At 35.4% G+C, this 144179-nt stretch overlaps 1 protein-coding gene across 3 annotated transcripts; it reads right to left on the minus strand.

Moving 5' to 3' along the window:
- Positions 1-1835: 1835 nt before the first annotated feature.
- LOC149568627 (universal stress protein A-like protein) lies at positions 1836-94301 on the minus strand. 3 transcript variants are annotated; one of them, XM_089821492.1, is made up of 4 exons: positions 93794-94301; positions 91500-91621; positions 91146-91264; positions 1836-2183 (listed from the first exon to the last, which is right to left on the minus strand). In XM_089821492.1, exons 1-4 carry the CDS (start codon positions 93975-93977, stop codon positions 2075-2077), a joined length of 534 nt encoding a protein of 177 aa, XP_089677618.1. In that variant the 5' UTR covers positions 93978-94301; the 3' UTR covers positions 1836-2074. The 3 variants fall into 3 exon arrangements, with proteins under 3 accessions (XP_089677618.1, XP_089677619.1, XP_089677620.1); XM_089821493.1 differs by lacking the exon at positions 1836-2183 and adding an exon at positions 54778-55096 and having other exon boundaries at positions 93794-94257; XM_089821494.1 differs by lacking the exon at positions 1836-2183 and adding an exon at positions 77891-77927 and having other exon boundaries at positions 93794-94257.
- Positions 94302-144179: the final 49878 nt, after the last annotated feature.

Below are 144179 nucleotides of genomic sequence, written 5' to 3' on the forward strand. Positions count from 1 at the left end.
GATGTATATTATTTCAGCCTTTCATACCCTATGACCTGTACAGTGGATGATTGTGCATTCTGTTTATTGCCAAGTGGCATCATATATAATTGTATAATATTTAAATGTATTCATACTAGTATATTATTATTTGATGTGGATTTATCATATATTAGATTTATTATTAATTAAACTTAAATGTGATTCAACATCGTAAAACCCTTCAAAGTTGTAACCTATTTATGTGTTATTGATGTATGGATGTATGTTAATTGCTTCCGCTATTCTATTACTGTTGTTGTATCTTTATCTTTAAAAAAAAAAAAAAAGTTTTACAAACTTTATAAAACTTTAGGTTCACTTCTTTTGGTTCACATGGTGGGGCGTTACAAGTTTTCTCCCAAATGGTTCTCCCTTCTCCATTTCTAAGAGATTGCATTTGAATATTGTACATAGATGCCTAACATAGCCTCGTATTCGTGACTCATTTAGGAATGCAAATTTGAGTACGCTCCCCAAAGTTGCACATAAAGGTGTGTTAATGTAATTAAATATTCACTAATTATACGTAAGCTTACTTAGGATATGCATTGCATAGTAGTTTATAACAAAAACACTTAGGAGTTTACATGTTTATTTACACATGTTGTAGCAGAAAATCCACTTTAGGTGGTAATAGTCGTTATCACATTTCATTTTATTGTCTACACTCCTATCACCTTATCACCCTTCAAATGTTGCGCATACACAATAGACAATAACCCAACCTTTTGTGGATATGTAATTCCACCTATTGTAGATGGTAACTTATCAACTCTTTATCATAGTCTCTATCGTCTTGCCTATTTAAGCAAGCACATCTACATTGTATGTAATCTAGTTGATTCAATATATTGGCTCTCGTACCATTCTCTAACATTCACTAACATCTAGATGTCGGTTCATTGTTATTTTCATTTTTACACTTGGTATCATAGCAATACCAATTCTTACAAGTTTTCCAACAATGCACTTAACATAATAAAGTAACCATTATGGGAGGGTATTAAACTAATATGGAAATATTTGGCTTATGCTGGTTATTTAATTTGTTTAGTTGATCTTTACTCCAAAAAAAAAAGTAAATTAGTCAATTAGTATTCAGTACATTTCTATTTTGTCTCAAGTACTCGATCATTTTTATTCATGCAATAATCAATTATCATTTCACATTTGCCATAAATTAATTTAAAATAACGAGGTAACACAAAATATTGGGAGGCCATATCTCAAATGCAAGATTAAGCACATATATGAAGAAAAGGCTTCCAAATTATATGCCCAAACAGAATCCTGTATCACCCACCATGGGACCTTTCGAGACTTGGGGACTTCACCCCCTCTGCCACCTCCATCAGGTTGCTTGCTATATGGCACATGCCATTACATACTGATTGCAATGCTCCACCACTTACCCCCAACCGTTCCCTTGTCCCCAAATTTAGGTCAGGAAACTCCATGAAACTAGGGGAAAATATGAAAGTTCAGCTCTGGTATCATGTGAGGCATAGTGCTGCTCCCATGAACATTTACCGATGTACTGTATGTGCTAACAGTCACTAAATTGTGTCCCATTTTGTGTGTTAAACTATAGCAGTAGAGTATGAAATACAATGCAAAGTGATAACGAACAGCCACTAACGTGGACATAGTGCAAAATTTGGGAAATTTGGCTGAACAGCGTAAAGAGTTCCTAATTAGTAAGAAAACATATGATTCGGCATTTTGAAGAAAGTAATGTACAAAGCATGCAGATTAGTTAAGCTGAATGAAATTCAACGGATTAAAGAATGAACCGTACAAAACATGCACATCAATTGAGCTGAATGAAATTCAACATAATGAAGAATGAACTGTACAAAAAATGCACATCAGTAAGGTTGAATAGAATCCTGCTACAGAACACTTTCTAGCATATCAACGATCATTAATGTTATCTTGTCACGCTCTACATACAATAAGTAAACATAAAAGTAAGAAAAATCTATCCAGAATCAAACCCCGCATTCGTTTCACCTGACCAACCGATATAAAATGTCTATTGCCTCGTATGTACTTAATCATTAACAGGATTCTGTGGTGTGTCTTCGGGTTTCCTTTTGACCACAATAACGGGACAATCAGCATGCTTCGAACAAAACTCACTGACAGATCCAGCAAATACCCTACAAATAAAAACAAAATCATCTTTTTGAGTAAATATTCATGTGCACTAGTGTCACTATATCATGCACATGCAAAGAACCACTATTACTTACACTTCTAGTAGCAGTGGCGAGAATACATAAATATGGAGAGCTCATCGAAGATAATAAAATCACTGTTCTAGTTGTTTCTACAGAACGGTTAACAAAAAGTAATTTGTGACAGCTCCAGACCCTTCATTAGATTCATCATTAATCACAATCTATGCCACGATTCAGTGATGGCATGCAGAATTATATATTCTCACTATTAAGGAATCTGTGAGGGCATGCAGAACTATATATTCTCAATCTACGAGTGCCAACTTTTTATAATCCAATCCTGTACTTTGATATTCCTAGTCAATCTCTTGCTTGTCCCTATACCATGTCCATCATAATCCTTATAGTCTGGACAAATCTTTCAGGCACCATTTGGCTGCTAGTTCTAGCTATTTAACACTCCAATTAACTAATAATTATCTCGTATCCACATTCTCGGTAAGCATATCAATCTGGTCCTAGGCTCCTCTCTCCAATGTAGCCTTGCTTAGGAGTTATTCCAGATTACCTTAAGCAATACACAGACTCATACTTAATCAGTGTAATGCAAAAATGATAAACTTCAGACAACCAGTCGATTGCCTGTCAAAAGAGCTCTAGATCCTTCACAGCTATGTCAGCCTATCTTGCCACCTACAAAAACTTTCAGAACACAATAATATATGGCAAAATGCAGCCCACGGTTACTATTTTCTAAGAGACAATGAATGAATATCAATACAATAGCCTCATTCTAATCATTTTTCTGCTGAAAATGCAGAAAGCAGAATCAAACAGTCACTCTATTACCCAACTTTGATAGCCAGATCTGCTAAGTTACCTATCTTTATATTCAGAATTTGCAGACTAGCATTGTGTTTCTTGGGCACGTACTACAAAAAGACTTTAAAATGTCAAGGACTTGGATCTACATAATCAATTTTTGGAACCGTACTGTTCTGATTGTGACACAAACCAAGTGATAAAGATATGAATTGCTTTTAAAACAAAGCAACACCGTCATATTATCACTAGTCCAATAGTGCCCAATCAGTCAGCACCCTTGCTGGAAGAAAAATGACACTTCAGAGCACCTACTGCATCTATTTATTGTCCCCAAACCTATGTCACCAATGCCAATACCTAGCATTATTTTTACACCACCACCTCTGGAAACAAAACATGGAAGGAGAATTTATTGTTAATTTGTTCAAGGAGAACATGAAGAAGACCTGTGAAAGAATGTGGCACCGATATGAGGAATTTCTGGTTCATGCAGTGTTAAACCCCTAATAAACGTACTTAACACGATAGTTGATGTATCAATGAGTTGTATTACACATGCTGCAAGCAACTTCTAATGCACACTGTCGAATAAGGTTGGACCTACAGCAGGGATTACTCTTAATAGTTTGAGGTTGGTAGTTCACTTGAAAATTTAGTCCTTTTCTTATAAAAGTTTGGAAGGCAACTTCACTAGCTTGCTAGTGCTAATGCCATAAAACATATAGAATTTGAAAGTGTACCAAATTCAAAATAGTATCATACAAATATCATTAAGCTTGAGCTCCTCCAGTTGTTCAACAACCAACCACCTCATGCCATCATTGTTGATGATGCAGTGGCAAGAGTGTTAAATTTTGTTATGGTGGTATCCTCATTAACTAATTTGGTACAACAATTGTGTTAACTTAGAGATCAGATCCTTTTCCTAGATGTTCCAAGCATTGACAACCAATACATGATTTCATACCACCTATCATATGCAACACCAATTACTTTAACTAAGAAATTTTCCATGGAAACCCAGCCAATTTAAATCAATGCCTTGCCTTCAGTCCCTATGTCAAATTAGGGTTAGAGATGGTATCAACTCACTACAACTAATCCATTTGAATGCATATTAGAGGGTTCCCGAAATTTGCATTTCTAAATATCCCCTTGTCACCCTAAATATACCAATTAAGGTCACATGTATTTATAAAGAGTCATTCACTAACAAATGGGTGTATCCATCCTATAGAAAAACTAGTGTCATGAAGTCGTGTTACAATTTATATTTATGCCGAGAGGCATTCTATATAATGGCAGCACAAATGCCCAACACAAGAATATGCCAAAATAGATTCCTCATCAATAAAAAAGAAAAGGGAGCAATTACAAACTTTTAGATTAAATATTAAATTATTAAATCATGAAATAAAAAGCATTCCTAAAATAATAGCGGGCTGAAATAATAGGCTCGAAATATAGAGCCCACAAAATATGGCTGAAAAAATAGGGCCAAAATAATTTCATTGAAAATTCAAATATGATTATTTTTGTTATATATAATTTTGCATGCACATTCATGCTTATTTTTTGTGGGAGCGGGGGAATTTGAAACAAATTCATGTAATGTGAAGAGATGTCCACTAGGAGATATGAGGAGCCTCTCACAAGTTATAAAACAAAGGCTCCTCATTTCATTTTCATTTTATGTTTTTGACGAAGGAAGAGGTGGAAATAATTGAAAGATTAGATTGGAGTTTTTGAAGAAGAGTAGATTGAGTAATTTTTTTGCAAGTGAGATTTCTATTTTTATTTAGATTTCCATTTAGATTTAGATTTAGATGTAGATTGAGATTCAAAATCAGTGATAATATTCTACTTTGATTTAGATTTCAATTTTAACTAGTTTCATTTAGATTTAGAATTCTATTCAAAATTGTTTAGATTTGCATGTCTCAAAATAGTTTTACATTTGCATGTTTCAAAGTATTTATATTTTCATGTTTCATAATTAAATTGTATTATTAATGTGGATGACAATGCCACCATATCAATAGTATTTTATTAAAGTTGGTGATTTATTTAAAGTAAATGAATCATATATTTAGTATATATTTTATCATTATTTAATTAGATAACAAATGTGTTTTATTTACTTTTCACTATATATATATATATATATATATATATATATATATATATATATATATATATATATATATAATGTTTGAAAAGTGTAAGGCAATGCCACCATATTTCAAACTTTACAATCTAAATGTTTCACTTAAAATAGCTTTGATTTTTATTTAACTTATTTGGAAAATTATTCATTTGAAAAAAATTGTGTTAATTACTAATACTTTTTTATTCTGATTATTTATAAATGTTGATGTTTGCTTATAAGTTTGCAAGTTTCTACTTGAGTTATGCCTCGAATTCTACCCTGACTACTTTGGCAAATGCCTACAAATAATTAAAGAGTTGTGCACAGCGATAATTGAATTTGTGGAGAACACAATATTTCCAATTGACTATCTTAAGGAAACGAAAGTACTACAGATGAAGAATGAAGATAAATTCCTACGTGAAACATCTATGAAAGTGGATGAGTTTCCCTCAATGATGAAAGAAGTCATTCACGGTCATTGTTCAAATAAAGGTCACAATACAATCCTAATCATTCAAGAATGTGACATGTAGTTACACCATTACAAAGAAATGTTTGTTTATAGTTCATTCTTGTCACTGGTTTTAGACTTTTACTACTTCTTTTACTACTTCTAATTACTTGTATTGGGAGTTGTGGTTCCCCATTGTTCTATGTAACTTTCATGAAGAAGAGAAGAATAATTTTTTTTTTTTAATAAAAGTTGTCTTTAATGGATGTGGCTGCTAAATATGTTAATTAAGAAATAAAATCATGAGTCTACATTGATTTATTTCATGATAGGCATGTTAATTGATTACAATTCTTAATCATTGCAATAAAGCTTGCATTAGCACTATTAAAAATTCAACAATATATAATGTTCTTACATAATCATGGAGAAATATTTTATTTTTTAATTGATTCTCATCTATTCTTTCACATTTTTTACATCATCCAAATAGTTGTCCTAGGACTTAATATTCCCCTTTCATGAAAAAAGATAAAATTAATATTTTTCCACTATTCGAGTCATTTTTGAAACCTACATCCCAATTTTGACCATAGTTCTACTCCAAGTACTCTAACACTACACCTAAGTCGCATACTTCCCTTAACCATGTCCCTTATTTTAGTGTAACATTTAACCACTTATCACCCCTAACCATAACAATAAGTGTCATATTAATGAAATTACAAACCTTGGATCCTAACTCTAACTTTAACCCTACATGTGATTGTACTAAGCATTTGGTAAATTATATGCATAGTCTTAACCTTATATTTACTACTAACTAGAAATGATATCATATTTTTAATAGGGGGCATGTGTGTGTGTGTGTGTGTAGAGAGAGAGAGAGAGAGAGAGAGAGAGAGAGAGAGAGAGAGAGAGAGAGAGATTATGGAGTGTATTTAAAGAGGAGGGAGGGAGGGAGAGATTAGTGAGTGTAGAGAGAGAGAGAGAGAGAGAGAGAGAGAGAGAGAGAGAGAGAGAGATTGGGGGGGTGCCCAGAGAGAAGGGAGGGAGAGAGAGAGAGAGATTGGGGGAGGGAGGGAGGGAGGGAGATTAGTGGGTGTGTCTAGAGAGAGAGAGAGAGAGAGAGAGAGAGAGGGTGTATTTAGAGAGCGAGGAGGGAGAGAGATTATGGAGTGTATTGAGAGAGAGAGAGAGAGAGAGAGAGAGAGAGATTAGGGGGTATATCTAGAGAGCAAGGAGAGAGATAGTAGGGGGTGTATCTAGAAATTAGAGATAGAGATTAGGGAGGGTCTCTAGAGACTAGAGAGAGAGAGAGAGAGAGAGAGAGAGAGAGAGAGGGATGTGTTTAGAGAACAGGGAAGAAGAGATATTATGGGGTGTATTTAGAAAGTAGGGAGGGAGGGAGGGAGAGATTAGCGAATGTATCTAGAGAGAGGGGTGGGGGGGAGGGAGAGAAAGAGAGATTAGAGGGTATATCTAGAGATTAGAGAGAGAGTGTGTGTGTGATTAAAGGCAATCTCTAGAGAGAGTAGGAAGGCATGTGAGAGGGAGGGAGTACATTATAAAAAATGTTGGTATGTATCACAATAGCACTAAGATCGACTATAATCAAAGTACTAACCCCAAAAATAACCTTAATCACTATAATAACATAAACCCTGACTCTAACTCTAATCCTAGCTCCAAATCTAACTCTAAATCTAGCTCTAATTGTAACCCTAACCCTAATGCTAACCCTAAATCTAATCCTAACCCTAACCCTAACTCTAACTATACCCCTAATCCTAACCCTATGCAACCCTAACTCTAATCCTAATTCAAACCCTAACCCTAACCCTAACTCAAATTATATCCCTAACCCTAACCCTAACACTAATTCTAACCCTAACTCTAACCTTAATTATAACTCTAACCCCAATTCTAACCCTATCCCTAATTTTAACGCTAACGATAACCCTAACTCTAACCCTAACCGTAACTCTAATTCTATGTCTACTTCTAACCCTAACGCTACCCCTAATTCTTACCCTAACTATAACTCTAAATCTAACTATAACTATAATTCTAACTCTTAACTCCAATTGTAACACTAACCCTAACACTAACTCTAAGTCAAACCCTAAGTTAACCCTGATCCTAACCCTAACCCTAACTCTTAACTCTAATTCTAACCCTAACCATGACACTAACTTTAATTATAACTCAAACTCTAATGCTAACTTTAACTCACCCTAACCTTAACCCTAACTCTAACTCTAATTGTAACCATTGTAACTCTAACCCTAACTGTAACCCTTATGTTAGTCCTAATGATAACCCTAACCTTAACGCTAACCCTAACCATAACTCTACTTCTGAGTGTAACATTTTATGTAACAATATCCTTAAATAAAAATAAATTCAAGTTATACAAATTAAACACCACTTATAGAATTAAAAAATAAAATGTCAAAGAATAATTTTATAGTAACTTTATACAACTATATTTAAAAATAAATAAATAATTCAATACTAAAGTTATAAAAAATAAAAAGATTTTAAAAATATGTTTCCTGTTGCACTAAGACTACCACTAGCTTATATATATATATATATATATACACACCCGGAGAGTAATCATTCTCAAGGCACCTATTTTCATAAATCCCAACTGAGAAAAAATAACCCTTGGATTTAATGAAAATAAGCGCCTCGAGAACGATTACTCTCGGCACATATATATATATATATATATATATATATATATATATATATATATATATATATATATATATATATATATATATATATATATATATGCGCGTTTAATTTAAATATTAATGGTATCAAGCATGGTCTCCAATTATAGATACTTAATGTGATGTTAAGGTATAATAATATATATTTGTGGTTATAATATTAATACAGTGTAACATCAGCGCTAGGGTACATTGGGATGCCAGGATGTTGGGACGAGTTTCTAGGATGGGGGCACAAAGGGCCTCAATTTTGGGATGGCGGTGGGACATGATACACTATACATATAGAACTTGAAATGCTAGTTAAGAAATGATGTTTCAGTATAAAATAAAAATTCAAACAGAAATTAAGTACCCATCTGAGTAATGGTGTGGTTTTGGAATGGTAGAGGTGGGGGTACTCAAGTACTACAAGTATCCGATCCAGGGAAGCAGCATAATTCAACGTTTTTTTTTTTTTTTTGGTGGTTGGTGGGGAGGACTTTTTTTTTTTCCGGTGGGGGGGGGGGGTAGAGGAGGAGGGGTGGTGCTAGTACTCATGTTTCATTGTATTAATCATTACTTTCCCATTTTCTTTATTTTTTTAATGCATTCAAGGAATTGTGGCCACTCCCTATCAACCTCGTACCATCCCAAAACTCAACAATGGGCACAACTAAACATCAATAGTAGCCCTTGTGTAATAACAAAATGAGACGAATGTGAGACATTTGATCCTAATGGAATTCACTTGCAATAATTCTTTCCAAGTAGAGGGTGAAGGGAAGGTGTTATTATGACAGATGGTTGCCTGTTTAGAGGACTGATCGTATTTTGTTTAGATTTCAAATAAGGAATTGAACAAATCTCAAGGAGTGCAAATCTAAGATGGTTTAAGCAATTGGAAGCGTATTTGAACTCATTGTCCAACAATCTTGTACAAAGTTTTTTATTTCAATTTTTTGGACTTTATCTTCCCAAGCCGTAAAGTTCATAATACTAAGCCCCATCACATTTCTAAGCCATCCATGTGACACTCAAGGACTGGTTACAACTTTGGTTCCTCACTGGCTCAATAGAATAACTCTAGATAACATAGCTTGTGTTGGGATAAGGTGACTTGGCCTTACCACGATTTATTGTTTATTTGTGCTTTCTTGGAAAGTTGCTAAATATGAGTTGGATTCTTCCACAAGAAAATATTTGGATTAAAAAAACATAAAACTTATGTTTTTTGGTGATTTATTCTCTTATGCTTTGTTTTTATGCAAGGGTTGTGCCTAAGGAAGTCTCTAAAATAATATGTAGATGTGTTGAATGTAGACACTTTATAAAGAGTTTCCTCTTGTACAAAACCTCTATAAGTACAAAGCATTGTTATAGAGAATAAAGAGAGAGATGAGAAGTTATTTGCACAAGGTTATGTTGTCGGATTTTCTCTAAAATGGAGCAAGATGTAAATCTCTGTGTGAAGGTTGAAAATGTATTGTAACTTGTTGCTGAATAATACATTAGCTTGATGGTTTGGAGGGTGGGGTTTTTACCTGGAAAGGTTTTCCCCACGTATATTTGTGTTCTCCATTTTGTCCTATTCTTCTAGTTTCATATTGTAGAATAATAATATGTATGTTGTAATGCTGCTGAAATTTATTTAGATCAGTAAATTACAATCACTTTCCTTTAAGGTTTTAATTGTGGGAAATCAACTATGTATGTTTCCACTTTTATAAATAGTAGTACACATTTGTATTTTTTTATTAGAAGCTATTCAAGGAACTATTGTATATAGGATGTGCTTACTAATCTCGTATGGCTTTCTGGGGTGCTATCATTTCCCTTCAATTGGTATCAGAGCCTGGTTTTGTGAATTGCAAGTTGCTTGCATGTGAAGATTCACAGTGTTTCTAGTTCTAGGTATTTCTTCTATTAAGATTTCTTAGTTTTCAGAGCTTGGAGAAATTTGTTTTGAAGAAATTGACTAATAATTGATCCTTTGATGAGTGGAAGTCTTGCTATTGATTTATTTTTTCAGGAGACGGTAGACATTTCTTGAAGGACGGTGAAGACAGAAAATAGAGTTAGTCATGTTGAGATGACATTGATCTGGAGCTCTTGGTTGGCAACAAAATAATTCTTGATGCATGGGTATTTGAAGGTGTCTCTTTCGTTACCTAGAATGCATAGAGGTTATGGAGTTGATCATTGGATGATCTGGAAGCTTCTAGATAACCTATCTCTCTCGGATGTATGTGCTAGTAATAGTTGTGGAGTTAGTCTACAAGTGGACTTGGAGTTCTTGTACTATGTTTTCCTCTTGGATGCTTATACATGCATGGCTTGGATTCTTGTTCATTCGATCTGAGGGGTTCATAGATTTTCCTTAAAAATCTATGATGATACTCATATGTGAAAATCTATTATTCTGGGTTCAATTGTTTGGTGTTTTTTCAGACTTTTGAATCTTTCAGATGAGAAGTGGGTGTGGATGTGCATGTGCATAGGTGGTCTTAAACACAATGTTTCTGCACATTTTGCATGCTGAAACAAAAAATTGTGGTTTTTTGTGGATCTATTGAAAAGCTATTTTCTAGACTCTAGTTCCTTCAAGATGTTGCTTGATGAGATAATTTTAGTTCTACATGCATGCATGCTTTGTGCCTGGTGAGAGAAGGTGTGTTTCTTTCTCTTCATGGAGAAGTTGGTACGTGATCGGTCACTCAACATTTCTATGGTGATGTTTTGTTGGATTCCTGGACTATGGTGCTCAATGTGGACATAATTGGCAAATCAAATTTATGCTTGATTTGGTGTTTGAGTCGTGTTGTCTACATGATTATTCTCTTTGATCTCATTTGTACATGTCACTAATGTGATAGTGGGTTTGCATGTTGCAATGATTAAATCTACAAGTTGTGCAGTCAGGTGGGTAGGCCAACCATTTAATTACAGTGGGATAACTTGGATTGTGAACTCTCTATATCCACTAGATTTGATTCAGTGTTGGTGCAAACTTGTTAGTTGACCTTGTTTGTGGTCACTTGTGTATTGGTGTGGTTGCTTTGGGATGAGACGATGGATGATAAGTGAGTACTTGGATAGTCAGTTATGGGGTCTTATAGCATGGTGAATTTCCTTAGTGTGGAGATCTTGGTTTTGCTTAGTGTGATGTGTAGACCTGGATGATTTTTCAGTTTTGGGGGATGGTGTGTCATATGCTTAGATAGCTCAATATCACATTTTAGTGGGAGCTTTAACAGTGGCTGTATTTTTCCATCACATGGTGATGGATGATCTTCTTTAGTGTTGCAGATGTTGGAGGATGCCTTAAATCATGTTGTTGCAGAAAGGTCTTTCACATTTGTTGGTTCACTACTTGGAGATGGTATCTTGTGTGATTGGAGATGTTGACATCTATGGGATCCAAGGGGTCCTTGGTAGAGATGTTTTTTATGCTTTGATTTGATATGTTATCATGGTAGCTTTTTATGTCATGGTTTTCTCTTTATTACTAGTTTAGAGTGTGCTATGATACAATTATTTGATATGATCACATGGAGCATGTTATCTCTTTGGAGGAGATGGTTTAGATCATGATGTCATGTTTATGTTCATGATTCCATGGTTGGAGCTTTGACATTGATCTTGGTTTAGTTTCTTGGTATTGAGTACTTTGATCATTTGCTTGATACTTCATGACAGTTCTATGTTGCAGTAAAGTTTTGCATGGAGTGATTGATTACAGGTGCTTGTGAATACGTCGAAGACTTAGGGGAGGCTAGAGTTCTCTTGATATGAGAGACATGTTGAGATGTATACTCTTGATGAGATTTCAACAAAAAGTCTGAGGAGCCTACACCTTTGTTGAATGTGAGTTCAATAGAGACATATGAGGAGATTGTTCTTCGATAAGTCATGGGGTGACTTGCATATCTTGGAGGAGCATTCCCATTTCTCGCTTCTATTTGTTGAATGTGAGTTCAATAGAGACCTATGAGGAGATTGTTCTTGGATAAGTCATGGGGTGACTTGCATACCTTGGAGGAGCATTCCCATTTCCCACTCCTAGTCTACTTGATAGTTTATCACTTGAGAGGTATTGTCCAATGTTACTCTCAGGTTCCTTATGTTTTCTTGCATATTCATGGATCTTGAGCTGCAGTTAGATGGTTCTAGAGGACTCATTGTGAGAGATGGGTAACATGATTATGTCCTTGAGGTGTATTTTCATTTATGATGACAATAGGAGATGGTAGCGAGTGGATTTCCTAAAATGGGAAATGGAGTTGTTTGATCTTCTTTAAGAGGCTTACATCCATATAGATTCATGATATCATGTTATGTTTGATCTCTTGAGGTTAAACAGTTATGGATGTTGTTGTGGCTTTTCTCTTGGGGTTGTGAAGGAGATCATACTTTACACAACTGACATTTAGAAGTCTTTGTAGAAGGACATGATACATGCTTACGATTTGCAGTTTCTTTCTTTGGTATTGATTCTCTTCTTGGATGTTTTGGTTCACATAACATTGTTTTTTGACATTTGTTGGAGCTATGGTGGTCACTCTTTTATGGTCATTTGTTATCACATGTACTTCATTGTTTTTCTGTGCTGACAAAGCGGTTCCTTTATCTCTTTTTTTTGTTGGATGTGGAGAACATGGGAGGGTTGTGGAGATTGGATGAGAGAGATGTTTCTTACAATGTTTTTGCTCCAGGATTTGTATGTCTTTGTGGATGGTCCTTGGTACTATATGGTTACACTTTCTTTGTGTTGTTATCAATAGACTCAATATACCTTTTGAGTTTTCAGATTTGACATTACCCATGTAGTGGGAGATCTTGCATGTGTTTAGTCTTCATCAACTGGTTTGCACATAGAGCTTGAGGTTGCAATTTATGGGTTGGTCATGTTGCTAGCATGAGTTTCTTGATGTTCGATACCTTTGAGGTATGGGTGATTGGATGGGTTAGCATCTGATGTGGATGTTATTTTCAATCTCGTGGGTTTATCATTTGGAGTGGACCAATCAGTATGGTTGTTTTTTTGGTTGATGCTTTATCTTGCTTTCTAAAGGATGACTTCACAATTTTGTTGGGCTAAGAAGTTGATGTTTTTTATGCTTCTATGTAGCTCATGAGAAGAGTAAAGTGGTGGCATTATTGTGCAACCTTTGTTATCACTGGGATCTTATGCTTGTGTTGGTTGGACAAGTGTCTAGTTGGAGGACGAGAGCATGTGTTAAGATTTATGTGGTTTCATGAATGGTTGCGATGATATAGTTTCATTAGTATGAATCTTGCAAGGTCTTCATCAAGTGGGAGATTCTTGGAATAAGGTGACTCAGCCTTAGCACGATTATTGTTTTATTTGTGCTTTCTTGAAAAGTTGCTAAATGTAAGCTGGATTCTTCCACTAGAGTAGAAAAACATAAAGCTTATGTTTTTTGGTGATTTATTCTCTTGTGCTTTGTTTTTATGCAAAGGTTGTGCCTAAGAAAGTTTCTAAAATAATTTGTAGATGTGTTGAATGTAGATGCTTTAGAAACAGTTTCCTCTTGTGCGAAACCTCTATAAGTACAAGGCATTGTTATAGAGAATAAAAAGAGAGATGAGAAGTTATTTGCACAGGGTTATGCTGTTGGATTTTCTCTAGAATGGAGCAAGATGTAAATCTCCATGTGAAGGCTGAAAATGTATTGTAAATTGTTGTTGAATACTACATTAGCTTGATGGTTTGGAGGGTGGGGTTTATACCTAGAAAGGTTTTCCCCACGTATATCTGTGTTCTCTATTTTGTCTCATTCTTCTAGTTTCATGATTGTAGAATAATAATATATATGTCGTACTGCTGCTGAAATTTATTTAGATCAGTAAATTGCAATCACTTTCCTTTAAGATTTTAAAGGTGGGAAATCAACTGTCTATTTCCGCTTTTATGACATAGTAGTATGCACTTGTATTTTCTTATTAAAAGCTATTCAAGGAACTATTGTATACAGGATTTGCATACTGATCTCAGATGACTATCTGGGGTGCTATCATTCCCCTTCAGTTTGCTACTCATTTTCAGCTCACCAGCTTTTAAGCATATTGAAGGAATGTATTCATGTCCATTGCATATCATTTAAGCACTAAATTTCTGCATTGTAAGCAGCTACTATATCTATACATTGGATTACTGTTTCTGTCATCCCTGCATTGAGATTGAGTCACAAAAGGCTTCCATGTAAGCTCCAAATTGGTGGCATTGAATTTAAGCATCCTTCTTGGACTGCGGAGATGAGAAAGGGCAAAAAGACCCCATTATATTAAGAGTTGGGCATGAAGAACTAGTACCTATGTGGCCACCTTGATAGAAATGCAGTCACGATGTGGTGGACATCCCCCTCTCAGCTTTTGATCATTTATCTTGTTTGAGTTGCATCTTATTTACTATTTTTCCCTCTTTTGTTTGTGTTTGCTGTTCTTTTCTGCCTGAAGGATGTGCCGGTTCACCAACTGCAGAGGAAAGATATTGTCAGAAATTGGAAGAGTAGTCTCCCTATCCATGCTATCTAATGAGCAGGCATGGTGCAGATCATCCAGCAATTGATGCATACAGAGACCTTCCATTACCTCTCCTTCATTTGTTTATGATCTCTTAGCTAGTTGTGATGGGAGAAATAAGCATGTTCCCTGTTTTTTCTAATCTTTATTTCTAACTGGTTTAGTAGCCTTATCTCACATTAAGGTGTATTGTTTTGCAGCACTTACCCAGACCTCATTCACACATCCATATTATGCTTATTTTTATTATTTTACTATCACAATTTCAGGATCAATAAATTTATTCTTTCATCTTCTCTTCTCCATTCATTCTGGTGTCATAAGGTAGAGAGCTCCTTGCTTTTTGCCCCTATCCTATGTTACCCATGCTTTTGCCTAAGGCCCTCGGTCAATTTGTCCATTTTATTGAGCTGAAGAAAACAAATGTAGATTACTTTAATGTGGCTAACACGTGAATTTACTAATGCAAAGACAAACCAATCATTGTTTTACTATTTATTTTATTATAAATCGCTAAGGTACATATGCAACTGAAAATAATAGATCCTTATATCTACTAAAGAGCCCTTTGATTTCTGTCCTGATCAATGATCCAGGACTCACCCAGATTTGCTACAACTCGGCAAGTCCCAAGCCAGGCAACCCTGGCAGAGTCCCAGGGGGCAGACTCTAGCTCCGCCAAGTCTAGCGAGTAACACTCCATGGCTCACCGAGTCAGCAAGTCAGACAAGACCCAATGAGTCTCAATGACCTGAGTCTCAACAACGGGAGTCGGCAGGCATCTAAGATGAAATATGCAAATAAAAAAACAGAAACTTCAAGCATTTTAACTTGTAATTTTTTCTTCTATTTGATCTTCCCATCTGTAAAAGTGAGCTCATCTCATTCTATTGGTTAAAAAGAGAAGAGCATGTTGTGAGGAAAAATAAGAGTGCATAGAAGGGCAACCAGCAAGGGGGAAGAGCAAAAAATCATCAGTGAATCACATTGGGCCAGCTTTGTACTTGCATTAGGTGCTTCAAAAGCTTCATACTGACAATTACAAAGAGATTTCAACTTTGTTCTATGAGGTGATATTGAATTTTTTTTTTTTTTTTTGTAAATTCTAAACAAAAATCTTCATTGTTTTTTTTAGAACATTTCAATTCTTTTCATTTCAAATTCAAACAGAAAACAGAAAACCCTACATCTGTTTTAAATCTATTTAAACAGTCAGCAAACCCTACATTTTTTAAGAATAAATTACAAATAATAACCGTACAAATGTAAAAAAATCATTCATATTGTCTTGTTGTATCAGCCTTGAACTTTTCAAAACCATAATTTTCTCATAATGTCTGCTCCTAGACCTCAGCCTAAGGCCACTGAAAAAGGTCAAAAGGATGAAGCATGGAAACATACCAAAGACTTTCCTAGTAGAACAAAAGGACAGCCTGAATTAGTGAAGAAATTTTTATGGTTGCATCAATAGATTAAAGTACCATATTGTTAGAATATGTGCCTATGATGTTGATCCATGTGACAAAGCAACTCCCGAGGCTATTCATGAATGCCAATGAAAAGTAAATGAAGAAGAGGCAACAGGAGTTGGTGAATATTGGTTCATGTTCAACCAAAGGTTGTGTTGGAGAAGCTTCTTCAATGCTTCCATATCACCCTCCGGCTTCTATAGCTGCTTGTGTGTTTGTTATTGTTCCTAGCTCTTCTAGTGCTAATGGCACTATTAGCATTGGTCCTAGAGTTTAGAAATCTAGGATGGATTCATATTTTGAGTCACACATTACTGCTGGTTCACAACCCTCAATTGAGAGCATGCCTTGGAACAAGGAGGTACATGATGCTACTAAAAAAGCAACTGGCAAGTTTTGGTACTATTGCAACATTCCATTTTTTGCAGCCAAGTAATTCCTTTTTATTTGATTGTTTTAAATTTTAAATTTCTTTGTCTAATGAGTTTTTATTACATGTCTTATTTAATTTATTTGTAACAAATCTCCTTATTGGCAAAACATGATAGATGTCGTAACCATTTGTGGGGCGAGGTTCAAAGCCCCTACTGATACTAAGTTAAAGTGGCCCACTTTCATTAGAATCAGTTCATGATATAAAAGTTGAATTACAAAACCAGTATGTGGTTCAGAGCAAAACGGTTTGCACCATCACGACAGATGTTGGATATGGACTAATAGGAGGAATAGGACAACTTTCTTGTTTCCTGCAAAGGTGATTGATCACTCTACTCCCATAAATGCATTGAATAGTTTGAATTTGATTTCATGATCAATATTTGTAATTTATGAATTTTATTGATTGACCGTTGATTTTGCTTTATTTTCAATGTCCTACATGTTTCTTGAGTCCATTGATGCTTCCTCACATGTCAAATATGCCACATACCAATATGAGGCCATAGAGAAAATCATAAGTGAGTTGGGTGACAAAAACATAGTTCAATTTGTGACCAACAATGTAACAAATTATGTTGTCGAAGTAAACTTTTGATGGACACATATTTCGGACTCCATGTACCACCCATTACATTGACCTCGTGTTGGCAGACATTGGCAAGCTTCCATGGGTTAAATCGTGCACAAACAAGGCCAAAAGCATTTGTGAATTTATGTACATCATGCATGGGTCCTCAATGTAATGAGGCAATTATAGGGAAAAATGAGTTGGCTCATCCTGCAATCACAAGATTTGCCACAAATTTTATCACACTACAATCCATGCTTTGGTGAAAGGCAGCTTTGAGGCGCATGTTTGTTGATGAGGAGTGGACTATGTTATCCTATGTTACAACCACTACAAGGATTGATGAGCTAGATGGCATGTTTAATGGGCCAAGTTGTTGGTCCGCTTGTGTTGGATTACCCCAAACCACTAAGAGGGGGGAAGGGGAGGTGAATTAGTGGTCTAAAAAACTTAATTTATCAATCCAATTATTGCTTATAACTAGTGGCATCAAACATATGTCAGGTTAATACAAGAATAATAACATAAAGACATAACAATTCATAGAACATTTGAATCACATATGCACATTACATAAAACTAGCGTTTGAGTCGAAAATGCTTTAAAGGTGAAAAATCACTACAAGAATGAACTATATTAAGCCTCACTGGCAATCTCACTGATTATAATTTTAGGAGCACCAACCCCTAACAAGTTTAGGACTACCGACTCCAATCAATGCCTCACTAGCTACATTAAGGGACTAACCTTGGAAGCACCAACCCCTCACACAAATCTCATTGAAGAAAAAAGATACAAAGGGATACTTTGTTTCACTATTAACCCTATATTAATTTCTCTTATTAGCAATAATAGACAACCTAGTGATGGACAATGGTGGTTATATACGCTACAAAAGATTGGCAAAGAACTCAAAGATGGTGTTGATATTCCATTAGATATATTGGAAGCATGTTTGTTTAAAGTGGACCAGATGCCTTCTCATTCCTTTCATCTTCCATTCATCCTTTTTTAACTCCGATCTTCTCCTCTTCTCCCTTTCTCTTTCAAATAAATTATCCTTCCTTTTATATCATAATTTGAAGGAGTCACATCTCTTTATTATATATCTCTTGACTTTTCATTAGATTTAGTTAACTTACATTATTTTATATATATTATTTATTTAATGTTTATTATCATTTATTATTAAATCCTATTTAGAAAGATAATATAGTTTCTACAATATTCTCTCGAATGGTTAATTTTATTTACTTATTCATTCATTGTAATCTTTTCTTATTTAATTCTTATTTTAAATAGATTATATATATGTTATTATTTATATTAGCATAATAATATTTTTTTATTATTTCTTATTTTTATATTTTAATATATGATTTTATTATATCATTATTTATTTAATAATATTATACAATCTGATTATTATCATATATCTTAAAATGGGGACATGATAGTCCACCCTTCCTCAAATTGCTTGCCCTCAAGCAATTAGATAATTTCTTCTATTGATTTGAAAGACGTACCTCCTTTAGTCCAAATTCTTAAGTTGTTGTCATGAATATGACTGACCTCTTCCTATGTCTATTGCCTTTCAACATTGGTCTTTCATATGAACTATTTTCCTATATCTTTTGTTACCCTTCAGAATGGTAACATCATGCTCTAATACCACTGTAATATCCCCCCTCCTTAAGTTGCTTCCCAATGAGATTAACCTACAAAGATTAGTTGGTAAAAACTATTAAATTTAATTTTAATAAATAATATTTAGATATTCACTTGTTTCTAATAGACTTTAAGGATTCTTTCAAATCAGGCTTCCTAACCCTCTAGGAGGATCCCTCGTGTTCAAGAGAACGATCCTCAATTATTCTTCCTTCTTGTTTGAAATCGTTATTCGAGTTGAACTTCATAACCCTCTGGGAGGACCCCTCGTGTTCTGCGAAACCCTCGATTAGTTAGTCGTCTCCCTTGAAAGGTATCCATTAAGGCCTACAAGATTTGCCTATCAAACCCCCTACATTTCTCTTGAATGAGATCACATTTTGATGAAATGAATTGATACCATTCTATCTTATTCTGTTTTCCAATTATTCTAATTCAAATTATCTTTTATTCCATAATCATAAGTTCGCCTTGTTTATTTTGTATTCAATGGTAATATATAAATCTTGTTTCATTTTTCATTTATATCCTTGTTAGAAATTTGTCCAATGCTCCCCTCAAGTTTGTGACAAGGGCTTAACCACCTCCTGTGTACTATAAGTTGAGTGGTTGTATCAGGTATTAACAAATCGGTCTCTTGGTGCAACAGCAACCCCACTCTTACAAGTGGTATTAGAGCTTGGTCACAGGTTTGAATCCTCAAACCCTCGAGTAACATTGAGGGAGAGATTGTCAGAAATTTGTTCACCGCTCCCCTCGAGATTTGTGACACGGGCTTAATCGCCTCTTGTGTATTATGAATTGAGTGGTAGTATCAGACATTAACAGATCAATCTTTTGGTGCAACAACAACCCCACTCTAACAATCCTTCTAAAGTCACAACCTTTTATAATCATTATCCTTTCAAAAAATCACAAAACTTCATAGTTACAACATTTTGAAGAGTCACAACCATTCACAATTATAACTCTTTCAAAGATTCATTTCAACCTTTTTTAGAACTCCCTTCCTTACTTTCTTCTCATTCCTTTTGCCTTCAATTAATCTTTCTTTTACTCCCATCTTCTCCTCTTCTTCCTTCTCTTTCCAATGAACTCTCCTCCCTATTATTTCTAAATTTGAAGCAGTCACATCTCTTTATTACATATCCCTTGACTTCTCATTAGATTTAGTTAATTTATATTATTATATATTATAATATGTATTTACTTATTATTTTATGTTTATATATGTCCTATTTAGAAAGGTAATATAGTTTCTACAATATTCTCTCTTATAATTAATTTTATTCACTTATTCATTTATTGTAATCTTATTCTTACTTAATTTTTTAACCATACTTTAAATATCATTTTATTGATAATAGATTATACATATGCTATTATTTATATAATATTATTCATATTTTACATTTTAATATTTGTCAAAGGGCCCTTGGTCTACCAGTGAAGTTGAATGGCTCACAAAGAGCCCACCAAGGATCAAGTCTCGCTGAGTGTAAGGCCCCCAACATCAAAAAAGGGATGAGGTTGGGATTGTGCCCCGGGCGAATTTGGCAAAATGAATACCCCTCAGTCCTTGGTTCTTAAACAAGAGGCAAAGCCATAAGGCTGAACTTTCAGCCATATATATATATATATATATATATATATATATATATATATATTTCAATTGATGGTTTTATTATCATTATTTATTTAATAATATAGCATTATATAAATATTATTAGAAAATTAAATCTTAAAAATGGGACATGATAGATTGAGATTGCCATAAGACAACCTAGATTGTTGAGATGTCATGATAAGGAAGTCAAGCTAGCAACTAGTCCATGTTCGAGCAAGATTTTGAGGATCTCGGCTCCTCAAGTATTGTATGATGATGAAGCATGATAGAGATATTGTACTCAATTGTTGATGGCTTTTAGAGCCTCGATGGCATCAGTAATGAACCATTTGCTAGGAGATTTACAATATTGGATATTTTGCAAAAATTAAAGTAAGTAACCTCCTCTTAGCTCTAAGATTGCAAAATTTGATCCACAATATGTTTCATTACATTTTGGTCAAGATAAAGGAGCACCATAGTAATATGATTTTCTTCACCTTAGAGAGTATTATGATTCCATCTATTGAGGTGGTGGAAGTAATATCGCAACCTACCATAACTATGCTATGTGCTAATATTCAAGAATGCAACCCTTTTATTGTGGCATGTAGATTGGTCAATAATTTATTCAAGCATTATGAAAAAAATTGAACTCCCAATAGCACAAGGCAAAGGAGGTTAGCGATGGCAATAAGAGTGATGAGGAAGATGAAGAGCCACAGGAGGATATACAAGAATCTGCTACTACATCTACAAGTAGAGAAACCCTAAGCCTACATGAAAACGACAAGGTTGATGAGGGTATGTGCATGGAGCTTGCCAAGACAACATTGATCAATCAACTACATAGAGATGCGAACATTACCAAAGATCATTTTCATGTACAAATCTACAGTTTGTTGGGTATGGAGTTCTTTTTGTAGAACATGTATAATGAATCAAAATTTACACCCCCATGGGTGGCCTATTTGTGCATTGTGTTCTCCTATAGCCTAAGACCTAAGTTGTAGCACTTACCCTTTTATACCACTTACCAACTCAAATCTTAACCCAAAATCTAGATAAGCAAAACCTAACAGCCACGGACACGAGGACACCACTGAAACGTCCTTGCAGTGTGCTTGTGTCTGTGAATTTGCAAATGTGTAGAGAATCATTTGAGCGTTACAACTCTGCCACCACGCATGGATTCCATCAAGGTTTGATTTAAAAAATCCTTGATGGAAGCCATTTTGGGGGCTCTTCTACACCCTCATAAGCTCTATTTACTCTAATACATTCAATCTTGTTCTTCACAACCATCTACAAGCTTTCATATCACTTATATTCAATAATTTTTGGCTCAAGCTCAAGCTCTCTCACTTCTATAGCCATTTTCAACTCCATACATCCACTTTTATTGTAAGTTTTCACTCTCAACTGCAAGAACAAACTTTTCACTTAGATTTGTGCTTCATATCCACACTCTTCTTCACTTTTGGTGAGTTTCCTTCACTTTCACTCATATTTCCAGATCTTTTCAGCATATCATAGTGTCTAATCTTGCTTATTTTTACATTATAGCATTTATTTTCATTATCTTTGTCATTTCAATATGGTTATCTATCACCAATAATCACATGCCTAAATTTTTGGTCGATCATGGAGGTGGAAACACCAAAACAAGAGTCTAACATAGGCAAGCCTCTCAAACGGCCCCTACAATTTCCCCTTCTTGTTTGTGTGCAAGGATTTGAGTTCTCATGATTTTCTTAGTCACTCAAGAGGATTTTATTATCAATCGTTGGTTTAGGTTTAATACTGCTTCTCTTTTTCACTTTCATATATTCATCACAATATCTTGATAAAGGTTCAATCTCTTATTTTATCACCCACATATTAATTATAGTAGCTTTAGTTTTATTCGTGTATCATTAGTTGTTGGTTTATTTAAATGAGCTTAGTCTAGTCACTTTTTAGCTCAAAACTATTATTCTAAAACTTCACCTATACAAGACAACAACTCCCCAAGCATACTTCCCCTAGACATGTTGTAGTCTCCTAGACTCGCGCATCTACCTATGACAGAGAGCAAATCAATTTCAGGGTTTTACCTATACAACTCGTCTTTCTGGCCTCTATGGTCAGAATATTCATATTTGTCTAGTAGTGCCTGCAATGCACGTTCATTCACCTCAAACACACTAAAACCCCACACACATCATCCATTTATCATTCATAAGCATTAACTAATTAATCAATATATAGTTGGACTTGATTGAAAAAAATTATTTCATACTCGGTTAGTTTATCACACACTTGTGCACTCCTATTCAAATTCTTCAAACTATAAACTTTAACATGAACTCACATTCAACCATATATTCCAACACTCCTAGTTGGCTAAGTGAGGTGGTTAGAAGGGAATTGTGTATCCCATTGAGACATTAACCGGTCTTTAGGGAGTGTATTTTTTTCTCCTCCACATTTTGGTGAACCCAACATGAACAACTCCATTAGCATCTAGGTGTGTTGAGGCTCTATGAGCTTTACAACTCAGACAACGACAAGGTCATTTGCACCTAGGACTCTCAAACAAATAATCCTTAATGATCGGAATAGTCCATCTAGATTGGAAACTATTTTCTCAGGTAACATTGATGTAAACCATTTGGGTGGTTCACAATTCTTTATAGGACCCATCTTAGAATGCAATACGGACCGAAGCCAAGATCTCATCACACGCACCTAAGAGCTCTCCAACACAATCCCCTCCTGCAATGGATCATGATTCGACTCTCATGATGGACTTTGAAAAAGTACAGTCCTTGGATGATAACTTGAAGGACTTTGAAAACTTCCTTAAGGAGAAGGGTGCTCGTCTTGAAGCAAGGGACGCAATCTATAGCCTAAGGGAATTGTTGGTTGCAGATAAGAAAGGTCTCAAAATTCTTCTCACTATAGGGTAGATAGTGAAAGAGCTAGTCCCTCTGTGTCTCCCTCTCGAACAGGCACAGTCCTTTGGTCTCCACAAAAAATAGATTGACATATCCATGCCTGGAGCCTTCATCTACATGATGGAGCCATCAACATTCGATGCCACCTCTAGTGCATCCATAGCTAGCCTCTGTCAATAAGAATTTCATTAGACAAGGTCAACACAATCTTGGCGATGGAGGTAGTGGAAGAACTTCCATGGATGGAATTAAGGTCTTTCTAAGCAGACACAGTCATCACCATCATCCTCCTCTTCCTCCTAGCAATCCCATTATGAACACTATATTGCAAAATGTTGGACAATTGCAGCAACAATTGGTCAACTTGTCGACTACAACTAACCAAGGTCCCCAGCGCCTTTCTATTGTCATAGTCCTTTGACCATATAGATCTTGAGCACCCCACTGTCTCAAGGGGTTGAGTCCCTGAACTTTGAAAGGTACAATGGAGAAGGTAACCCACATCAACTCTTTCCTTACACAATGCAAGGACTACCATACCATGCATTCTGCATTGCTAAAACTATTTCCCCAATCCCTCAAAGGAATAGCCATGAAGCGGCATAGCTCTCTCCTAGACTATTCTATAGGGACTTTCAAACATCTCATGGACACATTCCTTACTCACTTCCAAGCTAACATCAGAAGAATGCTCAACAAAGTTGATCTTGTATACTATAAGCAAGCGCTAAACGACAAGGTAACAAACTTCATCTCAAGGTTCCAATCTATTTCTACCAAGATGCCTTATGCCCTGTTGGATGTTGATTTCCCAAAGATGTTCATCAGCAACCTGCAATCAACTCTAAGGGAGAAACTACCTCTAAACAAGCATCCAAACTTCACGTCTATACAGTGCCTTAACCAACTACCAACATACAGTGGCCCAGTTCAAAGGTTGCCCTTAAACACCTTTGGAGGAGCCTCTACCTCTAGAAGGAATCAAATAAACAAAGTAGCAGCCAACATCCTAGCCCTACCTCCTCCAAGCACAAAGAGGAATTATGTCATGATAGAAGCACAGAGGAATTGAACATTCACTAGGATTGCGAATTCCTATGTTAATATATTGCAAAAATTGCTTAGGGATAATCTGATCACTTTCCCTGAAGTGAGACCATTTCCTAGTGACTGACCCTATCCCCGGTTGTATGACAACTCTTAAGTATTTTCAATACAATTGTGTGAACGGTCATGACACTGAGAGTTGTGTGTCTTTTCCACCTCGTACAAGAACACATTGATAGGGGTACCATCAAACTAAATGAGAAGAAGCCTTGAACAAACAAGTTCGTGGGTAAGGCTAATAGCGAATTAAAAATCTATACTGACCCATTTCCACCTCATTTGACGAATTTCATCACAACTTCTTCCAATCTCCATCTCTAGGAGAACCCACACGTGAACATGGTGAGCATCACGCCTGTCTCTCCACTGATTTAACGAGTATTGGAGACTACCATCTCCTTCACACCCTCGGATGAGCCCTAAGGTGGAGAGCTCGCTCTACTCTATGTCACGGCTTCTATCACTGACATCACTAGCTGAGGTGTCCTGGTTGAAGCCACAAGTTGTGTCAATGTAATCACAGAGGAGGCCCTCTTCATTAATAGCTTAAATCAGGGAAGGTACGATGATTGTGATGTCATCATCAGAATGTATGATAGGATGCCACTGCCCATCATGGGATCAATTGCTCTAACTATTGAATTAGGTCCCAAGGTTGTCTTAACCTCATTCGCTATGGTCCCTAAGCAGACCTCTTAAGGATAAAGCTAGGCATCCCTCAACTTATGTCCATGAGAGTCGTCCCCTCAATCGTCCACAAATGTTTAAAGTTTCCTCATGAAGGAGTCATCTGTACGGTCTAGGACACTGGATACCATCCTTTGGTATCCTATGAAGGATTCTCTGTTGATCACTTCTAGCCTAAACCCATCAAGCCTCGCACTCGAGACAGGATGTGACCTTTCTCACTTATCAAGCCCACAAAGAAAGGGAGTTGACAATTCATGCTATGGCTAACTCTAGTATCTACCTTGCCTATGAGGCTCAGCATGTTTCTTCCTCCTAAAAACCTTCTACTAGTGCTCAAAAGAAGCATGTGCCCCATAGCAAACCACCCAACCGCCCGAGGTTGAGCAACCGACAACGGTACCTCATGTTCCTGAGTCCACTCCACACAAGGATAAGGGAAAGACGCCAATGTTACCTAAACCTAAGGTGCATTTACACCCATCACTCTAATCATCCCAAACATTCCTCATCCTAAACTCTTTGGTTAGGAATGGAAGGCCTTCAAGATTGCACAATCACCTTTGGGTCCTATCAATCAACCTCCTAGGGAACCCTTGATTCTCCCAGGTGCCCTCAAGGAAAATAGGGGAAAGCCAATCGTGGTTGGATCCACAATGCCTCAGGCTGTGGTATCAATATTTACTTGCACAATAGGATCATCCATGAAGGCTTCCACAACACTGCCAATTCAATCTGTGGAACAAGTTATTGTCGCTCTAGTGCCACCTTGTCAGCGTACACCCCACCTATGTCAAAACCAACTTTTGCATGAACAATAAAGGCATGGGAGAGGGCCCTAGCTCAAGAGACTGTAATATAGGTTGAGAGTGCATCTTCAAGACCTACATCTGTTGATGTGTCTACATCCATTCCTACTTCCAACAATGCTCTTGCTTCTACTGCTATTAATTCCTCTGCTCCTTTTGTCACTCCCTACACCAGGAGTAACCATTGGTCCTCGTGCCAAACGGGTCCACGTCTTTATCTCTCCCTCACAAGAACCTCTACTATCACCTCTCTCTCGATATTCTTGTTGGACTAACCGCCAACATTCCCCTTCGAGATTCATGACATGGCTTAACCGCCTCATGTGTTCTATAAGTCTAGCAATTGTATCAAGCATTGACAAGTTGATCTTTTACTGCAACAAAAACCCTAGCTTGTAACAAGTGGTACCAGAGATTGGTTACAGGTTCAAATCCCCTTGGTTAAATTTGGGGGGGATTTTTGGACTATCACCAACATTCCCCTTTGAGATTCGTGACATGGCTTAATCGCCTCCTGTGTTCTATAAGTCTAGTGGTTATATCGCGCATTGACAAGTCGATCTTTTGGTGCAACAACAACCCTAGCTTGTAACAATTTCACCCTTCCTAAAACCAATCAACATGCTACATACAGAAGTTGTTCCAAGCTCCTTCATGCCTGTTGCATCTGCATCTCCTTCGCGCCAGCATCGTCGTGTGAGCCATCCTAATGCCATAGGGTCAACCACAACAAACAAGAGGTCAGCACCTCATTCCTAAAAGCATAAGCTTGAGCAGGGTTTTCTCCTAGAAGTTAGACGTCATAAATCTACATCTATAGACCTTCCCACCATCCCGATTCTTGTAGTGGACAAATCCTCAGCTTCTCCTAAGTTCTTCTCCACTCTCTTGCAAAGGTTGGCAGAGCTTTATCGCTTGTCCCTCGGAAATTGTCCTCGAGCACTAACACTTGCATTCTTAATTTCCACTGCAACATTCTAGCGCTAATGATGATCTCCACAAGATCCCTCTCTTTAGCCACATTCAAATTCTAGAATGAGGGCATGTCTAGTGCTTCATTTGTTTCCCTGGCTACTAGGGATGTGCCTAGGAAAGTCTTATTGGTCGCTCGAGTGCAATGTTGACCTCCCTCACCCAATGATCAAGATTGGGAGGACAACAATCTCTTAGCAAACAACTTGTGAAGGTCGAGATCACTTCTATACATGCAGATTAGCGATTGTACATGTTCCCCCATGCATGTGTGCTTTTTATTGTTGTTCCCTCTAGGAGGACCTTCGTACTCTGTAGGTATCTAGAAATGAGAGGTTTTCTATCCAGAACCTTCTATTGGTTGCCTCTTTCTTCTATATGTTGTGATCTTGATTTTCGAATTTGGGAATGATGCAAAGTACTAGGAGCATTTAGGCTCCCCTTTTATATTGACCCAAAATTTTATTTTTCGTTTTCATGTGTTCTTTAGATCTGTACCATGGATGGCCATGATGATACACCCCTGAAGAGTGGAAGTTCGTCTTCATTTTTGGATTTTGATGCCAATCCTGTCGGATCCCCTTGTGTCTTTTGTGTAGGATGCCATGTTCCCATTGCATCCCCCTTTTCTTTTATTGAGTGAGTCATGCTCCTTTCAGAGCAATATGAGTTGTCTCAAAGATCCATCATTTTTATGAATGTCTTGCTCACCTTTTCGTTTATGTCATATTTATATAACAGGATCTTCTCTCACATGGCTTAAAAGAAAGTCACCTTAGTGGGGGCCAAACTACCATCTTGCCTTCGCAAAGGCCAATTTGACCTTGCCTTCACAGGGGGCCAATCCATCGTCAATTGCCTTTTGTGGGGGCCAATCCATTCATTAGCATTTACAAAGTTGCCCTATCATATGACTTGGCATAATACAACTTCCTATTCATATTGGTGCACCACCAGAGATCTTTATCACAAGTATCATCATCATCTAGCATGCCCTTGCATGTTAAATCCAGCTCAGCATCAACACAGGGATTCCTAGTTGGGGGCAACTCCGTGTGACATAACTCCTAGAAAGTCAGATAAATTCTATTACTTTAGCTTCACATTTCTTTTACTATGTGATATACTCACTAAAGTGAGGGGAAAATGTAATGGATTAAAATTTACACCCCCTTGGGTGGGTCATTTGTGCATTGTGTTCCCCTTTATCCAAATACCTAAGTCTGCAACAATTACCCTTTCATGCCACTTATTAACTCAAACCTTAGCCAAAAATCCATGTAAGCAAGCATTGGTGGCCATAGACACATGTGGGTCGCAGAGACATCCGTGTAGCACGCATGCATTTGCAAATTTGCAAACGTGCAAAAAGTCATTTGAGCGTTACAAACATATCACCCTATCGGCTTGTAATGCTTAAAATGATGGTTTATGCACAAATCCCATCCAAGTTTGATAAAAATAACTCTGAATGGAAGCCATTTTGGGGGCTCTTCTACACTCTCTTGCAAGCTCTATTCACTCTACTTCATTAAATCTTGGTCTTCACAACTATCTACAAGCTTTCATATCACTTCATTAACTCTTGGCTCTAGCTCAAGCTCTCCACTTGCCTCTGTGCTTCATATTTGCACTCCCCTTGACTTCTAAAGAGTTCTATTCACTCTTTATTCACATTTCTAGTATCTTTTGAGCAAATCATACTGTCTAATCTTACTTCTTTTTACATTATAGCATTTACTTTCATTGTCTTTGTCATTTCCATCCGGTTATCTATCACCACTAATCACATCCTTATCTTTTGGTCGTTTGTGGAGGTGGAAACACCAAAATAGAGGTTTGATCGAGACAAGCCTCTCAAACGGTCCCAACATCTCTTCTTGTTTGTGTGCGAGATTCAAGTTCTTGCGGTTTTCTTGGTTGCTCGAGAGAACCACATTATCACATGCCGACTCACATTTGATCCTCCTCTCTCTTTCACTTCCATATATTCATCATGATATCTTGATAAAGGTTCAATCTCTTATTTTGTCATCCATGTATTATTATAATAGCTTACTTTCATTTGTTTATCTTAGTTGTTGGTTTCTTTTAATGGTTTTAACATTTTCAGCTTAGTCTAGTCACTTTTTAGCTTGAAACTGTCATTATGGAACTCCATTCGTACAAGACGAAAGTACGACGTGCATGCGCCCCCTAGACGCGTTGTAGTCCCCTAGACTTGCACAGTTGTTTGTGACACAAAGCTAACCAATTTTAGGGTTTTATCTCTACAACTCATCTTTTTGGCCTCTCTAATAAGTAGTGCTTCCAATTAATGTTTCAATCACCTTAAACACGCTAAAACCCCATACACATCATTTGTTTATCGTTCATAATCGTTAATAAATTAATCAATATATAGTCCGACTTGAATAAACTTAATTTCATACTCGATTAATTTATCACACACACATGCACTCCAATAACTTAAACATCAACCCTTGTTCAACCATATCTTCCTAACACTCCTAGTCAACTAAGTGAGGTGGTTAGAAGGGAATCATCTATCCCTTTGAAACATTAACTGGTCATTAGGAGACGCATTATTTTCTCCTCCACAATGTGACATACATGATCATTTCTTTTTAGAAAGAGTGGCATCTACGTGGGAAGAATAAGTTGCAGCTGAGTTTTAAGATTCCAAACCATCATTCTGGGGAATTCATTGATTGGCATGATAGTTTAGGACCCGGGAATCGATGTGTTCGATGATTGGCTTTAGTGTGATCCTGACAGCTCCAGGCAAAGTAGCATTTATATCAGTGCAATAGTGGAAGGTTGATGGAGATTCACCTCTTCTCGCATACTTCCAAGTGTGTGCACATGGTCATGTTGTGGCATGGAGATTTCAATGGATAAGGCTTTGGGTGTCTGCACTTGGTTTGGGATCCTAGAGCTTAGCAATGGGAAAACTATTTCATGACTGATTGCTTGAGGGCAAGCAATCTTTGGGTAGCAAGGATTTGCAATGTCACCAAAAATTTAAGCAAAACGACTTAATTATATTAATTAAATAAGGGGTCCCAAAATTTAAATTATAGTATAAAGGACCTTTAATTAATTAATATTGAGGGGAGCTATTTAATAAAATAATAAATAATGTATGTTGCCCTATTTGTAACTTTTAAGAAACTTCCTAGAGGCCTTTATAAGGCATTGACTAGCACCGTGGGTAGATGTCGTGGAGTTCAGATTTTCTTTGTATTCTGGAAGCTGAAGACTGGAGGTCGTTTGTATTCAGTTTTGCAGGTGGAAGACCCTCATTAATCTATAATTGCAATTTCAATGGTTCACAACCACCCTAGTCTATTGTTAGAAATATCATTTCGATATTTCACATTATGCCTCAAATTTGTAGAGTCTTCATTTGAAGACAAAATTGTAATATGAATAAGATTCATAATCCAATCATCCCAGTATTATGTTCATGGCACTGTTATTTATCTTTGCAGCTCTCAGTGTCAAACATCTTGCATTTATCTGTGATCAGTTATCCATGACAAATTGATTAATTGTTCATTCTATTTCATCAATTGGCAGATAGTGAGTACACAAACCTGCGTGACTGTACAACACTGGGTGAGCCATATGCAAGGGCTATGAAGAGGGATCATACATGGAAGTCATCTGAGTTGTACAGTTGACTGTTCATAATTTCATATGGTACAGATAAGCATTTTTCAGCTGCGGGTTGTAGTTGTATGAACCAGGTGGGCTGCCACACTACGGACAAGGGAGATTGCAACCACACAAGCAGGACCATACAAAGAAGGTTGAGTCAAACTAGAATTGTCATACGGTAAGGCAAAACTACCGTACACCTTGGATTTAACTGCACACAAACTAGAGTTGTCATATAGGATAGTATTTTCATACCTGAGTTGTTTGCATGTAAAAGCCAACAAGGAAAGGTGCATATGGCTGGGTTTGCAGATGGGACATTACAAGCAAAGACTAGATAGTATGAATAGAATAATAAAATTGGGTTGAATACAATGCACATGATTTGGCAAAACAGAGAAAGAGACATTACACTTGAGCCATAAGAATATCTGTAATAATGTAAATGTTTTTATTTCAGCAAAGGAAGGTAGGAACTCTTGCTGTGTCTATTACTTCACATTGTATCGTGGCCAAATTGTTATCATCATGGGAAGCATCACCAAAAGGGCAAGAAAAAAAATAGTTCAATACATCTTTCCACAATAGTATGGAATGTGGGAAGTAAACTGAAATACATGAAGGTAGAGATTCTTGATGGGTATAATATCACTATTGCTGGTCCACGTCTTATGGGTGACATACAGATCTAGAAAAGTTGACCTTACATTAGCGGAGAAAGAAATGGTTCTTGGAATTGTCTATAATACATCAATGGGAGTAGTCACAAGGACTTCTGACAAGAGGCAAGTTGTTTGTACAGCAAGAAGCATGGTGGTGGAGGATGTGTATACTGACTTAATGCATATGGCAAGTCATATAGTCTTTATTTAGGAATTCAAGTGTTTTGGAAAATGCATAGTATAGCATTTAAGCTTTTAACTAGTTAGTAGATAAAGGGTTCCAGCATGCCTTCAAATTACTTTAGATCAACCTACCAGAAAGTAATTGTTGTTTCTCGAGAGTGTGTGCAACTTCAAACGCCTCGCTGATCCCATGGAGTTCTTAGCTGTATCCCTCAATGTGACTAAAGCTTGGCTACATTCCAATTCAAAGCCAATCAAGCATCTGATGTTCAAGTGAAGTAACTAAAACTGACCATTAGGATTCTAAAGCAGAAAGCTTTATTTCTATAAGAAATTTAAGTGTGAGACGACGAACATAGAGATTTTATACTTTGACTATATCACTATTTCTCAAAACATGCAAGTGGACAAGAGAAGGTTTCAAACTCATCTGTTTTGTGCATTCTCTAAGTAGATTAATCTGCAGGAGTGCTGGCATTTGAAACAAGCAACTTTAGTCACAGAAGTAAATGATTCCTTTTTGCAATCAAACAATTAATCAATATATTCACAAAATGCTAAGCAATAGACTCACAAAATCATAAATACAAAAAGTGGCTTGGGGCTGGCCTACTTACAGATGCCTATTCAATAGGAAATCCACAAGTCATGAAAAAGTCAATAATCACTTGCAACAGATTTATAAACTCACTAACACTGCACCAGTTTCAAACAATCCTCATCCAAAATGGCTTATCGATTATTTACATCAACTTGCCATTACAAGCTATGAGACGTCTTTCCTAATATAATAGGATTTTATAATGAACACTCCATTAAAAGTCTAATCATTAAAAAGATGTGTGTTCACCACATTACAATCAATCAATGATTTAATCTTCTCTATCGAAATAATTTGTATATTTTGGGCTCAATAACAAATTTCTTTCTTAAGCTTAGCAATTACAAGCAAGCTCACTTTACAACTTTGAGGCATCTGGTTGTTTGTGATCACTTATCAAGCAATCCATCAATAGTCTTACCCTTGAATTGTATCTTGATAAGGAATAAATTAGTGAGTTTTTTTTTATGCATGTACCCTTAGATATCATAGAATAAGACAAGCATTTATAGAGAACAATTGTTGCACCCCTTTTTGAAACTACTATATTTCACGACACATTGTTTTGTGCCCTAGAGAATTGTTGTTACATTAAACAGTGGTTTTGTAAATATGCCCTAAGTGGTTTGTAGTTGCTTAAACAATGGTCTTTATGCCCTAAGTGGTTTCGGTTTTATTTTATGTAGTGGTTTTACGAATGTGCCCTAAATGATTTTCTTTGGACTAAACCATAGTTTTGCAGGTTGTGCCCTAAGCGGTTCTGGTTTCTAATTTCATGAACATTGTGTAATGGATACTGCGTGATTTAAAATTTTAAATTATGCTTTGATGTATTAATATTGTAATTAAGGTTATCGATGAACTTGATTTGATCAAAATGTTGAAAAGCATTGTTGTAGAGTATAAGTAAATCTTTATTTATGTTGAAGTTATTACTGCTATTCTTAAACATTAATGGTCTAACCATGTGTTTCGGAATTGGACGCAGGAGCATCATGGTCAATCTTGGAAGGGAAAAGGTATCACTGGAAAGGGGATGAGGTACAGTAATCTAAAGGGGGAACAAGATCTTCTGATGCTGGTAAGACTGATTGAACAATGGAATAGTGCAACCTGGCAAGCTTAGGTCTTCAAGATGTGACGTTCAATACCCCTTGACTATTAGTGTACCCAACTCAGATAATTCTTCTGGACGCTCAAAATTCTATCATAGTCAAACCTTTTATTTCTTGTATTACCATTGATCAAGCTATCTCGACTCCTAAGGACGTATAAACCAGAATGAATAGACATCTATAATGTGAATTTACCCAAATTATTCCGTAAGTCATGTTTGAGTGACTATTGACACACAAGATTATGGGTCGCAAATAATCATGTTTACATGAATGTGTAACATGGGCTAAGTATTATGGATGGAAATAAATGTACACATTCATCAAAATTTTATTACACCTAATGTTTACTTGTATTGAATCAATAATACTTTCTATCTCTATTCCTTAGCTACCACCTTGGTTTTAAACAATTCTACATCTGATTAAGTGTTATTATATTCCTATTAGTCTCTGATCAATGCAAATTTATATCATTCTTGACACCACCTTTGACCCAACCTAGAGCATTCTAGTCGACATTAATTATGGCAATGAAGCTATAGGTTATTAAATCAAAATTTCTCATGAACTTCAGAAGAAAAAAGATATTCATAAAAAATGAACTTCTGAAGACCAAGTTGTTTTCTTTAAGGAGTCATCTTGAACAATTTCCCAATGATCAATTTTTGAGGACAAGCAATTTTGGGAAGGGCGGGCTTCTTGTGTTGAAAACACATGTGCCCCTTTGCAAATGAGGACCCCCTTTTTTTCACTTAGTGGCTTAATGTCTAACTTATTTGTCATAAGCATTTGTTATTTTTGGCTTAGCCTGGCAATAATTTGGTCTTTTTATCTGCTAAGATTGGGAGAACTTGTAGTGTCTTTGGAATTTTGATTAATTTGTGAGAGAATGCAGTTGTGTTGTGATTGCCAACATGGGAAATTGATGAGGAGGTAAAGAGGTTGGAAAAGTTGTCAAGCCAACAAGACCCTTGTTCATCAACACTCCTTAATACGCCACTTCCTCCAACAATAGACATATGTGGTCAGTGGTCACCTATCCAAATAGGCAAGGGTTGACCATTAGGACTTCTTCTCTATTAATTTGGACTCAAAATATCCAAGTTGAGGAGCCCACTTTGTCCCTATTGCTCAATTTTGCAATTTAGGCCTAAAAGAGACCTAGTTCCCAACTAGGCCTCCTAATGCAGTTTTTCCTACTTTGTGCACAAACTCACCAAACAACCCCAAATTCAAATTGCATATCCTGACACTATTTTGGGAGAACCTTAAGATTCCAAAGAATTGTATCTGGGTTGCACTCCTAACTTGGTTAACCCATATTATTGCAGATAAGCCCAATTTAGGCCTAATGGGGCACTTTCCAAAGCAACTACCCTTATTACCCTTTACAACTTCAAACTAATGATGGAGAATTCGCTGCCACACTCTAACAACATCATCCATGCAATTGAGAATGTTCTATCCTTTTTACTTACACCATTACAATCAATTTTGTGCCAAGAAGAAGGACAGTCAAACTATACAAATCAACTAGGGCTCACTAGTTGTCACAAGTTTTCTACCTCAAACCTTTTGCATCTTTTAAGGGACCCCTTCTAGTGTTCCCCAAATGGCCATTGGATTTCCACGGTGAGAATTCAAATTGGAGCACTTTCTTACAAAAACCCTGTCAAGGCTAGGGTTTATGTGCCAATTTTACTAAATTGGCCTTCCCAACCTCCAAAGTTGAAAAAAATGATTCAAAACAATTTACAAAGATTAGTTAACACATGCATCTACACATTTCAATAGGTTTTAATGAAACACCAACCTGTACAAACCCAACTACAATTGAGGAACACAAAATTTATAGAAAAACTAGTAGTATCTTGGTTATTCACCAACTAAACTATCTCATCATGGCACCAAAATTATCCAAAACATGTTTAAATACCTTCCTATCAACTTGCCCAATGATATTTTGAACTTCTATGACCATTGGGTGAAGTTGCTCTTTCAACTTCTAAAAGTTATCAAGTTGTTCAAAAAGTTGTCACGCAACTTTACTTTGAAAAAATGTTGCAACCTTTAACAATTGACAATCTAGGACCTCATAATCAACCAAAAGTGTTCACAAATGATTTAAAACTTGCTAAGACCCTATTCAACCCCCTTTCTAGACCATCTAGGACCCACTGACCAAGGTTTGACTATGATAGCTAAAGTATGGCTATCATGCCATTGGCCTTAAAAAATGGGTATATGTTACTTCGTCCAATTGGTCCTTTAAACCATATTCTAACCCTCACATTTTCTTACTCATGGCATATCATGAGCCTACAAGAGCTTGTTGAATCCTCTTGATGAGCTGCTCCTACACCAGAAATCAAGAGCAAAGTAGTGAAAATTCCACTTGTCACAAAAGTTGTCAAAAAGTTTGTGAAATGTCATCAAAACATTGTCATAGAATGAAGATGTCAATTGGAATTTGAAAAATCATAATTCAAGTTCAAATTAGAAATGCTAAAGTAGACATCAAGAGTTTGATAGCTAAATGAAGATAAGGGGGGTATTCTAACTCCTTAATAAGAAATATGAGAGAATTTCCAAGCAAGTTCAAGTGAGAAATGCAAATTTTTTTGTGGATTTCCACCTAAAACTCTAAATTCTGATCTGCTCCTTAACTCCATTTCACCTAAAACCAAGAATCCCACCCAAGAGATGCAATGAGAGAAAGGGAAAGTTCAATGAAGAATGGAGATGAAACTTCTTGTTGGTAAGTTGAATTCCAAAAAGAAAATTAAATCTTAAATGGGGAACTCCAAAAGGAGTTTTCAAATGAAAATTTCTTATTGCAGCATAGTTTCCAAGAGGTTAAAAATGAAACAACCTGAATCCAAAATGAAAATTTCAAAGAGTACATGCCATTTCCACCTAAAACTTGCTAGTGTGCCCATTTCTTGTGGATTTCCACCTTAAATGAGTATTTGAGCTCCCAAGACTTAAACATCTCTAGCTAAAGTCTAAGTTTGTGCTCAACTTTGATGTGCATTCCCACCTAAATGTTGAGAATCCACAATAAGAATTGATCATTTCCAACTAAAAGTGGAATTCATACCCTAGAGATAGAGATAATATTTCGAAGTTCAAAACAAGTGAGGGTAAGACGAAAATGAAGTTTTAAGTCCTAAGCAAAATCATCCTTAAGGGCGCGTTTGGTTGCAGGCGTAGGAATGGACAATAGGAATGAATATTGAGAATAGGAATGGCTATTCCAATAACAACTATTTTTTGGAATGGGTATAAGCTCATTTTAGAGGCAAAATGGAAATATGTATTCCGACTGACTAACCAAACGGAAAATAGAAAACGTATTCCAAATTTTCTATTCCTATTTCAGCAACCAAACAGGCCCTAAGGCCCCGTTTGGTTGCTAGAATATGAGTGGAATAGGAAAAGGAAATTAGAATATGTTTTATATTCACTGTTTGGTAAAGTCAATCGGAATTGGGAATAGGAAGACATTCCAATTTTGCCCCTGAAATGAGCATATGTCTATGCCAAAAAATATCTGTTATTGGAATAGGCCATTTCCATTCCCATTCTGATTTTCCATTAAAAAATATTTTTTGAATTTTTTTTTTTTTTTTTTTTTTTTTGAATTTTTTTTTATAACATTTTTTAAAATTATATCTATTTGTTTAAAAAAATAAAAATGAATTAACCAAAAAAATAATAAATTAAAAAAAAAATTAGGGGAAATGTTTTTAAAAATACAAAATTTAACCTTATTCCTATTCCATTTTTGTACAACCAAACAATGGATTAACATATTCCCAGTCGAATTCCAAGTGCACCAACACGATTGGAATTGCCCTTTTCTATTCTCATTCCCCATTTCCATTCCCATTCCATTTTTCTATTCTAATTTTCTATTCCTATGCCAGCAACCAAACGGGGCCTAAGGGATTCCAAGGTAAGAAGAATAGGAGGTTTGTAATCCTAAGCAATGAAAAGGGATCCTTGAGGGATTCCAACTTAACAATAAAAATCCAAGGCAAATGAAGATTTAATCCAAAGTTGAGAAAGGGGAATGCAAAGTGTTGAAAAAATCAATTAAGAAATCCCAAGTCAAGTTGAAACTTTTGAAGTTACAAGGTTGTTTTCCAACTAAATTTCTGAAGTCCACCCTACAAAGAGACAGTTTCCCGCTAAAACAAAGAATTACCACCTCAACTAAGTCTATTTCAACCTAGATCTGGAAATGTGCCCAGCCTCTATAACTAAATTCCACCTAAAATGGGCAATCCCACCAGCACCACAAGGGCACTTCCACCTAGATTGAAAATTCCACTAAAAAGGTAAAAGCAAGGAGAGTTGTGTGCATGTTGAATTGATTTGGCCATGGATGATGTTGGCCTTGATCAAGATTATAAGGCAAAAAACAGATTGCAATTAAGGAGGCCAAACAGGTCATCTCAGTTAGAGAGAGTACATTTGCAAAATTTAATGTTTAAATAGCCTACGAGGACATTGGCTTCAACGCCAAGAGGTGTGATCCTTAGTTGGAAAGGTATAAATAAGATATCCCAGTCATAACACCACCACAAATCAAAACAAATTGAATACAAATCAAATGCAGAGCAGATCTGTATTGGTGTGAATCGGAGCAAGCAAGAAAGAAATTCAGAGCACAAGGAAACTAGTTAAAGCATTAAGGAATTCAATTAATCCAAAGGAGAATCGCATCACAACTTAGGCCGATTAAGTCAAGAAGGGAGCAAATTGTCAGTACATATCAGAAAAACATTCAGATATTGAGCAGAAAAAAGCATGAAATTTAGCAGATCTGGGGATTCCTTGTGAAAGTTAGCAACTCTAACAAGCAAGAAAAGCAAATCCATAAAGTGGACTAGAACAAACCAGAAGTGCAAAAGTAAAATTCCAGATCGAGCAGAGTGACAAGGCGATCAAGGTCAGAATCAAATCAGATCAGAAAACAAATCAGAATGAGAAGTGCATTTCCAGATTTGTTCAAACATTTCCAAAAGGATTCCAAATTTGTTTTCCAGATTGTGAGGGACTAAAATCCAAGAGTCAGACAATTCTAATTTCAAACCTTAAATGCATGAGAATTCCAATTGATGACACAACTTCCTTGAAGAATACTTTATCATAACAAATTATTTTAAGTTCTTCAAGAGTTTATTGTCGAAAGTAAATAGTGTATCAAGATGTATCCCGTTAGTGTATCAGGATGCATCCCGTTAGTGTATCAGGATGCATCCCGTTGGTGTATCAGGATGCATCCCGTTGGTGTATCAAGATGTACTCCGTCTGTATCAGGATGTATGTCGTCGGTATCGACCGACAGGGTGTGTATCGGAATGTGTGTATCGGGAAGGTTCTACTATCGTAGCCGACATGTGGTATGGGGCCGACAGATACCTTTGGGAAGGTTCCTCAGATAGTATTTATATCCCCCTTTGGGATCATTGTAATCATTAGCATCATGAGCATAATGTAATGTTTTGGCATATGCGAATAAAATACGGAGTTCTGCTATTTCTGCTCATTGTCTGTCTGCATTAATTTCTTTACCTAGTACAGTAAACATTTGACGCCATTGCCCGATGGACCTGGAAAGGCAGGCGAATAACGAGTAATGCTGAATCAGTTGAACAAGAATAAGAACAAGCTGAAGGAAAAGGACGAAATACACACAACACAAGGAAATCTAATTTTGGCGCAGCAAGCCGAATGCAAAAGAGGTTCCAAAAGATTGCTGCCAACGGACACAGAAGTGCAGAAGCATTGTTAGAGGAGACTCGACAGCGGGTGGAGTTGGTGGAAGAAAAATGGGAGGAATTTTTGAGTTGGTGTTTGCCGAGGGAAGAAAATCTAGACGGAAGAGAATTGACTCACACGGTTCAAAGTGCTGAAGGAGCAAGAGATTGGAGTGAACTCTTCATCCGCAATACACTTCTAGAAGGAACAGACTCGCTTATCGGAGACCCTTCTTCACCAAAAAGCACAGCTACTGAGATACCAAGCATCAGCGTCGAGATTCCAAGCATCAGCATCGAGATACCAAGTGTCGGTGTTGGGATGGCAAGACCAAAGGAGAAGTTGCCTAAATTTGATGGTGATGAAGCAACTGATCCCATCCGACATTGTAAAACTTGTGAAACGATTTGGAGAAACGATTTGGAGGGCTGATGGTAACAAATACAAACGAATGGGTAAGGCAATTTCCGGCAACCCTATGGGGTGTCACAATTGATTGGTTTAGAGGTACCGATCCACAAAAGTTAAGCAATTGGGATGACATTAAAAAGGAGTTTTTCGCAGAATTCCAAATTGTAGCGAAGATATTCAATACCAAGCAAGGGAAGAATGAAACAGTCCGAGTCTTTCCGAGGAAGCTGATGGACTTGATCAATAAAATGGAAAACAAGCCGGCTGATGGGTTACAGAAAAGATGGTTCATTGAAGGCCTTTAACCGAAGCTACGGAAGAAGATGAAAATCGTACCGCCATCGACCTACACTGAAGCACACAACTGAGCAATGAACCTCGAAAGTGAGCAGAAGACAAAGAAGAAGAAGAAGACTAGCTCATCCGATTCAGATGACGACACGTCCTCAGGAGAGGATAGCAGGGATGATGAGGTAGCATCAAGAAGGTCCGTGCCCTCCAGAAGGACATGATTCGGATGATGAAGGAGTTCAAGAATATGAACAAGGAGACTAAGGGCAATGAGCTATGGTGCACGAAGTGCAAGAACGAAGGCCATATGAAGGGATCCTACCCGAAAGATCAATTTTGTGAGATTTTCCAGATTATGGGACACTCGGTAAAAGAATGCCCTTTCAACCTGAAAACAAGAACACCGCAGCAAGTGTTCCTAACACAGGAAGCGTCCGCATCTGGAGGGCGCGGGAACAACAGTACGGAGGGTGCCACGTCGGGAGGATACAGAAATAATCGGCATGGTCAAAACAACAACAATAGCAACAATAATAATGGCGGGAGGAGTCGAATCCAGTATGATGCGAATGGTCGGCCGATAGTTCAATGCCGCACATGCAATCTATGGGGTCACTTCACCCGAGAGTGCACAATGGAAAACACACCAAAGTTGTTATGCAGATGGTGTGAACCTAGTGATCATGACGATGCTAAGTGCCCGAAGTCGGGAGTAAACTTGATCACCGTCGAGATGGACGAAGAGGAGGTCCTGGCCATCACTCGAAAGCAAGCGAAACTGTACCCCGACCCGACAGAGGAAAAAAAGAGACTGGAAGAAGCACGGGTCGAGATCCAAAAAGCAACGCAAGCAGAAACGGCACACCTGAAGGACATGACTGGTACCTCCGTACGGAACTGCGCAGAACAGAACATTGTACAGCAAATATTGCAAACTAAGGTACCCATCAGGATAAATGATCTATTACTCACTATGCCTCAACTCTGTACAGCACTCACGAATATAGTTCCAATTGCTAAGCAACCAGCAAAGCAAGGAAAGGAGAAAGGAGGAGGAGCAAGTGCGAAAGACCCGATGTTGTTAGCTCTTTCATCCGGCCGCTATCCGACGGTTGTCGAAATGGGCATTCTTGGGACTGTGCTGATGGACACGATTGTGAACGGAAAGTCCGGTGTCAATGTGCTACCAGAGGATACCTAGAAAAAGTTGGGACAACCGACATTGTGGCCACCTACCTTCCAGCTGCTAACAGCTGACCAACATGGAATCAAGCCATTGGGAATCCTGACAGCCCAACCAGTGACAATTGGAACACAGCCGTTCTTGTTGGATTTCGTTGTGATCCCACTAAAGCGAAAAGGATAAGATGCCATTCTAGGCTGGGGATGGCTAATACAAGCCAAGGCAAAACATGATTGGAAGAAAAATACCTTATCAATTGAAAGCAAAGGGCAGAAATATGTCATTCATCTGCACACTCAAATGGTCGAGGAAGAAGCTCTGTCATCAGACTTTGAAGGTGAAAAGGATGAAGTCACGCAACATTTGGACCCAGATCAAGAGGGAGTCCTGCGATTGGAAGGGGGATCAACAGACGACGACTTAGATTCGGTGAGCAATCTCTACCACTGGCAAATTGAGGACTATGAGCTGTTCCAGAGTTGCAACGTCTTGACAATTGAGGAAGGATGAAACGCAAAAGAATTTCCAAGCGAATTCACCAAGATAAAGGAAGGAGATGCGCCATTGGATGTAACACCCGCTCATAAGTTCACTAAAGGGGAACCCATCAAATATCATGAAGCCATGTTGCAAACCATGAATTTGGGAGACAAAGCCGAACCACGAAACATACTGGTCGGAGACAACTGGGACCCAGTACTAAAGGCAACGGCTTTTAAGATATTTTTGGAGTATAAGGACGTGTTTGCATGGACATACAAGGACCTAAAAGGAGTACCCTCGGAGTTGTGTGTGCACCGCATCCCATTGATTAAAGGAGCAGTACCTGTATGAAAGCGACCCTACAGGATGAACAAGAACTATGCGGCACAAGTTAAAGAGGAAATCAACCGAATGCTGGAGGTCGGCATTATCTTCAAGGTGTAGACCAACAAATGGGTGTTGCCGATAATAATCTCACTGAAGAAGGATACCACTCAGATCCAAATATGTGTTGATTTCAAATGCCTAAATGCAGTCACCATCAAGGATCCATTTCCGATCCCATTCACGGACAACATCCTAGAGGAGGTGGCGGGACATGAGATCTACTCATTTATGGATGGTTTTTCCGAATACAATCAAATTTCAATCGTAGAGGAGGATAAGTTGAAGACGACATCCGTCATAGAAGATGGAGTATACACATATAATCGGATGTCGTTCGGCCTGTGCAATGCGCCTACTACATTCCAGCGGATCATACTGCACATCTTCAACAAGATGTCTGTCAGAAACTTCAAAGCATTTCTGAATGATTGGTCAGTATTAAGTGCCGAAGACAAACATCTGGCAACTCTGGGTGAGTGTATGGAGAGATGTCGATGCGCGCGCCTAGCCCTGAACCCGAAGAAGGGCAGGTTTATGGTTCCGCAAGGAAGGTTGCTCGGACACATAGTCTGTAAGGAAGGATTGAAGACAGATCCGGATAAGGTGAAAGTCATATTGAAGATGCAACCATCCACCAATGTATCGGAGGTAAAATCTTTTCTCGAGCATATAGGCTATTACAGACGCTTCATCAAAAATTTTGCCAAGATAGCATACCTGTTGGACAGGTTAACGTGCAAAGGAGAATCATTCTGATGGCAAAAGGAACAGGATGAAGCATTTGAAGGGCTCAAAGTGCGGTTGGCTACGGCACCTATCCTGGCGTATCCGGATTGGAGCAAAGAGTTTCATGTACATATCGACACATCCAACTATGCAATTGGAGCAACCCTGGCACAGACAAGTACCCACGAGCTCGATCACCCGATCTACTTTGTCAGTCGATTGCTATCAAAAGCCGAACAAAATTATAGTATGACCAAACGGGAAGCTTTGGGGATGGTCTACGCTGTACAGAAATTTCATAATTACTTGCTGGCGACACCGTTCGTCTTCTATGTTGACCATCAGGCTCTGCTATATATGATCAACAAACCTGTCATTCAAGGAAGGATCAGCCGCTGGTTACTTCTGTTGCAGTAGTTTACCTTCAAGATCATTGTATGGCTGGGGAAGAAACATGTAAGCACAGATCATCTGTCACGCCTCAGAATAGGAGAGCCGGCAAACGATGTGAATGATGACTTTCCTGTTGCATAGCTATTTCAGATTATTGCCCTGCCAAAGTGGTACACGAGCATCAGCGAGTACCTGTCGACGGGTCAGTTTCCAAGTAGCATGCCACCGAATGAAAGAACGAAATTGGTGATACGGAGCCGAACGTTTCAACTGATTAATGGGCTGTTATATAAAATGGGACTCGATCAGATCCTAAGGCAATGCGTCCTGGAAGATGAGATCCCACGGGTACTGAAGGAAGCACATGAAGGATCGGCAGGAGGCCACATGGGGCCAGACACAACCACGCGGAAGATACTCCTAGCAGGACTATGGTGGCCGACAGTACACGACGCCGCCAAGGAGTGGGTCGTTGCATGTGATACATGTCAGCAAGCTAGGAAGCCTTTGAAGAGAGACTTCATGCCTCTGAATCCCTCTCATGCTCAGGAACTCTTTGAACAATGGGGTTTGGACTTCATCGGACCTCTGAAGACGAGCAGAACCAAAAGGTGCCATTACATCGTCGTAGCGACGGAGTACTTGACCAAATGGGTGGAGGCACGCGCACTACCAGATAACTCGGCGGTAAGCATAGCAAAGTTTATTTATGAGCAAATTATTACTAGGTACGGGATCCCATTGCAGCTAACGAGTGATAGGGGAGAATATTTTGTAAACCATGTTATCCACTTGCTCACCATGGAGTTCAAAATTTATCATTTGTTATCAAACCCGTACTACCCAAGAGCAAACAGACAAGCCAAGGCCACCAATAAAGTCCTGGTATTGATTATATACAAATCCTGCGTGGTTGAGGGCGAGGACTGGGAGGAAAAATTACCCTCCGCCCTTTGGGCTTACCGCACGGCGTATAAAGTCACAACAGGGCACACCGTTTCAACTGATGTTCGATCAGGAGGCTGTAGTACCAGCGGAGTTCATGATACCGAGCTTGCGAATAGCACTGGAAAACAAGTTGGGCGACATGAAAAGCCTAAGGGAGCAGCTGTACAAATTGAATAGGTTAGAAGAGAAGCAATTATTGGTGCAATGGGCAATTGAGGTAACGCAGAACAGGCGAAAGGCATGGCACAATAAGCACCTGAAACTGAACAGGTTTCAACCCGGAGAGTGGGTATTGAAGTACGACGGCCGGAATGAGATCAAACCAGGCAAGTTCAAAGTCAAGTGGGTCGGGCCATATCAAATCCGCGAAGTAGGCGACAATGGAGCGATCAAGTTATGGACGTTGGATGGACAAGAAATTCCGGACACAGTGAATGGATGCAAGTTAAAAATTTATCGCCTGCCCGGTAAGCCGTCGCCATCCATGAATATGGAGCAGAAGTTTTTTTTATTTTGAAAAAAAAATTTAAAATTAAAAAATATAAAATATAAAAAATGAAAAATATATATATATATAAAAAGAGAGAGAGAGAGTCATCGTACGGCAGGCTGACCATACAGCATTGGGAGACAAAGGATCACCATACGATGTTATAGATAAAGTCACCGTACGGTGTTATAAACAAAGTGATGCCAAATTGCCACTATACGGAAACCTTTGAGAGGTTTTTTTAATGATTTGCTAAATATAGATGTCGTACAGTCTGTCCCACGTAAGCAAGATAAAAACAGTACGGTATGTGATTTTGGCCATACGGTTTCTTCTGTCTAGTGTGGAAATTTTGGAGGGCAGCTTTATCTAGACGTCTGAAGGTGCAAATTTTAATGAGTAGGGTGCTCACATTATCACCGTACGGGCAGGAGTAGGAGATTTGGCAGGCGAGATGGGAGGATTAGGATTGACATTGAGCATTCATGATTGAAGGGTTCCTGAAGGCGTCCACTTGAAGGCATTGAGCATTCGTGATTGAAGGGTTCCTGAAGGCATCCACTTGAAGGCATTGAGTGTTGTTGACAGGCATTCAAATTCACAAGAGCATGACTGGAGGCGTCAACTGAAGAATTAAGCACTGTACGGCATATTGTCCCATCACCGTATAGCATCATTATAAGTGAAGGCAATTCGAAGGCACTCATCTCATCACCGTACGAACTTCACAAAGCTTGTGTACGGCTTTTAGCATCCATTGTAAAAGAAAGGTAATGCCAAGAAGAAGATTGGTGCTACAAGATTGAGGATAACCCTGTGAATATTGCGTCAAGTTCTCTTACAGATTGTGCGAAGGGTTTTGGGCATTTCACTCAAGGAGGGCACCATAGATCTGGTATTCATACGGCATACAAAAGTACATCATTGAGGAGTACGCATATAGAAGCAGAGAAGTCGTATGGTCATACAACACACAGAAGGAAGGGGGAAAAAAGGCCAGCATCCGTACGCAAGCTAGCAGGAATTTTTGCAGCTGTACAGTCAAGTAACTGACCTAACGGCTTTCTTTTCAGCAAAAGGCATAGTATGCAATCAGCGGGTAAGAGAGTTTGGAGAAAGCAACTGGATCAGGATTCGACGATGAACCAAGATGTGCGAACTGGACCCTCTCAAGCGCAGCCGCGTGGTAAGGACAAAGGCAAGCACAGGGAAAAAGTGCAGAATCAGCCAGATGTGCAGACAATGCCACGGACTATAGTTTTCGAAGGCTTGCATGGATGGGACTGTCGAAAATGGTGGGATGAACATCCAGATACTCACCTGGTTAAAGCAAGCATCAGAAAGGCGCAGGTGGAGTGGGCTATCCGGATGCCACTTTTTTGTATTAGAGATTTTAAGGGCGTTTTGCGTCTTATGATTGAGGCATATGACAGGCATTCCCGGAAGTGTTCTATTCCATATCTGGGGTATGACATTGTGGTATCATTTCGACTAGCTGATTTTATGAGGGTATTTGGTATACCAGGAGCGGCCCAAGGTGAAGCCAAGATTGATGGTAAGCCCAAAAGGTTGAGCAGGGAGATGAAGTTGCAGCTGATACGGATGGTGTGTAATGACCAGGTACAGCAGCAGATGGATACCCTTATGGACACTTTGAAGGCAAGAGGGCTACGGAGGTCTGATATTCGAGAAGGCCATTGGAAGTGCCTGATGGATGTAGTAAAAAGTAGGCTCACAAGATCCAGCAGGGCGTCTGACATTTCCTTTCCGTTGGTCAGTATGATGAACGGGATCATGAACGGGCGCATGGATGAGTTCATGACCCTGCAGCACAAAACATTCTATATGCCGCACTACGCCATCGGACTCTTTCTGGAAGCTACAGCGACGACGATACCCCATGAGCAGCTAAAAATTAAGCCAAGTCCGGCGGTACCTGGCAAGCCTCCGATGATGCAATGAAAGCATTTGAATTCACCTTCAAGACAGAAGGGTGTGGGCCAGAAGAGGGCATGACAAGAGATGGAGGAATCGGGCAACACAAATAGCTTGCGAGGACAATGACGACTCCAAGGGTATGGAGGGGGAGCAGGATGAGGAAGATGATGGGGAAGGCGGGGTAATTTCAGCAGTCCACTTCGCTTTTCACGACAGTTGACGGCTACACCAGTGACTACTACTTCAACACACCATGGTGGATGTTCACATCCCAGGTTTTGGACAATTTCGGCGTCTAGTGGTGATGACCCCGGTCACTACATTCTAGAGCACGGACAGCAGTAGCAGGATCAGTTCCACTTTTTGTGCCTGTACAACCTACAGTGAGCCAGTGTACAGCATCACCAGCGACCGCATCTATGGGTACACAACCAATGGTATTGCAGCCTCAGCCAGCGGTTCAAGAACCAACCCCCATACCTGTAGCAGAGAATTTGCCTCAGCCACTTCCTATAGCAGAGCCAGTAGCAGAGGGAGGAATCAATCAGGGAGGCACGCTGGAGCAGGTTTTTCTGGAGGTGATTGGGTCAAATGCAGTAGTCACCATAGCGGACACTCTATTGAATGAGGATCAGGGTGATCATTCCAGTATTCCAGAAGCAGAACCCCACGCACCAGCAATAGTACCAACAAGCCTAGCAAGTCGGGCGAGTGAGTACTTGAGGCGGCGGCTACTTGCCCCTGTTACCAAAAGTCCCTCTATTCAGTCTCCCATGAGAGAGCACATGCATGTGGAGGCCAATTGGTCAAACAGTGAGGTAGTCGAGATACCAGCATCACCAGGGGAGGAGGATAAGAGTCCAGCAGCAGAAAAAGTGGATGGAGCGCAGGTGTCGAACCCCCTACCAGTAGCGAAAGAGGACATGGATATTCATTCTCACTTGGCTATCATCGCAAAGCAAAGCAAGTCCATCGCAGAGTTGGTACTGACAGAGCGAAGAAGGGTAGCGGCTGGGCAGAAAGCTTGGGAGACGGCGGAGAAGGCTCAGGAGGAGATGGCCAACCGACTTACCACCCAACGGATTGTGTGGGAAGTAGAGTGGGAAGCCCTATTAGCACAGCTGGAGGAGAGTGTACGAGGGAAGCAACAAGCGGAACAGCAGTTAGCCACAGTAGAGCAGCAACTAACATCAGCAGAGCAGCGTTTGGTAGCAGCACTTCAGGAGAAGGACTCAGTGAAGCAGGCTCATGATCAAAAGGAAGCTGAGTGCCAGGAGGTTGCATTGATGCTGAAGGAAATGGTAGAGGAGAACTCTCAAATTAGAGCTGATTTGCAAGTCCGGACAGATCAAGTGTATCAGCTACGACGCAACTGGTCTTCGCAGTCGGAGACATAGCCTTCGAGTTCATGATGTATAAGTCCATGTTGTTTTTGTTGTTTTATGAATAGTATAGTTAGTTATTGGGTTTTTGTTGTGTCGTCGTCCGAAGACGACTTTTCTTTTTGGGGGGGGGATGATGTCGACAGTAAATAGTGTATCAGGATGCATCCCGTTAGTGTATCAGGATGCATCCCGTTAGTGTATCAGGATGTATCCCATTGGTGTATCAGGATGTACTCCGTCTGTATTGGGATGTATGTCGTCGGTATCGGCCAACAAGTTGTGTATTGAGATGTGTGTATCGAGAAGGTTCTACTATTGTAGCCGACATGTGGTATGGGGCCAACGGATACCTTCGGGAAGTTTCCTCGAATAGTATTTATATCCCCTTTCGGGATCGTTGTAATCATCAACAGAATAAGCATAATGTAATGTTTTGACATATGCGAATAAAATATGGAGTTTTGCTATTTCTGCTCATTGTCTGTGTACATTAATTTCTTTACCTAGTACGGTAAACATTTATTGCATTTTTTCCGTTCGTGACTTTAATCCAATGTTTTCTTTTTCATTCCAGAAATGATGAATGATGGAGAAGGGGAGACTTTACAACACGAGGTCATTCAAGATCAAGTCATGAAAGAAACCAGATCATTCTACAATCAAAAAAATGACTATCAATTAACTTGGATTTTCTTTGGAAATCCACAAATCAACATGGTAGATTCATCAACAATGTGAAGGAAGAGATCTAGAAGATTCAAAGAAAATTTGAAGAGAGACATGACAAGGCTCACATTTTAACAAGAAATTCAAGATGCATAAGTAAGTTTCTCTACAATTAATGAAGGCTATCTCGATCTTGGATTTCCCAAGAAATCCATGATCGACAAGAAGAAACTCAATTACCACAAAAAGGTCAAGATATCAAGACAAGAACAATTCAAGGAGAAGGTTTCCAAAACAAAAAGGAGGAAAAATATTCATGAAGATGAAGCAATTTGGGAATACGGGCTGTCACAATCAATCGAAATTAGAAATGTTGAGTCTCAAGAGATATTTCTAGAGATGCAAAAACTTCTTTATAATGATGAAGTGAAATTAGAACAAATATAACAAGGTATACATGTTGAGGTGGTGCCCACTCATCTTCAATCAATCTAAGAAGTCCAAGACAACATCCAAGTTCATCCAACCTGACTCATTTATAAGAGGACATGTGGAAAGCATTTAATGCAATAACTAAAACCAATATTCTCATGTACTCTGAGAAGTAATTATCTCTTTGGATTACATTAAATGATGTAAGCAATTAGGCTTTGTTTGGAATTATCTTGGTCGTTGATTTCAAATCAATCTGGGCCCTTCATTGTAATTTAAAGGATTATAAAAGGTTAGGCCTTCTCATTTGTAAAGCATTAGACATAGATAAGAAGTGACAAGAGGAGGAGATCAGAAATTGTTGCCAAGAGTAGATTTAAGTTAATATGCAATTTTCATTGAAAATGTGGTGGATCTTTGTGTATGAGTTTCTACATTTTGCATAGTTTCTACTTCTCAAAAGTTTGGTTAAAGTTCATTGATTTTGATGAAGAAATGTGAAGATATTTGATGAATTCCTTGGTTCAAACTAATTGTAGTTTGTTGATCGCAAATAATGTATGGTTAGTCTAAACCTCATTTTCGGCATAGACCAATTGTGGATGTTCATTTGAATTGCGCCATTATTGACTCTTTGGTCGGATTATTTGCAATGTGAAAATCTTTCGCTATCTTAGAATATTGCACTCTTTCTATGACGTCATGAGCTGTCTATGGTAAGGTAGAAAGAAGTTCCATAAGAAACTTGTCTATCCAAGCACTATCCATTATCATCATTATCCTTAAAATGAGATTAGATTCTCTAAGCCCTTATCCTTTTTATCATTTAGTTGAAGTTCAAGAGAGTCCAGAAATTCAAGTTTTGGCCACTTTGAGGGAAAAGAATTGATTAAGTCTAGGAACATTTATAAAAGTCCCCTCTTGATTACCAACAATATCACATCATGTAAATTGAGTTGTATCCAACATAAAGTTGCAAGTATGCATTGTAAACCTTTGGGTTGCTTAAAAGATCCCACGTTTGTTACATTGCTTAAAGCTTCCTTGTTGATGAGAGGATAGGATACTATTTTATTGTGCATGTTGGACTGACCACGGAACTCACATCAACAAGACGTCAATGCCTTGACTAAATACATCACTAATAAGTTGCAGTGTGATGCCCCCTTCCTAATTTGGCCTAGAATCACAATTGCATAAATTAGGGTTAGGGTTACATCTTGCCAATAGATATTCCTTTATATATTGTGATCCTGCATTTGAATCCTTCAATCATAATATAAACTTATACAAATATACATCTATATATTCATCCAATGATTAGGGTTAGATCGCATCATAACCACAAACAGTCAATAACATTATGTAAGCATATTAAAGATTGGAGGAGAGAGAAGATGGATCTTCCCAAAGCCATTTCTACACTAAACCAAAGAGGGACTTATACCAGAGCCCTTCTCTTGCTTGCTTAGTTGTTTTCTTGTATCTGTTTACCCTATCAATGTCTCTTCCTCCTACAAACACATGCCACCTTACAGAATTTGGATTGAGGCTTTAAGGGATTCTCTTGATCCTATGTAAATGCCCATCTAGCCTCCTTATCGATCTGCAGATGTATTGCTGATATAGATGCTGAAGGACCTAGTGAATTGCTTCAGTGCTTGCTTGGCTGACTTACTTCTGTATACCTGGAGATGGTTGTTCACAGAAATAATGATCTTACTAGTGTGGTTTGACTGTTTGATTTATATATCTTCTGAATGCCTTGTATTCTTTATTGATGTTCAATGCTGATGTGATGTACTGCTGTACGTGTCTAATAGTTGAATGCCCTCTTTCAATTTTCATCTTTATTTATTTCTGACTAATGATTAGCTCCTTAGTTATACTAAGAAATTAATAACAATTGCTTTTACATACTTTAATATTAATTCCTGCTTCTGACATTGATAAAGGTCGCTGCAACAAACATTGATAATTTTGCTTATACCTTCTGTGTATTTATTTGTGCCCTAGATCTGCTCAAGTTCCATTTATTTACTGTGGTAGATGCCTATCTGTGTTTCTTGGTATGGCTGTACTTTCTGTCCATTCATTTATCCACTTTATTCCCCTCTCCCCCATCGTCATCTTTTCTTTTATAACTTAATGTCATAAAGAGTGGTGTGTCTTAAGAATTGCTACCCTTTCACTGTCCTTGTTTATTCACCTAACAAATTGCTGCATCTTCTAGGAAAACATTAATCAATGTTAAAGGATATTCTTATCACTTCCTCAAAGTCGAACCCTTTATTAATAATTGGCCTTACCATTTAATTAATGTTTCTTTGAGAAGTCGACCTAAAAGATCTCACCATCCTTCAGACTTCGCTTAACATGCCTATATAATCGCTGATGTGATAGAGTTTACACTAGGAGATCACTGTTTCTCCTCTTCACAATCTAATTCTCTTCTTTTGTAAAGCTAATCTTCATCTTTTGTAATCGTATATTTTTCATCATCTTTAAAACATCCAAATAATTTAGTAGATCACTGATCCCAATCCTTTTTCATTGCTCAATATCACGAGATGATTGCTAGTCTGTTTTAGGATAGGAAAATTGTGAAAGCATTTACAGTCAAGGTGGGGTCATGATAGTCTGCCCTTCCCTGGGTTACTTGTCCTCAAGCAAAATTTTGAATTGGGATGTTTGTTGACTTCTCATTTGGGAATAGCTTGGTCCCAACATTCCAACGTTCTTGGGTATGGCCTTTATTAAGGTCTGCTAGCCTGATATTATCACAATCTGCAGATTCGGATCAAGAAATATATTCCTTTAACTTAAATGGGAGTTATCCAATAAGGCTAGCAAAACTAACGCAAGTTTCTCTTATCCTTAGAGTCAGTCAATCTGGGAGTTGATGTCTCTTTTTCACATCCATTGAATTTTGAAGAACCAGTCTAGTTGGCCCAATGTTTCTTCAATAACTTGATATTTCTTTGTGCTAACACAAAAGCTTAACATATATTAAGGCGAGGATTAGAAGCACGGCATGCATCTAAGATCTTAAATGCAATGAAATGAATTTATATCTTGAGGTTCACTTTTTGTTATTCTCAATTAAGCATTTATCTTTTTTGACGGTAAACCATATATGCAATCTCTATTAAAAAAGGGTTTACTGAATTCTAATTGTTTGCAACTTTGTGTGATAGTTGTACCTTAATTTGTTTTGAGAGAAGTTGTAATGTTCTGAGTTTGATAATTTGATATTCATAAAGGAACATAGTGACAGATTGCTGTGTACAATCTGATTCTGTGCTTTCTTAGGTTCCAATCTTGAACATGATCTGTGTTAAGTGGAAAGCAGATAGAAGAGTGACAAGTCCTTGTTTATTAAATGGAAGAACTTCCCGTACAAAGAATATCATGCATGACTGTGGCAGTGGAACATCTGATGCCCCAAATAATGTTTACTCTGTCCTTGTGCTATGTTCATGATTGGGCTTCTTGATTTCTTGCTCCTTATGTTGTGAGATGCTTATAGCTAAGATAACGGCCGAGAAAACAATAGTGACTTAACTCGATGTCCTGACTGTCTAGATAAAGGATGTTTGACACTCACTGAATTTTATATTAATATCTGAGACATGACTGAGTTACCACCTGAATTAGAGACGTCTAGCTATTATTCATCGTGAAATATCATGAGTGATTATTAATCACAACATGTCTCCTTTCACAGCTAATTTACGGGCAGATTTTCTGAAATTATAAAGTTCATTTATTGTCACTTCATGGCATTAGAGTCAGTGTATTCTTTCTTCCCCTCCTTGGGCATACCCTTATAATTCTGCCTGCTATTGTTCATCCAACAATTAAGTTGTTTGTACCAGAGTCTTGCTGATGATTAATAGGGGATAGTGACTCATTTTCATAAAGAATGTGCCTCATTTTGATTTGAAAGCAAGAGCATAGCTCTTGAAACATTTAAAGTATTCGTAGAATCAACATGAAGCGTATGCTGAAAACACAATAGACATGACTCAAACACATAAAGCATGGAGTATTCACCTGAACACACGTAAGGCACAAATACACAAAAGGCATGACATGTGCACCTAAATAAACATAGGGCATAAAGCACATGAATAGACATAAGGTATGAAGCATATACATAAATTCACTTAAGTCACGAAGCGTATACGTAAACACATGTAGTGCATAAAGCATGAGAATACACATGAATTCACTTAAGCCATGAAGCATAAATGGGGCACATAAAGCATGAAGTACACACATGAATTCACTTAGTCATGAAACATACATGTGAATACACGTAGCACAAAAAGCATGAAATGTGCACATGAATGCACTTAAGTCATGAAGCATAGAAATAAATACACATAGCGCACAAGCTAAACACATGAATACACTTGAGTCATAAAGCATACACATGAATACGCACAGCACACAAGCACAAAATATACACATGAATACATGTATCAGTCATACACAAAATTACATGGAAGTCATGAATCATATGTACATGAATAAATGAAAGGCATTAATCATACACATAAATACAATATACACAAGAATAGACTTAATGCATCTGTTACATCCAATATATATTTTTTATTTATAAAGTTTTGTATAGCCATTGAGGTTTCATGTAAATTGGAAATGGTTGGTTAAATTGGTTATTCGTTATTTTCATGTAAATTGGAAATGATTGGTTAAGATGTTTGTTTGTTATGATTATATTAACTGCATTAAAATGTATTGGAAATGTACTTTCACCATGGTTTTTCCCTGCAGGTGCGCGACAAAAGGGGGGCACAAGTACCAACTTGCCACCAAGATTGTCAAGTATTCGTCTACACCACTTTGGCCAGGGAAAAAGAAGATTAGGGCAGACTAAACAATAATAAGTGTCCACAATGGGCTGACTAGGTCATCTTCTCTAAAAAGATATATATTCATACGAATGATGAATGAAATAAAAATTGTTACCTTGAAATTGGAATCCGAATGTTCTGCATTATTTGATGTCAAATGCATTACACTATATAAGTTATACCAATAATATTTTGCATATTTGGATGTATGGAATATAGACATATGTATACATAAATATATATACTTGGATTTTTTTTATAACGTATATATATAATAGACAAATAATGCATACATGTATACATAAGTATTATAGGTATTAATTTTATGGGTGAAATTCAATTCCCATATCAATATTATTTTAAAATTCAAGAAAGTCCATCAGCCTTTTACAACACTTTTACTATTTAGGCAACTCATTTTTTTCCAATATTGCACAGCCATCAGCCAACATTGTAATGAAAGTTGCAGATCTCCACCGCCCCGTTTTGATGCAAAACGTAACACCACCTTGCTCTTTTCATGTTCCCACAATGCCTAAGGAAAAGGATATATCATTCTCACAAAGTCACAAGCTCTTCTTCTCACCCCCCGCAAGAAGCATTCTACTCACCAATTGCATTTAAATCAAAAGATTCCTCCATTGTTCATTAGCCAGTCACGACTCCATCTTTTAACAGCTGTGTTTACACTTCTTGTTCATTGGAATTTATCTTGCCAATACCAAAACAGTGTCTTCATCTAACACAAATCATTCAAAATCATTGCTCTTCAACTAAGTCGAGTTGGAAGCAAGAGATTTACAAATCAAGATTTCCTTACTCAAGTCGTACTCTCCGAGTTATTTGTTTTACTTCCACGTTAATGATCAATAGCATATTCTACGTAGTATAAGACAGTCCAGTTAGAGCTTAGTTGAAATATGTAAACTTTGTGTGTACCAAGTTAGAATTGATATATTAGTTTTGCTGTAAGAACTCATAAGTTGATAATAAGCCTCTGTTAGACAATATTTTTCTGAAGTTTATTTATCCCCGTGAGAGGAATCAACTGAACATGTAGTGTGTGCTTCCAAATACAGTGACATCAAATGCACGTCCCTGAGATTGTAGAAGCCTATCCTTGGCTGAAAATGTTTCTAGCCACATAAAAATCATAATCTTTCTTTCTCTCCTTCAGAATTTTGAAGTCAAAAGATATTATTTTCATAATTAAACAGTATACAATGTAAGCTGGAAAGTTACACCAGAGATCATCAAGGATAGCCAAGAATGATTGCGATGAGTGGTGTAGTCCATATCAATTGGACAGATTGATAAACCTGCAAAAAATAGAAAGACGTATCTGAATTATTAAGAATTACAAAAATTTCGAAATTATTAAATCTAGTCAACACGTAGTGGGAACTAGGTATTAGTTATGTCTGTGAAGTCAAGAGGTGGGTGATCAAGCATATAGTGTCCTTTGGAAATCCTTGGCCAGGGTAGGGTTTAGTGGTGAATGATGCTGCTATGATCACTAAAGGTCAAGATAACTCATAATCGGATGGATAGTTTGTTGGGAGGTACCCGCAAGCTAGCTAGTTATGTAGTTGACATATCTAACACCAAGTTACTTAGGCGGCAAGACAAGATGGTGTACACATGCCTTATCCCATGCAGGGTTGGGCCTTTCTCAATAGAGAATGAGTAAGGATCACACTAGGTCCGTGATTGTGAGGTTAAGCCTCTAACAATGTTTCTCCTCTCCTCCAATTGGCTAGACTTGCACTAAACAGACTACTTCTTTTGACATGGTGTGGCTAAACCTTGATAGTATTTCATTATTTCCTTCAGTAGCATCTTTATTTCAGTTCAGCTATGTATCTTATGATGTTACTTCATGTTTCATATGGAATAATAAATGGAATTTGCAGTTAGATTTATTTTGCTTATCATGTGCAATATAATTAATTAATCTATTATGATTGTTCTTTCTAGCTTATCAAAAGATGGTTAAATCTTCCAGTTGGTAGTTAAGATCTTATTGTGATAATATAGTTAATCAGTTAATTTTTGTTAATCATCTTCATGTGAATGAGTAGCTAGCTTTACTTCTACTCGATAGAGAAAGAGTATTAAGGTTTTATCCTTTTGAAAAATTTAGTTGTTACATATGGTATCAAAGCTCTAGGTTCGACACTGAACATTGAGTTCACCATTGACTTAAAATTGAAACATAAATGTTTGAATGAGAGCAGGATGAGAACCCGAATGATGCCTCAAAAGAAACCCCCCGTTACCCAATTCATATCTATTAAGTATATTAGCTATGGAAATTGAAGCAATATATTTGGTTTATATTAAAACTGATTATTCATATATATATATATATATATATATATATATATATATATATATATATATATATATATATATATATATATATATATATATATATATATGACTAAATCACTTAACTCTCTTATATCTAACTCTTATATGTTCTCATAGATATATGTGTGTGTGTGTGTGTGTGTACATATATGTGTATATATATGTGTGTGTATATACATATGTTTAAATATATAGATATGTGTGTGTGTGTGTGCGTGTGTGTGTGTGTATATATATCATAACCTTGTATTATTAACTGATCAACTCAACATAATCAAATCAGGCAATATATCGATGAAGATGATGTGCATCGAATAAGTGTAGTATTGGTTAATGAGGATAGCCAATATTATGAACTGGCACCAGTCATTGTTAAAGACTGCAATTACCATTAACAGATTTGTTATGTCTACACCAATAAACGATCTATAAACTTTACATGGTACTAGAGCCTAATTGGCAGAGAGACTTATAAAATAAATTCTTACAACAAACATCTCAAACAATGTTAGAGTAGAGGACGGGCCGGAAGGAGCAGCAAATTTCTTCTCATAGAAAATTCAAATTATAACAATCCTAGAATAATTAAAACTAGAATCATTTATTGAATCAGACATTTCACTACCTAAAGATGAGACAGAAGGCCACTTGGAAAAGATGAAATAATAAAGCCAGGAAAATTATTGTTGATTTAGTAAAAGATCATATTCTTCTATCCATCTCAAATCTCAAAAAGGCAGTCGAAGTATTCAAGACAATTAAGAATACATTTGAAATCAACAACTCTAGTAGATTAATTGCATTAAAAAATCAATTGATGAATACAAAAATGAATAAAGGAGAGTCAATTTCATCCTACTTTGGAAAAATTTCCAAAATAAAGAATCATCTATCTTCTATTGGAAGCAAAGTAGAAGAACAAGAACTATCTATAATAGCACTTAGAGGATCACCTATATCTTGGGAAGCATTCATTCAGGTTGTTAGCACACCCTCAATACCAGTTTTTGATCAACTAAAAAATGATTGCACATCAAAAGAATCAAGACTAATTTCAAAAGGGATCATTTCAAATCAAGAGGGAGAAAATCAAAGCCCTTTTCTCAGTCTCCAACAACCAAGGAAAGAAGAGGAAATTCAAAGGGAAGAAAAATGATAAGAGGAAAGGAAATAATAGTTATAAAAGAAATAGGCAAGAGCCTACAACGCATCGGTAAATTGCAAGCCTCTCGTCATGGAGATCTTGGGTTCAAATCTACTCATGATTAACACATAATAATAATTAATCTTAATAATAATAATAAATAACATAGGCTTCGGCCATTTACCTATCAAAAAAAATAAAATAGTTATAAAAGAAATGATTTCTCCAAAGTTAAATGTTATAAGTATGAGAAATTCAGATATACCTTCAAAAATTGTCCAAAAAGGGAAAAAATCCTAGCTTCCTTACCCGAAACTAAAAGGATGAAAATTTGTTATTTTATTTTGCTCTATCAAGTGAGATGAAATCAAACAAATATGTATGGATAATAGATAGTGGTGCTTCTCGACATATAACAGGATTCAAAGATAAGTTTGAAACTTTTGGTAAATATCTCACTGAAGGAGTCACCACTGGAGACAACTCCACATATCTAGTAAATGGAATTGGGACCTGTTCAATACAATTAAGAACTAGGGTTACACTGAAATTGAAAGATGTTCTTTTTGTACCAGGCATTAAATGAAATCTAGTATCTATCTTAGGACTTACTAATGAAGGGTTTCAAGTCACCTTTAATGAAGACAAAGTATTATACTGACCTAAAAACACTAATCTCGAGAATGCTATCATGGTAGGATCTAGAGATGGGACCTTATATAAACTTTACAACATTCAAAAGCAAGCTCTAAGTCATGAAGTGACAAATTCTAATGAAGTATAGCATAGAAGGCTCGGACATATTGGATTCAGTTAAGTCCCAAATATAGAAAAAGTCACCACTGGAACACCTAGCCTAAACTCAAACCATATAAGCACTTGTAAAGGATGTGCTCTAGGAAAGAATATAAAAAACCTTTTACTCCTAGTGAACACAAATCTAAATCAATTCTGGAACTAGTGCACTCTGATTTATGTGGACCTATGCCAACACTTTCTCTAGGAGGATTTCTCTTACTACATAATATTCATTGATGACTTCTCTAGGAAAACCTAGATCTATTTTTTAAAGGTCAAAGATGAGTCGTATCAAAATTTAAAGAGTTCAAATAAATAGTGGAAAACCAAACATCAAAAAGAATTAAAATGCTAAGATCAAACAATGGAGGAGAATATACCTCTGAAAATTTCAAAGCCTTTTGTACCCCTGTTGAGATTAAGAGGGAGTATACATTACCTTATAATCCCCAACAGAATGGGGTAGCAGAAAGAAAAAATAGAACTATTGTTGAAGCAGCAAAAGCCATGCTTCATGATCAAAATTTACATTATTCATTCTAGGTAGAGGCCACCAATACAGCCGTATACATTCAAAATAGATGTCCACACTATACTAGAAAACATAACTCCTAAAGAAGTTTTCCCAGGAACTAAACTTTACTTAAGTCATCTTAGAATATTTGGTTGCCCTATTTACATTCACATACCTAAAGAAAAAAGAACCAAGTTAGAACCATCCCAGAAGAAAGGAATATTTGTTGGGTACAATGAGAACTCTAAAGGGTACAAAGTCTATATACCTGGACAAAGATCAGTTGAAGTGAGAAGAGACGTCATATTTGAAGAAAACATTTCTTTAAAACTATCTACAAGTATAGAAGATGAGCCCATCACAGACTTAAATGAAAATCTACAAACTGAAACTCAGAGGGAGAACATATTAGAAGAGAATGAATCATTACCAGGTACAGATAATAGAGACATCACTAATATCAAGAAACGACCATTATGGGCAAGGAAAATGATTGAAGAAAATAATGTTGAGCCAAATGAAATTTCCAGAGAAAGCAAGAAAACCACGAACAAATCTTGTTACATTGCTTTAGTAACTAAGCTTACCAAATCTAAACTGTCGATTGTTGAAGAAGCCCTAACATGTCATGCCTAGAAAGACACTATGGTTGAGGAATATCAATCCATATTACAAAATGATGTTTGGGATATAGTACCTAAACCAAAAGACAAATTAGTTGATTCATCAAAATGGTTATACAAAATCAATATGCTTCTGATGGAAAATTGAAAAACATAAAGCAAGGTTTGTTGCTCGAGGTTTTTCTCAGAAGGCAGGCACTGATTATGAGGAAACTTTTGCTCATGTTGCTCACTACACTTCCGTAAGAACAATTATTGCAATTGCAATATCCAAAGGATGGAAGATACATCAAATGGATGCCAAGACCGCATTCCTAAATGGTGTCATAAATGAAGAAGTATTTATTGAACAACCTGAAGGTTTAAAAGATAAGGATAAATATGTATGTAAACTCAAGAAAGCTCTCTATGACCTCAAACAAGCACCTTGAGCTTGGTATGAAAGGATAGATAGCTACCTCACTAAACTAGGATATTCAAAAAATGAAGTTGATCATAATATCTACTTCAAAATTTCTAATGATGACATGTTAATACTTGTTTTATATGTCGATGATCGGTTGATTGAAAAATGCAAACAAGATCTCATAGCTGAATTTGAAATGAAGGATCTAGGCCTACTACACTATTTTTTGGGCCTAGAAGTCAGTCAAAAGAAAGATCATATTTTTCTAAATCAAGGGAAGTACACTCAAGACATTTTGACTAGATTTAGAATGATGGACAGTAAACCTCTAATAACTCTCCAATGGACACTAATCTACACAAACCAAAAGAAGTTGTAAATTCTGAGGCTATTGATCTCACTCTTTACAAACAGATCATTGGATCACTTATGTATCTTGTAAATACTAGACCTGATATCTACTATACTACAAATGTTTTAAGTCATTTTATATGTGAACCAAAGAAGATTCATTTGATGGCTACCAAACAAATCTTGAGATATCTACATGGCACTATTGGTCTTGGTTTGAAGTACAAAAATTAGAGATCAAACTTGAAAGCTATACTGATTCTGATTGGGTTGGTTGTTCCATAAACCGCAAGAGTACTATGGGGTGTTGCTTCGATCTTGGATTAGCAATGATACCCTGGTTTAGTAGAAAACAACCAACAGTCACCTTGAGTTCCACCAAACCTGAGTACTTGGCAGCCTCCACGGGAACACGTGAAGCAGTATGACTGAGAAAGCTATTATTTGGACTCTTTGGAAAACAACTAAGTCCTACAAATTCATTGTGATAACCAAAGTTGCATCAAGCTTTCTGCAAATCCTATTTTCCAAAATTGGTCGAAGCACATCGAGACTCCTTGTCATTATATAAGAGACCTGGTAGACAAAAATTGCAATGGAAATCAATTGAATTGAAAAAGATATATATAGAATAAACAATTTATCATTATTTAATAGAATATACAATTTATCATTATTTTACATATGAATTCTTATAGTGTAACTTTAAATATAAACAATTAAACAATATGAAATACTAACATTTTAAATAAAAAAGAAATGGAATAAGTAAAATTAAATTAAGAGAAAAACACCACTCATGCCAAGTGACGTGGCCATGGGTCATGTCACTCTAACGCTACACATGTATAGCCAATCAAACCTTAGGAACAAGACAGGAAAAACAATTGGGAAGACAGCACAGAATAAGAAAGTAGCATCGCCATCGTGGAAAGGGGAGAAGGAAGGACAAAGCCCAGGGAGTGATGCAAGCCATCACCTCCAATCGCAGCAACACGAGTACAAAGGAGCAATCAAAGTACTTGCCGAGCCTATCCAACACGGGTACAACGGAGCGGACATAAAGTGATTGCCGAACCTATGGTAAGTGTATAATTCAAGAACTTCCCTATATGCTATCACTCATGGATACATTAAGTGTATAGTTTCAAATAATATTTATTTTATTTGAAATTTAATTTATAAGAAAATAATGTAATATATTTAAGGATGGTAAAATTGAAATAGAATAATATATGTTAAATGGGTCAAACCAATATATGAGGATTAACAAATATTCAAAGAACGAAAGGTTATGGATTAACAAATATTCCAAAAAAGGAAAGGTTATAACTTCATGTATTGGTATCAGAGATGGGTACATTCCCGTTTGGCTAATACAATTAAGTAAATGGAAAACTCTTAATGTCAGTATCAAAGATAGGTATTACTTCCTGTTTGACTAACACAACAGAAATGGATGTAAGTGTTGGTATCAAAGATGGGTGTAACACCCATTTGGCCAAAACACTACCTAATGGATACAACCTCTATAATGTGGGTATCCGAGAATTATTTCCATCTTATCAACATGCTTGAGGAAGTATAATGGAAGGAATATTCTAATGGTGTCAACATATGCATATGTGAACCTTAAAGGGTGCATTCTAGAAAAGACAGTTGACCAATTGAGGAACCCAATCTAGAAATGTCTTTAAGGTTTTGGTGTTAAGATTAATGGGTGGAATAGCATAGTGCAATTCATGTTTATGTATAATTCTAATAATTATTCCTTGTAGGTCTTCCAGAACCTAGTAGCTGGGACATTACAGAAATGTCGTCAAGCTGATTTATATCAGCACAAATGAGCAAAATGCTGATATTTTCACCAAACCTCTTGCAAAGTTGAAAATAGTGTACTTTAAACTTGGTATGACAAATTTATAATTACATTTGTAAATTAATATATTCATGTATAATTGAAATTAGATTGTTTGCAAACTTGTGTTATGAAAGGTAACAATCTTTCTTGTGTAAGATCACTATTATACAGTGTTACACGAGTACTCACACCCCCCTCCCAAACCTCGAAGTACCCATCCCTAAGACGTCCCCGCACTGGGTACTCATGTACCTAAGTACCCCACCTCTGCCATTCTACAACCATGCTACCACTAGCATGGAGACTTGGATTTCTATTTGATTTTTGTTTTTTAAATGTTACTATTGGGTATGTAATATGTTACTTTGTTGAATGTTCAATGGTTCTAGTTCATGTTGCAATTTGGCTATGTTCAAGTATTTTAATTTGGTATGTTCTAATAAAACATCATTTCATTAAAAGCATTTCAAGTTCTATATGTATACTATACGACACTCCTCCCTGCCCCGTCCTCCAATTGCCACCGTCCCCTAGCCATCCAACTGTCATCCCGAAAATGAGGCCCATTTTCCCCCGTCCTGGAAACTCGTCCCGACAAACCCCAGTACTAGGGTAACAGTGCTATTATAAGGTGACGTCCTTATTTATAGTTGATCTATCTTCTAACATCAAAAGTTTGAAAGTAAGTGTTATCCTTGTTCTTCACGCCAGATTTTCCCGAACACCATAATTCGACCACATTTTTAAGTGGTGTATAACCTTGTCTTATAAATCCTTCAATTCCCTTACTGCTAAAGAGGTAGTGTTAAGTATATTAGCTTCATGGGAATTGAAGCAATATATTTGGTTTATATTAAAACTGATTATTCAGTTTTATATATATATAATCATAACCTTGTATTATTAACCAATCAACTCAATATAATCAACAAATGAGACAATATATCAATGAAGAGGATGTGCATCGAACACGTCTAGTATCGGTTGATGAGGATAGCCGATATTATGAACCATCACCAATCATTGTTAAAGACTGTGATTATCATTAAGAGATTTGTTATGTTGATCGGTGCCTTCAAAAGGTAGGTGTTGAGGCATGGATATGTAAGGTAATAACCCTATGTACACATGTCTCAATGCATACTTATATATATTGCTTGTATTCTGAATTCTGAATCAGTCAATAACAAAGGTAAAGGATAGCCGATATTATGAACCATCACCAATCATTGTTAAAGACTGTGATTATCATTAAGAGATTTGTTATGTTGATCGGTGCCTTCAAAAGGTAGGTGTTGAGGCATGGATATGTAAGGTAATAACCCTATGTACACATGTCTCAATGCATACTTATATATATTGCTTGTATTCTGAATTCTGAATCAGTCAATAACAAAGGTAATTGTATCTCAGTTTATTCAGACCTGCACATATATAAACAATACCAGTAAAAGACGAAAGGAAATCAATACTATATAAGGACATTTAATCAGATCAGAAATACATTCATAAGGAATTATATTGAAGATTGTTCAAGATACTTAGCTATTCAGATTATAAGGATTAGTAAGTCTACACCAATAAACGATCTATAAAACTTTGCAATCTTTATAATTAAGGACATGCCTAAATTTGATAACTCATTTTGTTCCATGCCTAGAGATGATGAAACATTAGCCCATGCCTTAATCAAAATCAATAAGGAAAGAGTCAAATGGACTCCTGCCAGGAAGACAATCATGAGAAACAAGATTATCCCAGTCTAGAATTCAAAACAAACTGATCCACTTATGATGTATCATGCACCTTTTATCGGGTAGAATAAGCCCAAGGAAGTGAACAGACAGAATACTGCGGGATAGGGTGTCTGATCTCCTTGAAGAGCAATGTTTGAAATCTTGTACTCACAATAGTGGGTAGATTTTGTAATGAGTGTAGTTTCAGTTTCAACAGAAATCCATTGTTTTATTTTGAATCGAAAATGGAAATCAATAAAGAAAGTGTTCAAAGAAAATGAAATTCTTTATTTACTTATTCATTTTTTTTTATTCTTTAGCAACCAACTTAAAAAGAAAACTGATGGATGAAACCAACCTTATTTTAGGAAAAGTTAAAACTTATCTAAAAGCAATGGCAAACAATGAAAACAACCACCGAGCATAGAATGAGATATCCAAAGAGGATACCTCATGAAGTTCTATGGACCAACTTGTTCAAGTACTACTTGATACCCTAGCTCGAATGGAGCAAATGGAAAAAAGAATGAATGATCTAGTAAATCAACTTGGGCAAGGAAATGAAGACACCCAATCCTCACCCCTTCCCAGAACTGAACTAGAATCATCCGCTCATAGTGAGCAAGAGAATAGACCAAATCCAACTCAACTGAAAATTCAAAACAGGAATCAAAGAGCCAATGAATTATCCGATGACATAAAGAAAATTGAACTTCCAAAGTTTTCAGGATCTAAGTCTGGGGATGTCACTAAGGCATGATTAACTAAGATGGAGAAATATTTTGAAATTAGGAGTTTTTCTGAAACCTCAAAAGTCATTTGGGGAATTTACCAGCTTACTGGAGAAGCTGCTACCTAGTGGGAGAACAGTAAAATGGAGTTGAATCTTAACACCACCAATATTACTTGGGACAAGTTTGTCACCATCTTTAAGAACAAGGTGGTTACCCCGATCCTTCTACAACCAAAAAGTGTTGGATTTTCAAAACCTTAAACAAAGGGACTTGTCGGTCAATGGATACTAGGAAAAGTTCACTCCGGCTTCTGAAGTATGTCGCTGCTTGCCAGCAAGTCGGAAACTTCAAATTTAGAAAGTTCATCATGGGCTTAAACAATAGAATTGGGGATGCCATAGATGTACTAGCACCTCGAACCATGGAGGAGGCTCATGAAAAGGCTATTAGGCAAGAACAAATTTTTAAAAAGGATGATTCCATCCGAGACAACAAAAGGAAGGCAAATTGGAATTCCTCTAGTTCTGACCAAGGAACTGACAAAAAGAAATTTAAGAATTTCAAGATCAACAAACTTGAGTTCAAGGGGAACAAAAATAAGGAATTTAAAGGCAATTTCAACAATAATCACAACAACAAGGCAATTGAAAAGAAAGGACCGGCAAGAGGTTGCTTTAGCTATAGCGAAGATCATTATGCCAATCAATGTCCTAGTAAGGGCACATCTAACCAGCAAGCACATCCTCAATTATCACCCCAACAAACTATATTTCAGCAAAAATTCCATGTAGCAGTGGATAATCATCAAGTGAAGCATTAGATGGGTCCTATTGAACTTTGGGTAAGATATATGGGAACCCTAATTTTATATTTATTGATACTAGAGCCACTAAGAGTTTTATACCTCCAAAGTTGTTAAGTAGGTTTCCAAAAAGAACTGGATATATGGCAAGCCCTTAGACTATTGAGTATGCAAACCAATTAAAGGCTCCAGTAGATCAATGTTTTCTTGAGGCTCAGGTAGACTTCCCAACCTTCTCAAATGAGGTTAACCCATATGTAGCACCTCTAGTCTCTTGTGATATATTATGGAAATCTATTGGCTTAGCAAGCACAAGGAAAAGGTGGATTGTTTTGCTAAAACAGAGGAATGTTTAGATGACGATGGAAACCCTATGGTTATTCAAGGAATACCATATGAAGTTAAAACTCGTCAAATATCAGCCATACGACTTAAGAGATGTAGAAGAAAAGGGTGTGAGATTTATGCAATAAAAATAATAGATACAAATGAGATCCAAGAAAAGGTTTATCAAGATGATTACATTTCAGAGGATCGGGGAATCAGAGAGGGAAAGGAAAGAATCTTTTGCAGAAAGGTATCCTTATCTTAAGAATTATCAAGATGTGTTTTTGGAGGAGTTATCTGGACTTCCTCCTCCTAGATTATTTGATTTTACCATAGATTTGGTCCCTGGAGCAGAGCCCATATCCAAAAAGCCTTATAGGATGACTACCACGGAATTGATGGAACTACAAGTTCAGTTGCAAGAATTATTTGATAAGAAACTCATCCGCCCTAGTGTCTCTCCTTGGAGAGCAATGGTGTTGTTTGTTAAAAAGGATGTAACCGTGAGGTTGTGTATGGATTATAGAATGCTTAATAAGGTCACTATCAAGAATAAATATCCATTTCTCTGAATTGATGACTTATTTGATCAAATGAAAGGAGCATCAATATTTTCTAAGATTCACCTTAGATCAAATTATCACCAACGGAGGATTAAAGATGAAGATATTCATAAAACAGCTTTTAGAACCCGCTATGGGCATTATGAATTCACAGTGTGTTAGCTAGGGTTTTGGAACCCTAAATATTTCCCCTCTTAGCTCACAACATGAGAAATTAGAAACCTTTAAAACTTACAAATTATTTTGCATTTATATTATTTAATTCTTTAATGAATTAAATATATTCAAGTTAAATGCAAAGTAATTAATTATTAAAACATTACTCTAATTTCTCATATGATTAATTCTATAATGAATTAATAATTATAATATGAGGGTGAAAGTAGAAGATTTAATTGGGTAAGTTGATGAAGCAGATTATATTTGGAAAAGAATGATTAAAAATAATTAATTCTTTTAAAAAGAATTAATTATTATTATTGTAATTTGTATTAGTCAAGGTATATTAGAAAATTCAAATATAATTAATTCTTTAAGAGAATTAATTATCACTGTAATGGGAAAATGGGTTCGGTAAGAAGTTAGGGCAGTTACCAAACTTCTTGGCAAAAAAAAAATTTAATGGGAGAAAACTATTGTAACGGGGTTCTGTTTTCATTTTCCGGGGGGAGTTCTATAGCTGCTACAGGAAAAGGTGGTCAGAGTTTTGTAATATGGAGGGAAGAGTTGTTTTATTTTTCTGCAGATTGATTGTAATAGAAGGACAGGATAGTACTATTGTTGTCTTGTCATGTCTCTGAAATGAAAAGGAATATATATGTATTTGATCTTGTGGTCTGAACATTTATATTTCTGGTTTTTGAAGAATACTATGTTCTTTATTTCCTTTTTCAGATACAGTCTTTTATTACTACATTGAATGTAATGTATGTAATTTTGCAATTATGTACTCACGTCTTTGCATAAATTTAGCTTCTTTTCTCTCCCTTCTGTAATTTGAAAGACTGATTAAGTAATCCTGTGGTTGCTTATTCATCTTTCTCTCTATACAATTTTAAATCTTGAAATTGCATTCATTTCATGTCTATGGGTGAATGTCAGAAAATCCTTCGTGTCTTCAGATTAAAGACATAAGCATATATCACATTTATTGAATATCTTTACGAGGGAGCTGTACCTCTCAATTCAGAGAAAGATTATCAATAAAATGATAATCTATCCAATTGTTAGTGGCAATTGTTCTTCTATTTGGGCATCTTGAATCATTCTTTGTATTTAATTTTGGAAGGACAAAACTGTTTACTAACAGTTTTGGCAACTCTACTGAAGAAAGAAAGCAAGTTCCAATGCTTTTCTTTTCTTGGAAATCTGAAGGTTACCTCCCCGAGGATGGAGGTTGGCGACTCTAATTGATTGTCGTGAAAGAATTTTGGTGTTATGGCTTTGGTTGCAGCCCAACCATGGGGGCTCAGAGTGGGCCGTTTTCTTTATCTCAATACTCAGCCTTACCTAAGAATTCATTAGAATATCTCCCGAATTTTTTTGGTGATGCAAATCAAGACCCTAATGATCACATCAAAGCATTTACAATTGCTTGCAGGATTCTTGGTGTGCAGGAGGAGAATGTCTTTGTTAGATTATTTGTTGGAAGCCTCATTGGAAGTGCAGCCGATTGGTTCCAGAATTTGTCGAACGGTTGCATCACCTGTTGGAATGACCTTGAGGTGAAATTTGTTCAGAGGTTTATGCCTGCACTTGATGTAGCTAAATTGTTATTTAATTTCTTTCAAATCAAGATCAAAGAAGGGGAAGTCATGAAAGATTTTATTGATAGATTCAATAGAAATGTTGGTAAGATACCCCTAACCAGCCAACCAACTGAAAATAATCAGTTGTGTGTTTTCATTGCTACCATGCAAACAGAAATTAAATTCTTGCTTCTTCGTTTAAAAGTGCAAACATTGCAAGATGCACAACGGGAGGCTATTAGTTTAGATGATGATATGATTCTAAGTGGAATGAAGTGTAAAGACATTGCACAAGAAGGAGTTTATCTCTGTGAAAAACAGAATTGTCTAGAGGTAAAGCCTAAACAAAGAAGGCTCATTCTCAAAGCAATTAAATCAGCACCTTTTATTTGTCAAAGTCTAACAGTTTTCAATGCTAAAGATCTTCAAATCCCTCCGGTGAGTGAAAGTACTTCCTGTAGTGTAGTTGGAGCCTACCATCTACATGTTGAGTCTGAGGATGAACATGTCTCCCAATCATTTGACTCAATGATTAGCCTAGATGTACCTCGTAATGAACAAGGGTTGCAAGGTGTAAGATCAAATGAAAACCTGTCAAAGGATGTTTCAAATGCAGAGTTTGATTCTTTTATATTTGGGACTGCTATTGATATTTCATCAAATGATGTTATTCAGGAGGGTATGAAAGATCAACATACACAAGAAAAGATTGAAGCTGATTATGAATTGTTTTTGTTTGATCACATTGAAATGAATGAAGAGTCTTTTCAGCCCAAAGCATTCGAAGATATTGAGAAAGATGAGATGGAAGTTAAAGGAAATACTTTTAGCCCAAGACCAATTCCATGCACACAACCTGAATTAGAAGTGTTTATGTTTGATTGTGAAGATGGGCTAATGGATTTTGGTCCTATGCTGGAATCTTTTTGTTTTGAGATAGACTTCATAGACAAATTCTTGGAACCTGAATCTTTGGAGGAGGAAGTTGCAGATTTAAATGAGAACTATGTGGGTTATCATTTCAATAGTTTCAGGAAAGACTATCACCATAGAGACTCCATTTTATTTGCCAAGAATCTCATGGAAGATGTCAAGAGTGCTGACAAGAAACAACTTGTGCAAGAAGACATGGAGGTGCCACAATTAATGAGCTATAATGCTGGCTGGCTTCTTGGTTTTAATCTGCTGTTCGGAAAGCTTATAGCTATGGAGTTTTTCTTTTCAATGGTTGTTCTCCAATTTTCAGGAATGGGCTCACTTGTACACCAACCATTGTTTCGCACTGGCACATACTTCTCTCAACCAGTTAATGGTTTTCCGTGAGCAGCCAGGTACTTTCTTTTGAGTACTCTTTGTACATAAAGTTTTTGTTGTGGCTAGGTGTGGTTTGTTGTGTTCGCTTTTGTGGTGCTGGTAGTTTTAGTGTTTTTGGTGTTCCCTTGCTCTTTTCCTCTCTGCAAGCAGCTCATGGCTCTTTTCATTAATGGAGCAGATATATTTTTCAAGTACATGGGCTCCAGACATTTCACTTCAAGAAATTAGGGTTCATTGAAAAATGAATTATGATTTGGTATAATGGAATAATACTCATCTTTATTATCAATGGAATATGCGGACAGTAAGGGCTTCATTCAGAAATACTTTAAAGGCTAAATGTGTGGGTAAATATTTAGTGCCAGACTATAGTTTAAACAAAGGATACCTTTGGAAAAAGGAATATATTCATTGGTTGGAGACTTAGAGGCATTGTGTAGTGCAACAATGTACATTTTACCTATAGTTGGTTGCTATTGAGCCTTTCATTTGACGATATACAACAGCAGGTCAAAGCAAAAATCTGGAATGTTATGCCTCTTTATTGAGTATTCATGACTGCAGCCTGTATAGAGCTATATAAAATTTGAAAGTGTGGACAAGTGTACCTGATTTATTGGGTGTATATGAAGAGATTCATTTTGGCCATCATACATCAAGATGATTCCTTTAGAGCTCAATATGTCAAGGCTGAGACATTAAGGATCTGTGCCGCTAAGTAAGATAACTCCTCATCAATGAAATCTGAAAGGTGATTGATGGAAGACAGCAAATCCTATTAAGCGAGACAAATGCAAATGATATGACTGCAATCCCCTTGGATGCGTGGATTGAAACAAATCCTCCCTGCTACTGTTAATTCTTTTCACATTCACTGCAGTGGTAGGATGCATACTACTTTCAATGGGTCAGTATAAGTTCCATCTTGAGATAAGTTGCAGCAGATGAACTTGAAGAGAAAATATAGAAGGCTCTTGATGCTCCTCGGAATGCTTTAATTGCAGTAGCTGGTGTGATGCTTCTAATACCTGTGTTGGAGTGGATGAGTGGTGAAGGAGTTTTGAGTCTCACACTTAAAATGCGCTAACCCTAATTAGGGGTGGTGACATGACAGTTAGAAGATAAAAGAGGCCGACCCAATCCATCTTGCACATTGAAGAAGATGCAAGTATTTTTGTTGAAACAGTAAAGACCATTAATGAAGCATCTTCTGCTGATAAAGTTGAATTTCATCTATCAACCTTACCGAATTCTTGTCTATCGGGGCTCATTGTCTTCCTAAATCCTCCAAACCGCCTGTGTCCTTGAACAACTTTGGCCAAGTTTCCATCATGAGGTTTCCATGCTACACCTTCAAAGCCTGTGATGGAGATATAGGAAGTGGTTCTGTACCACGAATTCGACTGTTTTGGCAAAAAACGTGAATCATCCTCTTGATGATTGAAAAATATGTAATAATGTTGTCACATTCAAGCATTGAGCTACCCGAAAGTCATAGAATTGAAAGAGCTCATTTTACTCTCAAAATTATTCAAATTGTAATTTGAAACACTGTGGAAAGAATGCAACCACCATTACTAAGAAAAAAGACAGTATTGTCGAGGGTAATCTTTATTCTTGTTACCCAACTCGACACCTTTCTTACTTCAAGTGTAACGGGAGAGTGGTTACAGTTAATGATATTGTGAGACACTTCAATTTAGAAAATGAGTGGATGGGCAACCCTTGCATACCAAAGCAGTACTCTTGGACTTGGCTAAAATGTAGAATAAGTCGTCACCAAGAATTACAACTCTCGGGAAAGAGTCTCAATGGCACCATACTAGCGAGCTACGGCAATCGGTCTGCTCTTGTTGCACTAGTGGCTCAATACCAAAGGAACTTGGTCAGATTTCCAATCTAAATGAACCAAATTTGAAGGCTCAACATTGTGTTGGATGTTGTCCAAGGTTTGGAGCATTTACATGCAACCCGTAACCCTAATTAGGGTGGTGGCATAATTATTAGCATTAATTACCTCAAGGAGATTCTTTCTAAAGTGTGATCAGATGTTGAGCAAATATGACAAATAGTGGAGACCCAAATTCAAGCAGAAACATCAAATTCGGAAGTGCCTAAGGTCCGTGAGCTAGCTGAGAAAGAACTTGAAGATGGAGTTTTTTTCGTTGCATCAAGATGTCACTTGATTTCTGCACAATGTAACAAACATTGCTGCAATTGCACCTGTGATTAAGGCAGCAACGACACTCTTTGGCGAAGCTTGAATTAGTGCAGCAACAGGAGTCATGACAGTAGGTGGTTGTTTTACTACTTACTGAATTTACTCCTAAGAGCATAGCTGTACATAATGCAACAGAAGTGGCGTGCTTTGTGGCAAGGCCAGTGGCCTTAATTTATTTAATGTTGTATCTAGTAGGCCAAGTTTGCACAACTTTATCTGTGGGTATGTTAAAGATCTTGGGACTGAAGAGTAGAAGTGAACCCCTTGTCACTGAGAATGAGCTCAAACTTATGTTGAGGTGTGCAGAGCTGAGTGGGACAATCAAAGAAGAAGAGCAGGACATGATTGATATTGTCTTAGGTTTTAAGGACACTTCTGTAGAAGAAGTGATGACTCCTCTAGTAGATGTAGTTGCTATTGATGTTGATGCCACCTTGATGGAATTTCATAACCTTTGGGTGACCTACCAATATTCCAGGGTACCTATTTTTGAATGGCGTGTTGATAACATTGTTGGACTTACATATGCGATGGACATGCTGGATTATGTTGAACAAGCAGAGCTATTGCAAAAGCTAACAGTTGGGCATATTGTACACAAGCCTGCCTATTTTGTTCCCAATTCTATGTCAATTTGGAGGTTGCCGAGGGAGTTTAGAATAACCCACTTCAACTTTGAATTGATGAGGAGATGCTAAATGTCAGAATAATAACCCCAATGCACATGGCAGTGCACCAATTCAAAGAATCAACCCTGTAGTCAAAAGATTGTGACAATAATGGATACCGCTCAGAATTGCCCTAATATTTCTTATCACAAATATAGAACAGTTGAATGATGACTCTACACCCAATGGACAGCACTGGACAGCAGCAGACAGAGATTCTGGAGTTTTTGGAGTTCTCTGCATCCCGGCACAGAATGCGGCCCCCAGAAAGAGCCAATGTTAGCTAGGGTTTTGGAACCCTAAATATTTCCCCTCTTAGCTCACAACATGAGAAATTAGAAACCTTTAAAACTTACAAATTATTTTGCATTTATATTATTTAATTCTTTAATGAATTAAATATATTCAAGTTAAATGCAAAGTAATTAATTATTAAAACATTAGTCTAATTTCTCATATGATTAATTCTATAATGAATTAATTATAATATGAGGGTGAAAGTAGAAGATTTAATTGGGTAAGTTGATGAAGCAGATTATATTTGGAAAAGAATGATTAAAAATAATTAATTCTTTTAAAAAGAATTAATTATTATTATTGTAATTTGTATTAGTCAAGGTATATTAGAAAATTCAAATATAATTAATTCTTTAAGAGAATTAATTATCACTGTAATGGGAAAATGGGTTCGGTAAGAAGTTAGGGCAGTTACCAAACTTCTTGGCAAAAAATTTATTTAATGGGAGAAAACTATTGTAACAGGGTTCTGTTTTCATTTTCCGGGGGGAGTTCTATAGCTGCTACAGGAAAAGGGGGTCAGAGTTTTGTAATATGGAGGGAAGAGTTGTTTTATTTTTCTGTAGATTGATTGTAATAGAAGGACAGGATAGTACTATTGTTGTCTTGTCATGTCTCTGAAATGAAAAGGAATATATATGTATTCGATCTTGTGGTTTGAACATTTATATTTCTGGTTTTTGAAGAATACTATGTTCTTTATTTCCTTTTTCAGATACAGTCTTTTATTACTACATTGAATGTAATGTATGTAATTTTGCAATTATGTACTCACGTTTTTGCATAAATTTAGCTTCTTTTCTCTCCCTTCTGTAATTTGAAAGACTGATTAAGTAATCCTGTGGTTGCTTATTCATCTTTCTCTTTCTATCCAATTTTAAATCTTGAAATTGCATTCATTTCATGTCTATGGGTGAATGTCAGAAAATCCTTCATGTCTTCAGGTTAAAGACAGAAGCATATATCACATTCATTGAATATCTTTACGAGGGAGCTGTACCTCTCAATTCAGAGGAAGATTATCAATAAAATGATAATCTATCCAATTGTTAGTGGCAATTGTTCTTCTATTTGGGCATCTTGAGTCATTCTTTCTATTTAATTTTGGAAGGACAAAACTGTTTACTAACACACTGTTACCCTTTTGACTAACCAATGCCCCTGTAGCATTTATGAATCTTATGAATAGTGTATTCCAGAATCATTTAAACAAATTTGTATTGATTTTCATTTATGACATCCTTATTTATTCTCACAATGAGGAAGAGTATCAAAAGCATCTATAAATAGTTCTTCAAAGATTGCGTGAGCATAAATTGTTTTAAAAATTGTCTAAATGCTCCTACCAAAAGGAAATTCAGTGTTTCGGGCACATTATCTCCATGAAAGGAATTACAGTAGATCCTACTAAGATCAAAGCAATAAAAGAATATCCAACACCTAAAAATGTGTTAGAAGTAAGAAGTTTTGTGAAACTAGTTTTATAGGAAATTTGTTAAAGGCTTCTCTCAGATAGCCCACCCCATAATTACCTTGCAACGAAAAGGAAAAAGGTTTGTTTGGTCATAAAACTGTCAATCAGCATTTGAGTACTTAAAAGGAAACCTATGACACAATACTCAGAGTGTCAAATCCTGAGGGTCACTTTGTGGTTATAACCAATGCATCAAGAGAAGGATTGGGGGGTGTATTGATCCCTATGAGTCCAGGAAAATAAAGAAATATGAGTAGAATTATGCACCACACGATTTATAATTGGCAGCCATTATTCATGCTCTACAAATGTTGAGATACTATTTGATAGGGAAACCGCTCGAACTAAGGTTAGAACATCATGGATTGAAGTATATATTCAAGCAACCTAATCTTAATGATCATCAAAAGAGATGGTTAGAAATCCTAGCTGACTATGATTTTGAAATCTGCCATATCAAGGGAAAGTAGAACCGAGTAGCTAACGCCTTGAGTAGACAAAGACACATATCTACCATAATAACAATAAACACTGGACTTAAGGAATAGGTGATTCAAAAATTACCGAGTGATGATTTCTATAAAAAAGTATGTCTAACCCTTCGAAATGATCCGTGTGATGTTAGATACAAAGGCTACCAACTAGAAGCAAATGCACTCTTAAGATATAAGGGAAGAATGTATATACCTAAGGATTTTGAAATCCGCAAAATGATTTTGAGGGAAATTCACATTGCTCCTTATTCAAGACATCCTGGGGTAGCAAAAATGTTAGCACACTTTACTTTTGGAAGGGTATGAAGCAGGAAGCAATCGAATTTGTTGCGAGTTGTCTTGAATGTCAAAGGTTCAAAACTCAATACCGGTATCCAACAAGGTTGCTACATCCAAATGAAGAACCGGAATGGAAATAGCAAATATTTAGCATGGATTTCATACATGGGTTACCCGTGACTAGAAACAGGAATAATACTATTCTTGTGGTACTAGAATGACTTACAAAGGTAGCTCATTTTATTCTAGGAAATTTAATAGATGGAGCACCAGAAATTGCCCATGAATTCGTAAGAGAAATTTTTAGACTTCATGGAGTCTTGGAGAAGATTATCTCAAATAGGGATGCTAGAATGACATCTAGGTCTTGGTAAACTTTGTTTTCTGCCTTGGGAACAAAATTGAATATCAATTCAGCCTATCATCTAGAAATCAATGGACAAACAGAAAGGGTAAATTAGGTGTTAGAAGATCTTTTAAAGTATATTGTATGGATCAGCAACACCGTTGGGAAACATATCTTCCCTAGTAGAGTTTGTTATGATAACTCATATCAATTTGTTACTAAGGTCGCACCCTTTGAAGCCCTGTACAGAGAAAACTGTAGAGCACTTGTAAATTGGATCAAGATTGAGGATCGAATAATTAATGGTCCTAAAATGCTCATAGACATGGAAGAGTAGGTAGTTTAAATCCTTCAAACATTTAAAGAGGTGAATGATCACTAGAAGAGTTGTGCAGATCCTAAAAGGACTCCTAGAGAATTTGAGATGGGGGAAAAGGTTCTCCTAAAAGTAAAGCCACAAAAAAGTGCTATCAAAATTGGTAAAATTGCCAAGTTGGCCCCAAGATATATGGGACCCTTTAAAGTGTTAGAAAGTTGTAAACCCTATAGCCTACAAGATTGCTCTACCTCCAGCCCCTTTCCGAATGTACAATGTATTTCATGTGTCTTAGCTTAAGAAATATATAGGCAATGTTGAGCATATCATTGACTGGAATGTCTTGTAGGTCCAAGATCCAAGGGTGGTGGTAATAGAACCACTTAGAAAACTCGAGGTGGGTAAGTTGCGCTTACCAAATCAGGATATAACCCAGTGCAAGGTCCAGTGGGACCAATATGCTGAGAAGAATGAGAAGAATGTTACTTGGGAAGATTATGATGAAACCTACCAAAAATTTCCCCATCTTTTCCAAAAATATTAACTTTGAGACTTTATGGCAGCTCTTATGTAATTGTTATGATTGTTATTTCTATGTAATTATTTGTAATTGTTCATCGGGGACGATGAACCATGAGCAGGGGGGGGGGGGGGGATTGTGTTACATCCCATATTATGTTGTACTCTAAATTGAGACTTTGAGACTTTATGGCAGCTCTTAAGTAATTGTTATAATCGTTATTTCTATGTACTTATTTGTAATAGTTCATCGGGGATGCATGAAGACACAAAGCATACACGATGTATACACATTGATGTGTAAAGATGCGAAGTATACACAAAGCATACACGATGTATACATATTGATGCGTAAAGATGTGAAGTATACACAAAGCATACACATAATACACATATTACTAGATTCCTTATTTAATCTCTTACCCTACAAGATGTCAAGATCATGCTCTGATACCACTTGTAATGACACCTTCTACTAGGTCAATTTAAAATGATCCTTAAAGAAAATGGGATCCTTTAAAATTCAACTCTAAGTAGAATCAATCGTAATCAAACTTGTAAATATCCTCACTAAATACTATTAGTAATTCTAGATAACATCCATAATCCCCATATGTCAAATCCTGTAATGGATGGCAGATTTACAGCTGCTCGAATTTGGACACGACCTACATGGGATTCTCATGCCCCAACATGAGCGATTTACTCCTCCCCCTGTGCACTTAGGGACTTATCCAAGAATTAATAATAGTAGTAATCATATTAGGCTCAATATGAATATTTGTTATTTATTTGATTTGAATATAGAACCAACATAAATGAGCATAGTCTCATACTAATTGATTTTAAAGAAATATATTACATACCTTTCCTTTGCTTCCGGGCCCAATCTCTACATCTGGGCTTGTAATAGACCTTTACATTGCCTTGGTTAAGTTTAAATCAATAATGTTATTGCTGATTTAGGCACATAAAATGTCGATCACACAAAGTAATCATGCTTTGCTTTCCGTTCTTCATCATTATTAAAATGCAAATGATGTAAAGAAGCTAAACAATATAAATATAATTATATAATGCTCAAATTATACTTACCTTTGGTACTTGCACTAACAATAGAAAATCTTACAAGTCTTACTCCACCCCTTCGTACTAGTGATGACCCTAATACTCTTCGTGCGATAAGCGTATTTGAAAGATATTCCACATTTAATTTGTTCCCTGCCTTTGATGGTTACATCGGGCTATATCATGGGGCTCGCATTAGAGTCGGCCTATTTATCCTGTCAAGGCCCATTGGCAGATCACAGGTTCCAATGTTCCAATGTTTATACCTCTGCTGCCTCATGCCATTTGCATATCAGATTTAGTCTTTGATGATGACTTTGGTCATAATCTTCGATGTGATTGCCTTTTCAACCTTCGATGCTTATAGATTCTTATTCCCAACTTCATGCGGCATCCACATCTGCATGTTCTTGTACACTGTGTCATTTATTGTCGTTGGTTCTTCTGTATTTCAGTTTTTCTATTACCCCCGATCGGATTTTCCTCCTCTCTTTTTGTATTTCTGATGTAAAATGCAGTTCCATGCCTTTTGTATTATCCTTGTCTCATATCCATAGGGAGGGATTTTACAAATAGGGTGATGTACTATGGAAGAGTCACGTCCAATTGTGACCCACGGATAGGATGCGATTTTTAATGTTTAGATATTAGATTTTTATATGTATTTAACTTTTATGTTTCCTTATCAATGTTTGATTAAATAAATATGGCATCAATATTTTATAGGTAGGACTTAGTTATTATTAAATGTATTTTATTGATTGGAATACTATTATTTTGATCTTTAAATAATTTATGAATTGTGAATATGAGTGTTAATATCAATATTAATATATTTGATAATATGAATTATTAATAATAATATAATAGTCTATATTCATTATTAATTATTAAATGATAGAAATAATAATAAGTTACATTATATTTCAAATATATTTTCTAAACATTTTATGTCTTGATCATTTATAATTGTGGGTCTCTATTTGAGGAGGGGTCATGACAAAATCATAATCTTTCTTTCTCTCTCTCCGAAATTATTAAGGCAACAAACATTATTTTCATAATTAAACAATATATAATATAAGGTAAAAAGTTACACCAGCAATCATCAAGGATAGCTAAGAATGGTTGAGATGAGTGGTGTAGTCCATATCAATTGGACAGATTGATAAACCTGCAAACAAATAGAAAGATGTATCAGAGTTATGAAGAATTACAAAAAAAATTGAAATTAGTAAATCTAGTCAGCTCATGGGGGGGAACTGGCTATTAGTTATCTCTATCAGGTTAAGCGGTGGGTGATTGGGCACATAGTGTCCTTTGGAAATCCCTAGCCAGAGTAGGTTTAGTGGCAAATGATGCTACTATGATTACCAAAGGTATAGTCAGTCAAATAGTTTCTTGGCAGGTACCCGCAAGCTAGTTGGCTATGTCATTGACATCTCTAACACCAAGTTGCTTAGGTGGCAAGACAAGATGGTGCACACGTGACTTATTCCATGCAGGGTTAGGCCATTCTTAGTAGAGAATGAGGATGGATTATACTGGGTCCGTGGATGAGAGGTCAAGCCTATATCAATGCTTCTCCTCTCCTCTAGTTGCCTAGACTTGCACAAAACAAATCAGTTCTTATTTCTTTTGACATGGTGCAATCTAAACCTTGATAGTATTTCATTATTTCCTTCAGTAACATTTTTATTTCAGTTCATCTATAGACCTTATGCAGTTACTTCCTATTTCATATGGTATAATAGATACAATTTGGAGTTATATTTATTTTGCTTATCATGTGTAAAATAATTAGTTAATCTATTTAGATCGTTCTTTCTAGCTTATCAAAAGATGGTTAAATCTTTCAATTGGTAGTTAAGATCTTATCATGAGAATACAATTAATCAATTAATTTATGTTAATCATCTTCATGTGAATGGGAAGCTAGCTTTACTTCTACAAAATAGAGAAAGAGTATTAAGGTTTTAGCCTTTAGAAAAATTTAGTTGTTACAACATAAATCATATGTAAGGCAGGAAGCCATATAAATGCATGCAAGAAATGGAGTATAAATGTTAGGCGTGAAGCAATAAATGTACATCACACATGTGAAGCATGAGGCACTACAATTTAACACTTGTCAAACACATAAGAAATGAAGCAATTTTGGGCACATACATATAGAAATGCAATGTTGACCTATTCGAATTTTGTTTTCGGCCCGCTTAAGGAAAAGGGCTGAATAGTTAACCCTAATTAGATGGCAGTTAAAGCAGGTTTGTCCCATTAGCCAATAGAATTATGCTTTAACACCATTTTTGATACCCCCTTCCTAATTTACCCTAGAACCACGATTGCACATATTAGGGTTACGGTTACATATTACCAAATAGATATTTCTTAAATATTGCGATCCTAGATTTGAATACTATAATCATAATATATATAAATAAACTTATACACATCTATATTCTCATTCCAATGATTATGGTTAGAACTAGATCATGTGACAACAGTGTTACCCCAGCGCGGGAGTGCAGCGGTGCGGGGGGACGTCGGGACGAGTTTCAGGTGCAAGAAAAAAAATAGCCTCAATTTGGGGACGGCGGGGGTGCAGCAGTGGGGGAGCGGAGGGGGGGCAGGGGGGCGAGGGAGGAGGGGGAGTGGGGGGAGGGGGTTGCATAGTATATATATAATATATATGACTGAAAATGCTAATTATGAAATGATAGTTCAATATATTATATAACATTAACATAACAAATATAGTTCAATAAAATGAATAGAGAAAATTGAAATGTGATTCACAAACCATAAGTTCAAACTTGAAACTTCATAACCATTACTAATGACCATTTAACAAATTAACTTAGTTCAAGATGCAAGATTCAAAATTCATTGTTCAAATATGATTCTATGAATATCATATATCATAAAGATGCTCATGATGACAATGAGCCGAATAGCATGAAACAATGAAATAATAATAATGTATTATAGCCATATCAAAGTGAGTACCCAGGAAGCACCTCGCAAGCACCCAGGAAGCACCTTGCAAGCACCCTGCGAGCACCCTATGAGCACCCGCACACTCGAGCACCCTAGAAGCACTAAAGCACCATGTCCCCCTCGAGTGCTTGACCGGTGCAGTGTGGGTGCGGCGGTGGAGAAACTCCTAGCGGGGGTACTCAGGTGCGTGACGCACCCGCATCGGGTGCTTACGCGCACCGGGTGCACCGGGGTTTTGACCCAAGTGCGCGCACCCGGGTTACACTGTGTGACAATCATACAATATCAATAACATTATGTAAGCATATTAAATATTGGAGGAGAGACAAGATAGGACCACTCAAAACAATTTCTGCAATATGCCAAAGACCAGAGCCCTCCGCTTGTCTAATAACTTAATTTCTTATTTACTTTAAAATTTCCAAATGCTTTTATATAATTTTGTTGCCCCAATTTTCATGAGTCAAATATATATATATATATAATCAAATGAGGCAATCATGAAACCTTTGTACATTTGTTCCTGCACATGTTTTCTTACTCCTTTTCGGTCAAATTATCAAAAAAATCATTATTTTTTATTAAATGTGCATTTAACGAGCATCAAATTTCTGACTTTAAATCAGTCGGTTAATTCAATTACTGATGGTTTTATGATTTCAAAGGTTCTGGTTTGTTCCCAGCTCTGTCCAAAATTTTGAATTTCCAAAATCGGAGTTCTAGGCCAAAAGTTGTGAGTTTCAAGTTGAAGTGCTAAATTTTTATTATTTAAAAGTTAAACACTTAAAGAAATTTGAAATTTTAACTTTCTAAAAGTTAAAAGTTAGAATCTTAACTTTCAAAAAAAGTTATTGGTTCAGGCTTAGACTTTTTCCTAACTAAAAGAGGTTAGTAAAAAGGTTAGAACCTTAACTAAAACGTTAAGGCCTTAACTAAATGAAGTTAAGAATACATTGTTTCCTCCAAAATCTTAACATTTCAAAGGTTAAGAAGTTAAGGGTTTCGAATATCAAAACCCAAACCCCAACTTGGAATAACTACCCTTTGGCAACTTTCAGAATGATTCACAGAGGGCGGATTTACAGATAGATTTCAGTCAGTGTTCCAATGAAAGCAAACAGTAATAGTAAAGCTAAATTTGATGTATCTTTGCTAATTTCCTCCGAGTCTGCATTGATGTAAATTCTGCCAATCATTTAATAGTGATAGTTGCAGATGTAAAGTGGATCCACAGTGAATTCAAAAGAGATGCTTGACGGAATGTCACAGAAACAAACACCATCATGGTTCACGTAGGGACTCGGCCTTCTAAGGAAATGAATAATTTGCAGAAATTTTCCACAGCACACAGGTTGCTGTGGAATGTTCATGTCATGTATTCGAACTGTGAAGTTGTATGTCAAGCTAAGAAACCATTTTTCTCTGTGTTTATAATAAGATGGCGACAACACATCTATATTTAAATATTGTTGGAGCAAACAGTGTGCATGACAATATGGCCAATGGTTCGATAGTAAATCTGACATGGGTATAGGATTCAAAAGGACACCGTGTTTGCAGATTACCAACAATCATCTTAGCTGCCTGTGTCATGAGGAAAACCTTTGAAATAGTGAAGAGCCATGAACAAGGCACCACCGGCTGTTTGTTAGAATGTCTTGATCGCAGAGTACAGGATGGAAAAGTGAAACTAAAAAAACTTATATACATTGGCTAGATTGTAGCTGAATTCTATAGCCTTTGTCGCCGTCCCTTTAACATGGCTATTATAGAGCACATGCAAGTAAATATAGAGGCATCAACATTAGATGTGGGCCTTTTGACAAGCCACCTCAAAGGGAAATAGTCTCATCACTTGTCATGATAACAAGAAGTAATATGCCAGCAAAGCATCAAAGCATAACAATCGTGGCAAGGATTTGACAAGATACCTAAGGCGCGATCAGCAGTCATCAAGCCAGCTCTGTCACTAATTATGTACACCAAAGGAAACCCACAAAAATGGCATACCATCTGTTTGAAAGAATGTCTCTTCAATAGACACGGCATTTGGATTCATACTATCATTCAAAATTAGAGGTCACTTCATGTATGCAAAGCAAGGAAAAGCATTGTAAGGCACGTGAATTGTTTGCTAGACTGCCAAGGAAGATGCAGGTTCAACGCTTCAACACGCCACCTTGTCATCATTCTCGATGCCAGTATTGTGATGGGAGAATTGGAAAAAGATAAAAGTGTGTTGGCACATATATATGCAAAGTCTGGATGCACAGACTGCCACAGAGTATAGGCTTACTGTTTGACAAAATGCCCCGTAAGGCATTATTTTGTGGGATGAGTTTGAATGGCTTTGTAACATGGCTGCAAAGTATGGGATTGTAGATATCAGTACCTCTGGAATGTGATATGGTGACCTCCTTCAAAGAATAGCTTCTGATATTAATGCCGCAGACAGTCCAATGAGATATGATTATATAAAACTCTTATGATAGCAGATCATATGAGGTGCATGTAAAATATGAAGCTATAGAAATTCATGATATCTGTTTGTTAAAATGTCACATACTTATTCTTACCATCCCTACTCTGCAAAAATGATGAGACCCTTAAGTCAACATTTATGCAACTATCAAAGAATACTTGATAAAGGAAAGTTGCTATTTGTTTCATATAGATTATTTTGTAGATTGGCCACACAAAAAAAAAAGAGATAAGGACCGTGATCTGCTTGACAAAGAAAAATATTGAAGAAATATGCTCTCATGAAATGCATTTATCAATGAATCTGTTAAAATGATTTAGAATTCTAAGAAAATGAATGTGCAATTCATAAGAGCTTATTTCAATGACACCATTATCTTAGTAGAATCACTGTCTTGGTTTTATTCGGATGATGTGGGATTCAAATTCAGTTTTTAAAAGTGATTAATGTCACTCATTGTAACTGAAGTTAGATTTTAGCTTCTACAATAGGAGTTAAGATTTTGACTTTAGAGTTAGTTGCAAAAAAGCATAGATAACGTCCATACTCTAACTTGAGTAGTGCACTTTTTGCACGAAAGGTAAACTATGGAGAATTTTATATTGGATCTACATCATGTATAAAGTTGTCTTTGAATTTGTATATCTTCAAAGTGATTAACGAGAATGTATTTAGTCATATGTGTCAAATGTGTTCTTAAGTTGTTATTACTGATCTTTCATATGTCAGATGGGTGATCTCTTTATGTATTGATGGAATCCAATGGTCTTTTGGATCCATGTAAGTGGTTTGGCAAAAATGCATTCATTTCCTGGTATCTTGATATGGATGTAATAGACTAGCTTACCTTTTCATATGTCAAGGTTAGTTATTCTTATTTTGTCATAATTGCATTAATGTGTTGAAAAAAAACCCTTTGTAATTAATACCATTTGTGAATCTCAACTAGTATTTGTATGCTTATAGTTAGGGTTTATGCTATTACTTTCTATAGTTCCACATTATCCTTTATGTACTTTCTGGTTAAAAGTACACAAAAATCCTAAATACCCACATCATACAAGGGAGCTGCCCCAAACAAATGCAGAGGAAGATTGCAATCTAATAGTGATTGAGTTGTAATCTCTCCAACTGTTGCAGCAGTTGTCGTAGTTCAAGGGCTAATAGGGTCGATTTTCAAGGCAATATCACAATGACTCTATTGGAGAGAACAAAGTGTCAGTATACATTAATCCTCAGAAATTTCAAGGTACCTTCCTTGGAATGAAGTTTGGGGATTCTATTTAAAAGATTAGATACTGGCAAGTCTATTTAAATGTTCAAATTGTAAATAATAAGTTGGTACAAAGCAAAGGTGGAAAGTGACAACGACGATGAAAACTCTTCATACCAGAAGAAATAGGCTCCAAATGAGCCCATAAAGGTTGATTTCTTGAAGAATTTTTACAATGGCCTGCGACTTAATCCAGGAAAGATTCATCCATCTTTACTTTGAACTCTACAAAAGACCGATGAAGAAGATGGTAAGATAATTAGTTTTTCTCTCACAGACAAGATTCTTTGTTAGAAATAACTTTTGCATGCAAAGATAAAGAAGACTCTGATCAGAAGTATGATTTGTGCAGATCAAGGTCAGGTAATAATGATCAAGAAATAAGTCCATCACCTATGCCTGTTATTCAACAAAATTGAGTTCTTATTCTGATTAGGTTAAGTTTTTGAAAAGCTTCTATGATAATGCACACCTTGACCCTGACAAAGTGCATCCTTCTTTACTTCATGGCAAGAAGTTGAGAAAGAAGATTAGTGTGAGAATTATTTTCTTGACATAAAAACATCTCTGAATCAAAATGTTAGAAAGGATCCATCAGAGATTGTAGGCATGAAAGGAAATGGGGCATTTATGATTGTTCAAAAATATTATCAAGAAATGGTTCTAAGGAAGGAGGGCATGTTGATGTATCAGGCAACATTATAGAAATTTTAAAACTCAGGAGAAAGTATTCAATCATCTTGATCCTAATAAGACTAAAGAAGGGACAAGCATGCAACCTAAACTTGAAGAAAATATGCTCCAAGATGAATCCCGCGTTGTTTTTATTCCTAAATGGTGCCATGAGGCTTCACATGATGGCTTCCTATGTGTAGAAGATGTTCAAATTCATTCATCATTGTTTATTGAAGAGGTATCACATATTGATTAAATTCAAGGTATCAACTTATCTATGCCTTCTAATGTGTTAAAACCATAGACGAAGTTCATATTGTACCAACCTACTTACAAGAGGCACACAAAAACATAGAAATGGTAGCTTACCTCACAGATGAATAAAGACCACAAGGAATGCTTTGTTATCCAGAGGTTGGAAAACATGGAAATGTGAAATATGGTTGTAATTATTAATTAGAGAACTCCTCTTCACAAGTATCAATCTCTAAATAGTACGCTTCATTGCTTGGACTCATTAGAGAATATTACTTCTTATTATGACAAGGCTCAAATGCACTATCAAGTAGGAGAAAAGCAAGGTCATCTTAGACAAATTAACTTCGATAGGGATGTGCATTCATATTCAAACCATTATCTGGAAGATTTAACCACAATCGTACCAATGGGAGAAAGAGAGTGCCTAGTATTAGAAAAGAGTTGAGGGCTCCATGATGATCAATCACAAGACATCCAAGCAAAGGGCTTCCCAAATGGAGCAAAAGATCGGAGTTGTATTTAGGAGCTTGAGAACCTAATACTTTGGCTAATTCAAGAAGTTGTCAATGACATGCAACCACGAAGTGGAGTTGATTCTAAACTCGGATATTTTTTACGATGCATGGTTATTTGGATATGTTTTTGTTGGCATAACTAGTGTGATGAGCAGAGTGTTACAGTAAGGATCAATGGGTGTGATCATGCAGATAGCATTAGAGATGTCTCTTGAAGAGCATATAGTGACCGTTGTTGCTGATGAGAAGAGTAAGATGATCAGTGAATTCACAGTACAACTACAAGAATAGTTAGTGACAAGTGATAGGTGATTTAATTGGTTTTTCAAATCCATGTTGAATGAAGCGAAGCATCATAGGATGATGTGGAGAAGTCAATTAAGTTGACGTTTTTACGATAGTCGTGATGGAATGGTGACCGGTGAAGTAGTGACGGGTTTGATGAACAGGTTAAAAGAATGAGTTCTTGAGTGACAATCGGTTAACTGATGATTGGCAACCGGTGACAAGGTTGCAGTGACTTTGGATGAGTCATTAGTGATCCAATGACATGGATGAACATATGGAGGTAATGATCTAGCATTACATTGTTCAAGGACAGCGTATAGAGAAGATTCTAGCAGAAGCAAGTAGTTGGTCAAAACGTGTTTGACCTCTAGCACAAAATTCCATAAATTAGTTGGAGCAATCATATAAATGTGTTTTAGGGCATAAGATATTGCCTTGTGGCAATTGGATCTAAGCGAGATATTTGTAGCTCAAGCAGTAACATGTTTAGGGTTTGGTTAAGGCAGTGAAATTGGGAAACCGATATATATAGGTGAAGAATGAATAGTTTGCATTATCATCATAGTTGAGCAAGTGTGGAGAAGAAGTGCAAGGTGTGATCCAGCCAAGAAGAAGTCAAGTGTGAAAAGAAGTGAGTTTGAACTTAGGTGTATCTGCTCAAGCAAAGGTGGTGTTGATACACAAATCATTCTTTTTTTTTGTTCCCTAATAGTCACAGCAATGAGATCCCTTAACTTGGTGGATCCTAACAGGTCCTTATTGTAAATCCTTTAACAAGATAACACTTAAGCTAGTGTTCAAAATCTTTTAACAAGGCTACTCCTAATAGGGGTAAAGCTCCTAACAGGGCTAGAGGCAAATTCCCTAACAAGATGGCACTTAACAGTGTCTTTGTAACTACTAACAGGGCGTACATCGAAAGAGTACACAATTTGTGGGTACTAATCACCACTATGGTTTGATTCAAGTTGAGTTTGCACGATACCAAAATCTCTAAGTCAACTTTGTAAATGTTTTCATATCATGAATGTCTTAATGTGTTCTTAAGAAGTTTATCAATTAAACCTTTAAAAGGTTTAAAAGTTGATTATTTGGCTGAAACTGATTTTATCTGATCCCTTAGTACTAATAGTTTCCTTGTCCGAAGAAGTGGAGCATGTTAGGAATCTCAAAATTGGTATTGAAGGAGAATTCTTACAATTGAGTTCACAGGTACTCTAGAATTGCCATCTGCTATCTGACCATGGCATTTATTTTTCTCAACTAGTCAATGGATTCGCATAGTTCTCCTAGAGTTATCTAAGGTAGGGGTCGCCTACCATATACATATTTTAGTTAGATGTTTTGGTTGTGTCAGTCTCATGTTTGGCTTGTCTCCAATTTCTTCTATCAACTCCTATGTTGTCCTCCTGTTGACTCTATTTCCCATCAAATAATGCACTGGTTTTTGGAATTACTTGGTACATCCTCCATTTGTGACAATCCCTATCCCTAGATAGAGCCCGTTGTTGCCCAAGTTCATAAAGAGTCAAGTTTCTAAAAAGGTTATTTCATTAAGTGAGGCGATCATGAAAATGTTGTAGATCTATTCTTGCACATGTTTTGTTACTCCTTGTCAATCAAAGTGTCCAAAACTTCATTAATTTTTATTAAATGTGAATTTAAAGAGCGTCAAATTTGTGGCTTTAAAATGGCCAATTATCCTTTGAATGCCTGGCAGTTTTATGATTTCAAAGGTTCTAGTACATTCCTAGCTCCGTCCAACATTTCAAATTTGTAAAATCAGGGCTTTGGAACAAAAGTTGTGAGTTTTAAAAGTTGAAGTGCTAATTTTCTATTATTTAAAGTTCAAAAACTTAATTTTTTTTGGAAATCTTAACTTTTTAAAAATTGAGAGTTAGAATCTTAAATTTTTTAAATAGTTAATGGTTCGGGCTTAGACTTTTTCCTAACTAAAAGAGGTTAGTGAAAAGGTTAAAACTTTAACTAAAAGGTTAAGGCCTTAACTAATTGAAGTTAAGAAAGTTAAGAATAGAATGTTACTTTCAAAATTCTAGCTTTTGAAAGGTTAAGAAGTTAAGGATTTCAAAAATAAAAACACAAACCCCAACTTGGAATGAGTACCCTCTAGCAATTTTCCAACTGATTCACAAAGTGCAGATTTATGAAAAGGTTCCAGTCGGTGTTTAAATGAAAGCAGATAGTCAGAGGAAAGCTAAATTTGATATATCTTTGCTAATTTTCTCTCAGTCTGCAGTGATGTAAATTCTGCCAATCATTAAACAGTGATAGTTGCAATTGTAAAGCAGATCTGTGGAGAATTCAAAAGAGTTGCTTAACAGAATGCTCCAAAAACAAATGCCATCATGGATTGGTTAAGGACTTGACCTTCTAAGGAAATGAATAATTTGCAGACATCTTCCATAGCACACAGGTTGCTGTCGGATGCTCATGTCATGTACTCAAACTATGAAGCTGTAGGTAGGTGAAGCTGAAAACCATTTTCCTCAATGTTTCGAACGAGATGGCAACAACACATCTATATATAAGTATTGTTGGAGCAAACAGTGCATGACGATATGGACAATGGTTCAATAGTGAATCTAATATGGGTATAGTATTCAAAAGGGCACCATGATTGTAGATTATCAACAATCATCTTACCCGCCAGTGTCATGAGGAAAACCTTTGAAATAGTGAAAAGCCATGAACAAGGCACCGTTGAGTGTTTGATAAAATATCATGATCGCAGAGTACAGGCTGGGAATAGTAAAACTTTAAAAACTTATATACATTGGCTATAACATAGCCAAATTCCATAGGCTTTGTCATTGTCCATTTGACAGGGCTATTATGGAACACGTGCAAGTAAATACAGAGGCATTGCCGTGATATGTGGGCCTTTTGACAAGCCACCTCAAAGGTGAATGGTCTCATCGCTTGTAATATGACAAGGAGTAACATATCGACAAAAAATCAAAGCATATACAATGGTGGTAAGTGTTTGACAAAATACCTAAGGCGCGATCAGCAGGCATTGAGCCAGCTTTGTCACTTCTTGCATACACCAAAGAAAAACCGCATAAATGGCATGCCAGCTGTTTGGCAGAATGCCTCTTCAATTGACACAGCATTTGATTTCATAATATCATTCAAAAATAGAGGTAACTGCATGTACGTAAAGCAAGAAAAAGCATCATAAGGCATGTGAGTTGTTTGCTAGAATGCCAAGGAAGATGTAGGTTCAACACTTCAACCTGCCACCTTGTTCGCTACACTCCTTGTCTGTATTGTGATGGGAGATTTGGAAAAAGATAAAAGTGTGTTAGCGCATATATATGCAAAGTTTGGATGCACAGAGTATAGGCTTAATATTTAATAAAATGCCTTGTAAGGCATTATCTAATGGGATGAGTTTGAATGGCTTCGTGACATGGCTGGAAAGTATGCAATTGTAGACAGTGGTACCTTTGGAATGTGATATGGTGACCTCCTTCAAAGAATAAAGTATAGTTTCTAATATTATTGCTGCAGACAATTCAATGAGACATGGTTATTTAAAACTCTTATGATAGCAGATTATACGAGGTTCATATAAAATATGAAGCTGTAGAAATGCATGATAATTATTCGCTAAAATGTCACACACTTATTCTTACCATCCCTACTCTGCGAAAATGACGAGACTCTTAAGTCAACGTTTATGCAACTATCGAAGAATACTTGATATATGAAAGTTGCTATTTGTTTTATATAGCTGCTTTTGTAGATTGGCACACAAAAAAAGACAAGTAACATGATTTGCTTGACAAAGAAAAATATTGAAGAAATGTGCTCTCATGAAATGTAATCATCAATAGATCCATTAAAATGATCTTGAATTCTAAGAAAATGAATGAAAAGTGGAAGCTTCGAAGCATCGAGATGATTGGAAAATTCTTTTCAAAATTCTGAGCAAAGGTAATAGAACCAGAAGTGCAAATTCCTTGAACAAATTGTCCACACCTTGTTGTAATCAAATGAGAGTTTTAAGGCAATATATGGAGACCATCAAAGCAATGAGTATGGATTTTCATTATATTTCTTACTCATGAATACCATACAGGCATACATGTGAATTATGGACCATAGTAAATGCATTGACCTTTTCTGGCCACCTCATGATAAGGCATGATTACATTATTCACACAAAATTGATATGGTAATGCTTTAAAACTTCGAGAAAAGCACAATCAACAGGAGTGATATCAAATTCTATAACCTTTTTCTAGTGTCCCATCTGCTGTGTCAAGGTAGAAGCAGCTTCTTGCTTCAGGTGAAATGTGTATGTCACAGTTCCTACAATTGGAATGTTTTATGTGATAAAGAAGGCCTACATAATAATTGTGTGTCAAGCCATCATAATGCAGTAATTGAAGTTTCCAATGACCAAACAAAGGACTTTATGATTTATCTATTTATCTATGGTGGTAGGTGGAACTGGTGTCCATTTAATAAGAACCTTGAGAGATGGATGAGACAAAGTTGTAAACTCATGAAAGAAAATGGGTATCTGGAAAATACAGCTGTAATCCTTGAAGGTTAAGTTGTGGATAAACAGGTAACTTGTGGAGCGAAGAAGAGGACAAAGAAGCTTATTGAGCAACACCGTTATCTTGGTTTTATTTGGATGTTGTGGGATTCAAATTCATTTTATAAAAGTGACTTATGTCACTCATTGTAATTAAAGTTAGATTTTAGGTTCTTAAGATTTTGACTTTTACTTTGTAATAGCAAAAAGTGTAGATAACTTCCATACTCTAACTTAAGTAGTTACTAACCCGAGGAGTTAGTTATAACAAAGGAGCTTATAAATACTTAGCTTTGTCCATGCAATGGGGGGGGGGGGGGAGGGGGGGACTTTTTGCACAAACAGGAAATTATGGAGGATTGTATATTGGATCTACATCATGTATAAAGTTGTCTTTGAATTTGTAGATCTTCAAAAGTGATAATCAAGAATGCATTTAGTCATATGTCTCAAATGTGTTCATGAGTTGTTATTACTGGTCTTTCATATATTGGTGATCTCTTTATGTATTGATGGAATCCACTAGTCTTCTGGACCCATGTAAGTGGTTTGGCAAAAATGCATTCATTTCCTAGTATCCTGATATGGATGTAATAGACTAGCTTACCTTTTCATATGTCAAGGTTAGTTATTCTTATTTTGTCATAATTAATTTAATGTGTTGAAAAACCACTTTGTAATTATTACCATTTATGAATCTCAACTAGTATTTATATGTCTACGGTTGGGGTTTATGCTAAGACTTCCTTTAGTTCCACTTTATCCTTTATGTACTATCTGGTTAAAAGTACACAAAATCCTAAATACCGACATCATACGACGGAGCTGCCCCTCTCAAACACAAAGGAAGATTGCATTCTGATAGTGATTGAGTTGCAATCTCTCCAACAATTGGAGCGGTTGTCACTGTTCAAGGGCTAACCGGGTCAGTTTTCAAGGCAATATAACAGTGACGAATCTGTTTGCCAACAGATTTAATCATAGAATACTATTTGTAAAGAAATTATATTGTGAGATTGTTCCTTTGGGGAAAAAATCAAGTATAGCCCAAATTGGGGGCATTACAGCAGTATCTGCTGAGTAATTTCATGTGCCCCCATCCCACCCCAGCTACATGAGACTAGTGATTTGCTCAATTCACAAAGAAAATTATGAAAATCCAAATTGGCATATGATGCTCAAAATTCCACCCTATTAGGATAGATATTCATGTTAAATTTTAAGATTTGCAAATATAGAATGAAAACAGATGATACATAATAATTAATAAAGAGAAATATAAGGTCAAAGAAAACTGCATTCTTGATATTAAGCAAGAGTTTCTTGCTTACGTCTCAAGTCGGTTAAGGCCACGGCTGCCAACAACCAGAATATCTGGACGCAATCTTTTGACTTCATTGCAAATCACCTCCTTTGCATCTCCTATTTTGATCCATGCTTCACATGCAAGCTATTGGAGTGAACGTAGTTTTTGAGGTGGAACACAGAGAGAAAACATTTTTTAATAGGAAGAACAGAACGAATAAAAGCAAAATGAAATATTATATTGCTAAATATCCCTACAAGTAACACAGATTCACATTACATATATACATGCAAGTGAATAACTGGGTTTGTATCTCATCTAGTTGGGTTGCAACTTTAAAATGAAAGACAACAAGAAACTGACACTGATGTTTACCTACCCCGATTTCACTGCACCACCTCACAAAGTACTCTAACAAACGAATACCCTTTATTTTTCCTCTGCTCTTCAATTGCTTGAAATCATCCGGACAAGCAAAGATACAATTCACATTATTGGATGCTGCATCATTACATACAAATTCATCATCTCAGTAAACCTATTGTTTTGAGGAAGGTCACAATTGAAAAAAGAGATGTTCATTAGAATCAACCACATAGAAAAAGAAAAGAGAATTGGTAAACTCTCTACAAAATAGGCTGAAACCAATTTCTTGTTGCTAACTTAAGAAGTTAAACTTAAGCTCGGCCAAGGTCCATGTCCCAAGTCAGTGAATGATCCAACATATGAAAAACAAATTGCCCTCTATAGAATCCTAGATTTAAGAAATGTGACATGCATGACTTCTGCAATGACGATTGTGTAAAGCAGATTATTTACCATATGTATCTAAATTCTGCTTGATGTGATTTTCTAACACTACAATCAGAAGATAATACAATAAGGCTACTATTAAGTACTTCTAACTCATACGGTCGTAACACCATTAATGCAAGTACTCTTCAGTACCAAGAGATATGACAGGAAAACCAAAGTGGCAAAGGGTTGTGTTGTCTGGTGCCAGAAACGATCATATGCTAATGGAAAATAAAACAGATCTTCCTTCAAGCAATGGGGCCTAATGATCTTAACTTTACAGTGAAGAAGTTTGAAACTATTGCCACTCATAGCTCATATGGGATCTATTTAAGTGAAGCTCTATTTAAGTGTAGTTCAAATCCTGTTTGTTACAAGTAGCACACAGAATCTGCATCAGCTTGGGGTACAACAATGAAACTGAGCATATTGTACATGAACGTGCACATGTGTGTGTGTTCAAATCCTGTTTGTTACAAGTAGCACACAAAATCTGCATCAGCTTGGGGCACAACAATGAAACTGAGCATATTGTGTGTGTGTGTGTGTGTGTGAGAGAGAGAGAGAGAGGGGATCTGTTTAAGTGAAGTTCAAATTTTATTTGTTACTAATAGCACACAAAAACCGCATTAACTTGGGGTATAACAATAAAAATGGGCATATTGAGAGAGAGGTGGAGAGGGAGGGGAGAAGGAAGGATAAAGAGTGCATCAGATAGAAACATAGAGGTAGACTAGGTGAGGGGTCAGGAAAGAGAGAAAGAGGGAACTATAAATGAAGTCAGACTGATAGGGAGATAGGGAGAGGGATGGTGGTGATAGATGGAGGGAGGGGGGGAGAGGGAGAAAGAGAGAAGAAAGGATGGAGGGAGGGAGGAAGAGAGTGAGAAATGGATAAGGACATCAGAATAGGATATACAATTACTGGAGCTATGAAGAACACCAGTGCTGACACAAACCATGATTAATAGAGAGCTGTGCTTCCCGGTATCAGCAATGGTCATAAAACAATAAAAAACAGCTTTTAAAACCATCCAATCTAAGTTTGCCTATTCAGTGAAAAAAGTCGAAGTCAATACTAATGAAGTGACTCATAAGAGACTACTATTACAAAGATTCGTTATTATCTAAAGCTACAAAAAGAAAAGAAAGGGTCTTTAAACATTGGTGAATAGTGAGGTGTACCTCTCCTAACTAGCAGCGGTATTCAACACTCATATGGCACAATGATTAACACTAATACCAGATCTGCAACGGCCCCTTAAAGAAGGCTTCAGAAGAGAGTGCTTCTTTCAAATATGATTAACATAGAAGTTTGATTGTTAATGGTTAGTCATATGCCAGTGAAACAAACCTTCTTCAATCCATATTAGCTTGTCTTCGCCTTCAAGAGGGTTGAGGCTACTAATGCACCCAGCTCATATGGAGCATGAATGCCAAACTTCTTTACTATGTAGAGAGCTAAAGGGGAAATTTAGCTTCTCCAGACCATGTGAATAAAGGACTCTACCCTACTTATTCTAGTACTGGTCAGACGAGATCTCTAGGCAAGGTGTAGAGAGTATTACTCCCCACAATAGTTTGATATTGTGGAAGAAAAAAATTGAAATATGAAATGGGTTTTATCCAACAGACAGAAAATTAGGTTCATTCAAAGAAAATGGAACACTATGGTTCTACACAAGCTATACAGAGCATCAAGGGATAATTTGCAGATGTGCATGGAGGCCCTTATCATAGTTCCAAAGAGAATTCAATTAATGAATGATTCTTCCCAAAAAAAAATTGAGCCAAGATAAAAGAAAATACACCAAACCAGGCATACCCAAAACTCTTGAAAGCAAAGACAAGTATAGAAGTTCATATACAGGAAACATACCATCTCTATCTGGTACTTGGACGTGCAATATATACAGCTTAAAATCTTGGTGGCGCGTGCTTCTGATGAGTTTCTTGAGAGCCCATTCAAACGCATTCTTGCTGCTAATGGATGGATGAGGATACCCTTTCAGAGAGGACTGGTTCACGGCAATTACAATGCGAGTAGATCCCTCCTGCTCCATGACTCGCTTCTTTTTTAAATTCCCTCAGTAAGCTCTTTGGACATGAACTGAATGGTGTATGTTGGGAAGCTGCTTAACAGAGCACAGACGGAGGAGGAGAAACTTTAAAATGATAAATATAGGCCGAATTCGGAGCGAAGCCGGCATGCCAGTTATGCGATTAATTTATTTGATTTTACCATCACGTTGGCCTTCTATATAATTGCCACATCATAACTACCGACGTCAGAGGCCTCTCGAAGCTGCCTTCATTTCACTGATGTTAAATTAGTAGTAATAGGAGATTCAAGAGCCATGCTGATGGAAAATTATACTTGATATTGTTGGTCGATTTGTTAAATTAGTAGTAATAGGAGATTCAAGAGTCATGCTGATAGAAAATTATACTTGATATTATTGTGGATTTGATGGTTTTGAAAGTTTTTCATCAATTTGTTATTAGATTTATGCAATTCTTAAAGATTGGGATTTTTTAAGATTTTTTTGTAATTAAAAAAATATCATTAATCTTTCCAATTATACAGAGAATGGAATATGTTTTTCTTTTCTTTTTCTTTTTTATATCGTGGTGATGGAACATCCAATATGATCCAATCTTGATGATAAACAAACTCATACAATAGTTTTCAGAATTTCACTCAATAGAGTCAGGAAAAAATTATAGAATTGGTCACATTTTCTTCTCCATTTGATTCTGGATTTGATTTGGAGTTGATGATGTTTAACTTTTTCTTTCAATGTTTGATAGTTTTTTCTTTATGCAATGACGAATCATTGAGTGTGATCCAACTTTGATGATTGAAAAATAGCACACTGTAGATTCTAAAATTTCACTCAATAGAATACAGGAAAAATTTGTAGAGCCTTTAGCATTTCCTAACTCTTGGATTTGATTGGACTTTGATCATGTTTAAATTTTTCTTTCAATGTTTGATAGTTTCTTTCATTTATATCCTCATGATGGATCAAGTGGGATCCAACCTTGATGGTTTAAAAATAACACAATACAGACTCTAGAATTTCACTCAATAGAATATAGAAAAAAATAATTGTAGAGTCTATCACATTCCCTAACATGAAATGTTGATTTTGGATTTGATCGTGTTTAAGTTTTTTCCTTCCTTGTTTATAGATTCCCTACATGATTCCAAATATTAATTAAAAAACTTCAACACAGTAAGTCAATATCAATTTTTTAAACTTTGAATTGTCAGAATAAAAAATAAAAATTAAATTTCAATATTTTATAGCAAGGCAAGATTATTTATCTATTTATTTTTTCATAGTTAAAAATATTATAAACATTAAAAAAAAAACTTATAAGACTTACCACCAAACAAATTATTTAGTAAAGATATTCATCTAATTAAGGAAATTTGCATTGTCCAAAAAAAATTGTAAATAAAATAATTTAAAAAATTCTTTAAATTGAAAGGAAATATCTAATCCCACATCCCAAAAATTTAAAAACCAATCTTCGAACTCAAATGTGCTTATAGTTTAAAAAGAAAAAGGAAAAAGAATGTTTTTGAATTGAAATTAAAAAATTCAATACTCTTAAATAAATTTAAACATTACTATTCTTTATATAATTTTTTGAGTATAAATAATTTGTAAAAAAAATTAGTATAAAAAATGAAAAAAATCAAATAGTAAATTAATAATTAAATCAATTAGTAAAATTTAAAATGGTTTAAATAGCTATTTATTATTCTTCTTTTTTATTGTGATTGGTGTGAATTTAAAATTCTATTTATATACTTTTTTTTAATTAAATACTTGTAAAATAACTTCCAACTTTTTTTCTTTCTAAATTCCATACTATTAACAAATTTCTTAAGTACTCTTGAATGAACTAAATTAACATAGCATGTAAAAAATTAAATTAAATTACACACAATTCACACATAATAAAATTAGTAATAATTCCAAAAGCTATCCAACTTGTATTAATCATATGTTCTACTAGAACCATTTACTTCCTAGATTTCAAGACGGGTCGATTATCCAACTTGTATTAATCATATGTACTATTAGAACCATTTACTTCCTAGTTTTCAAGACAGGTCAATTTTACTTTGATACTCTTGACTATGTGACGACGATATTATGGCATGATTATCTTGATGGATATTATGGTGATGTTACGTTGTGGTACTAAATATTTTCTCTGAATAATAAATATGACTATCTAATATATGTATTTTCTTTAAGTCAAATGCAAGATAGATTATGTATATATGACATTATGCATATGCAATCAACTTTGAGTATGGTTTTATGGTTACTAGCCTACTGATGTAAAATCAAGTGGTTTGAGTGATTGGCTTGTGGAAATGAAAGTGTTACCGAGGAAGAGAAGGTGACCTCCTCAACAGTGGTTGGTCAAGATGGAATCTAATACACACATAACACTTAGATTATTAGGTGCATTTCACATAGCCTAAGCATTTTATCTCTAACCCTGTCGCCATAAAAATTGTGAGTGATAAACATAATTTTTCTTTTACTTTAGATAACAAGAATGAATTTGATCTGAGAGTTAAAATAAGAAATATTTTATCTTAACTCTATCCCAATATGATTAATGGATGCTTGATTTTTATTATAAGAGGATCAAAGTATATGGCATGTATGATACTTTTGTTAGTGAAAGGTTGCTAGGAAATATTTATTACTATGTTCGAAGTGTTAGACTTAATATGCATTTATGCTTGTTAATAGCAATTAAAATGTAATAGTGATGGATTGATATAATATCAATGAAATTTATTAAACACACACACACACATAGTCCTTACTTTTCATTTTGTAAAGTACAAGACTATTCTTGATTTGAAATCTAGAATTAATGAATTATGTTAAATCGATGAGCATATGGTGAAAATATATCTTCACTTCATTAGATTGGGATGGGAAGAAGAAATTAATTACATGGGGTGGAAATTCAATAGGGGAGAACGATTCTTGTTTATCATGCAAGGAGTTGGGAGAAACTTTCAAGAAACAAGAAAATTATAGGAAGCATAGAAAAATAATGGGAGAAAAGTAGGGCAGAGTGTTACAATATGAAGTTGATGGTTGTCATTGGTGTCAACATCTTTCTCTCAATATTTTGATTATCTTGCACTAATAGCATGTGTGTCAATTATTGTGCTTATCGCTAGATGTGCATTAATTGTTTTACAATTTCTTGCCTTAGCCATGGCATGCAAATTTGGTGGATCATATTTTTGGGTTGATCCTTTGTGTAGTATGTGATTTATATTCAATCTCAATATATCTTCATAGCATGTTCATCATAATTGTTGACACCAAAGATCATTGTAGCATGTTGGATTGCTCCAAAATTATTGTAATTCTCGAGGAGGTGTGACCTATTTCAAATCTATTATAGCCGACAAGTTTGAGGGGTGCATCTAATATAAATAAGTATCATCTCAAGAGGGATGTGTGCAATCCCATGTATCTGTAATTTTATCTATTTTAATCTTGTTTTATTATATGTAAGCTATGTGTGATCCAAGTGTGAACTTACTTAGATAGTTGATTTGCGGAGGTGCAAGCAATAGTACATTATAATTGCAGAGGCTCGACAGTTATATTATGTGGAGGTTTATACTTTATATATCACATATACTATCTCTAAGCCTAACAAAGTGAGCCTTATTGTATTTTTTTGGTTAGCGGTACTTTTAGTGGCAATTTTTTTTCCAATTCATGAATCATGGATGTCAGTGGCATTGGTAAATTGGTGAATAGTTATATCAAACAATGTCATTGGTTGTCCCTATAAATTCAAATTGTTGGTGTCTTTCCTTGATCATTTGCCACCTTATTATTGGAAATGGTCAACTCGCCTTGCATTCTTCGACACTAGCTCAGCAACAATTTTTATTGTACTATAAGGAGTAACTTTCCCAAAAAGATTGGACAAATGCAAGAAATCATTGCCTAACACAAATTGCATTCACTAATATCAACACACTATTTTTGGAAAATTTCCTAAGAACATCAAAAAAATTATTTTTAGGTCATGGCCACGGGCCAAAAATTACCTCCCACCACTATTGAATGTTATTTTTAGTTCAAAATTGCCTACAAAATGGAAACAACACCAACCTAGTCCCACCCTATTCCCCAAATTTCAATCTCCTAGTCATGGAAAGACACCCAATTTTCCAAATTTTATTTGATATTATACATACATGAGAAGGTGGGTGATTATAGTTCACCAATTTTGTAATTACAACCCATTCAAATTCATCAAGGGACATTGTTGTTGTGAAAACTTAAAAGCAAGTGATCAATAATATAAGATTGATGTTAGTGTTTTTTATTTTTTATTTTTTTGAGATTTTACAATGTTTCTTTTTTCTTACAAAGGCTATGGGCACAAATTGTTGAATTTCTTTAGATAGCATCATGGTTGATGGATCTGTTAGTGTGAAAATCTAATGGTAAGTGACAAAGGATAAATATATATATAGCTCCTTTTTTGGATTTATTTGTTATAGATTTATAAGTTTAGTTCATGTTAAGCTTGCTTTCAAAGGCTTTGGACAAAATTTGTTCTAGAAATCTTTAGATATTGAGTCGCTAACAAACCCTATAAGTGTGAAAACTTTACGGTGTGTGACATTGACTATCAACAATGTATTATAAATATTTTTTATTATTTTCCATTTTTTTGAAATGATGTCAAAAGGAATGCCTAATTAAATTCAAGTTATGTATTTAATGTAAATGTTTCTCAAGCTTGCGAGCTAGTGAGCATTATTTTATGTCTGGGCACAAGGTCATAGGTGTAAAAAATGTTAAGCCATTTGTCTAGAGATCTTGCAAAACCTTTTAATGTGTTAAATCTTGTGGTTGCTAGTTTTGGAAGAATGTTTTGTCCTTTTAGCTTTGCAAGTCATTCAAGTTGTTATTCTTTATGGTTATTGGTAGGTCACGAGTTTGTTTGTTGTTAATATTCATAAACTGTGAGTCAGTGAGTAGAGAGTTAGTGGTCAAAGATTTGTCATGTCTTCAGCTAGAAAGCTCAAGATGGTTTAGGTCTATTATGATGCAAGCTAGCGAATGGTTTTCATCTATCATGTGAGGCCCCATGGCCATTTTGAAATGATGTCAAGCATGCTTAATTAAATCCAAGCTCACTCATATATTTAATTATTCCTTCTCAAGTTTACAAGTTAGCAAGCCTATTTTATGTCCAAGTACAAGATTGCAAGTCTAAAAACTATTGAGTCATTTGTTTGGTGATCTCTTGAGTTCTTTTAATGTTTTAATTCTTGTGATCATTGGCTTTGAAAAGTGTTTTTCCTTTAAATTGTGTAAGTCATATGAGTTGTTAGTTTTTATTGTTAGCAGTAGGTCACGAGTTCATTTGTTGTTAAACTGCATAAGCTTCCAATTAGCAAGTAGAATGTTAGTGATCAAAGCTTTGCCTTGTCGCTGGCTTGCAAGATCAAGATATTTTAGGTTTATCATGATGCGAGCTTGTAAATGGTCACCACATTTTTTATGAGGCCTTGTGGTAGTTGACAGTTTTTTGCTAGTCACTTGTAACATCGCAAGTTAATATTGAAATAGTTTTTTAAGTAGTGAGTTAGTGAATGGTTGCCACATGTCCATACACATCTTGAGAGCACATCGAATTTCAAAATAGCAAGTTTGATAAATTTTTTCCATTTTTAGCCTCTAGGACAAAGTCATTTTGATTTGAGACCTTTTATGACAATTTATTACTCTATTTTAATATGTTATTGTTTTTTAATGCCATGCATTGTTATAAAAATGTACTTCTCTAATATCTTCACTCTTTTTTATATGTTTCTTTATTTTGTAGCTATCGTATTCATGTTTGCGGTTTGTTTTAGTAACAAATGTCAAGCAACAAGACATCTGAGAGTGCCCAGACTCCTGAGAGTGCCCTCCAAATGAAAATGCCATCCAAAGAAAGAAAAAATATAAAGTCATACTTCCAAGGCCCAATAGAGGGACCTACAACATGTTTCTCAACACTTGCATCAAAGATTCTTCTCTTATAGAGATTTTTTCATTTGGAACCCAATGTATCCAAACTAAAGCAATAGACTCCATTAGTGATGTTGTTGCTTATGGCAATGTCTTTGATTCTGATATTATTGATGTTAGTGTTGGTGATGTTGTAGTTGACGGTGTCGGTAAAGCTATTGTTGGTAATGCACAAAAGAGGAGGAGGAATAGGAAAATTAAAGCCAAAATTGTTGGTAATGTTAGTGATGTTGTTGTTGAGAATTCCACATATGTTGGTGTAAATGTCATAGATGTTGTTGTTGACAAAGATGTAGATATTGGTGTTGTTGAGAATTTTAAATATGTTGGTGTAAATGTCAAAGATGCTGTTGAAAAAGTCATAGATGTTGGTGTAATTATAGTATCAACAATCATGTTGCTTAAGTCCCATAAAGAGAGAGAGAGAGAGAGAGAGAGAGCAAGGTCATTTTAGTTGAATTGGGTTGCAAAGTAAGCATCATAGTTCTAATGTCAAATCCAAACACATATGAGAGTTTTGGTCAAATGAAAATGCACAATTTTGTTCATGAAAACTTGAAAAGGATATAAATTGCAACTGAACTTAGATACAAGTGATTTTTTTTTTGGTAAAGTATATAAGAAATAATTAGTTGATGGAAAGGAAAAATTAGTAGTCATATAAAAATCAAAAGATGGTTATAAGCATGTCATGTATGTACAGGAATATTATGTGAATCAGGTACAAAAGGACAAATAAGATGTCTAGTTAGTTCACTTCAAACTCAATTCCAAAGAGTAATGGATGAAACACATATGGCTAAAATTGTTGAGTAGGGGTCATCCCATGAAAAACCATCCTAGCCTTTCTAGAGTATTTAAATATCAAAGTCTTCCAATATATCCTACAAATCACTAGTCAATAAAGAGTGGATAGAATTTGAAAAGTTATTTTGTTGAATTGGAATAACTAACCTATGGGAAAGAGTAAAGGAATCAAATTTCATTGCATTATCTTTAGATGAAGTTACAATGGTGGAAAATACTTCTAGATATGTATGCATGTGTATACTATATAGAACCATGCCTGTCATCCTCATCTTCTCTGTGTTGTTAAGATAGAGGACAACACAGTGCAAAGTATGTAGGATGTATTAAAGAAATATTTAAATGAAATAGTTGGTATGGATGACTTTATAATTTCCCAAAAGATGGTGTGTATGGGAGAAAATAGAGCTCCAGTGATACATGGTCATAGGAACGATCTATGTATAAAGCTACAAATGACAGTTGTGCCTTTTATTATTCATATTCACTACATGACCCATAGACTCAATTTAGCATTTAAAATTATGCACAATTTTGAAATGATAGCCAAATTTGATCAACTAATCCATGATTTATATACATAATTATGCCAAAGTCCCAAACATTTTTCAAAAAAAAAATAAAAAATCAAAGGGAATAATTGATGGAAACAAGCTTCTTAAGGATGTTGAGACTAGATTGATCTCCATTTGTGGACCCACTAAATGAATTTTATTATAATATAAATCCTTGGTTGGACTAATGGAAAAAAATATAGAGGTTGTTATTACCAATAATTACTAAGGTTGTCATCCTCGGGTTTAGGCTCATAATCAAAATAGACATACGAAATAGCTCAATTTTGTAAGCTTCTGCATAGCTAAACTGTGTTGAGTAACATGGATTATTTTTTCTGCAAATTTACTAACATGGCCATTGTAATTAGTGTATTCCAAATGCAAATTTGAAGACTCATAAATATGAGAGGAGGAGACATGTCTCACAAAGAGACATTTCTCCGTAGTTAATCATCATTAGTTAATATATAAATAACCATATGTATTGTGTGTGTGTGTGTGTGTGATTTACTAGCAACAATGTATCTCATGATCAAATCAATCTGACTACAACTACAAACTTAACACTCCCTCTTAGTTAGAGAGGATCGATATAGACCACATTAAGGTCTTGAGTATATGAAGAGATATCATCTCAGTATGATATTCTTGGAATGACATATTTAAGGATATCAACATAAATACATCAATTTAGATCTTATCTTTCAATATAATCCAAAGTATGATTCAACAAGAAATATTAATCATATGATATTCATCATAAGTATATTCTTTTGGTATGTGCACAGACATCAAATCCTTGATGCCTATCAAAAGAATATGTTATATACTAGAAGGATATGAGTTATATGATTTTTGGTACTCTGAGACAATAATATTCTATCAGATAACAAAAAATCACAATGTCATGGTCTCTATCATGACAAGTTTCATGATCTCTGACACCTCAAGACAACAACTTAATGAAGTTCAATCATAATACGTCTATTATCAGGACTTCCAATTATTCAAAACAACAACATGATAACATGTCTACTACTTTTAAGATCATCACCTTACAATAGTTACCTTCTATTTATTATCATGACTTCCAACACTCTAGCACAATATCCTAATGAAGTTGTCATGATAAAAGGTCTACCATTTATAAGATCACCACCTTATAATGGTTACCTTATGTTTATATATGTCAATGAAAGATCATTACCTTTCATTGCATATCATATATGAAACAGTAACCACCGTGAACCAAGTTAGAGGGTGGTACTAGGGTTTTCACATCAATTCTCTCTCATAGAGAAGAATACATTACAATGAATTTCACTTACAATTTCTCCCTCATAGAGAAGATATCATTCACAAAGGATTGCAGCCCAAAAATTCTCCCTCTAAACAATGATCCTAGGATGCCTCTCTTCACCCAAGGATACCTATTGAACTCACTCTAAATCTAATATCAATATTTTGATTTTGTAGTGATAAGTCAATAATTCCTCATGATGTACACAAGAGTAAGTTCATCAAAATCATGCAGTCACACATATGTATTTCTAGACTTCCTTTGAGTATTAATCTTCTAAGCTCTTACATTGCCTTCAAAGAAGTGTCATACTTCCTCTTAATGTAGAAGGATACTTATAATACCAATCATCAAATATATTATCTTCAAGAGCCTCACTTTATCCATCCTGATCACAACTTCTTTGAAGCTATTGTCATAAGTTGCCTAACATGTCATTCTTCTTTTCTTGCAAGATCAACTTCAAATACAAAGGAAAAAAGATCAAAGAAAAATAACTCATATAGTACATATAAAAATGCAAATGACAGGGAGACTATAATGAGTAGATAATTGTAATACTTAAGAATTAAAAAAAATGAATAATAAATACTTATATGTATATAACCATCAAATTAGAAAATGCCTCCAATAGGAAATGAAACATTGGTTAAGGTAATTATTCACCCCTCCTCAATGTAAAATTCCCACTCCTATGTTGTTGAACAATTTCTTTCTTTCTTTTTAATATATATTAGAACCATAGTCTATTTTCACTCTCAACCACAAAGCTCCCACTCCCTCTTATTCAACACTTCACACACATCTCCTTCAGACACCGAACTTTTAAAGAACTAACAATGGTTTCTATCTTTCTTGTGGATAGCTAAAACTCCATTCAAACTAGTGCCTGCATAAGTATATGAATCACTAATTTCATATAGTTTTTTGGCTATTGTTATTTCATATGATTTATAAAAGTTCCAGGAGTCTCCATTGCTTTTGGTGCATTAACAGTGTTTATTTGCAGGGAATAATGTAGCTTCACATAAATTTTGTGAACTTTTTTTGTGTAATGTCCCCTTGTAGCCTTCCCTAAGATTTATAGATAATTAATTTAATTCTTATGAACCTATGTTTCTGACATCACTATCAACTTATGCAATGAGGGTGACAATATGTTATTTTAAGAATAAAAAACAATATCAATCATTATTGATTCGTTCATATGCTTAAGTAAATTGATATTATGATGTATTTATAGTGTGATCCATGATGTGACAAATATATAGTTTGAGTGTGCAATGTGATAAATGTGTATACATAGTTATGATTGCTTCTGTTCTGATATGGTAGTTTAGATGAGAACTTCTTATTCAATTAATACTGCATTATGATCTCATATTTCATGTGAAAGTATATACTCCTTATGCAGATTTAGCTATGGATAGTCATTATATAGAGGATATCTCTATCAAGTGGCTTGGATTGTATTTGTATTTTAATTTTTGTTGATCAATAATAGGGTTGGTTTAGTCCCAGTTTGCTATTATACAAATGATTATTGCTAATCCATGCTCTTAGCAACTCTATAGTTTCCAATGGTAGAGTAATGGCAAACAATAAAAAAAATCTCTTCATGGGCTTAAATTGTCCTATTAATGTCCCTAATTACTCACCAAGGATGTAGCATAAATGAATTGACACCCTCCTTTAAGCTTCAATTTTTTTTGTGTCAAACACTTACAACACTCTCCTTTAAGTTTCAATGATGTTAGGTCAAAGACTTACAACATGGATATTATTTAGTCCTTTGTTCTCTATGATATGAAAGGTGCAAACTCCTACTCATATATAATTTGTTGGTAATATATACTTCTCCATTTACAATATAAGAGTGGGCCCAGCCACTCTTATCCAATAGCCTAATCCCAATGCATAATAGTGGCCCCAAGCTATTGGCTAAGAGGGGTTGGGCCCACTCTTAGCCACTATTAGTCAATGGTTCTAGTATATCAGTTAAGCCTAGCTACTGCTCATTAATGACAACATGTGAGCAGTGAGAACATTATTTTTGTCTCACCCTAAAGCTCTTATCTCAAAATGAAAATGAACATTCACAAGATCCCACCGTGAATTTAATTAACACAAAGATCTCCTTCCAAATACTTTTTTTTGTGAATGACATGAATGATGTTTCTAGATCAATGAGTGGATTGATGCCAATCAATTTATACTATGTCGAATGATGATTCAGAATGTACATTACAATTTTCTAAATTGTCAAACTTATACAAAAGGAGATTGTAGAATATTCTAAACAATGAAGATGTTATCAATAGTCTGGTGATCAATAGATAAATGGTGTGACATTGTCTGACTATGAGTTAGTTGGAATCATCCAATAGGGTCACAGATGTCTCTGAGTGTAAATAAGGAAAGTCTACTATGGATCATATATATAATGCTAGTATTCTTATTGCTAATACACTCATGTTGCAAACAAGCAGTTGATAGGATGATGGTAATAATGATCTTGTCACGATGTAGATCTATTCCCATCTTATACAGATTTCTTAATGACATCTCCTCAACCACCTTATCAATCTCATTTACATAAAAATATTGTATCAGAACTCATTGAACAAAAGCGTCCCAAATTTCTGCCAATGAAGTTAGGTCAAAGCACGATAGTATCAAGTATTTTAATCAACCTCAATTATATATGTATGCCTAACTAAGAAAAGAAAGTCTTGTTTATTTCCCAATATAAATGTTCTATCATCACAATAGGCCTAGGGAATTATTTTACATTGCTTGTAAATTGAGAACTGATTTTGGTGAGAAATAATTTTAATATTATCTTGTTTTCAACCTTGACACTGAAGCTTAATGTGCTTTTGTAATATCGATCTCCCTTTATTGTATTCCTCCTGATCCATACTTAAATGTATTTATCCCTAATGTCATATCTAATTAGTATGAAATTTATATTTAATAATCTATGATTCTATTTCCTTATTCATCCTTTGATGAATGCCAAATATAAATTATAATTTGATTTATTATTCCTCATTTGATGCCCTAAATGAATGATAAGGAAAAATTCTTATGGTTGTGCTCTTAAATGAAGAGTATATTGGATAAGACACATTTGGAAATTGCACCAATTACTAACAATGTTGTTGTATTGTGTCTCTTCCTTAATGTTAATCTCTTCTTTAACATCATACCTCTTTGTGTTGTTTTAGCATGCCTTCTCATAAGTATCAATCATAATCTTAATTATTTCCTTTGTTTATTGATTATTATATGATTTCTATTATGTATCTGTGTGTTATCAAATCATTAGCTTATGCTTAGTTATCCCCTTTAGCCATATAATATCTTAATATCGTGCCCTTCCAAAAGTAGATAATCATTCTTACTTAAGGATATCATTATCCAACTAGATAAGGTGTATGATGGTGATAATTGTGAAGGCTACAATAGTTATGAGTCTATGGCATCTTAATTACTCCTGAAGCTTCCAACCTACAAAATACTACTTAGTGTGAAGGAGACGACCCTTGAAATTGAAATAGTTTAGACATAGATTGATCCATGTTGACATGTTTCAACTCATGCAAGGTAGGTCACAACAGATAGAATATGATCAGAAATGTTATTGAGGAAATTGTGCATGCAATTTTATAATGAATCGATAGTCACATGTGTCACATTTTCTTAGTAGATTGTAGAACAAATATTGGATCTCCATCACCATTTGAAGAAATTTTCCATGGTTCTAATACCATGTTGAGTAACATGGATCATTTTTTCTGCAAATGTACTAACATGGCCATTGTAATTGATGTGTTCCAAATGTAGATTTGAAGATTCATAAATATGAGAGGAGGAGACATGTCTCATGAAGAGACATGTCTTTATAGTTAATCATCATTAGTTAATATATAAATAACCAAATGTATAATATCTATTATTATATATATAATATAATATAATACACACATATATAAGAATATTTATCTAGTGATGATTTACCATCAACAATGTATCTCATGATCGAATCAGTCTAACTACAACTACAAACTTAACAAATTGATGTTGATGTTGGAAATATTCACACCTATGCTAAGTTACTGAGAGGGGAGGGGTGAATCAGTAACTTTTAAAACTTCAGATTTTTCAATTCTTAATCCAATGAATCAATTAGCACTTAATTCATCACATGAGAAACTAAAAACATGAAAGCATCCATAACACTTGAACACATAGATTTGGTGACCCAAAAACCTTCCAAATAGAAAGTAAAATTGGGGTGGGGATGATACCCACAAACTTTAGTACTGCAACATAAAGTTAGCCTATTAAGGCTTACATTGATCATCTGATGATCTGCCCTGTTAGGAGCAAATTGGATTGTTAGGTCCACCTTGTAAGAGGATTTACAAACATACAATGAAGTATGCACTTGGTAAAGAGATTTATGAAAGACTATTAGGTCTACCTTGTTAAAGGATTTTGTTTGCTTCACCTATTAGGATGAAGCAATAGATATTTGGCTTACAATTGAGTTTGCTAATAGAGATTCCTTAGTGTACTGATCACCTTTCTGTGATAGATATTTCTCTACGACTCCTTATATTGATATGGCCTTTATAATTCTTTATCTATTGCATTCATAACTTGATTTTTTTGCATCCATGTTCACATTACAATACATATGCTCACATTCATATTCTTACTCACTCACTAGATATGATACAATACATTACATATATATACCAATCCAAATTACAAAATTACAAAGTCAGCCATGATACAAGTTAATGCAAATATTACAAAGTCGGCCCACATGAAGATACTCAGGTTCTAAAGACTGTCTGAGTGAGGTTCTAATACTCAGCATCCACTTTCAATGTTTGGCATCACCATGCACTCAGTAGATGTAGAAGCTTGGTCGATACTAATCACTTTCAAGTAGTCTTGAACTCGGTCTGCACTAGTGATTTGGTAGATATTGTGCAACTCGGCAAACGTTGAATCACTTGGTTAGCATAAAGTAACTCAGTTAACATTGGCTTCGCATCACATGAAGGTAGACACTACAATGCTTAGTAACCACTGATAAACTTGGTATACACTGAAATGCACGGTTTGAATTGTTGGACTTCACACTAACTGAATCTACTCGGTAACCACTGGGATTAGTCCAAAAGACTCGATAGCAACTGTAGAACTTGGTGGCTACTAAATTACATGGAAAACACTATAAACTATTCAATGAGCTTGGTAGCTATACAAAATATAAATAACTGTGTGTCACTAATTGTTAGAATTCCTTTAGAACAACTAAGAGGTGAGGGGGGGGGGGGGGGGGGGTGAATTAGTTATTCAAGGTCTAAATGCCCTAATAATAATACTTTTTCACTAATTATAGTGAGCCCATTAAACTATTCATCCATCCAAGCTTAAATCAACCATCTTAGCAAGTTACAACAAATCAACATGCAGGAATAAAACATGCAAGATCAACACATGACACATTGATTTACGTGGAAACCCAATTTGGGAAAAACCACTAGTAACATGCTACTCAATTCTCACTCTTCTAAAGTGATGCCCTGTTAAAGGCCTGCCCTATTAAATACTTACAACACACTGTTAAATGTGACCTTGTTAGAGGATTTCACCATACTGTTAGGAATGGGCCTGGTCAAAGGACTTTGGAACATTCACTTGGAATGTCACCCTATTAAAGGATTTACAACATGGCTATTAAACCAACCTAAGTCCATAGGATTTATACTAACTGTTACAATTGCTAGAGAGTAACAATAATGGCTTTTGATCTGATACAGCATACAACATATCTTGCAGATTACAGATCACACTTCAGTTCAATCCTTTGCTTGGTTCTAATCATTGCAGCTCTGACAGCTTGTCATTTCAAGCTCCGTCCCCTTGAGTCTTCTTACTCATCATACCAATGCAATCATATCTGTGGTCATCTATCGAAACAGAGTATATGTGCTCTCTTTCTCCTTAGCACCTTCTTCAGCACTTCATGCTTTCATGCTTGACCATTACTTTGCTTCGTGACCTTATGACTCCTTAAATAGAAATCTGGAATACCTCTCCTGCTTGATTCTCCCTCTCCAACTTTAGGGTTTCAATGGATTAGGTAGGATACAATGTATCTATCCCATATCTTGTTCTTATCTAGAAACTTTGTCTAGAATCTAGTTGTATTTGCCAAAAACGTTTTACATAGTGTTCTATGCCACCAGCTCATCATTCTTATCTTCTATCTAATTCACAAAATTCTAGATAACTACCATATCAGCTTAGATCTAGTGAATCTTTGATTTTCAAAATAATGCAGCAACTCGGCATCATTGGTTTATTGATGCTTGACTTCTTCTATATTACTCAGCACTTGTATCATGCTCAACACCTAATCTTCACTCGGCACCTGAAGGCTGCTCGACACCTGAAGACTGCTCGACACTTAAAGACTGCTCAGCACTTGAAGATCACTCGGCACTTACTAAAGTTAAACTTTGCTCAGCTTCAATTGAGAATCTGTTCGGCACTAACTAGCTTGCTTGGCTCTCTCTAATGAACTTAGTTAGGCTTTACAAATGACTTAGCTAAACCTTACATCTTTTATGTGTTTTAGTGTGCCCATTCTCTATGTCTTAGAGTATGACATCAATACACTATTTCATAAATGGCTTAGATGATCCTTATACTTCATTATAACATCATAAATTCAACCTTTGTCTAGGTGCTCTAGTTACATCTTATTGATTGCCTCCTCCTTGTCAATCAACCTATTGGTAGTACTTGGATCACTAAAGCAATTGTCATTTCTGCAAGTAGCAAGTTTGACATCAATGAAAAAACAATGATTGAAAAAATTCTTTACCAGTTCCATTACTTTTCATTCATGATCTTTTCAATCATTTCCAACAATCTCCCTCTTTGGCATTGATGGCAAACCAAACTGATCAATTGATCAACTTAGTTACCACCAAAATTTTATAAATTTTCTGCTACTTTCTACTTCCTTCTTGACTGTTTCATCCTTACTACTGATCTCATATATCTCCATATCTTGACCTTTCAGTTTCTCATAAATTTCCCTCTTTCATGTATATCTCCCTCTTGCTTTTGTATTGATCAGTTTTGATCAGTTTTCTGCATATATCTCCCTCTTTGACATAAATGCCAAAGATTTAGCATCTTTAACATGCAAAAATATAAGCTTTGCATCTTAGGTTTTCTCCCTCTGTCACCATGCTTATGATTGATTTGGAGTTTTTGCTCTTGTTGTCATTCTCTACATCATTCTTCTGATATTTCAATGATTAGATCTTGTTGATGCAGGACAACTTCTTCATTGCTTTAAACTACTTGAGTTAGGGGCATTACCCCCAACTTGTCTCTAAGATATTCATAAGCATCCTTAGGCAATGGTTTGGTGAAGATATCTGTAGTTTGTTCCTTTGTGTGAATGTACTCCATCTTCACTTGTTTGTCTTCTACCAATTCTCTGACATAGTGATACTTGATTGCAATATGCTTGGTTTTTGCATGCATTACTGGATTCTTGGATATATTTATAGCACTTTTATTATCACAATACAACATCACAGGTTTGGTTACCTCTTCTTTCATTCTTTTCAATAGATGTGTGAGCCATACAATGTTTGTGCAATTGACTGCTGTTGCCACATATTTTGATTCTGCAGTAGACTGAGATGTGCATGTTTATTTTTTGCTAGTCCAAGTAACTAACCTTTTACCTAAAAATAATGCTCCTCCACTTGTGCTTTTCTTGTCATCAATGTTGCCTCCCCAATCTGCATTTGTGTATGCATTGAGCTCAAACTTTTCATTCTTTTTATAATATAGGCCAAAATCATTAGTTCCTTCGAGATACCTCATTATTCTTTTTACTACTATGAGATGATTTTCTTTAGGATTAGTAGAGAATCTAGCCACTATTCCAACTGCTAATGCAATGTCTGGTCTGCTATGTACAACATATTGTAGTTTTCTAATCATGGATCTATACATTTTTTGATTAACTTTAGCTAATACATCATTTTTGGATAGCTTATGTCCTGTTGCCATTGGTGTGTTGACTGGTTTGGAGTCTTCCAATCCAAGTGTTTTAAGTATCTCTTTGATGTACTTTGATTGTGTCATAAATATACCATGTTTTAGTTGATGTACTTGCAATTCAACAAAAAATTTGATCTCTCCAAACATAGACATCTCAAACTCAAGTTTCATTTTGTCAGCAAAACTTTTGCAAAGCACTTCCTTTCCTCCAAAAACTATGTCATCCACAAAGATTTTAGATACAATAATATCCTTACCTACTTATGATTTGATGTACATGTTGCTTTTATCATCAGTTCTTTCAAATCCTATTTGCACTAGATACTTGTGAAGTCTCTCATACCATGCTCTAGGTGCTTGTTTCAGACCATAGAGTGCTTTATGTAGTTTACAAACCATATCCCTATTGTTCTCATCAACAAATCCCTCTGGTTGTTCAATATAGACTTCCTCTTCCAATATACCATTCATAAAAGCATATTTTACATCCATCTGATAGACTTTAAAACCTTTATATGCAGCATATGCAAGTAAAGTTCTTACTCCTTCCATTCTAGCAACAGGGGCAAATGTTTTCCCATAGTCTAATCCTTCTTCTTGAGCATAACCCTTACATACTAGTCTAGTTTTGTTTCTGGTAATCTCACCATTCTCATCTAGCTTGTTTCTGAATACTCACTTGGTGTCAATCACACTCTTGTCAACTGGTCTTGGAACCAAACTCCAGGTTTTGTTCTTCTTTATTTGATCAATCTCTTCTTCCATAGCTTTATACCAGTCACCGTCTTGTAATGCATCATACACTATTTTAGGTTCAAATTTGCTTAACATACATGATTCATTTCTTAGTCTGTTCCTTGTCATTGGTCTTGCATCTTTGTCTCCAATTATCTGTTCAACAGGTTGATGTTTCTTTACATATTTGGATAATCTTGGTTCTGTCCTTGATTCCATGTTTGATCTTTCAGATTCAGAGTCACTATGCACTTCGTTGTTAGGTAGTTCTGCATTTCTTTCATGTGTACTGACTTCAGAGCCAGAATGTGTATTTCCTTCATTCTGCAACTCAACTTTTGAATGCAGCTCGACATTCACTAGTTGTGACTCGGCTGAAACTGAAGCTTGCTGTTAAATCCCAACTTGATTGATAGTATCCTCGTCAACAGGCATTCCTTCATAAGAATACACAATGGTTCTGTAGTCATCCATCTTCTTTGGTTTTTCAACTTGGACATCTGTATGCTCATCAAATTTTACATTTGCACTTTCCACAATTTTGTCAATGTTAGTATTTAAACACTTATATGCTTTACTTCTAGTGGAGTAACCAAGGAATATGCCTTCATCACTTTTTGCTTCAAATTTTCCATTTCTAGCATCTTTAAGAATAAAGCATTTGCAACCAAATACTTTGAAATGCTTTACATTGGGTGAGTGACCATACCATAATTCAAAAGGTGTTGCACTTGTACCTTTCTTGATTTGTACTCGGTTCAGTGTATGAACAGCCACACTTACAACTTCTCTCCAATATTTTAGAGCAACAGTCTTTTCCATCATTAATGTTCTGGCACAGTCAATCATAGATCTATTTCTTCTCTCAACAATTCCATTATGTGGGGGAGTTCTAGGAGTTGATGTTTGTCTCTTGATTCCTTTGTTATTGTAAAATGTCTCAAATTCATTTGATGTGAATTCACCACCTCTATATGATCTCAGGCATTTCAAACTCTTTCTTGTTTCCTTTTCAACTCTACCCACATACCACTTAAACATTTGAAAAGCATCAAATTTTTTCTTTAAGAACATAATAGTCATCTTCCTGGAATAGTCATCAACAAACAACATTATATATTTATCTCCTTTATAGCTTTGTACTTCTATTGGACCACATAGATTTTTGCAGTTTTGTTTCCAAATTCTACTTTGCACCCTACATTGCCTAACTGTGAGACACTTAGCAAATTATAGTTTAATCCTCCAACATAGTATGCATTATCACATGAAATTTTCTAGTAAGCTTAATGGAGCCTTTTCCTTTTATTTGACATGGAACATCATTACCAAATCTAACACTATTTCCATCATACTGAGTAAAGTTAACAAACTTACTTTTGTCTCCTGTCATGTGATGTGAGCATCCACTATCTATTATCCATCTGTCATTCTTATTCATACATGTTACCAGTATTGTAGGCTCTTCTTCATCAGACTGGTCCTTCATGGCCACATAAACAACATCATCATCGTTATCATTAGAATCCTCTTCAGCAATATAACACTTCTTGCCTTGGTCTTTGTAATCTTTCTTATCATCTTCTCTTCTATATTTGTACTTGTTGCCTTCCTTGTATTCCTTTTTCTGTGTACACCTTCTAGCAATATGTCCTACTTCATTGCAATTGAAATAGATGATAGGTAGCTTACCTTTGAATTTTCCTTTGCCTCTGTGAAATCTTCTAGCTAGCAATGCTTCCAATTGTTCCACATCTTCCTCATCAATGCTACTATCACTAGATACATATTTCATCTTTCTTCCCTTCTTTGATTTCACTTGTTCAACATCTTTTAGTGATAGCTTGGCCTTGAAAGCAGATTCAACATTCTCAGGTCTGTAGTTGTCAAAGTTAGATAACTCAAATGCAGTGAGTCTACCCACTATACCTTCAAAACTTAGATTGTTTCCTGGCACACATCTTAGCTCTTGTATAGCTAATACTCTAATAGCATAGATAGGGAGCAAGGTTCTTAAGAAATTACTATTAATAGTATCATCATCTAATTGACCACTCAAACATCTTATTGCACTTACCACTTCCTTTATTCTAGAGGCGTACTGTGCAACATGCTCACTTTCCTCCATTTTCATATCATCAAACTTTCCTCTAAGGCTTTCTCTTTTTGCTCTTTGGACATTCTAATCTCCTCCATAAATGTCTGATAGGGCTTTCCACATCTTGAATGTAGTGTCACATCCTTTAATATCATCGAATTCAGCATAGTTGAGTGCAGAGGCAATCTCTAGCATTGTCTGATTGTGTTCCTGTTTGTTTTTCAAATCTTCTGCAATAAGAGTACCAATTGGATCAACATGTTCAATAACAATTGAATTTTGGGCATAATCTCCTATGGATCCAAGATGTAGCTTCATCAAACTTTGCCATGCAACAAAGTTGTCTTTATTGAGCTTGGAAAATTCTCTCTTAGGCATTTTGATCTTTTTTGCTTCTAGTCCCTTTAAACTAAGTCAGCAACAAAGCTCCAATACCAATTGTTAGAACTCTTTTAGAAAAACTGAGGAGGGGGGGGGGGGGGTGTTGAATCAGTTATTCAAGGTCTAAATGCCCTAATAATAATACTTTTTCACTAATTATAGTGAGCCCATTAAACTATTCATCCATCCAAGCTTAAATCAACCATCTTAGCAAGTTACAACAAATCAACATGCAGGAATAAAACATGCAAGATCAACACATGACACAGTGATTTACGTGGAAATTCAATTTGGGAAAATCCACTAGTAACTTGCTACTCAATTCTCACTCTTCTAAAGTGATGCCCTGTTAAAGGCCTTCCCTATTAAAGGCTTACAACACACTATTAAATGTGACCTTGTTAGAAGATTTCACCATACTGTTAGGAATGGGCCTGGTCAAAGAACTTTGGAACATTCACTTGGAATGTCACCCTGTTAAAGGATTTACAACATGGCTATTAAACCACCCTAAGTCCATAGGATTTATACTAATTGTTACAATTGCTAGAGAGTAACAATAATGGATTTTGATCTGATACAACATACAACATATCTTGCAGATTACAGATCACACTTCAATTCAATCCTTTGCTTGGTTCTAATCACTGCAGCTCTGACAGCTTGTCATCTCAAGCTTCGTCCCCTTGAGTCTTCTTGCTCATCATACCAATGCAATCATATATGTGGTCATCTATCGAAATAGAGTATCTTTGCTCTCTTTCTCCTTATCACCTTCTTCAACACTTCATGCTTTCATGCTTGACCATTACTTTGCTTCGTGACCTTATGACTCCTTAAATAGAAAACTGGAATACCTCTCCTGCTCAATTCTCCCTCTCCAACTTTAGGGTTTCAATGGATTAGGTATCCCATATCTTGTTCTTATCTAGAAACTTTGTCTAGAATCTAGTTGTATTTTCCAAAAATGTTTTACATAGTGTTCTGTGCCACTAGCTCATCATTCTTATCTTCTATCTGATTCACAAAATTCTAGATAACTACCATGTCGGCTTAGATCTGGCGAATCTTCAATTTTCATAATAATGCAGCAACTTGGCATTATTGGTTTATTGATGCTCGGCTTCTTTTGTATTACTTGACACTTGTATCATGCTCGACACTTGAAGGCTGCTCGGCACCTGAAGACTCCTCGACACTTGAAGATTGCTCGGCACTTGAAGATCACTCAGCACTTACTAAAGTTAAACTTTTCTCGGCTTCAACTAAGAATATGTTCGGCACTAACTAGCTTGCTCGGCTCTCTCTAATGAACTTAGTTAGGCTTTACAAATGACTTAGCTAAACCTTACATCTTTGATGTGTTTTAGTGTGCCCATTCTCTGTGTCTTAGAGTATGACATCAATACACTATTTCATCAATGGCTTAGCTGATCCTTATACTTCATTATAATATCATAATTTCAACATTTCTATAGGTGCTCTAGTTACATCTTATTGATTGCCTCCTCCTTGTCAATCAACCAATTGGTAGTATTTGGATCACTAAAGCAATTATCATTCCTACAAGTAGCAAGTTTGACATCAATGACAAAACAATGATTGAAAACATTCTTTACCAGTTCCATTACTTTTCATTCATGATCTTTTCAATCATTTCCAACACTAATAACAAACTTGATTGATATGCCAACAATCTCCCCCTTTGACATTAGTGACAAAAACACTTACTAACCCAAAACTGAATACCTTGTATTCATCACCATGTGATACTAGCTCGGTATATTTTTTGAGATTTTTTTCAAAATTTATCTTTGTAAGTACATACAGTATACTATACATATTTTTCTATAGACAACATGTCTTATTGATAGAAGTTCTCCACCATAGCATATTTATCCCCAATACTATGTGTCTCTCTATGTACATGTCTTGATTTTCTTCAATATAACTTTTCTCTTATATACATATGACATTTCTCCCCCTTTTTGACAGTAATGTCATAGATTTATTCTAACTTATTTACATAGAGACACCAAAATGAGATAAGAATTCAGAATGTACCTTGAGGGTGATTGCTAAGGTTTTATCCCAATTTTCTTGCAAGACCTTGCATGTATGAACTACAATTTGCACCTCTGCCAATAGTTCAATCATGTGATCTGCAACAGAAAAGTTGTTATCATGGATTAGAGTCTTGGAATATACAATGTATTTCTACATAGCATCCATAATTGGAAGGATCATATTTTTTTATGTTAATCAATGTTGAGTGGATCCTTGCTTATTCTCTTAGCAATTCAGCTTGCATGTCTGACAAAAATCTGATCTTCTTGAAATGTGTAAAGATTGAACTAGGGTCGAGTTGTAGCCACTGAGTACTTTCTTTAAGATCTATATCAATTTTGGACAATTTTTCCTTTACTTCCTTTGTATACTCAGTGACATCACATAATATCCCAAAAAGTGATGACACATTTGAATAGGACGCCTCAAGATTGACCAAAATTGTTGAAAGCTCAACTTGATAAATGACTATTTGCTGAGAAATGTGCTCCAACACTTTATTGTTAAATTTCTTTTCAGGCTTTTCAGCTAGCTTATCTTGACCTTCGGTGTCCTCACTGAATTTTTGGATTGCTTCTCCTAGCTAATACAAAATAGGTTGAGAAGAATCAACCTCAATTCCTATTGCCTCAGTCAAAACATTCTTGGCATAATCTATTACCTTATACTCTTTGTCTCTCTCCTCTCTTAATCTTTTTTGTTTAGCCTTTTTCTGGAGGAGTTCACCAAATATCTGCATTTGGTCTGTAGAAATATTGTAAATATCCCATTTGGGAATTACTATTTCCTCATCCAAATCTTTGTCTTCCTCTATCTCCTTTCCTTTCAAAAATTTTGTACTTGATTGAACCTTAGGGTCAACTGTCTTTGCACTTATTGCTTTTGTACCCAGAATGGAAATAATAGTAGAGATACTTGGACTTGCAATAAAAACTAATACTATACTGAATGATGGAATACTTACATAGATACTTGAAGAATCCAAAATTGATGAAGTTAAAATTGTAGAATCCAAAACTGAAGTAGACAAAATTGGAGAGCTTACCACAGATGTACTCAAAACTAAAGAAGTCAAAATTGGAGAAGTGAAGACTGAAGAACTCAACTTGGTAGATGAAGAAGGAGTTTGCAACTCAGTGGATGAAGTGGAAGTCACTTCTGTCAATGATATGCTAAGTTGAGTTGGGGCAAAGAGTGATTGGACATTTGATGTATCAGTAGTAGTCACAACCAAACTTGCTGAAGCTATCTCCATACTTGATGTAGTCAATGATTTGCTTGGGGAGTGAGGAAGTGAGGCAATGATTAATATAGCTATCTTGATTGGGTAAGTCTCCTCATCATCTTGTTTTTCTTCCTCAGTAGCTTCTGGACCTTGATCCCCTTCATCTTCCTCATTATCAAAGTGAGTCACTTCTTCAACATTTTCTTCCTCATCTTTCTCCTGATCTTCTTCCTCATCATCATCCTTTACTTCAACTGGAAATTCACTTTGTTTATGAAGATGATAAATATTTTTCCAAGTATTTGTAGCTTTTTTAACAACATGCTCTATGTCCTTGATCAAAACCAAACAAGTATTAAACCTTAGAGTCAATTTTTCTTCATTTTTCTTTAAAGACTTTTTCACCTCAGCATCTGATATGCTTGATAGTAACTACCTCAGCGTTTTTGCATATATATATATATATATATATATATATATATATATATATATATATATATATATATATATATATATATATATATATATATATATATATATATATATATATATATATATATATATATATATATATATATATATATATATATGTCTTTGACTATGTGCATAGCAAAATGCCATCTTGGCTTTATCTTCTCTAGCAATTCACTAGAGACTTGAGAAACAATCTAGTCTAGTGAGTACTTCCATTAACTCATTTTGTTCAACATGAGGTCTTCAACTTGCTTATGCTCTTCCTCAGTCCTAATCTCATATTTCAAAGATTTAAATTTTGTTATTCTTGCTCCTCCTTCCAATTGCTTTAGCCTATCCTGGAAGGTGGGTGGAGGTTTGTTGAATACAATGTCACTTCCTTTCTTTCATGACCTCCTTGTAAAGACTGCAGTGGATGACTTTGCAAGCTTGATGATGATCATCTTTCCCTTTTTCTTCAAAGGTTCTTCTTCTTTTTTAGATTCTTCCTCATCCTCTACTTCTTCCACACCCTCACCTTTGCCCTTGGCTAACAAGAGAGGTGCACTTGATTTTAGCTTTTCTATCCTTCTCTTCCCTTTGTTAATTACCCGTGGGAGCTTTATCTCTAGCTCAATTCTAGACTTAGCTTCTTCATAAGTTCCAAAATAAGGGGCCTTGGGATCAACAAGTTCATTGAAAAGGGCTTCAATGATGTCCTTTGTCTCATCAATATTCACCTCATAGCCAAGAGGTTTCACCCACACAACTATAGGCTTAACTGCTTGGATATATACCTTGTCAGTGTCCACCATGAAGCACACATCATCCTTGTAGTCTTCCACTAACTTCTTTGGAATTATGAACCAATTGTTTATTTTCTCTTTGAACACATTGAAGCAGTTGTCCATGATGTTGGCATAGTTCTCACCTATTTTTGTACTATATTCATTTATTTGATAAAGTATAGGCACATCTTTTCTCTAGACTATAATGCCTTTAGAAGGGAAGAACTTCTGAACATAAAAGAATAGACAAGTTAAAAGTGAACCAAATTTTCACAGTTGTTCTTTAATGTTCTAATACTTTCCATTTTTTTTATTGAATTTCCTCAATAATAGGTCGGAAAGGTCATATGATAAGTTGTTCTTAACTACAATATATGCCAAATCTACAGCTTCACATGACACACTGTTAAGACTGCTTGAACTATATATCTTATCCGCAATAACATGAATTCCAAATTTCAATTCTACATCTATAATACTGCTTATTTTCATACCTCTGCCATCCCATTTGGCTAGTCTTCTCCAACTCTGCTCATCCTAGGGTTTTTGTCATTTTGGCTTTGGCAAGCATGGGAAGGCCAATGATTCGATAAATCATCTTCTTTGTTATTAGAATTGGCTATTCTAACCACAACTATCCATTATGCACCAGACTAAGGATAAACCTAATCCATTTAATTTGAAATTCTCAAGGCATATGGGGAATATGTCTCAATCCTTTTGCTTCCAAATGTTGATGCTCAGGTTTTAAGGTTCCATCAACACATAACTGACCTAGGGCATCATCCATCTCCAGAGTACCAATTTCTTGAATAGCACATTTAAAATGAGTATGAATTTCATTAACAAGAAGAACCTTAGGAGGGATTTGGGATTGTGCTCCACTTGGGTCTAGGGTTTTAGCAACCGTGGGTGTGAGCTTGAAATTTGACGCTTTCCATTCAACTCCTCGAACCAACATGTCATACCCTTTCTTGACCTTACTGTTGTTGGATGCCATTTTTTCTCAATAGCTTGAGAGAACTTGAAATTTTTTTGCAAGAAATTCACTCAAGTTGCTTTGATCGCACTGAAAATATCTCTTCATAATAACACTCGAAAATCTACAATAACAAATGAATTCAATTCCATGCCTTTTTGTTAAAAATTCACCATTAATGCTCAGTACGGAGGTAGATAAGTTGACAAACTGCCATCCACTATATGACATTGATTACTCGGGACATCTCCATGATTCAATAACCATAAGTGACTTTGTTACTTTTGACCTTGTTTGGTAGAGTCTATGACTTGACCTTACTCAGTAGAGAAGGTAACTTGGTAATAATTAATACCGATCTTGCTCAGTGATTCTTTTGTATCTTGTATACAAATTTGGATCTTTGTCACCTTTCAACTAGAACTAATTCGGATGTCTTCTTTGATAGCATGGTTCCAATTCTTCTTTGAGAACTTAATTAGGAATGGTAGAGTCACTCAATTCTTGAGTGACTTGACCATTATTGCTTGGACTAGTATTCTCGCTAGACTTAGGAATTCATTGTTGTCTCATCTACTTTTAGGTGTTATCAACCTTTGCTTTCTTCTCATCTTCAATTTTACCAGTATTCATACAATTCTTGGCAAGATGACCAAGTTCTATACAAATGAAACATCTTTTAGTGGTATCTCTTTTCCTCATATGATGTTTAATACAATTCATACCAATATGTCCAAATTCTCCACAGTAATGACATCTACACCAGGTATTGTAATCCCAACTAAATATTGCTTTCATAGTCTATTTTGCAGGATTCAATGTCTTTGTTTTGCATTCTGATGCCTTGTGTCCATGTTTCTTACATTTATGATAGTTTCCTTCAAATCTTGTTTTCTCTTTGTATTCATTAGCCCTGTGACCATGCTGATTACAATTGTACCATTTTCCATTGAATTTTGCTTTTCCATTGCTCCAACATTTGTTTGATGTATGACCTATATTACCATAGTGATTGCAAGTAGGTCTTTTATTCTTTTGAGCACCTTGTTTAGAAGATTCACCTTCTTCTTTGTATCTAATTCTTGCTTTTCCTTTTTGCCTATAGAGATTTTTCTCATTCAATTGATCCATGTCTGCTTGAGATTTGATCATTCTTTCATTGATTTTCTTCTCAGTGTTTAAGTCATTTCTCAATCTTTCATTGATTTGTCTTTCAAATCTCCAAATCATTTTTTATTATTTCATTGATTTTCCTTTCAGAATTTAGATCATTCCTTATTCTTTCATTTTCAAATCTTAAGCTCATGATTTCCTCATTTGCAATGGAGAGCTGATCAATAAGGTTTGCTTGCTGAAGGGATTGGTTCTAGATTTCATTGTTCCCTCCATCTATCTATTATTTTATCTTGTTTCTCTATTCCAAGACTTCACATAACCTTACTGATTGAATTTCTTGTTCTCTTTTTAGCTTTCTTACTTCTTGCAGGGAACCATTCTTCTCTAGGAGTTCTTTGATTGCATCATTTTCTTCATTTGAGTTGCTTGAAGGGTGAAAGTCTTCAATTCTTTCTCCAATGTAAAGATGATCATTCATTTGATTTGCAAGTTTCTTTCTTCTTTTCAGGGATTGGGAAAGTTGCTCCTTAGCTTTCTTGAGTTGGGCAATGGCCATTTCCAAATCCAACTTTTCATTGTCAATAGCTTTGTCAAGTCTGAATATCTCCATATCATTGATCTTTGCACAAGCTATTAAACTTTCTCCTGAGAACTACAAAGCTTTGATACCAATTGTTGGAAATATTCAAGACTATGTTAAGTTACTGAGAGGGGAGGGGTGAATTAGTAACTTCTAAAAATTTAACAATTTCAATTCTTAATCCAATGAATCAATTAGCACTTAATTCATCACATGATAAATTGAAAAGATGAAAGCATCCATAACACTTGAACACATGGATTTGGTGACCCAAAAACCTTCTAAATAGAAAGTAAAATTGAGGTGGGGATGATACCCACAAACTTTAGTACTGCAACATAAAGTTGGCCTATTGAGGCTTACATTGATCACTTTTGATGATCTAACCTGTTAGGAGCAAATAGGATTGCTAGGTCCACCTTGTAAGAGGATTTGCAAACATACAATGAAGTATGCACTTGAGAAAGAGATTTATGAAAGATTGTTAGGTATACCTTGTTAAAGGATTTTGATTGGTTCACTTGTTAGGATGAAGCAATAGATCTCTGACTTGCAATTGAGTTTGCTGATAGAGATTCCTTAGTGTACTGATCACCTTTCTATGATAGATATGTCTTTGCTACTTCTTATACTGATATGCCCTTTATAATTCTTTATCTGCTACATTCATAACTTGATCTTTTTGCATCCACATTCACATTAAAATACATATGCTCACATTCGTATTCTCACTCACTCACTGGATATGATACAATACATTACATATATATACCAATCCAAATTATAAAATTACAAAGTCGACCATGATACAAGTTAACACAAATATTACAAAGTCGGCCCACATGAAGATACTCGAGTTCTAAAGATTGACTCAGTGAGGTTCTGATACTCGGCATCCACTATCAATGCTTGGCATGGTCATGCACTTGGTACACGTAGAAGCTCAATCCATACTGATCACTTTAAGTAGTTTTGAACTCGATCTCTATTGGTGACTTGCTAGATATTGTGCAACTCGGAAAACATTGAATCACTTGGTTAGCATAAAGTAACTCGATTAACACAGTATTCGCATCAAATGAACTAAAAACTTGGTAGACACTGCAATGCTCAGTAATGACTGATAAACTTGGTATACACTAAAATGCACAGTTTGAATTGTTGGACTTCACATTGATTGAATCGGCTTGGTAACCATTGGGATTAGTCCAAAAGACTCGGTAGTAACCATAAAACTCGGTGGCTACTGAATTACATGGAAAACATTGTAAACTGTTCAATGAGCTCGGTAGCTATACATAATCTAAATAAGTGTGTGTCACTAATAACAAACTTGATTGACATGTCAATAGTTGAGACACTGTTAAGCTTGGCTAGTATTCTCCCACTATTAGACAAGATGAACTTTCTTGTTAAACAAGCACAAGAGAGATGTATTTATATTCAAGAATACACTACACTTTGTAGAACAACCATTTTGGCTATTGATAATCAATATCTAAGAAATTCCCCATTCAATTATGCAGATATTAGTTAATGGAAACAAATTATAGACTTGAGTGGTGCTAATAATGCTTTATGGTTTAATGATCACGAAGAATTATGTATCCTTTTTCATGATAAGCACATACCAATGTACTACTATGGCATGTCTTCTACCACACAAACTAATAGAATGAGAGATGGACCTATAACATTGGAAGATTTCAATGATATTGTGATTTCTATGAGGACCCATTTATAGAAAATTGTAAAAGAAGTTTCATCGGAGATTTTATTTTGATTCCCTCAAGAAGAACTACTAGAAGGCATGTCTATTGTGTATCCTAATTTTTGGAGAACGCTTGATGCAAAAGCTTTTCATAGAAGGTTACTGGAAATTGTGAAATATTTTGGTAACAACACCAATTTCAAAGTTGATAGAAAGAAAGTAGAATGAATAATTAGTATATCCAAGCTTTCACAATGATCAACACATTTAGTAGCAACAATTTATGATCAGGTTAAGTTTATGGATAAACCCTATGAAATGGGCTCAATAACACAGTTTTGGGAAAGAATAAGTTAGAGACAGTGTTGCAAGAAGAAATCTTATAATACTTCAAACTTGATGACTTGTATCAAACAATGATATTGCATTCTATTGAGGATTAAATAGTTTTTAGTGCATTGCAACTCTTGAAATCAAAGACAAGAAATAGACTTGGCAATAACCTGGAAGTTTGTTCGAGGCTTTATATTATTGATATAAAAAATTTCTAAAGAAAAGAACCTGTAATAGAAAAATAATTATTTTGTCAATGATGTCAAACCTGCTACTTGTTGGTGACACAATTTCTTTTTGGTCTAAAAGCTATCATTTAGTTGATTGGTGGAGAGGATTTGAAAAGAGGAGATAACAATAGCACCTAGAGAAAGGTTAAGTTATTTGGTATCTAAAAGAAGCACTAAGACCAAGTAAGACATTGATACCATAGTGTATTGTTTATCTACTTAAAGTCTGAAATGAAAGGTTTCTCAAGTTAAGACTGGAAGAAGATTAAGTAAGAAAAGTGTATGCCAAGCCTTGTCGAGTAGTTAGTGCAAGCCGAGTAGAAATTAGTAGACGCTAAGTGAAAAAAGAGAGGTACTAATCAAAGATGGAAAACAATGCAAGCCAAGTGATTATTAGTATATGCCGAGTAAAGTTTAGTTGGTGTCAAGCATCAATAAAATTTAGTGTTTACCGAGTGAACTAGTGTTGGTCGAGTGACAGATTAGTATACATGTTGAGTGACATCATATTGATGTTGAGTGCCATTAATTGTGTTAAATCAAAGATTTGATGAATTTGAGCTAACCATTTTGTTTTCTTGAATTATGTGAAGCGTGTGGAAGATAACTATGATGAGTTGGTGGCACAGGATTCAAGGTAAACCATTTTGAGACAAATTTAAGGAAGGTTGTAAAAGAATTTTCTAGAGGAGCCAAATGGAAAAGTGAGTAGATTCATTCTATCCTAACTAATCCTACCTAACCCTAAAATGGACAACTATGGTTAAGTAGAAAAAGATCTAAATTCTCTATTTATAGAGATAGTTGGTCAAAAGAAAAGGTTGTCATGTGTGAGAACCTAAGGAAGAGAAGGAGTCGAGGGTATTGCTTCATTCAGTGACCGAATAGAAGTGATTGTAGTTGGCATGTAAAGAAAGAAGGCTTATGAATATGAATACTTAAAGGGTGAATAAGCTATCAAAGATGAAGTGTATGAATGCTAAGGAGAATGGAGGACTAAAACAAAGATTTGTAATCTACAAGTGAGTTGTAATTTTTTATTAGATCAAGCCTTACTATTACTTTCTAATTATTGTATCAGTCTAGGTTAAATCCTTTGGATTAAGGTTGACCTAATAGTCATTTGTAAATCCTTTAATCGGGTGACATTCTAATGGAATGGTCTAAAGTCCTTTAACAAGGCTCACTCCTAACAAGGTGATTGAAATCCTTTAACCGGATCACATTTAACAGTGTGTATTGTAACCTTTAACAAGGTTGGCCTTTCATAGGACATCACTTCAAAAGAGTGAGAATTGGTAGCATGTTATTGGTGGTTTTTCCCAAATTGGTTTTCGATGTATAATTGTCATGACAAATTGTGTGAATGTTCTTATGTTGTTTCATGTTTACATTTCTGCAAAGTTGTTTTGACCTAGGATAGTAACCTACAAATTTTAAGTATTATATGATCTAATGGATGCATGAATGACAAGGTTTTATGGATATGGGTCTACTAAGTAGTGAAAATTTTTATTTTTATATTTGGACCTTAGATAACTAGTTCACTCCCCCCTTTCAGTTATTCTAAATAATTCCAACAATTGGTATCAGAGCCATAGTGCTTAAGAGGACTAGTTTGAAGGCACTAGAAGCAAAAGATCAAGATGTCTAAAAGAGAGGTACCCAAGCTTAACAAGGAGAACTTCCCTGCATGGAAAAGTTTGATGAAGCTACACCTAGGAGGTCTTGGAGACCATGCATAATCTACCATCACCACTAAGCATGTTGACCCTATTGGAGCCCTAACTATCGAAGATCTGAAAAAGAAGAAAGAACATAATCAGGCTATGCTAGAGATTACATCTGCCCTAAACTACACTGAGTTTGATGACATCAAGGAATGTGATATTGCTAAGAAGATGTGGGATGCTATAAAAAAGATTTGTGGAGGAGACAAAAATGTGCTAAGAGCCAAATATGAAAGTCTAAGAGGTAAGTTTGATGATATGAGAATGCAAGAAGGTGAGAACATAGTTCAATATTGTGCCAGAGTAAAAGAAGTAGTTAATGATATTAGAGGAACAACTAGTAATATTGAAGATGAGACTATGATCAGCAAAGTACTGAGAAGCCTATTGCACATCTATGCTATTAGATTCTCTGCCATACAAGAACTAAGGTGCACACTTGGTAATGTTCTGACCCTTGAAGGATTGATAGGTAGACTCACTATCTTTGAACTCTCTTATTTTGATAATTTCAAGAATGAGAATTTCGAATCTTCTTTCAAAGCTAAACTATCATTAAAAGAACCTAAAGAGAAGAAGAAAAAGGTCAAATATATTTGTAGTGATAGTGATATAGATGAGGAGGATGTAGAACAACTTGAAGCACTTCTAGCAAGGAGATTTCACAGAGGCAAAGGAAAATTCAAACATAAGTTACCTATGATGTGTTTTTATTGCAATGAGGTTGGTCATATTGCTGCTAGATGTCCAAAGAAGAAGAACAATAGGGGTGGAGACAAGTACAAAAGTAAAAAAAGATGAGGACAACAAAGATTACAAAGATAGAGGGAAGAAGTCTTGCTACATTGTCAAGGAGGAAACCAGAGATGGATTTGACGACCATGATGATGAAATGGTGTATGTTCCAATGAAGGATGATTTTGATGAGGATGAGGCAACTAGACTAGTATCTTATGTGAACAAGAGTGACAAATAGATAATTGATAGTGGGTGTTCACATCACATGACTGGAGATAAAAGTAAGTTCATTATCCTTGACTATTATGATGGAAATAGTGTAAGGTTTGGTAATAATACACCCTATTTGATAAAAGGAAAAGGATCTATCAAACTCACATAAAAAGATCATGTGTAACAATACTTATTATGTAGAAAGACTTAACTATAACTTGTTGAGTGTATCACAATTAAATAGTTTAGGTTGCAAAGTTGAGTTTGAGAACAAGATACCAAAGATCTATGACACTGATGTGAAACTAATTGGGAAAGGTGATTAGACTAGAGGTAATCTATTTTATCTTGATATGAATGATGTGACTTGTCTTGTTTTAGAATTTGATGATGTGTGGTTATGGTACAAGAGGTTATGTCATGTTAACTTTGATAACTTAGTGAGTATCAGTAGCATGAAAAGAGTTAGAGGTTTGCCTAAATTGGAGAAACCTGACAATATGATATGTAAATAATGCTAGTTAGAAAAGATGACAAAATCTAGTTTTAAAAGTAAGACTCACATCTCTAAAGAAATTATGGAGATTGTTCATACTAATTTGTGTGGACCAATTGATGTGAAAAGCTACAAAGGTGACAAGTACATTATCCTATTTCTTGATGATTATTCTAGGATGATGATAGTTATCTTTTTGAAACATAAATCTGATGCTTTCCAAATGTTTAAGTGGTACTTAGCTAGAGTTGAAAAGGAGATAAGAAAAAGTTTGAAATGTTTGAGATCTGATAGAGGTGTAGAATTTACATCAAATGAGTTTGAGATTCTCTGTAATGATAGAGGAATCAAAAGACAAATTTTTGCACCTAGGACCCTTCCACAAAATGTATTTGTTGAAAGGAGGAATATATATATAATGGACTATACTAGAGCACTCATGATGAAGAAGAATGTTGCTTGGAAATACTAGAGAGAAGCTGTCAGTATAGCTGTTTATACCTTGAATCGTGTGCAAGTCAAGAAAGGTATTCATTCAACACCTTTTGAATTATGGTATAGATACTCACCCAATGTAAAATATGTTAAGGTATTGTTAGTACCTGATATGGAAATGATTTTAAAACTTCAAGTGCAAAGTTTTGAACCACTTTGAGCTAAAGTTTTAAATAGTTCAAAGTGGTTCAAAATAGTTCAATTTTCTCATACAGGTTTAATGATCTATTCTGAGAGGTTCACATGCATGATTCAGTGGCTTGGTTTAGAAGTTTGAAGTGGTTCTATGGTTTAGGTGGTTCAATAGTTCTAAAAGCTCATCCCATTTTCCAAGAAAAATCAGTGGATCGATGTGACAGACATATGTATTCAGGGGATTCTACCCAAAATGTGTGAAGCTATAATTAGAACCTCAGGTTCAGAGTTTTTAGAAATTTAGAATTTAGATTTAAGGCATGTGAGTTTTAAGGGTTCAACATACACAAGTTTAGAAGTGTATATGTAACTCAATGCTCAAAAGTCAATACCGAAAGGATTAAATACACAACCTTCCTTAGTTTCATGCATGATGTTACTAGAGAGATTTGGGCTAAATACTAAGGGGAAGAAAGACATTGGATCTTTAAATATAAAGCAATAGGAATTACAATTGTCTATCATGAAATGATCAGACGTTGATAACTTATAAAGATTAAAAGTAGGAACTCAAAATTGTTTCTCAGATTCATGGTACTGGTTGTGAAGACCAAATCCATGGAATGTGCTTGAGAAATGAACTTGAAAAATCTAGAGAAACATCACAATATGGAGGAAGATAAAATGATACATTTGAGAAATCAGGTGAATTGCTGGACACATTTTATAAGCAGCTAATATGAGACCGTGTTTTGATGATTATTATCAAAGGTGTATTGGCTATCATTAATACCTACAATGATAAGTGAACAATATGTGAAAGTTCATCACTAAATGAGAGCATTCAAATAATGAATTACAAGGATTGGATCAGTAGTTAGAACCTGGGAGACTAGAGTATCAGGAAAGCCCAATCAATCTCATGTTCACATTGACACAGAGAAAGATTATCAACTTCCAAAAGCTTTTATGCTCGAGCATTGTCAAGTTTTCCAAAATTGAGAACATAAGCCCGCGGGTGTATTTGAAATGATTAGCCAAATGCCTTTCTCATAAGAGATAATTGTTATTATGTAAAGAACCCACAAAAAAAAAAAAATAGAAGCATGTCCAAATCTTTTCCCGATGGCCTTTTGGAGTTGGTTAATAGAATGTATGTGATGAGCTCCTGTTTCTACCATAGTGAAATTAAGGATGAATTTAATGAAGGCTTCATTAAGTGTTTAGTAAGCCATCTAATATCACAAGCCCAGAAAAGATCATTCATGGTGCTCAATTTCCAAGCCAAGAGCACATTAGTTTTGGCAGAAACATTTGAAGTTTTTGACAAGTCACAATTTGGAATTATCTTGCAAAACATTAGGGCTATCCTCTTTTACCATTTGAGAAGATTCATACCATCTTGCACACAACTAATGAGTTTTTGAATAATTTGGGACTGAATTTTGTAATCATCTTCACATGTGATAGAGGAGGATGGGCTTTGTGAGCTTCATAGTTGTGGCTTTTCTTATCTATGGGAAAAATACTCGTACAATAAACTTAAAAAGGATGTTGGATATGGTCCATAGGAGCATCTCTTATAAATGTGTTGCCAAGAAGTGTTTTCAGGATTCCTTTCAAGCTTTTAATCCACTGGGCTCTCATATAAGATATCTAGATTACATTGCTTGCAAGTATGGAAATTTAAAGGGTATACAATGTCACAGCCTTGTGCGTTTGGTGGATCACAAAATCATACTCTCACCAAAACACAAGGAACAGAAGCCTCAAAAATTTAGATCTCCAAGGTGGCATTCAAATTAAAAGAAGGGAGCTTATCATGAGTAAGCCCGAATGTGTATAAAGGTATCGAAAGTGTAAAAAAGAGGAAAGGCCACAACCATCCCATACCAAAGCACACGAAGAGATCCTTGAATTGAGCTAATAAGAGGAACGAGTATGGTGATTTTTACTGTGAATGATGGTGGTATTAAATACATGATCAAGCCATAATAAACAAAGGTACAAGGTGTTCATTGAACCTGATATATAAATCATGCATGAAAATCATTAATCAAGATGTTCCAAGGCCAAGTCAACATGAAGATCAAAGCCACGACATTCAAAGTGAAAGGTGAGCTTGCTATGAGCACCCATAGAAAACCTAACCTCAACATAAAAGCAAAGAGGTTTATCAAAAACATCATACCTTACTTTGTGGTTATGAGGATGATGGTTCAAACATGTGGATACAGGCACTCATTACAACACCATACCAGCCACAATTTTAAATTCTCGAAGCCATAGCCCATAACACCTTCTCCATACTGACCATTGCAGAGAATTATGCAGATATTCCTTCCATACATAGTTTTGGGTGGTGATCAAATGGAGTTGTTCTTGAGTTGAAAGAAAAGCCAACACAAAAGAAATATGAGGTGCATGCTGTAGTTCCAAATGAGCTTTTGACCCAAAAAGGAAAGGTTATAATTGTGATAGATAAAGGTGAGACTGTCGTTGAGAAAGAAGGGCCAGGTATAGATGTTGAGAAACCACTTATCGAATTTTTGGTTAAAGAGCATGCTGCATATATTCAGAGAGAAGCAGTCGTAACCTGAGAGATGTGGTGTTGGCAAATAATAACATATGGAGGTTATTATTTGAGCCTGAAGAGGTTGCATAAAGAAACATGGGCCATGGGACACATATCTTTTATAATATCCATTTTCCTTTTCAAACTTTGAAGATGCCACCTGTCCATGCATATATCATAGGGGTGCTCACAAAGTGCTTAATTAAATAATTAAATGTAGTTGAAGGGAAATCTTGAAATGTTGTTTAAAAGTCTTGAAAACTATTTAACATAGCAAGATATTATAAAGATGAGAGGCCATTGAGAATAATCAAACTTGCGATAAAGTTCATCTTATAAAGGAAAAATTTTTAAAAGTTAAAGGAGAGGTCAAGTTATAAAAGATTGGAGTTGATCTAATGCCTTGGGAAGATGAAAAGATGGGTTTTCTTTCAAAGAATTAGTTACTCAAACTGAATTGAAGCCGATAGAGAAAAGATAAATATGCAACATCAAGTGAATAAGGGGGTTCCTCTTTCTTCTAGACTGTAGACTATGTGCTACAACAGGGAGGGAGATTTTTCTAGATTGAATCCATTTCTTGTGAGAGAGAGGGTAGAGTTTATTTTCGGAATTGTGTGTTAGAGATAGGAGAAATTTTGATTTGTTAATGTAATATTATAGAAAAGGGTTTCAATTTTTCTTTTAGATAGTGATTTTGGATTGTAAATGAGTAAAGGGACCTTTGCATCTTTTACATTTAGAGAAGGGAGACTGAAGGTTAATCATATCAGAACTTTGATTATGATGCATTTTCCTTCCACTGGTCACAATCTTTGTGTTGTTTTCAGTTTTCTCTGAAATACATTTCATTGTCACTATTTTCAGATTATGCTATTATTTCAAGATAACTCTTAAAGCTATGATTCCTCGTTTTCTCAAGAGGTGGAAAATATTGCTTTGATCTTGTTTGCTTTGTAATGTAGCATTTGGGCAAGTGAAATTTGTGTCATCTATTGTTATTTGTTGTTCTTTTCTTTTCAATTTCTTAAGTTTCCACATCTACTCTGTGTTTACAGATAGATGTTTGTAAACCTTTTATGCTTTCTGGTTAAAAGCATCCATAATTAATTCATTTTATATCTTACACGGGGAGCTATACTTGATAAAATTTAGAGGAAGGTTATCAATCCAATGATAACCTATCCAACTATTAGTGTTGATTAGTCTTCTCACTTGGTTATTCAAGGTTATATTCGCATGTATTTTCTTGGAGGACAATTTGTTGACTAACAGGTATTTGGAAGCAAGTGCTAAATTCTTAAGGATTTTAGGAATGGTAAATTAGATGCTAAAAGTGAAGAAGATATATTCCTTGGCTAGTCCACAAGAAGTAAAGCTTACAAGTATTTAAATACTAACACTAACAAAGTTGTGGAAAGTGCAAATGTGAAGTTTGATGAATATACAAAGGTACATGAAGTCGAACCTATGAAGGAACCTAAAGAGTAAAAATCATTTGTATACTTTTATGAAGGTATGACTGTAGATGAAAATGTTGTAAACCAAGTTGTAAATCAACACCAAGTTTCAGTGACTGTCGAGTCACATACAATGAATGTCGAGTTGCATTTAGGAACCAATCTATAGTTAGGAACTGAGTTGCAAACAAAAGCTGAGACAAATTCTGATTTTGAGATTAGTGTAAATGAAAGAGATGTTGAGTTACCTGATAGAGAAGTACATAGTGATTCAGAAGTTGGCAAACATGTTAAAGAAAGAAGAGTAGAACCAAGATTGTCAAAGTATGTCAAAAGACATCACCCTGCTACACAAATCATTTAAGATAAAGATGCTAGTGTTGGGTGATGCGACGCGCTCCCCTGCCCACAGGTGGTTAATTATGTGGTGTTCCATGTTCACTAACAGTCATGGCTTTTGGTGCAACAGCAAATGGGCCCTACAATTGGTATCAGAGCCTGGTTTTGGCTTGGTCATGGGTTCAAATCTCCCCGGTGCCTTCCCGACCCGTGTAAGCACCTGGTATGCGCGTCGAGGGGGAGATTGTTGGGTGATGCGACGTGCTCCCCTGCCCACAGGTGGTTAATTATGTGGTGTTCCATGTTCACTAACAGTCATGGCTTTTGGTGCAACGGCAAATGGGCCCTATAGCTAGACCAATGACAAGGAATATGATAAGAAGTGATACATGTTTTTTGAGCATGCATGAACCAAAGATAGTGAAAGATGCCTTAGAAAATGTGGACTAGAGTAAAGCCATGAAATAAGAGGTTGAGTAGATTGAGAAAAACAAAACATGGACTATAGTACCCAGACCAGAGGACAAGAATGTGATTGGAACCAAGTGAGTAAGTTAGATGAAAATGGTGAAGTCACAAGGAATAAGGTAAGATTAGTTTTGAAAGGGTATGCACAAGAAGAAGGAATAGACTATGGAGAAACATTTGCCCCTGTTGCAAGGTTGGAAGGAATAAGAAGTCTGCTTGCTTACTCTGCATACAAAGGTTCTAAAGTTTATCAAATGGATGTGAAGTCAACATTTCTGAATTGCATATTAGAAGAAGAGGTTTACATAGAACAACTAGAAGGATTTTTTGATGCTAGAACATGGTATGTAGACTACACAAAGATTTATATGGTTCAAAAAAAACCCCAAGAGCATGGTATGAAAGGCTTCACAATTATCTTGTAAAGATTGGTTTTGAGAAGAATGACGATAACAATAATCTATACTTGAAGACAGAAGGAGGTAAAGGTATTTTACTAGCCAAAATTTTTGTTGATGATATCATATTTGGAGGTCAAGATGGAATATGTAAGACATTTGCAAATGAAATGAACAAAGAATTTGAGATGTCTATATTTGGAGAGCATCAAGTTCTTTGTTGGTTTGCAAGTATATCAAATGAAATATGGTATGTACATCACTCAGTCTAAGTATGTGAAAGAAATATTGAAAACTTTTGGATTGGAAGATTCAAAACCAATTAGCACACCTATGGTAATAGGACACAAACTGTCAAAGAATGATGATTCTGCTGATTTAATCAAACATTGTACATGTCTATGATTGACAAATTACAATATGTAGTGCATAGTAGACCTGACATTGCATTATCTATTGGGATTGTTGCAAGATTCCTTGAAAATCCTAAGGAGAATCATTTGATGGTTGTTAAGAGAATAATGAGATATCTAAAAGGAACATAAGACTATGGTCTATACTACATGAAAAATAAAAAATTTGAATTGAGAGCCTACATAGATGCTGAATGGGTTGGAAATATTGATGACAAAAAGAGCACAAGTGATGGGCAATTTTTCTTAGGAAAGAGATTGGTCACCTAGATCAACAAGAAACAAAATTGCATATTTCAATCTACTGCTAAAGTTGAACATGTGGTTGTTGTAGTAAATTGTATAAATGTGGTATGGATCAAACAACTACTCAAAGGTATGAAGGAGGAAACTACCAAATTTGTGGTACTTTATTTTGATAATACAAGTTCTATAAATATATCAAAAAACCATGTGATGCACACAAATACTAAGCACATTGCAATCAAGTATCGTTACTCAAGAGAGTTAGTTCAAGACAAAGAAGTGAGGATAAAATATGTAAATACAAAAGAACATATAGCTAATATATTCACAAAAGATTTACCTAAGGATGCACATGAATATCTTAGAGGTAAACTAGGTTGATACCCCTATCCAAAGCTACTTAAGAAGCATAAGTAGTGTCATTCATCAATTGAGTTGAATGTTTTATCTTAAAACTTGATGTAGCGGATATTACTTTAGGAGCTGCCTAAAGTAACGAAGAAGCTGAATTTGAAGATTTATAGTCACAAGAAAGGTGATAGAGGGAGAACATGGAATTGGTTATATCTGCATATAAAGATGAAAAGTCTTTGGCATTTTTGTCAAAGAGGGAGATACATCAACATATACCTAGTAAGAGGGAGATAGTACTGAAGGGAGTGATAAGTACAGGGAGATATAAGGACAGAGCATAGAGAGATAGATACTTGAGTATCAGAAAGAGGGAGAGATACTCTAAAGAGGGAGATATAAGAAAGAGCAAGAAGTAAAGGAACTTGACAATGCTCACATTAACCTACATAGAGGAAGGACATATACTACACTCATAGAGAGAGAATTTTCAAAGATTTGTTTTCTTTTTGGTATTGTTGTTGGTATTGGTTTGGCATCAATGCCAAAGAGGGATATTGTTGATATAAGATTGTTTTGAAGAGAAGAACCTGTAATGGAACAATCATTATTTTGTCAATGGTGTCAAACCAGCTACTTTCTGGTGAGACAATTACTTTTTGGTCTGAGAGCTATCATTTATTTGATTGGTGGAGAGGATTTAAAAGAGAGGAGATAACAATAACACCTAGAGAAAGGTTGAGTTATTTGGTATGTAAAAGAAGCACTAAGACCAAGTAAGACATTGATGCTATAGTGTATTGTTTATCTACTTAAAGTCTAAAATGAAAGATTAATCAAGTTAAGAAGAAGATCAAGTAAGAAAAGTGTCTGTTAAGCCTTGGCGAGTAGTCAGTGCAAGCTAAGAAGAAATCAGTAGAAGTTGAGTGAAAATCAAGAGGTGCCGAACAAAGATGGAAAATAGTGCAAGCTGAGTGATTGTTAGTGTATGTTGAGTAAAGTTTAGTTGGTGTCGAGCATCAATAAACTTTAGTATTTTCTAAGTGAACTAGTGTTGGCCGAGTGACAAAATAGTATAAATGCAAAGTGATAGAATATTGATGCCGAGTTCTAGTAAATGTGTTAAATCAAAAATTTGATGAATCTAAGCTGACTATTTGTTTTCTTGAATTGTGTGAAGTGTGTGGAAGATAACTATGATGAGCTAGTGGCACAAAATTCAAGGTAAATCATTTTGAGGCAAATTTAATGAAGGTTGTAGAAGAATTTTCTGGAGGAACCAAATAAGCAAGTGGGTAGATTCATTGTATCCTACTAAATCTACCTAATCCTAAAATGGACGATTATGGCTAAGAAAAAAAGGATCTAAATTCTCTATTTATAGAGATAGCTAGTTAGAAGTAAAGGTTGTCATGTGCAAGAACCTAAGGAAGAGAAGGAGTCTAGGGTATTGCTTCATTCGGTGATCGAACATAAGTGACTATAGTTGGCATGAAAAGTAAGAAGGATTAAGAGTATGAATGCTTGAAGGGTGAACAAGATATCAGAGCTAAAGTGTATGAATGCCAAGCAGAATGAAGGACTAAAATAGAGATCTATAATCTGCAAGCAGTTGTATTTTTTTATCAGATCAAGCCTTACTATTACTTTCTAGTAAATCCTTTGAATTAAGGTTGACCTAATAGTCATTCCTAAATCATTTAACTGGGTGACATTCTAATGGAATGGTCTAAATTCCTCTCACAAGGCTGACTCCTAACAGGGTGATTGAAATCTTTTAACCGAGTCACATTTAATAACATGTATTATAACCTTTAATAGGGTTGGCCTTTCATAGGGCATCCCTTCAAAAGAGTGAGAATTAGTAGCATGTTACTGGCGTATTCCCAAATTAGGTTTCCACGTAAAATCCTTATGTCAAATTGTGTGAATTTTCTTATGTTGTTTCATGTTTACATTTCTGCAAAGTTGTGTTGACCTAGGATAGTAACCTACAAAATTTAACTATTGTATGATCTAATGGATACATGCATGACAAAGTTTTATGGATATGGTTCTATTGAGCATTGAAAAGTTTTATTTGTACATCTGGACCTTGGATAACTGATTCACTCTCCTCTCAGTTATTCTAAAGAATTCCAACATATAGTAGTTGGTATAATGTAGAAAGATTTCCTTATGAAATGGAACTAGCACACTGAACTTCCATATGCGATAGGAGAGGACTGGGAAATATTCTAAATAATAATGACAACAAAGAGAAAACTATATCAAGTTCTAGTGGCCTTGTTGTGTTGAACCCACATGAACGAGTTGAAATTAAAGGTCAATGAAGAAGAAACTATAGTGTCATTCAATGAGATGAATTGGCAATTGGATTTGGGTCAGGAGTGACAAGTTAACTATTGAGTTTCACTAACAACATATTTAATATTTATAGTTTTCTTTATACTAAAGTAATTCATGAATCATTCTGTCATGTTCAAATAATCATCTATTGTGATCCATCTTTCTATACAAGGTGAAATGTCAAGCACTTGGAATAGGTCTCAACTACTTCACATTTGTAGGTTTGACAACCTTGTACATCAAAAGGGAATCAAAGAAACTGATCCTTTCAATCCCAATTCTAAGATGATTAGATCTAGGAAGATTAGTGTCAACCAAGATATGTAGGAACACCAATACAAGCAAAGATATAATGGTATAGAATAGGGGAAAGAATCCAAAAGTCCTTGAAGTGCTAGTTGTAACAAGAGCTAGGAAAGGAAATCAAAGCACTAGATATATGAAGTATACATGATGAACCAAAGAAGGTAATTAGATAACTCACATTAGGAATGAAATTCTCTAGATATGATTTTATTGTTATTGTGTTGTTCCAATTGATGAAAAGTGTCAGATTTAGATCTAAAATCATCAAATTTGCAAAATCCAAAAATTGTTTGGCAATTTGACAAGGTCATCTTTCTCCTAAAGAAGGGGAGCACTACATTCCTGATCAGTTGTGTCCTATAATGCTTTTGATTTCATAGTTCTTAGAAATGATGAAAAGGGTATCCAAATTCACAATATGTTTGCCTTTTCAAGACTCATAACATACAATAAAAAAGGCTTTATTGATGGGGAGTTTTCCTTAGTCAAACCCTAGTTTGGGAATTAACCTTAAATTGGAATAATTGAATTATAGAAGTGTAAAGTAAATGTTCAAATTCACCATACTGTAGTGAGATCTCTTGAATTGAATGCAATGAGATCTCTTACCAATTGAATTGGATCAATAATGTGGATGAATAGATGTAAAAGATACAACAAACTTCAGACAAATGATTCTAATTTAGCAAAAGAAAGATGGAAGGATCTAGAAGCATTGAGAAAACTATTTAAGGAGATGTTGGAGATAGTTTCAGGTTGCTGATTATATAATAATATGGTTGTTGGTCAAGAGTTAGTAATGTTAATAAGGATATGATTGAAGGTTGTTGAGAAGTGAAAAGGTGTTTATAGAAAATAAGTAAAGAGTTGAGTCAAGTGAACTGAGTAGAGTAGAGAAAAGATAATGAGAAGAATTAGTGTGAATCAACTAAGTGAGCAAAAGATAGAGGAAGAAAAAGAATGAAGATTTGAACATGCAAAGGTAGTTGTTATTGTTAATAAATCACTTTATACTATTACTATTTAACCATTATAGTAGAAAATCTTGGAAGTACTGAGTAGTCCTAACAAGTACATAAAATCCTATATGGTAACATCAATTAGTGGTGTTTATAAGTCCTTTAAATTAGGTCACTCTTTTTAGTCAAGGCTATGGAGTGATAAGGTCTAGATGATCTTTTGGTGAAATCCTCTAACAAGGTCATTTTAACAAAGCGCATTTAACTTTTCACAAGGTTGTCTCCTAGCGAAGATCACTTTAGAAGAGTCAAATTTTTGGGTTGTTGGTCCCAGGTGGTTTTTCCCTTAACAAGGTTTCCACATTAAATATCTTGGTGTTAATTATGTGATTTTTTTGCATATTGCAAGTTTATATATATAACAATTCATTGTGACTCGATAATAACTATGATATCACAAAGTAATAACTGAAAATTTATTGATAGTCAGTAATGCAAGGAACAATTTGAAATGAATTAAGTGAATAAGTTAAGTATTAAGTTGGTTGATTACACAGAGTGATTGAAGTTAATGTTTATGATGTTTAGTTGGTATTGAAATATTTGAAGGGACCATGAGATAACTGGACGTAACTGATTCACCCCACTCTCAGTTATCTAACAATTTGGTATCCAAGTTGAGTCCTTGAAGAAGATAAATTTAAAGGAATTTGAGCTGAAGATCAAAGATGTATACAACTAGAGAGGCACCAAAGCTGAACAAGGAAAACTTTTCCTCATGGCAAGATCGAATGAAGCTACACCTATCTAGTATTGGAGATGATGTTACACAGTGTTTGGAAAATGAATACACTACACCTACTAATCCCTTGGTTGTTGAGAAAATGAATGAGAAAAAAAATCATAATAGTTTGATGATTGAGATTGCATCTTCTCTCAATGTTGTTGGATTTGATGATATCAAAAACTATGTGAATGCTAAGAAAATGTGGGATAAAATGGAGTTAGTACATGGTAGAGATGACAATGTTAGAATTGTCAAAGAAAAAAGTCTCAGAGGTAAGTATGATGATATGAGAATAAAAGAAGGTGAAAATGATGCACAATATGTGAACCAAATCAAAGATGTTGTGAGTGGAATTAGATATATTAGAGAAACTATAGTGGATTCTAAAATTGTAAGTAAGGTTCTCATGACTCTTCTACCTTTTTATGCTATCAAAGTTTCTACTATTCAAGAAGTAAGAGCCATGCTTGGAAATGATTTGACAGTTGATGTCTAGTTGGTTGGTTGACTGCATTTGAGCTGAGTAGTTTATGATGACAATATGGTAACAATGGGAAATGCATTTAAGTCTTCACTAACCATCAACAATATAAAGAAAGAGAAGAAGACCAAAGAAAAAAGTGAATTAGAAACTAGAGATGATTTGGATGAGATTTAATCATTTCTTACAATAAGGTTATCAAGAGGTAAAGGTAAATATAAAGGTAAACTACCCTTGATCTATTTCAAATGTAATGAGGTTGGTCACTTTGCTACTAAATATCCTAACAGAAGCAAGTTTTATATAAATGATAGAAAGTACAAAAAATATTATAAGTACACAAAGAATAGGGATTACAATGACAAAGGAAAGAAGTAATGCTACATTTTTTAAGAAGAGCATATTGAGTCAAGTTTTGATGATAACAAGGAAGTAGTTGAAATGGTCTATGTTGTAATCAAGGAAGATCCAAATGGTGAAAGGTATGAGAATAAAACTTCCCTAATTTTAGATGTTACTAAGAATGACTCATGGATTATTGATAGTGGTTATTCACATCACATGACTAGTGATCTAAGAAAGTATGATAAATTTGAAGAAATTGATGATGGTGGAACTATTAAGTTTGATAGTGATGTACCATAATGAGTGAAAGGTAAAAGATCATCAATGTTGAATGATAAGATCAAATGTGATGATGCATATTGGGTTCAAGGACTTCAATATAATCTTTTGAGTGTTTCCTAATTGAATAACTCAAGTCACAAGCTAGAATTTGAGAAAAGGAAGGTCAATATCTTTAATGATGAAGGTAATCTGATTTGAATAGGAATAGAAACAAAAGGTAAATTATTCTACCTTGATCCTATAGTTGAAACCTATTTATTTTCTATAATTGAGAATGTGTGGTTATGACATAAAAGGTTGTGTCATGTAAACTTTGAAAATACTGTGAAATTAGTAGAAAGAAAAGAGTACTTCAGGCTTATCAAATCTACAAAAAAACCTGAGAATACTATGTGTAAAGAATGTCATCTTAATAAGATGAAAAGGTCTAGTTTTTCTAGAAAGGAACACACTTCAAATAATTCACCTAAACAAATAATTGGAGACAGAAGCATTGGAGTACCAAAAAAAACCAATATAAGAGAAAGTGCATGCTTAATAGCTAATTTTGAACCAAGAGTAGTAAAAACAACATTAGATGATGAATGTTGGGTTCATGCTATGAATGAGGAGATTGATCAAATTGAGAACAATACTTGGACACTAGTATCGAGACATGTGTATAAAAATGTGATTGGAACCAAGTGAATTTTTAGGAACAAGTTGAATGAGAATGCATAAGTGGTAGGAAACAAGGCAACATTAGTTTGCAAAGGATATGCAAAAGAAGAAGGAATTGATTATGGTGAAACTTTCGTACCTGTGGCTAGATTGGAAGGAGTAAGACTATTGTTGCCTTATACTACATACAAGAAGTTCAAAGTGTACCAAATGGATGTAAAATCTACATTTTTTAATGGAATACTTGAAGAGGAAGTCTACATTGAACAACTTGAAGGATTTATTGAACTTGAAAAGAAGAACATGGTCTAAAAATTAAACAAAGCATTGTATGGACTCAAACATATTCGATGAGCATGGTATGAAAGATTTCCCTCTCATTTGATTAAGATTGGATTTTCTATAACAAGTGAAAACAATGCTTTATACTTGAAGAATGATGTTGAGGATATGGTGTTAATTTCTAAAATATTTGTTGATGACATAATATTTGGAGGAAATGATATGTTGAGTAAGACATTTGATGAAAAAATGAGTACTAAATTTAAAATGTCAATTGGATCACAAGTTCATCAAACAATACAAGTTATAAATGTCACTTAGTCAAACCATGTGAGGGAAATCTTGAAAACATTAGGGATGATTGAGTCTAAACCAGTTAGTACACCCATGGTGCTTAGAGTAAACTTATGAAAGGAAGACACTACTGGTGAAGTTGTTCAAACACTATACAAATCTATGATTGGAAAGCTACAATATATTGTACATAGTAGTTTAGATATTGCCCTAGTTATTGGAATTATTGCAAGGTTTTCATCTAATCCAAGGGAAACTCATATGACTATTGTAAAAAGGATATTTAAAAATCTCAATGGAACTGAAGATTGTGGCCTATGGTATAAACAAGAGGACAGATTTAATCTTAAAGCCTACACAAATGCTGATTGGGCTAGACATATTGATGATAGAAAAAGCACAAGCAGTGGAGCTTTTTAAAAAAATTTTTATGAGAAAGGTTGATTACATGGATAAGAAAGAAACAAAATTGTATTTCAAAATCTACTGTTGAACTTGAATCTATTGTTTCTTCTATAAATTGTTCAAATATTGTATGGATCAAACAACTATTGGAAGGGATGTAAGAGGAGGCAACCAAGTCTATTACTATTTAATATGATAACACAAGTCCCATAAATATCTTAGAAAACTTGGTGATGCATGCAAAGACAAAGCTCATATCAATCAAGTATCATTACTTGAGGGAGAAAGTTCAAGCTAGAAGAAATTAAGGCTTGAATATGTAAAGTCTAAGGAAAAAATTACTAATATATTCACCAATCCACTACCCAAGGATGCTTTTTAGTATCTAAGAGGTGAACTAGGGGACCCAACCCTATCTAAAATTAACTAAGTAGAGAGGCACGTTGCATCAATTCATGGACAAATTGTTATAATCTTATAGAGTTGATGCAGAGGTGTTCACACTTTAGGAGTTTTTTTGAAGTTGTGAAGTTGGCTATGATGAAACTAAAGTAATATGTGCATGCAATGTACAAGGATAACTAAAAGGTTTTGTAAGTTTCATGATGAAATTTATAATGACCTTTGTCATTGTTGTCAAAGGTGGAGAATATACTATTGAATCAAATAGGGAGAAGGAAGTGTAAATTGAATGGAGAGAAAGTGTAATAGACATATCAAAAGAGAGAATTATAGAACCATAATTAAGAGATCATATTCAAAGGGGGAGTAATATTTCAAATATGTTGAAGAAATTATTACTGTTGAAGATACACACTAAGTTACAATGTTATAGAGTGAAGAACCAGAACCAGAGACTATAAATTTGTGTTGTTGTCAATGCATACATTTGATTGTATTATGTTGTGTGTGTTGAAAATATAAAGGAGTAACTAAGAGGGAAAGGGTGAATTAATTACCACAAAAACAAAATCTAAAAGTCCCTTTAAGATGTCAACACAATATAAAACCAATAACTTGTTATAATTTAGTTAACATTGAATATTTTGTTGTAGCTTGATTAACACTGAATATATTACTGTTACTCGGTAAGCACTGAACATGCAAATCTTAAGATATTTAAATGTGATTAATCTTACTTAACTTAGTTGTAGAAACATAAAGAAAATAATATGAATGCACAAGACACCAAGATTTAATATGGAAACTCAATTTGGGAAAACCACCAATTGCAACTTTTTACTATTTTTCACTCTTTTGAAGTGAGCCTTGTTAGGAGCCAACCCGGTTAAAGGTTATAAAATACACTGCAAGGTGTAACCCTGTTAAAGGATTTAGTCACCAAGTTAGGAGTGGCCTTGTTAGAGGTCTTCAGACACTTCAATCTAGAAATGCCACCTTGTTAGAGGATTTGGAAAATAGCTATTAGGCTAACTTTGTTAGGAGATTTGATTCACTGCTACAATTATTAGAGAGTAACAATGACTTGACTTGATTGCTAATGCAACTGCCTTTTCTGATTTTAGATCTCTATTCTAGCTTTATTACTTAATCCTCATTAATGAGTATGTTCTTTGCATCTCAGTGAACTCAGATACTCTGATATCCTTCCAATTCACTCTCTTAATTTATCTTCTTCAATCCCATGCTTCATACTTCAATTCTCAACTTGACCTTACAATTATATGAATAAACTTGTCAAGTCAGCTTGAATAAAATTTTAATCATCCCTTAAGTTGTCTAGCATTAACCAATAAATCTATCATATTCAATATGTTGTCAGTCATCTAATATAGAATTGAGTACTTGGCCAACTTAGAGAAACTCTTCATTAACCAACCCAACTCAGTCAATACTGATTTTGAATTGACTTTCTTTTGGTAACCAAGTGAACTCAATCAACATGGGATCTACCTTTGATGCCTGAGTGAGCTCGGTAAGAACTAACTCTAAAATTGGTTATAACTAGAACACTCAACATACATAGGAAACTATCTTCAATGTCTGAGTGAGCTCAGCAATCATTGACTTTCTCGATAAGACTTGACATTTTTTGTAACACCAATGAAAACATACAATTGTATAATTATTTTCAACAATCTCCCTCTTTGGCATTGATGGAAACACAACATGTCACAACACAATGAAATTTTAGAGCAAAAATAGAAGTAAGGATAATATCCTTAGTTTCATTCTAATTCTTATCCATGAGAACTCCCTCTGACATCAATCTCTTCCTCTAGAATGATTCTCTAATTTCTCTGACTTGAATTTGTCCCTCTAACAACAAACTCTCCTTCTTTACTTATACAAAATTTCTCTGATATGACAACAAAATCACCCTCTTTGACATCTAATTCCAAATACAACAATTGATGTGTTTTTCATGTACCTAATATATGGATTCATATGCAATCTACTTTGACAATATTGCATCAACTTTTCTAATCTTCAAAGTGCTTGGTTGATGCATCACTAAAATTTGATTGGTGAGCTTTAGATAGGGGAATTAACCCTAGTTTACCTCTTAGATATGCATCCTTAGGTAATGGCTTGGTGAATATGTCCGTAATTTTTTCTTTTGTATTCACACATTCCAATCTGACCTCTTTTTGTTGCACTAATTCTCTCATAAAATGATATTTTATTGCAATGTGCTTAGTCTTGGAATACATTACAAGATTCTTGGAAATGTTAATTACACTGGTGTTATTACAAAAGATAACTATTGGATCCTTGATTTCTTGAACCAAATGATGTTGGAACAATTAACTATTGCTACAAATATTTTTCTTCTATCATTGATTGAGAGATGCAATTATATTTCTTGCTTGTCCAAGATACTACCCTCTTTCCAAGAAAGAATGCTCCACTACTAGTGCTTTACCTACCATCAATACTTCTTGCCTAATCAACATTGGTAAAGACTTTCAATTAAATGTTGATGCCTTTCTTATACCACAAACCATAATCTTTAGCACCTTTTAGATATTTCATAATTCTTTTTATTGCCATTATATGGTTTTCCTTTGGATTAGTAGAGAATCTTGCCACCGTACCAACTGCTAATGCAATATTAGGTCTTATGTGTACCACATATTGAAGTTTTCCAATCATTGATATGTATGTAGTCTGGTCTACCTCTTTGGAGTCATCATTTTTGGAAAGCTTATGTCCAATAGACATAGGTGTTCCAACTAGTTTGGAGTCTTCCATTCCAAATTTTTTCAATATCTCTCTGATGTACTTTGATTTAGTAATGTAGATACCATCTTTCTTTTGTTGGGTTTGCAAGCCAACAAAGAATTTAATCTCTCCAAACATTGACATTTCAAATTCTTTACTCATCTCTTCAGAAAAAGATTCGCATAAATCATCATGTCCAGTGAATAATGTATCAGCCACAACAAAGATTTTTGGTAGTACTATCTTCTTATCCAATCCTTCCTTGATGTATAAGCTATTGTAATCATTTGTCCTT

Source organism: Cupressus sempervirens, chromosome 3 (assembly GCF_028749045.1).
Source record: "Cupressus sempervirens isolate cs-2001-9-10 chromosome 3, ASM2874904v1, whole genome shotgun sequence".
In the NCBI taxonomy this organism is placed as follows: Eukaryota; Viridiplantae; Streptophyta; class Pinopsida; order Cupressales; family Cupressaceae; genus Cupressus; species Cupressus sempervirens.

Excerpts from the sequence above, each read along its gene's own strand:
- LOC149568627 (XM_089821492.1), bottom strand. The coding sequence starts at position 93,977 with ATGGAGCAGGAGGGATCTACTCGCATTGTAATTGCCGTGAACCAGTCC. Across the intron at positions 91,265-91,499 it reads GGTGGTGCAGTGAAATCGGG|CTTGCATGTGAAGCATGGAT; the intron begins GTAGGTAAACAT and ends TCACTCCAATAG. Across the intron at positions 2,184-91,145 it reads GGCCTTAACCGACTTGAGAC|GGTATTTGCTGGATCTGTCA; the intron begins GTAAGCAAGAAA and ends TTTTATTTGTAG.